Consider the following 117,025-nt stretch of genomic DNA (forward strand, 5'->3'; position numbering starts at 1 on the left):
TTAAATTCAGCTAGAAATATATACAACAGCTTTCCTTGAAGTTCTAGTAAGAAGTCTCACAACACCAGGTTAAAATCCAACAGGTTTATTTGGAATCACGAGCTTTCGGAGTGACCCCAGTCACATTGGGATTGGACTGGGATGGCAATCACCCCAGTCCAATCCCAACATCTCCGCAACTTTGAATTTCTAAAGTGCAGAAGGAGGCCATTTGGTCCATCGTATCTGCACTGACTCAACATCTTATCCAGGCTCACCCCCTGCTCTATCCCCATTACTCTGTGCATTTAACATGATTAGCCCACCTAACCAACCCATATTTGGATACTAAGGGGCAATATATCATGGCCAATCCACCTAACCCACAGATCTTTGAACTTTGTGGGAGGAAACTGGAGCACCCAGAGGAAATTCACGGAGGCACAGAGAGAATGTACAAACTCCTCACAGACAGTCACCCGAGGCGGGTCCCTGGCGATGTGAGGCAGAAGTGCTAACCACTGTATCACACAACCACCCCAGTAGGATTTGGGAATGAATATTGTTGATTAAAATAAATAGCCATTTTAAATTTATCTTGTTAAAAATTTAATAGTTGCATATTAAAAATACTGTTTAATTGATTAAATGAGTTATTCCCCTTTTTTTTGCAAAAGTATACTTCATTCATAAAATAGCTAAAAGAATATTACAAAACATTTCAGAATGATCCTTACAGAAAGCGCAAATGCTATTCAGGATTTTCTACATTGGGCTTTTACACTTTGAACTGTTTCAATGCCAGTTTAATAGAAGCGATATTTACTGTTTACATTCAATGTGAGTCATAAAATCCAGCTCCACTGACTCAGAAGTTTAATAAGTTCAGCTATTTTGAAAGCCAATATAGTCATTTAACTGGCTTGCTATGTAACTTCACTTGAGAACACATTTGCTGCTATATTTATCCAACACACAAAAATGGACTTCAAAAGTAATTCATTACTTGGTCTGTAGCCATGATTAAGGGCCATTAAAGTCAGTTTTTATTGTAAACCCAAGTATTCTCCTATTTTTACCTCTGTAGGTTTTATTTTGTAAAATAAATTGTAAGGAAATCAATGGGAAGAACCTGGACCTCAAAATATCCAGGTAAATTTCTGAGTGAGGACAGTAAAACTTCTATATTGAAAATCGCCAAAACTCAGGCGAGAAAGCTAAGGACTTAAAACAAATAGTCCAGTCAAGCTAAACGACAAAACCCCACAGCAATTTACAGAGTTCATAGATACAACTTTTAATGGGCTTAACCCCAAGATATATTAATTGAAAGTAAATTTGCAGAACCTGGACTGTTGAATTTGCAGGAAAACTGGAATTGACGCTAGGTTTTTTTCAGTGGGATTTCAGACTACAATCAGCGTGAATATCATTAGATTTCACAGGGTGGGGCTTATTTCCATCCAGGAGACTGAAACCAGCAGACCTCTGCAGCGGCCCTGAACTACCACCTCCCGTTTGCTGGCCAGTTTGATCACAGGCCATCCCCAGACCTCTACAGTGCTGTCCCCTTCAACTCCCCCACCGCCCAATTGTGGCCACCCTGCCCATTCTTGGCTCCTCCCCCATCAAAGACTTCCCCGATCTCCAGCCCACACAGTGCGAATCCCCCTGGCAGACCTGCACCCTTCAGCAGAATTCCCCCACCAACCCGCTATGATCACTGGCCTCCCTCTTGCCCCCATCGATCCCTAGGCAGAATGGCAGCAGGATCCCCCCACCCCCAAAGATCACCCCCAGTCCCCAATAGACCCTGCCCCCTTAGCATTGCCCCATGCTTGATGGGCAGTACCAAGGTGCTCCTTGGGCATGGGCACTTCACTCCTTGGGCAGTGCCAGGGACACAGGCTGGCACTGCCATAATGCCAATGCCCAAGAGGTACCACCCTCAAATGTTTGACCCCCCCCCCTCCCCCCAAGGGACCGAATTGCACCCAACTTCACTCCAGCAGGCACGGGCTGTTAGTTCCTCAAAACTGGGGAGCCACTGTAAACCACGACTGGAGTGAAACACTCTGGTGAAGTGGGAGAGACTGGCAGACCCGGAGAATCCAGTCCTAGGCCCACTAATTACATTGAAACTACATTCAAGTAAAGATTCAGATGACTTCCCTGTCTTCTCGCCAGTTTCCAGCATGGATGTGACAGCGTCAGGAAATCCGACACTGGGAGATACGGATGCAGCGGGAACATATGAACAAATCCCGGCCATGAGATTCTCCCACCCTGTAGCACTAGAAAATTAGCCCAGTGGGATGGGAGAATTGGACCCCTCCCCAGTGTTTAGAATTGTAACACTATCCACTTACTGCAATGATGGTGAGATATTACAAATGTTTGGAGATTATTAAGGAAAAAGAACAATACATCACAGGAACATTCGACCCACCCAGTTTATGCTGAAGTGACACCTTTCTCAGCTAAACACCTTTTGCCGCTACATGGTCTGTATCCTTCTATTCCCTGCCTGTTCATGTAGTTGTCAAGATTCTTCTTAAAGCTGCTATTATATCTGGTTCTACCACTTCCTCTGGCAGCACATTCAGGCATTTGCACCTGCTGTGTAAAAAAATTGCCTCTCGCTTTTCCTTTAAACTTCCCTCCTTTCATCTTAAACCTATGTCCCCAAGTAACTGATACTTCTACCCTGGGTAAAGACTTTAACTACCCACTCTATCCATGCCTCATAATTTTGTAAACTGCCATCAGGTCACCCCCTCAACCTCTGCTGTTCAAGTGAAAACAAACCAGGTCTGTCCAATCTCTTTTCATAGCGAGTACCCTCCAAACCAGGCAAGATTCTGGCAAACCTTTGCTGTGTATTTTCTGAAGCCTCCACATCCTTATGCACTGAAGAACATTTGTAATCTCGCATTTAATTCAAAGCGTTGTAAATTTAAATATCCAAGTCAATATTTGATTGGGAGCATCAGTACACACTAACTCCATAATCAAGTAAGCATAAAGCATATTATTTCTGTGGTGTAAAGAACTACACAGAATGCACAGAAGCATAAAGGAGAACATGCTCCCGTCTACATCAATAGGGACGAGGTAGGAAGGGTCAAGAGCTTCACGTTTTTAAGTGTCTAGATCACCAACAACATGTCCATGCTGACACTATAGTTAAGAATGCACACTGACACCTCTACTTTCTCAGAAGGCTAAGGAAATTTGGCATGTCAGCTACGACTCTCACCAACTTTTACAGATGCACCGTAGAAAGCATTTTTTCTGGTTGTATCACAATTTGGCATGGCTCCTGCTCTGTCCAAGACTGCAAGGAACTACAAAAGGTCATGAATGTAGCACAATCCATCACGCAAACCAGCCTCTCATCCATTGACTCTGTCTACACTTCCCACCGCCTCGGCAAAGCAGCCAGTATCATTAAGGACGCCACGCACCCTGGACGTTCTCTCTTCCACCTTCTTCCATCGGGAAAAAGAAAGAAAGGTCTGAGGTCACGTATCAACCAACTCAAGAACAGCTTCTTGCCTGCTGCTGTCAGACTTTTGAATGGACTTACAATGCATTAGTTGATCTTTCTCTGCATTCAAGCCATGACTGTAACACTAAATTCTGCACCCTCTCATTTCCTTCTTTAGGAACAGTACACTTTGTCTGTACAGCGTGAAAGAAACAATATGTTTCACTGTATGCTATGTAAAAATAATAAATCAAATCAAGAACAGAAAAAGGCCATTCAATCTGACAGAACTGTACCAGTTAAGGTCTAAACAAACCTCCTCCCAATTAATTTCCTATCAGCCTGTCCTCATATCCCAAGTTCTCCATTTCTAGCTTATTTATCTTCCCCTTAAGTATATTTATTCTATTCACCTCAACTGGTCCATGTGATAGAGAGCTTACATTCTCATCACCTGCTGGGTAAATAGGTTTTCTTGAATTCCTCATTTTATTCATTAATGACTATCTTATGTTTATGCTCCCGAGTTTTGGATTCCCCTCCACAAATGGAGAACATTTTTTTTCTATGTCTGCCCCATTGAATTTCTTCATAATTTTAAAGTTCTCTATCAGCTTGCCTCTCTATTTTCTCTTTTACAGAGAAGAGTCCCACACAGCTTGTTCAGAACGTAGCCTTAACTCAAGATTATGCAAAACAGATTTATGTTCCATGCACCAGCACTTCAAATTGATTCAGCTCCCTTATCAAAATCCAGAATTTCACAATCTTCATTTCTTTAATTGCAGAAAATGAGAGACATCAGTATTGCATTCCCACGGGGCACACGAGAATGCACTTCAAAAGAAATTAATTAATTGGTCCATAGCAATGATTAAGGACTATTAAAGTCAGTTTTTATTATCACTGTAAAACATATTCTCCCATTTTATCGATTTCAGGGAGAATTTCTCCTACCCCCTTCTCAGCCAGAAACAATACCTGAAGAACATGGGCACAGAACTGTGCCACCTCCTCAACAGGACTTGCCAGGGTGCCAATAGCTATCATCAATCTCAACTTGCAAGCAATCCTATAGGCAGGAGTGGACAACATAACACATTTGTTCTCATGTGCCACTCTTCGTTACATCCTAAGGATGACTGGAGCACTGTATGGGGGAAGAGATAAATTCATTTCTGTCTCCTTAACCAGAGAACAGCAGGGTGTAGATGCATGAACAGGATTCGCATTGGCACAGGGAGCTATCGACTGCACACGCACATATGTCTCTTAATGTTAAAGAAGAGATTTGATTTTGATTTGATTTATTATTGTCACATGTATTGGTATACAGTGATAAGTATTGTTTCTTGCGCGCTATACAGACAAAACGTACCATTCATAGGGAAGGAAAGGAGAGAGTGCAGAATGTAGTGTTACAGCCATAGCGAAGGTGTAAAGAAAGATCAGCTTGGTGCAAGGTAGGTCCATTCAAAAGTAGGACAGCAGCAGGGAAGAAGCTGTTCTTGAGTTGGTTGGTATGTGACCTCAGAGTTTTGTATCTTTTTCCCGATGGAAGAAGGTATAAGAGAGTAGGTTCATGGTGCGTGGGATCCTTAATTATGTTGGCTGCTTTTCTGAAGCAGCTGGAAGTGTAGATAGAGTCAATGGATGGGAGGCTGGTTTGAGTGATGGATTGGGTTTTGTTCACGACCCTTTGTAGTTTCTTGTGGTCTTGGTCAGGGCAGGAACCATACCAAGTTGTGATACAACCAGCTTTCTATGGTGCATCTGTAAAAGTTGGTGAGAGGCATATCGGACATGCCAAATTTCCTTAGTCTTCTGAGAGGTACAGAGACTGAAATGTTCCACTCCATTCGTGAGCAGTTGGCACACAACCATGTCCAGATCGGAATGTCGGTGAACGTCCACTATCCTGACAGCAGATATGATGCAGGTTGCAGGACACTACAGCTGATGGGAACTATAGCACCCCGCTGAGGCAGGCTGCAGTTCCCATTGCCATTGCCCTTCAGCAAGGATTACAGACCAGACCCTCGGAAACAACTGGTATTATCTGTAAATGTGGCTGAAGCACCCTCTCCAGCATCCCACCACCACAGGATGATGGATATACAGTGACAGCCATGCTGCCACTAAAGTGCAGACCATTAGTAACTTCATTAATGCTTCTAATTCCTGGACCACTCAGAGAAAGCCCCAGAGAGTCTCCAAGTTCCACAACATTGCAGTTGAGAGAAGTCATAGCTATTTCCATCAGGGACCTGTGCACAAAATGCAGCACAAATTCAGGACAGAATGTGTCAATATTAGCGTTGTCAAGACAACTTGCTTAGCAGCAACCTGCTCACAATCCCCAATTTGGGTTCTACCAGAGCCAGTCAGCTCCAAACCTCCTTATACAGCCTTGTGGATAAAAGGCTGAATTCGAGAAGTGAGGTGAGAGTGAATGCCCTCAACTAAGTATAGCATCATAGAACCCGAGTCAAAATGAAGTCAATGGGAATCAGAGTGAAAGGCTCCATGTGTTGGGGTCATACCTAACAAAAGGGAACGTGGTTATGGATTTTCAAGGTCAACGATCTCACTCCCAGGACATCACTGCAGGATTTCCTCAGGCTAGTGCCCTAGGCCCAGCCACCTTCAGTTGCTTCATCAATGATTTTCCCTCTATGAATTCAGAATTGGGATGTTTGCCAATGATTTTACAATATTCAGTACCATTCACAATCTCTCAGTTACTGAGTCAGTCCATGCCCATATGCAGCAAGACCTGAGCATTCAGAAATAGGCTAACAAATAGCAAGTAACATTCATGCTGTACCAGACAATGACAATTTCCAACGATAAAGAATTTAACTATCTCCCATTGATATTTAATGCCATTAGCATCATTGAATCTTCCAACATTAACATCCTGGGTGTTACCAGAGACCAATGAGACCAGCCATCAGATTCTCTATCTCATCCCTGTACTCTATCTCGTCATTGAACAAACATCTAAGTACTGTGGCAGGTCAGAGCTAGGGAAATCTGCAGCAACTAACTCATCTCCTGACTTCACCAAGCCTGTCCAGCTAGGACTGTGATGGAATACTCTCTGAATGAGTGCGTGCCAAACAACACTCAAGAAGCCCAGTTCTATTTAGGAAAAAGCAACCCACATGGTTGGCATCCCATTCTGCCACCTTAAGCACTAACTTCCTTTACCACCAGTGCACAATCACAGCAGCGTGAGCTGCCTTCCTATCAGCACTCTGGAGGCTGGATTTTCTGGCCACACTCGCCCCAATACCGGAAGATCCTGCCCAAGGTCAACGGACCATTGCATGGTCCACACCCACGCACTCCCTCCACCCCCCACCCCCCCCCAAGATTCCCATGGCGGGTGGGATGGGAAAACTTCACCCTGGGTGTTCCTACACCACTTAGACTGGAACGTGATTCAAGAAGCTGGTTCAACACTACCTTCTCAAGGACAATTAGGGATGGGCAATAAATGCTAGTCTTGCCAGTGACACTCGCCTCCCAGAATTGCAAGTAAAACATTACCCTTCTACGGGTTCTAACACATTTACTTAATTCAGCCTTTCTTCATTGCTTATTACCATGAGTCCTGCTTTGAACTTTTTCCAATTCATAAATCTACCTTTTTGTAAGACGATTGTCAAGTCTGTACACACATTCCATTGTGGTTTGGCAGGTACATTTCACCAACAATGTAACTCAACATTCTGTTTGCTGTCTCATTATTCTGCACATCCTATTAACATTGATATCAATATTGACCCTGTCACAGATATTGATATTAAAAGTGACTCCTCATATTCAAACCTCTTCATGGTCTTGCTTCTCCCCTGTCTCTGTAATTTTTCCCAGTTTTACAACTCTCCAAGAATTCGAAGCTTATCCAATCGTGGCGTCTTATCTACCCCCTTCCTTTGCAAAATCATTGGTAGCTGTGCCTTCATTCCTTACTGCCTAAACATTTCCAACTCTCTTTTCCTCCTTTAAGACCCAGATTAAAATCTCTTTGATCGAGTTTTTGGCCATCAATCCTTTGTTTCCCTTCTTGGCCCACTGTCAATTTCTGTCTGGTAAAGCCCCTGGTAGCTCTTTGCAAAGGTCTACCAAGTCAAAGGTGCTATATAAATGCAAGCTGTTGGAACCTCATTCTAGTCTGTCTGTGCTAAATTTGTTCTACTTTGAACCATAGAACCATAGAAACCCTACAGTGCAAAAGGAGACCATTTGGCCCATCGAGTCTGCACCGACAACAGTCCCACCTAGGCCCTATCCTCATAACCCCACTAATCCCTCTAATTTACACATGCCAGAACACTAAGGGGCAATTTAGCATGGTCAATGCACCTAACCTGCACATCTTTGGACTGTGGGAGGAATCCAGAGCATTCAGAGGAAACTCACATGGACACGGAGAGAAACTGCAAACTCCAACAAGCAGTGACCCAAGCCAGGAATCAAACCCAGGTATCTGGAGCTGTGAGGAAGCAGTGCTAACTAATGAGAATATATAAATAAGAAAATTTGGCATGTCAGCTATGACTCTCGCCATTTTACAGATGCACCAAAGAAAGCATTCTTTCTAGTTGTGTCACAACTTGGGATGGCTCCTGCTCTGCCCAAGACTGCAAGAGACTACAAAAGATGGTGAATGTAGCCCAATCAATCACGCAAACCAACCTCACACCCATTATCTCTGTCTACACTTCCTGTTGCCTCAGCAAAGCAGCCAGCGTAATTAAGGACCCCACGCATCCTGGACATTCTCCTTTCCACCTTCTTCCGTCAGGAAAAAGACACAAAAGTCTGAGGTCACATACCAACCAACTCAAGAACAGCTTCTTCCCTGCGTCAGACTTTTGAATGGACTTACCTTGCATTAAGTTGATCTTTCTCTGTACCCTAGCTATGACTGCAGCACTACATTCTGCACTGTCTCCTTTCCTTCTCTATGAACAGTATGCTTTGTCTGTATAGCACGCAAGGATCAATACTTTTCACTGTATGTTAATACATGTGGCAATAATAAATCAAATCAAATTCAGGCAATTAACATTGTCAAGTAATATTAAGACACCGGTCCCTTTAGTTCTCCACTGCATAACTCCTCTTGCCTAACACTCCAATCTTGCAAGTACTTTCCATTAACTGTTTGTACAACATTCATGTTTTACCCTGTATTTGTATGTTTTTTTAATCTTTATCAGCCCTTATCAAAAGCTTTCTGAAAGTGAATTCTATCACACCATGTTCCACTTTCTATTTTATTTATAGCACCTACAAACCAGTGTAAAGAAATTTAACAAGTTGGGTTGTCCATTTCTGAATTCCTGCATGCTGCCTCTTATTGCTGTAGACACACTTCAGCCACTTTATCCTAGATTCCAGTATTCTAACCAAATTTTTTTAGCTTTAAGCTTTTTTTAAAATTCATTCATGTGACTTGGGCGTTGCTGGCTAGTCAGCATTTATTGCCCATCCCTGGTTACTCTTGTTTAGAGAGCCAACCACATTGCTGTGGCTCTGGAGTCACATGTAGGCCAAACCAGGAGAGGACGGCAGATTTTCTTCCCTAAAGGTGAACCAGATGGGTTTTTCTGACAATCAACAATGGTCTCATCAGAAGGTTCTTAGTTCCAGATTTTTTTTATTGAATTCAAGTTCTACCACCTACCATGGCAGGATTTGACCCGGGTCCCCAGAACATTAGCTGTGTTTCTGGATTAATAGTCTAGCGATAACACCACTAAGCCATCACGTCCCCATTGGGCAAATGGATCTGTATTTGGCTGGGTCAGATTGTTCCTCTTCCTTAATCTAAATTCTATATTTTGCTCGGTTCCAAATATGTGGAACCTCAGCAACTCTTAAAGATATTTTTCCGACTATTGTCATCAGCTTACAACTTTTTTTCTCCTTATTTTCTTTCTGCAGCCTGGGACATGTATAATCTACTCTGGGGATTGTTGACATTCATTCTTTTTAGCTTATTAAATGCATCTACTCCCAGTTTCAAAATCCTCTGGGTTAATTATTGTATTGCACAAATCGAAATTGAATCTATAACTCGTACTTTTTCCTCCTTGGTGAAAATTGTAGGTAATGATTAAGGAATGAGGCAACTTCTCCTTTATCTTCAGTTTACACCATTTCTTTTTTTTTATTCAGTTGTGAGACATGGGCGTCTCTGGCTACCCAGCATTTATTGCCCATCTCTAGTTGCCCTTGGAGGGCAGTTGAGAGTCAACCACATTGCTGTGGCTCTGGAGCCACATGTAGGTCCAGACCAGGTAATAATGGCAGATTTCCTTCTCTAAAGGACATTAGTGAACCAGGTGGGTTTTTCTCAACAATCAATAATAGTTTCATGGTCATCAGTAGATTCTTAATTCCAGATATTTTTTATTGAATTCAAACTCCATCATCGGCCTTGGTGGGATTCGAACCTGGGTCCCCCAAAAGGTTAGCTGAGTTTCTGGATTAACGGTCCATTGATAATACCACTAGGCCATCGTTTCCCCATTACATGTTGAACACCACTTGCTGTTCAGTAGTCCAATAGCCCACCATGGATGTCACAGTGACACAGTGGTTAACTCTGCTGCCTCACAGTGCCAGGGACCTGGGTTCAATTCAAGCCTTGGGTCGCTGTCTGTGTCTGGTTGGGTTTCCTCCTGGTTATCCGGTTTCCTTCCACAGTCTAAAGATGTGCCAGTTAGGTTGATTAGCCATGCTAAATTACCCCTTAGTCTGGGAATTAGCAGGGTAAATATGTGTGGTGACGGAGATAGGGTGTGGAACTGTTGACGTACAGGCTTGATGGACTGAATGGCCTCCTTCTGCACTGTAGGAATTCTATGATTTAATCTGGTTGCATCTTTTGCATAGTTTGCCCTGATTATTATTTCAGTCTCTGTCCTACTTATGCAGACGATATCCACTTGGAATCAAAGTTCTGCCCTAGCCAGAATCAAATTAATTATGGAGGATTTTACACTCCATTTATGTTCATTCATTTCTGTTGATCTGGAAGAGTTTGATATTCAATTATGCTGGTTGCCAAATTTGGAAACCATGTCCATTTTTTCTCTCTGTTTACCTCCATAAGGTTCACTCCATTCTCCATCTGCCAAAAACGTGATTGCTTATCTGATGACAGTCCAAAGTATGTATAACCAGTCAATGTATTGGCCAGTTGAGACTCTGCACTGCATATGAACAGTTGTAGTCATGCTGCTAAAGACTGGAGAACTGAGCTTATTGGCAAACACAACGTATTTAATCAGAAGTTGAACTGAGCTGAAAATTCACTACAAATGCCGCTTAGCGGAAGAATGGTTGCAAGTGAATGTCATATTGTTGGAATCTGGCCTCGATGCAGATAATGACAGTGTGCATTCCACTGAAGGTGAGTGCATTCATGCATTGCGAAAGGCAGTCAAAGTCCACAATATTATAGCATTTTCGGACCGGGACATTTCCTTTGTGATAACACGATGAGAAAGTTCTAATCTCATTAAGGAAAGCATGCTTACCATTGATGAGTGCGGTGATTTCAGAAATAAGAAGGGCAGGATATGACAAATAAAACTGTTGCAGAAATGCGTCAGCTCTTTTTGTAACAGCCCTATCATCAAACAGTACAAAGGAAAACAAGAGAGCCTTTGAAAGGAAAGAACGTGTATCCAACCTGGTGACACACAAGTGTTGGAATTAGCAATTCTCAAATTCTCTTCCTTTCAGCCTACTTTACATTGCTCAGCATGTTGCTACTCCAGTAACACATGCAGGCAAGAGTGTCACCTTGACATTTAATTTCCTCTAATGTGTGTGTGTGTGTCTATGTGCATGCGCATGTGTGTGTGTGCATGCGTGTGCGTGGGTGCATGTGTGTATGTGGGTCTGTGTATGTGTCTGCATATGTGTGCGTGTGTGTATGTGAGCGCGTATGTGTGTGTGTATGCATGCATGCATATGTGTGCCGTGTGTGTGTGTATGCATGCATGCGTATGTGAGTGTGTGTGTGTCTGTGTGTGTGTGTGTGTGTGTGTGTGTGTGTGCTACTTTTGAACATTTGTTAGTTACTTTAAATGGGTTTTGTGACATCAGTAGAGATTCAAAATGTTTCCGAAATGCCAACCATTTCTCCAGTCAGTGATATCAGATGGTGATCCATAGCTTACATTCCTTATTTTAATATTGAAGAAGATGTGCTCCTTCTTACATTATCACTCTTCCATAGGACAAGATTGTTTCATTGATTTCCCCAGTTGATATTTGCAGGTTTGCTGCTCACACACAACCAGTAATGACTATCCCGGCAGGAGTACCCTGTTAAGTGAGCAGCTTTATCAACACTTGCAACACCAAATGATACTTTTGATTGCTTATGAATAGTTTGCTTATTTGAACTAGTTGCCATGAAACTCTGTACCTTAGCAACCATCTTTATATCCATCTAACCTCAGCTAAAGAACTCTGAAATATCATAACAGGTGGAAGGCCATTCAGCCCATCCAAAAGAAACATGCTGCAAGTATTTTTTGAAAATATTTTTATTTCAGTTTTTTCCATTTTTTAGAAACATACCCTTAAAACTGCTACAGTTCTGTGCAATCATTTCACCATAAATACGGTGACACAGTGGCTAGCACTGCTGCCTCACGGCACTAAGGAGCCAGGGTCGGCTCCCGCTTGGGTCACTGTCTGTGCAGAGTCTGCATGTTCTCCCTGCGCTTGCATAGCTTTCCTCGGGGCACTCTGGTTTCCTCCCACAGTGGGCGGGATGCTCTTTCTGAGAGTCTATACAAACTGGATAGGCTGAAAAGAGCATTAATAAGCTAGGGGGAAGTTGTGATAGCACTTTAATATATCATTCATAAAACTGATTTATCACTCAGTTTTGCCATCAGGAAACCAAATGTAGGAAAGTGTTTGCTATGTAAAACACTTTAAACCTGTCATTGCTTATTTTATTAACTCATTTACTCCATATTGTATTACTTTTTCTTCATTTTTTCTGTTATATTTCTTAGCATTTTATTCTGAATATAGTGTTAGTTATTTCAATATTTTAAAATTTTCTTAACTTGAAGGAGTACTTTCCTTTTGTAGTGTTATTTTGGTAGGAAGTGCTAGTAGAATCATTGAATCCCTACAGTGCAGAATGAGACCATTCAGCCCATCAAGTCTGCACTGTCCTCTTGTCAGAGTGTCTTACCCAAGCCCTCTGCCCCAATCAATTGTCATAATCCCCTAATCCAATTAACCTCCATACCTTTGACTGTGGGAGGAAACCAGAGCACCAGAAGGAATGCATACGGACACGGGGAGAATGTGTGCAGACTCCACATAGACAGTCACCTGAGGTTGGAATTGAACCGGGGTTCCTGGCACAGTGGGGCAGCAGTGCTAACCACTGTGTCACCTGAATAAACTATAGCTTTGAGCTGCTCTGAGGATGTGTATCTTCCAAATGCGCACTAGTGAGAGCAAAATAGAAGTGGGAGAAAGGAAATTTTTTTAAGGTTTTGTTCTTGGTCATTTTTATTAAAGCACATAGTATTCCAAATCTGTATGAAGTATTTTTCCCCAACCCAATATTGCCATTTGATAAACCATGGGGAACATTAGGGATTCTGTAGTTATGTATTGTATAGAAGAAACTAACTCCATGGGGTAGCTCTAACCTTCATAGTGTAGGCTGTATAGGGAGGGGTTGGGGGGGGAATGGGGGACGCATAGCAATAGCAACATACGCTGGCCTTGCCAGAGATGCCCACATCCCGTGAATGAATAGAAAAAGGACAACATAAGGAAAATCTTTTTTTCCATAGTGATGGCTAGAGTCTAGAATGCACTGCCTGTTAGGGAGATGGAATCAGATTCAATTGTTACCTTTCAAAAGGGAATTGGATAAAGACTCGAAGGAAAAAACAAGCAGTGATAATGGGGAAACAGCTGTAAAATGAGACTAATTAGATTGATTTTTGTAAGAAGTGTCACAACACCGGGTTAAAGTCCAACAGGTTTATTGCAAGCTTTTGGAGCACTGCTCCTTCATCAAGTGAGCGGTGAACTCACCCGAGAAAGGAGCCAGCATTCTGAAAGCTCATGGTTCCAAATAAATCTGTTGAACTTGGTGTTCTTTCTGTGTCCATCCCTGTCCAATGGCAGAATCTCCATCATGGATTAATTTTTGAAAGAGCTGACATATTTTGGCTCAGGTCAAACATCAGAACAAGCCCAAGGTGGGGTGCAATGCCTCATATTGTCAGCTTGGATCTTGCTTGTCTCTCACAAGTGGACCTTGAATTGGATTCAATTGGATTGGCATTTAGAGACAGCAAGGATTTGGGTTTGCCCGGTCCATTCTGAGTGTTGGCTTTGTAACTTTAAGGATGGAATAAAAAAAATTAAAAAAGCTACATTTTGAGCTGCACTCTTCTATTTTCCTATAATTCTATGAAGTAATTGGTTGCAGTAAGTTGGTTAAAGGAATTTTGTTTTAGTGAAGTCCTTCTTTTTGCAGGCTAGTTCCAATTGAACAAGAACACCATGGCTGGAATTTTACCACCACACCCACCCTAGAATTGGGACAGGCACGGCTCATAAAACACAAATCTCCGTTGGCCTTGGGCGGGATTTTACAAACCTCACCCAAGCAAGGTCATTAAATACCAGTGTATGAGTGCTAGTTAGCCCATTAGCACTTGATGTAGACTTTTAAATACTCCCTTCAAAGATTATATGGCTTTGTGTTTTGGAGATGATGTGAGCTTTACACATCAAATACAAAAATATCTTGTGGAAGAAAACAATCAAACATTGAAGTGCAGGGAAGATCTACAAGGCTGAAGCTGATGCTTGAGTCACAGAAAGATTGGGATGCACTTTCACTGAAAGGAAGTGATAGAGAAATATAAATGGCAAAAAGAACATAAAGCTGTCAAGCAAAATATCAGAACAAAGGCCATTGGCAAAGACCAATGCAAGGGCAATCTACACCAAAGAACAATGTTCAATATTTGCAATGTGACCTTTTGTTTAAAGTTATTGCTCACAAGTAGGTTTACATTAACACTGCAATGAAAATCTCCCAATTGCCACACTCCAGCACCTGTTCACGTACACTGAGGGAGGATTCAGCATGGTTAATGCACCTAACCAGCACATCTTTCAGACTGCGGGAGGAAACCAGAGCACCCAGAGGAGACCCACACAGACACGGGGAAAAATAGCAAATTCCATGCAGACAGTGACCCAAGTCAGAAATCGAACCTGAGTCCCTGGCACTGTAAGGCAGCAGTGCTAACCACTGTGCCACCATGCACTTTCGGTTGATTAACGGAGGCAAAAACCTTAGACACATGATGGCAAGACTGTTACGTTTTTTATTCTGGTTGGTGAGTTGAAATGAGTCCGATTGACCTATCTGTTTGTAACGATCCTGTGATTTTGAGCAGTTTAATAGAAGTTACCAGAAGTGCGTCAAATTTCAACATCCTCAAGTGGGCAATGTTAGCAGGGTCATGTTTATTGTCTTTCCCAATGTGTCCTGAGAGAGGTAATAGGCAATGCTTCAATTAGGTACTACAGGCCAGGGGTCACATGTAATGGTACTCAGTAGGTGTTACCATTTTCTGATGTGAGCACCATAGATTGCTAGTCTTATTGGAGATCACTTTCACAGCTTTGGCCAGTGATGTGTTGTGGCTCTACAACAGGTGAGTGACCCACTCTGCCTCTTTACTCCTTCCCCTGATTCACAGCCACACCGTGAAGGCTGGAGCTACTCCGATGGAATTCCGTTTCACAACTGGTCATGAATTTGGCTGTTTAATTTCAGCCTCAGACTCAAACCTATTCAAAAAGCTGTCAAGCACCCTTCCTTTGTTTAAAAGATGACGACATATTTTCTTTATCTAACTCTGTGAGCCAGCCAACAGTGTAGAACCAGTTTAAACAATAGGCTTTATCAAAAAAGTATTGTGAAATAGCAATTTGCAATACAAATGTCAATGTGGTACTGATTTAATGTGTTGTTCATGCAAAGGAAACATTTATTTTTAGGTGAGTTTCCCTTCCTAGTCCCAACCTGTCGGTGCCCAAGATGCCTCTGCCTATTTGTCGCAATGTTAATTACATTTCCACTTTCACAGGCTAGCAGCATTTTTATTGTATCACGTCACCACATACTTCAAATCTGCTACCTGACAGACTGACAAGTTAATTTGTGACTGTGTAATTTATGATGAGGCTTTTCATTCTTTCAAGATCAGAATCTGTTGCTCATTCCTGGGCTGGCTGTTGGCCACTAATATCACAATTCTGTTCTTTGACACTTTAGGGGGTTGGTTCCACAGAGCCTCTGTGCTCAGGAGCGCGACATCCCATATCTGAATGTCAGAATTCCACAATGTAGGGATGCCGGCTTTGGACTTGGATGGACAGTCAGAATTCTCACAACACAGGTTAACGTCCAACCGGTTTATTTGCAATCACGAACTTTCGGAGCGCTGCTCCTTCATCACGTGAGTGAGTTGCATAGCCATGTTCCTATGAGGCTATGATTCTGCTATAAGCTAAGTGAGCAGTTTATACTGGTAATCAGTGACACATAGATAATATGAGTCAAAAAGCCATGACTTCACACCCACTGTAGGAATTAGAAAACTTAATCCAGGCTGACATTTCAACTGAGGGAGTGATTTATTATTCCTGGTGCTGTCTTCCAGAATGAATGCTCATCCTAAAATAAAACAAAAATACTCAGGGAATTTAACTTCATTGCAATGTTAATGTAAGCCTAATAAATAAAAATAAAAGTGTTGGAAAATCTGTGAAAAGAAAAACAGAGTTAAGATTTCAGACAAGCTTCACACTGGACTCGAAATGTTAACTCTCTTTCTCTTCACAGACCTCCTGAGATTTTCCAGCGACTCTGTTCTTAATTTAGATGTTAAACTCGGGAGGATTAGAGGTAACTCCAGGGCATTGCTGAAGGACAGCCATGAATCCAAGGCATTGCTAAAGGCGGATGCTGGAATCTGAAACTTTTTCCAGTGTCAAGGCCAACATTCACCTCTGTGGTTTCACTCCATAAGAAGGTTAGCTGATTATCTATTTGTGCTGTGTTTCCCGTGTAACCATAGCGACTGTACTGTGCAAACAATTCATTCATTGTGAAATGTTTTGCGACGTCCTAAGACTCTGAAAAGTGCAATCCAGGTGGTAGTTCCTTCTTTACTCAGGCACAGGGAAAAAAATCTGTGTTGTGAAACTTCTGACTGTGCCCCACCCTAGTCCAACGCTGACATCCCCACATTGTAGAATTCTGACATTCAGACATGGGATGTCGCGCTCCTGAGCACAGGGAATAGAGGAGATCCTGAATGAATACTTTGTGTCAGTATTCACAAAGGAGAGGGACTTGTTGTCTGGAAGTGTCTTGGAGGGAGTTGTTGACCCGTTGGAGAAAATCTCCATTACAAAGGAGGAAGTGTTAGGGTTTTTAGGGAATATTAAAACTGACAAATCCCCGGGGCCTGATGGCATTTATCCTAGACTGCTCAGGGAGACAAGAGATGAAATTGCTGGGCCTCTGACGGAAATCTTTGTCTCTTCTTTGGACACAGGTAAGATCCCAGAGGATTGGAGGATAGCGAATGTGGTACCTTTATTTTAAAAGGGTAACAAGGATAACCCAGGTAATTATAGGCCGGTGAGCTTGACGTCAGTGGTAGGGAAGTTGTTGGAGAGGATTCTTAGAGATAGGATGTATGCGCATTTGGAACATAACAATCTCATTAATGACAGGCAACATGGTTTTGTAAGAGGGAGGTCGTGCCTTACAAATCTGGTGGAATTTTTTGATGAGGTGGCAAAAACGATTGACGAAGGAAGAGCTGTGGATGTCGTCTATATGGATTTCAGTGAGGCATTTGACAAAGTCCCTCATGGCAGGTTGGTGAAAAAGGTTAATGCTCATAGGATACAAGGACAGGTGGCTAGATGGGTTGAGAACTGGCTTGGTCACAGGAGACAGAGGGTAACAGTGGAAGGGTCATTTTGTAGCTGGAGGTCTGTGACTAGTGATGTTCCGCAGGGCTCCGTCCTGGGACCTCTGCTATTTGTGATACATATAAATGATTTGGAAGAGGGAGTAACTGGTGTGATCAACAAGTTTGCGGATGACATGAAGGTGGCTGGACTTACTGATAGTGATGAACAGTGTCGGACAATACAGCAGGATATAGATAGGATGGTAAATTGGGCGTTGAAATGGCAGATGGAATTTAATCCAGATAAATGTGAGGTGATGCATTTTGAAAGAAATAATGTAGGGGGGAGTTATACAATAAATGGTAGGACCATTAAGAGTATAGAAACACAGAGGGACCTAGGTGTGCAAGTTCACAAGTCCTTGAAGGTGGCAGCACAGTTGGAGAAGGTGGTGAAGAAGGCATATGGTATGCTTGCCTTTATAGGAAGGAGCATAGAGTATAAAAGCTGGCATCTAATGTTGCAGTTGTATAGAACTTTGGTTAGACCACAGTTAGAGTACTGCGTCCAGTTCTGGTCGCCGCACTACTGGAAGGACGTGGAGACCTTAGAGAGAGTGCAGAGGAGGTTTACCAGGATGATGCCTGGTATGGGGGGGTCTTAGCTATGAGGAGAGATTGGGCAAACTGGGGTTGTTCTCCCTGGAAAGACAGAGAATGAGGGGAGACCTAATAGAGGTGTATAAGATTATGAAGGGTATGGATAGAGTGAACAGTGGGAAGCTTTCTCCCAGGTTGGATGCGAAAATCACGAGGGGTCACAGGCTCAAGATGAGAGGGGCGAGGTATAATTCAGGTGTTAGAGGGATGTTTTTCACACAGAGGCTTGTGGGGGCCTGGAATGCACTGCCAAGTAGGGTGGTGGAGGCAGACACGCTAGAGTTGTTTAAGGCTTACCTAGAGAGGCACATGAGCAGACTGGAGATGGAGGGATACAAAAGAATGTTCTAGTTGAAGATCAAGAGCCTCAGGACATTCCTGTGAATTAATAGATTCCTAGCGGAAAAAAAATAGATTCCTAGTGGCCGTCCAACAAATTTTAAGGCTCACCTTGTCACTTACGTTGGAGCTATTGGGGATCTTCCATTAATGTCTGTATAGCCTGTTGTATGACTATTTATGTTTATTCATGTCTCCTTTTTACATCCACAGGCGATTCGGTCCACCTTGTTGGCCAACAAGGGGCATACACGCGGTGGGTCGTCTGAGGGCTGCTCTTGGACCTTGCTTCGAGAGCTGCCTAGTGCTTCACGTCCATTAGTGTACGCTTAAACTGGACCAATTGACGGGCAACACGACAGCTCAGTGACTATCACTGTCTGCTGTGCAGTTACAGGGACCAGGTTGGATCTCTGACTTGGATCAATGTCTGTGGGAGTTTGCACGTTCTCCCCGTGCTTGCGTGGGTTTTCTCCAGGTGCTCCGGTTTCCTCCCACATCCCAAAAATGTGCTTTTTAGGCTGATTGCTGTCAATAATTTGTCCCTGAATTGGATCTCCCTTAATCTGGCGCACATATAATTCCCTAAATTTGCACCCGCTTTATTGCGCACTCCATCAACGATCAGCAAAAGACTTGAATAGGGCACTCACTGAGTGTTAAAATGGGCAGCGCGGGCTTGTAGGGCCAAAGGGCCTGCTTCCTGTGCTGTTCTTTGTTCTTTGAGTGCATTGTTAGTGAAAGCATTTAATAAAACCCAGCAAGGGTTTGAAGAGTAGCTTTCTGACGGCCAAGATAAAAGGAAAGGAATGTCCTGAGGTGTGGTACATCGGCGAGAAAATGCAGACGCTATGACAACGGGTGAACGGACACCTCATGACAATCCTGTCGGGGAACGCTTCAGCAGTCAAGGACCTTCAGCCTCTGACTTTCAGGTAAGCATTTTCCAAGGCAGCCTTCAAGACACACGACAACATAGAGTCGCTGAGCAGAAACTGATAGCCAAGACCCGCATAAGAATGACCTCAACCGGGATCTTGGGTTCATGTCACATTACATGTAACCCCCACCATTTGGCCTGGGCTTGCAGAGTCCTACGAACTGTCCCAGCTTGAGACAATTCACACCTCTTTATCCCTCTCTCCACTCGCACCGTCTGTACATGTAAAGACTTGATTACCCGTTAAGACTCGTTTTCCAACCATTATCTTGTAATTGAGTTTGTGTCTATATATAAGCCCTGTTTGTGAACCCAACTCTTCACTCACCTGATGAAGGAGCAGCGCTCTGAAAGCTCGTGATACCAAATAAACCTGTTGGACTTTAACCTGAGGTTGTGAGACTTCTTACAAGGTAAAAGGAAAGAAAAATCTACATTTATGTAACACTTTTCATGACCAGTGACCATTGCAAACTGCTCTACCGCCACTGTAGGACGTTTTGAAGTGTCAACACTCACAATGCAGGGAACACAGCGGCTAATTTGTGCACAGCAAGATCCCACAAACAGCACCATCTCAATGATCAGCTTAATCTGTTTCGTGTAATGTTGTTTGAGGGATGAATATTAGTTGGGCCACTATTCTTCTTTGAAATATTTTCACAGAGTCACACCCACCTGAGGGGATAGACAGTTCACATCTCATCCAAAAGGTGGCACCCCTGACAGTGCAGCATTCCTTCCCTGGAGTGTCAACCAAGGTTACTGCACTCAACAAGTCCTGGAGCAGGACTTGAACCCACAACGAACTGAGCCACACCTAACATACTCAAGGTGGGAGACGGTCTCCTGAAACTGGAGTAGTGTTGCCCAAATAAAAACGTCCCTGGTGAACAATAACACTCTGCAAGTCATGTCGCCTGTTTTATTTACCAATGCTGAGAGGGACACACTATGTTATAGAAACTAGGAGCACAGGCAAGCCATTTGGCCCTTCTGGCCTGCTCTGCCTTTCAATATGATCCTGGTTCATCCTCTGTCTCAATGCCATGTTCCTGCTTTTTCTTTATACCCCTTGATGTAATGAAAATCTAAAAAAAAATTGCCTACCTCTTCCTTGAATATATTCAGTGACTTGGCCTCCACAGCCGTCCGTGGTAGAGAATTCCATGGCGTCACTACTCTTTCAGTGAAGACACTTTTCCTCATCTCACTCCTCCCTGGTCTAACCCACATCCCGACACTGTGTCCCCTGGTTTAGATTCCTAACCAGGAAAAACATCTTCCCTGCATTTAGTCCGTGTAGCTCTGTTAGAAATTTATACGTTTTAATCACAGCTCCTCTCTTCTTCAGAACTCTGGTGAATACAAGCCCAGCTAAAGAAATCTCTCCTCATAGGACAATCCCTCAGTAACAGCCTAGTCAACCTCGGCTGCTCTCCCTTTCTTAGGTAGGGAGACCAAATCTACACACAATACTCCATGTGTGGTCTCACTAAGACCCTGTATCACTGCAGTAAGACATCCCTACTTCTGAACTCAAATCCTTTTTGCAATGAAGGCCAACATACCATTTGCCTTCCTAATTGTTTGCTGCAGCTGGCTCTTCACTTTCATTGACTGGTGTACAAGGATACCCTGACCCCTTTGTGGCAAATTTACTAACCCCACCTTCAGCCCCTTCGTCCAAGTCATTGATAAAAATCACAAGTAGCAGAGGACCCAGCACTGACCCCTGTGGTACACTGCTGGTAACTGGCCTCCAGTTTGAAAATTTTCCCTCCACCACCACCCTCTGTCTTCTATGATACAGCCAGTTACTTATCCAATTGGTCAAATTTCCTTCTATCCCACACCTCCTTATCTTCATCATGAGCCTACCATGGGGAACCTTATCAAATGCCTTACTAAAATCCATGTATATGACATTGACTGCTCTACCTTCGTCCACACACTTAGCTACCTCCTCAAAGAATTCAATCAAATTTGTGAGGCAGGACTTACCCCTCACGAAACTGTGCTGAGTATCCTGGATTAAACTGAATCTTTCCAAATGCTCATAAATCCTATCTCTCAGGACCCTTTCCATTAACTTACCGACCACCGAAGTAAGACTAACTGGCCTATAATTAACAGGGTCATTCCTATTTCCTTTCTTGAAAAGAGGAGCAACATTTGCCACTCTCCAGTCCTCTGGCACAATGTTTGTATAATTGGCAGGCGGAGATTTGCCTGTCTATTGTTTTATCTAAATCAATATCATGAAGAGTAGATATTTCTGTACAGTGGCGCACCAATCGTCACTTCATTTCCATTCAATACACATCTATTATCCCTAGTCTCTGTCCTCTATTGCCCAATCAATCTCTGAGCCAGGTAACTAATTTACCTTCAAGTCTATCAGATTTATCTTTAGCCATGTGGAACCTTATTGAATGCCTTCTGGAAGGCCAAATAAACAATACCTATAGCTATTAGGTGTCCCTCAATCTGGTTTTAAGCCTTTATTGTGGAATCCAATAGGCGTAGACAAAGATCATAGGTACAAGAGGGCACTCACAATGTCAAAATGGCAGCACGTGCTTGTTGGGCCGAAGGGCCTGTTTCCTGTGCTGTGTTGTTCTTTGTTCTTTGTTCTATTCCTCTGTCTATTACTTTAGTTACTTCTTCAAAATGAGGAACTGTTTTCTTAGACATGGCCCACCCTTTACAGATTGATACCTACCCTCAGAACAGAGTGTAGGGGGCCACAAGGGCAGGCGAGTGCCAAGATAGGCTGGTTCGAAGGCCCATCTCAGTTTGTCCCCACGTTTTTCAGAAGCTGTTAGGCCCCCTTGCCCTCAAGCCCTCACCAGCAAGACAACAAGAGAAGTAATGGTCAGATAGAGTTGGGTATGGCCCACCTGTACGTGCAACCTGAATATTTTTGACAGATGTTGCCGAGGGACAGTTTACATCATCACTCTGCCCTTCCTAATCTAAATGAAAATTGAAGTCTCCAATTAAAATGACCTTACTTTTGCTGCAATCTTATCTAGCTCTGAATTCTTACACCCTGTCACCTCATTACTGTGAGCAATGGGTGTGATTTTACAGCCTCGCTCATCCTGAAACCATAATTCCATTCAAGGTCAACAGTCATTTCCAAGGTCTGCCCCCACCGCCTGCCCTGATTCCCATGGCAGGCGGGAGGGTAAACTTCTGGCCAATAAGTCTGTAGTCAACCCCCATTACAGTTTTAAGTTCTCTTATTCCTCAATAGTAGCTATAGAGTGTCCACTGATCGTTTTTGCTCTTACCTCTTATTCTCTATCATTAATGTTGTAATTGTAACTTCAGACAATAAGGCTACCCTGTCTCCTCTTGCAGTTTTTTACCCTTTCTAAGGGCCTTGCACTGGATTTTATGGCCCATCGCTGGGCTTTTCTCAGTGGGATGGGAAATGTAAAGTATAATGGTTGGCAAACCCATCACCTTCCTGCCCAACCCCCAAGTTGTCCCTCATATAACGAATGACAAATGAGTAGGCACCAAAACTGGCAGTCCACCCCCGATTTTTACATAAATAATTAATGTCAGTTGAGCTTCTTACAAGGCCAGTTGACTCGGATAGTACGCTGCCCATGCCGTGAAACAGGTGGCATGGGTAAGTGGGTGGGAATGGGCTGTTTTAAAGATTATTATTGTAAAGGTGAGAAGAAAGGAGGGACAACATTCTGGGTGTGTCCTTTGCACCTCCCCCCCACCTCCCCACCCATCCTAAGATGATATTTCCCATTTTACTCTTCCCTGTTTAGCCTCCAAAGTGCACCCTCCCACACCCTCATGCTCCCTTATCTAGGCCACCCAATTCCTCCCCATCCACGGTCTCTGACTTCCCTGGGTGCAGGCCCCAGGTCTACCTTTCATGTGGGTCTGCTTGTACTCCCAGCAGCACCCACTGCTCAGTTGTGCTACTGCTGGAACTGCTGGAGTCTGTTCGGGTAGCTGGTAGCTCTTCAGGGTGGGATTTGCCCCTATTGAGTGGCCCATGGCACACTCTCATTCTGTTTAACCCACCAACAGCTTGTTACAGCTTATTTTAGGTGCATCGCCTACTAGCCCACCCTTGCAATGGGAGTGGCAAGCAATACATCCCACATCCTCTCCCCTCCTGCCCCTTGTAACTAAGAATATTTTACACCAAATCCCAACTATAGTTATCAGGCATATCTATATTGGCTGCCATGTCATATTCAAAGTTGTATTTGAGTCTCTAATTCATTTGATTTGTGTCTTAAACACGATACATTAACATAGAAAGAAAGCTCTTATCTGAGCAACCTTCCTTAATGCTTCTACCTTTCTCACATTGTTTAACTTAACCTATTCCTTATTTGTTTTGTCATGATGATGGGAAATAGCGACTTAGTGAGATCTACTTATACCTTCACCCATTGGCCAAAACCGCAGTCTGTAAAGGAGACCTTTCTTCGTAAAGACGAGGACCAGAATTTCCCAGACATTCACACCCTGCTGCCACTGCAAGCGAGGACAGAGAATTTGGCACTCAACTGAATTGCTGCTCACTGCAACAGGACCGGAGAATCCCGCCTGTGTGAACGACCAGAAAATTCTAGTCAAGAACAAAGTACTGGTCAAAGATGGCTGCCACAAATCACCTGATACCTGCAATTGTGAGTTGACTTTTTTTGGAAAGTAACTTTGTGGATTGAACTACTGGCATGTCTTGACACAATTACTCCTGAAATGTCACACCTGGGAGTGATAAGATCCACTTCATAAAGTAACAATGAAGGTACTGAGGAACCAGCCAAAATATATAACCAACAGGTACTGAAATCCCCGTCTGGAGGAAGAAAGAAATCCCATCTCCCATAGTTATTCTAAAACAATGACTACAGCCCCCAATGTGGCAATGAAATTCCTTTGGAATAGAAAGTGAGCAGAACTTTAAGAACTGGGGTTTTGCCAAATTTAGGTGGAGGAATCTGAGAAACTACATATGGAGCAGGAAGGAATCTCTCCCTAAGCTATGTAAAGTGTTGTCTTTACAGTTAAAAAATCAAACAGAAAAGAGATAGTGAATGTCCATCAAGATTTTGAAAAACATCTTTTGCAGGAAAACAGACTGATGAGATGTCTCTCTCTCTCTCTGTCTGTCCCTGGGAACAAGAACCGTAGTTGGTTTAAAAAAATCAGCATACCCAAGATGTACCAATGAACCGAGATCTGGTTCCTTTCTCTAAGGAAGAAGATAACTTCAATTGACCACAAAATCAAATCATCTACGCCTCAAAGACAAGCAAAGAGCTTTTAGCTTTCCTTATGCCTGATGCTTGTGTTTGTGTGACATTGCGTCTTTTGTTTTTTTTTCTCAGGTTTTAAAATTTTATTGATTAGTGTCACAAGTAGGCTTACATTAACACTGCAATGAAGCTACTCTGAAAATCCCCGAGTTGCCACACTACCTGTTTGGGTATACGGAGGGAGAATTTAGCACGGCTAATGCACCTAATCAGCACACCTTTTGGACTATGGGAAGGAAACCGGAGCACCCGGAGGAAACCCATGCACACATGGGGAGAACGTGCAGTCTCCGCACAGACAGTGACCCAAGCTGGGAGTTGAATCGGCTTCCCTGGAGCTGAGGCAGCAATGCTAACTATTGTGCCACAAAGTGCCACCCCGAAGCAAGTTGCTCTCTTCTTAACTCAAGAAAACCTTGTGAACAGCTCATTATTGTTCACTGCATAGATAGTATGAAAAATATATTTGGATGGGTCATGATGGAATTGCATAGAACTTTGGTGAGGCCATAGCTAGAGTATTGTGTGCAGTTCTGGTCACCACATTATAGGAAAGATGTGATCACACTGGAAGGGGGTGCAGAGGAGATTCCCCAGGATGCTGCTTGGGATGGAATATTTAAATTAGAAAGAGAGGTTGGGTAGGCTTGGGTTGTTTTCTCTGTAAGAAGTCTCACAACACCAGGTCAAAGTCCAACAGGTTTATTTGGTAGTAAACACCACTAGCTTTTGGAGTTCGGCCCTTCATCAGGTGAGTCTCTTAGTTTTTCTCTGGAGCAAAGAAGACTGAGGAATGACCTGATTGAAGTGTTCAAGATTATGAGGAGAATGGATAGGGTGGATAGGGAGCATCTGTTCCCCATGGTTGAAGGGTCAGTTATGAGAGGACACAAATCAAAAATGAAGGGTGGGAGGTTTAGGGGGATTTGAGAAAACCTTCTTACCCAGAGGGTGATGATGGTCTGGAACGGGCTGCCGGGGAGGGTGGTGGAGGTGGGATGCCTCACATCCTTTAAAAAGTATCTGGATGAGTACATGGTATGCCATAACATTCAAGGCTTTGGGCCAACTGCTGACAAGTGGAATTACTTGGGCAGGTCAGGACCTTTCATGTGTCAGTGCAGATTTGATGGACCAAAAGGCCTCTTCTGCACTGTAGGATTCTGTGATTCTGATTTGAAAAAGACTCCAACGGGGAAAATACATTTAAATACCTGTGTTGCAACCAATCAAGAAGAGGAGCCCATTCATTCATAGAATCAATACAGCACAGAAGGAGCGCATTTGGCCCTTCCACTCTGTACTGACCACAATCGCAACCAGGCCCTATTCCCACAACCCCTCACGTTTACCCTGCTGACCCTAGAATCAATTTAGCAAAGCTAATCAACCTAACCTGCATATCTTTGGACTGTGGGAGGAAACCAAAGCACCCGGAGGAAACCCATGCAGGCAGGGGGAGAACATACAGACTCCACACAGGCAGTGAGCCAAGCTGGGAATTGAACCCAGGTCCCTGACGCTGGAAGGCAGCAGTGCTAACCACTGTGCCACCGTGCCGCTCATCCTCACCTGCCTGTAGCAGCCTTTATTTCTTTATTTGCTATAACTAGTTATTTGAATGTTCCCTTTTCCTGACATATCTAGATCACTATTTCTGATCTCATTCATTCCGGACAGGAACATTCCACTCACTAAAATCTGGATATTCTGGAGGAGTAAGATGCATGAAAAAATATCATGTGAGGGCAAACGGTTGAATAATAAAATTGGATTGGATTGCTGCCAACTGCTGCAAGGAAATAAACCTCCTTCACAACGTTTATTGCATTATTTACAGTCAGGAAGTCACTTAAGAAATGAAAAGGTAAATTCCAATCCTTAAAGGAATGTATATTTGCAATGCGATTACCCCGTGAATGCCAAAATACCCCAATGTTCATCACCAGCATAGAACTAAACATGGCAATCTGAGCACTAAAGTAGGCCTTTGTATGTGGCAAAGTTGCTGTAGTGTAAATCAACTGAACAAATGACTTTAATACAAATGGGGATGGCAAAAGACCTCGGGATCTCATGAAGGAACATTTTTTTTAACACAGCTGCTTTATAAGAAATAGGAGCAGGAGTAGGCCATCTAGCCCTTCGAGCCTGCCCCGCCATTCAATAAGATCATGGCTGATCTGTCGCTGCTCAGTTCCACTTTCCTGCTTTCTCCCCATAACCCTTAATCCCCTCTCTTATCAAAAACCCATCAACCCGCGTCTTAAAAATATTTAGCAAGGCAGCCTCCACCACTTCAACGGGCAGAAAATTCCAGAGATTCACCACCCTTTGAGTGAAGAAGTTCCTCCTCAACTCCGTTCTAAACCGCCCCCCTTTTATCTTGAGGTTGTGCCCCCTAGTCCTACTGTCTTTTTTGAGCGGGAAGAGTCTCTCCACCTCTATCCTATCCATCCCATTCATCATCTTATATGTCTCAATGAGATCTCCCCTCATTCTTCTAAACTCTAACGAGTACAAGCCCAGTTTATTCAGCCTCTCCTCATAGCTCAACCCCCTCAACTCCGGCATCAGCCTAGTAAACCTCCTCTGCACTCCCTCCAAGGCCAAAATATCTTTGCGCAGGTGCGGCGCCCAAAACTGCACACAGTACTCCAGCTGCGGCCTCACCAATGCCCTATACAGCTGCAGCAAGACCTCCCTACTTTTATATTCAACCCCCCTCGCTATGAAGGCCAGCATCCCATTTGCCTTCCTGACCACCTGCTGCACCTGCAAGCTGGGTTTTTGCGACTCATGCACAAGGACCCCGAGGTCCCTCTGCACCGTCGCCTGCTGCAGTTTTTCGCCCCGTAAGTAATAGTCCTTCCTACCATTCTTCCTACCAAAGTGGACCACCTCACATTTGCCAACATTAAATTCCATTTGCCATTTCCTGGCCCATTCGCCCAGCCTATCTAGATCCTTCTGCAGACTCTCCACACCCTCCGCACAATTTGCCGTTCCCCCAATCTTGGTGTCATCAGCAAACTTCGACACCCTACACTCGGTTCCCTCCTCCAGATCATCTATATAAATGGTAAAAAGCTGAGGCCCCAGCACCGACCCCTGGGGCACTCCACTAGTCACCATCCGCCAATCCGAATAGCACCCGTTGACCCCCACTCTCTGCCTCCTATTTGACAACCAATCCTCTATCCACGCTAACACCCTACCCCCAACTCCATGTCCCTCGACCTTCTGCAATAACCTCTTGTGAGGTACTTTGTCAAACGCCTTCTGAAAATCTAGAAAGACCACATCCACCGGCTCTCCTCTATCCACTGCCCTAGACACATCCTCATAGAACTCCAGTAAATTTGTCAGACACGACTTCCCTTTAATGAAACCGTGCTGCGTCTGCTCTATCAAGCAATTCCCCTCAAGATGCCTCGCAATTTCCTCCTTAATGACAGATTCTAACAGTTTACCTACCACAGACGTTAAACTAACCGGCCTATAATTCCCCGCCTTTTGCCTGGCACCCTTCTTAAACAACGGCGTAACATTAGCCGTTTTCCAATCATCCGGCACTTCCCCGGAATCCAGCGACGTCTGGAAAATAACCACCAAGGCATCCACTATAACCTCCGCCATTTCTTTCAGAACCCTCGGATGCATTCCATCCGGTCCTAGGGATTTGTCCACAATCAGCCCCTCCAGTCTGTCGAGCACCGCCTCTCTAGTAACAGTAATGTCATTAAGACCCTCCAGTCCTACCACCTTTCCATCGCTAACACCCGGCAAATTATTCACGTCCTCCTCCGTGAAGACAGAAACAAAAAAGTTATTCAATACCTTAGCCATATCCTCATCCCCTACCACTAGGTCCCCTTTCTCATCCTCTAAAGGACCAACATTCACCCTAGCCAGCCTCTTCCTTTTTATATATTTATAAAAACTCTTGCTATCCTTTTTTATATTAAGCGCTAGCCCAGCTTTATAGTTTCTCCTACCCTTCTTTATCAACTTCTTTGTCAATCTTTGTTGACATTTAAACCTCTCCCAATCCTCTTCTCGCCCACTACTCTTAGCTACTCTAAATTCCTCCGCTTTTAATTTAACACTTTCCTTCACCTCCTTCGTTATCCACGGCTTATTACCTCTCTTCCTACTATCCTTTTTGACCATCTGGAATGTGCAGATTCAGCTGTAAAGTTCACATCGGAATTGGATTGGGAATTACTCAAAATTGGGAATTACTAGAAAGGAGAGAATTTATGGGGATATGCAGAAGGAGTGAGTGAAAGGGGTCAATTTTATACCTCTACTAAAGAGCTGGCACAACCATTGACTGGCTGAATTACCTCCATCTGTGCTGTTAAAGAAAGATGGCATAGGGCCTTCCTCCGAGCTGTCCCCCTCTACTCCCCTTTTACTCCCATCTGATGCTCTTAAAACTACACTCTAACTCTTCCAAACTTTCTAATAATGCTCTTTATAAGTCTCTTCTGATCTTTCTCTTCACCCTATCTGTAACTGCAACTCTACATTCTGCACCTTTCCCTTTCCTTCTCTCCTACGTACTCAATGAACTGTATGTTTAGGCTGTATAACGCACAACAGACAATACCTTTCACTGTATCCCAATGACAATAATAAATCAAATCAAATCAAATCAAACTTCTTTAAATCCATGGAGGTCCCAAATACACAGATCCAATAAGAAGGGAGAAATAAGGCAGAAATATCATAGAATCTACGTGCAAAAGGAGGCCATTCAGCCCATCGAGTTTGCACCGACCAGGCACTATTCCCATTACCCCTCATATTTGCATTGCCAATCTCCTTGGCACTAAGGGGCAATTTATTAAGGTTAATCAACCTAACCTGCACATCTTTGGACTGTGAGAAGAAACTGGAGCACTGGGAGGAAACCCACGCAGACATAGGGAGAACATACAAACTCCACACAGACAGCGACCTGAGGCTGGAATTGAACCTAGGTCCCTGGCCCTGTGAGGCAGCAGTGCTAACTGCTGTGCCACCATACTGCCCCATCCTCACTGGATGGTTCTCCCATATGATTTCCAGAGCTTTTGAGTGGGAAACAGATTTACATGTTGCTGTAAAGGTTCCACTGAGTTGCTGCTGAGATCGTTCTGGCGGGTCAGGAGAACGCCTGCTGAAATCCCAGCCAATGACAGCTGAGAGAGGTCAGGGGGAAGGATTTGAGAGGAACCGGCCATCGTTGGTGAGATGCCAGCTGATTGGAAACAAGCAACCCTCATGGCCATATCCAACAAAGGGCAACAAATCTGCCACAGGCCTACTCGAGCCCACAAGACTTATTTATCAGACGTAAATTTAAAAGTTGTTCCTCACCGACAGAGGTAAAGATCCAGTGTAAATCAAAGAGGAAAGCAGCAGAGGAATAGTAGGTAAATGGGAGTCCACACATTCCAGATCTCCAGCCAAAATTATTGAATGATGAAACCAAAACAATACAAACTGGAGGAAGTCTTCACTGAACTGTACAGTGCGCTGGTCAGAGTGCATCTCAGGAAACATTCAAACGTTTGAGCACTGAACAAGCAAATAGCTGATCCCTAATGTCAAAAGCCTGAATCATGAGGAAAAATGAAAGAAACTTGATCTTTTCGACTTTGGAAGGATGTCCTTTAGGGGTTGGCATGCTGCCACTGTGGTCAGCAGTGCTGCCTCACAGCGCCAGGGACCCAGGTTCAATTCCAGCCTCGGATCACTGACTGTGTGGAGTTTGCACATTCCCCCCATGTCTGCATGGGTTTCCTCCGGGTGCTCTGGTTTCCTCCCACACTCCAAAGATGGGTTAGGTTGATTGGCCATTCTAAATTGACCCTTAGTGTCAGAGGATTAGCAGGTAAATATGTGGAGTTACAGGGATAGGGCCTGGGTGGGATTGTGGTTGGTGAAGGCTCAAGGGACTGAATGGCCTCCTTCTGCACTGTGGGAATTCTACGATTCTATGAAACATTCAAACACTTGAGCACGAAAAAAACAAATAGCTGATGCCTGGTGTCAAACCCGAGTTATGAAGAAAGACTAAAGAAATTTGATCTTCATGCCTTTGGAAGGATGTTTGAGATGATCTTACAGAGGCAGGAAAGGTAACAAGAAAAAATATCTTAAGTTAATAAATAATAGAGCAAGGGCACACAAGTAGAAAAGGGTAAATGTGGGATTGATAGCAAGCAGATTTTCTTTGCGCACTCAGTTATCAACACAAAGAATGGACCTGGATACAAAATTCCTGCAGTGATATCTGAACCAACTGGGTGCTGCAATGGGTTAGCTTAGCCTCATTTGAAATTAAGTGATTAAGATGAGCCAAATTGTCACCCTCAGCTCCACATTTTCAATTAAGCAGATCATCAAAAGTACAGCTCTTACTAAAGTCTCCAGCCTCTGTCCCACTGACATAACAAGGGGAAACAATAAGATTGTATCTTTTGTTATCAACACACAACAACATTCTTAGGCAGACTTTCACTTGGCAGTGGTTGTGTTTTTGTTACAGTTCAGCAACCTCGATATTCTTACCCAAATTTGCCTGGACTTTGGACAGGAATACACCTGAAATGCTCACACTTAACTGCCACGCATTTTAGGTGGGTCTTAGTTACTTTGCTTTGTGTGGGTAAGGTGGAGGAGAACCTACAGTAAATCATTTTCAAATATATTACTTGATCTACATGTGTTAGGTTGATTCCGGAGTTGAGAGTGTTGGCTTACGCGGACAGGCTGAGTAGACTGGGACTGTATTCATTGGAATTCAAAAGAATGAGAGGAGATCTTATAAGATTATGAAGGGAATCGATAAGATAGAAGCAGGGAGGTTGTTTCCACTGGCAGGTGAAACTAGAACTAGGGGGTATAGCCTCAAAATAAGGGGGAGCAGATTTAGGACTCAGTTGAGAAGGAATCTCTTCACCCAAAGGGTTGTGAATCTAGAATTCCCTGCCCGGTGAAGCAGTTCAGGCGACCTCATTGGATGTTTTTAAGGCAAGGATAGATCATTTTTGAACAGTAAAGGAATTAGGGGTGATGGTGAGTGGGCGGGTAAGTGGAGCTGAGTCCACGAAAAGATCAATGATCTTATTGAATGGTGGAGCTGGCTCGAGGGGCCAGATGGCCTACTCCTGCTCCTAGTACTTATGTTCTTCAAATTTGATCCAAGGATCCATTTTACGGTTTGTTGCTCCGTTCTTTGCAAAATGGCAAGGCGGGTTTACTCGGCCGGAACATATTAAAGAGAATGGCTTGATCATATCTTGCCTTCATTACAATTATAATCTCGAGCAATAGTGATTATTCTTCACAAGCGAAACCGTGCCAATGGCTCATTGCTTTGGGGCTAATAGGACTGAGGAAATTAAGGTAATTAATATTAGCAGAGAAAATATACTGGACTAATTAAAGGCTCTGAAATCTGACGAACCCCCAGACTTGATGGCCTACATCTTAGGGTTCTAAAAGAGATAGATGCAGAGATAATGATCACAGGGATAAGATTTGCCAAAATTCCTTAGTTTCTGGAGCAGTCCTGGTAGATTTGAAGTTATTTTTCTTTCCCTCCTTTCTGAGAGGAAACAGAAACTACAGGCTAGTTAGCCTGACATCAGTAATCAGGAAAGTGTTGGATTCTATTGTTAAGGAAGTTTTAAGAATGCACTTGGAAAACCGTAGATCAGATAGCATGGTTTTACAAAGGGGAAACTGGATTTGACAATTTTTTGAGGAAATAACTCTGCACATCTTATATTCCCACTTATTGAAATTGCTAATAACAGAAAGCAGCAAATCCACTCAGAATGTAGGGAATTTTGGACAATCAAACCCCTGTGATCATTATCTCTGCACCTATCTCTTTTGGAAACCCAAGGTTCACTAGATTGGCCTTGAGACGAAAGGGTTGTATTTAATGAGAGGCTGAGTAAATTGTACCTATATTCTCCAGAGTTTAAACAAATGAGAGGTGATCTCATAGGCCCAAATATTTGCCATGATGGAAAGACTCTCTGTCGTGGTGAAAATGGCAGAAGTGGCCAAACATCTGAAGTCCAGCCCTTCAATGCAGTAATTCCCATTTCCTGAGACTGGGGATGGACAGTAAGAAGTCTCACAACACCAGGTTAAAGTCCAACAGGTTTATTTGGTAGCAAAAGCCACTAGCTTTCAGAGCACTGCCCCTTCATCAGGTGAGTGGGAGTTCTATTCACAAACAGGGCATACAAAGACACAAACCCAATTTACAAAATAATGATTGGAAAGTGAGTCTTTACGGGTAATCAAGTCTTAAAGATACTGACAACGTGAGTGGAGAGAGCATTAAGCACAGGTTAAAGAGATGTGTATTGTCTCCAGACAGGACAGTTAGTGAGATTTTGCAAGCCCAGGCAAGTCATTATGGGGGTTACAGATAGTGTGACATGAACCCAAAATCCCAGTTGAAGCCATCCTCATGTGTGCCGAACTTGGCTATCAGTCTCTGCTCAGCAGCTCTGCGTTGTCATGTGCTGTGAAGGCTGCCTTGGAGAACGTTTACCTGAAGATCAGAGGCCAAATGCCCGTGACTGCTAATGTTCCCCAACAGGAAGAGAACAGTCTTGCCTGGTGATTGTCGAACAAGTGTTCATTCATCCGTTGTCGTAGCGTCTGCATGGTCTCCCAATGTACCATGCCTCAGTGTTGTGAGACTTCTTACTGTGTTTAACCCAGTCCAACGCCGGCATCTCCACATCATCACTGGGAATGGAGGCAGGGAACATTTCACACATACACAATTTACACATGACCATTTAAATCATTGGCTGGCACCATTCAAATAGGATTTGGTAGCCACAGACTGTGAACCCTAAAGTATGCAGATTAGACTCAATAAGAACAGGACTGAATTTTGTGAAATCATTTGGATAGCCAGGTTATTCCTCTGGAGAGGCAAAAGTATCATTATAAATCTGGTCTTGGGTTACCTTCAGGGCAGGTAAAATGTCCTTTGGTGGCGGTCAGGCGCTGTTTGAAATTGCTAAATATAGCCATAAATGTGCATATAAAGTGCATAAACTCATTACTGTCAAATTCATAGACCTATCAGCAGCCCTGTTTAAACAAAAAATCAAAATTGCCAGGAAGACCTGTCAAAAATGTCAAAATGACCGGCAAAAGGGAATGTTGTCAAGTCACTTTAAAGGCCCGGCTGATGGTTTAGGCGCAAGACTGGGGAATAGTTTGAGGGGACAGGATGGTTTGGACTTTGAGACTGTGGAGGGAAGGTAACATAGAGCCCAAAACAGAGGGGAATAGAGGACAGAGTCCTCCGATTGTGAAGGATGTTAGGCTGGGCCACCAGGAGGACATTGGAAAGTGGGGAGGAGGAGGGAACACTGAGGGGAGGTGGAGGAGGAATGGAATGCAATGGGGACGCCAAGACTCATGCCGATCGTCTCTGCTCCTGCATGTTTTCTTCCCAGCATGCAATTAATGTGTGAGTTAAGAACTGACGGGAATCTGGCCATTCTCTAAAACATGTATTGTGGAAAGATGTTTAGGAATAAATGAAAAATCTTAATCAGTTCAGATATTATTTAAGTAATTAATTTCCTTGCATTTTTCAATGTAGGTTGATGAGCATATATGATGTCTTTGAGCTCATTTGATAACTAAGCATAATTGGTAGCTTTGGGTGCACTTGATAGCTTGGAGTCTATTAATAGCTTCAAGCACACTTGATGCCTTTGAGCATACTCTATGCTCTCGAGTGCACTTGATGTCTTCAGCTGCATTTTGCCTTTCATTGCATTTGATGTCAAAAATGGCAAAATGCTGTTGACTACATGAAAAACTCATTCCAAGTTAAAACATTTAAAGTTTATTCATTAGCCACAAGTAGGCTTACATTATACTGCGATGAAAGTACTGTATTTGATGACCAATTGGACCCCAATCCCAGAGGCGCTCTGTTAATTGGACACCTCACATACAGTCCCGAGACTGATCAGAGTCAGAACCCAAAAGTTATCCTGACTCCCCAGAAGGGAACTTCAGATGAGAAGATTAAATCCACTGTATCCAATTCTGGGCACCATGTTATAGGGAGGATGTTCAGGCCTTGGAAAAATTGCAGAGGAGGTTTTCCAGAATGACTTCAGGAATGAAGGACTTCAGTTACACGAAGAGACTTGCGAAGCCAGGAATTTTTCCTTTGAGCAGAGGATTTAAGGGGAAATTTAATTGAGGCGTTCATGATCATGAAGGGTTTTGATGGAATATGTATGGAAAATCCATCAACAGGAGAATCGGTAACTAAAGACTACAGATTTCAGATAACTTAGGAAGGAATGAAAGGGTAGATGAAGGTTTGTTTTTGACATGGAGACGTTATGATCTGGATTGCACCATCCACAAGGATGGAGGCACTTTTTAACTTTTTAAAGCAAGACAGATAAATACTCAAAAAGGAAAAAAATATAGGATTATAGGGGAAAAGCGGGGGAGTCAAAATAATTGGAAAACTCTTTCAAAGAGTTAGCATGCATGATCTTTTCTTTTGCTGTAAATGTCTTCCAGCCAGATTTCCTCACCAATAAAGTAGCCAGTCCCATTCTAGCATGGTAAATGTCTCCACAGAAGGTGAGGAAAATGATGCTGAATACCTTTTAATAAGTGGATAAGAGCAATGAAGATGTACACATCCGCAGAGGGTCGTGAGTCATTGAATCATAGAATTATTGAATCCTACAGTGCAGAAGCAGGCCATTCGGCCCATCGAGTCTACACCGACCGCAATCCCATCCAGGCCCTCATCCCACAACCCCACACATTTACGCTACTAATCCCCCTGACACTCGGATCAATTTAGCATGGCCAACCTAACTTTCTTTGGAATTCTCTTCCTGATAAAGCTGTGGAGGCAGAGTCCTGGAACATTTTTAAGGCAGAGGTGGATAGATTCTCGGTGAGCAAGAGTGTGACAACTTAATGGGGGAGGGGCGCGTGCAGTAAGCAGGACGCAGTTTATAGGTTACTATCAGATCAGCCATGATCTTACTAAATGACAGAGCAGGCTCGAAGGACGGAAAGGCCTACTGCTGTTACTTGCTCATACATTTGTACATCAGCTCCATAATCAGAGAAATGCCTATAACAGCACTGACCAAGTCTTATTAACCAATTGCTTTTGTTAAGAATGCACAAAAAATCAGTATGGATGGACTGCAACAGTTCAAAGTAGACAGCTCACCACCACCTCCTCAAGGGCAATTAGAGATGGACGAAAACCACCGAGCCAGCGATTCCCGCATCCCGTGAATGTATAAAAAAGCTTTAACACACACATGGATTTAACAGTGTTTATTTGCAATTGAATCGACCGACATATAAATCTGTTCCTCCAGTACATTAGGATTCAGGTTTTAAAGAGACAGGATCCCTTGTTCTTTATTGGATTACATGGTGTGTACAACTGACAGATACTGGGACTTTCAACAGTTATAATGAACTTTAGGATTTTTTTTCTAGAATTAGTTTTTGTGTGGGTAAATGGAGAACCTGCTGCTTGTGGTACTCAGGTCTAAGTGGATGTTTCTCTTCAGTGGACAGGGGTGGCTGGGTGGAGTACAACTATTCCGTATCATTCTTCTACGCTGCTATTGACGCTCAGCAACTTGCCAGTGTTGTAACTGGCATTTTAGCCAGAGGCACGGCACAGCAGGACTGTCAGGAGCGACAAGTTTTTCCCAGCAGTAGGGCAATGTCCATTCTGTCTTGTTTTGCCAAGGCAGAGACATTGACATTCCGTCAGCCCTCTGCCAGCGACCAGACTGAGAGCTGAGCAGGATGTGATGAGTTGAGTCTGTAATTCCCAAGTCATGCCAAGCAATGGTTTCTAATTTACTTCTAACAATTCTGCTTTTGAACAGAATGATACAGATCAGAGACAGTTAAACTTCATTCCATTCCTTGACTGGGGAGTACTTCATTACACCAAGTCAGAACTCTTTGTGAGAATATATTGGGCTCTTTAAAATCTATGCTTGGCATTACCTAATTACAACTTCTTAATTCATTTTGCCTCCACTCCTACCTCTGCTCTAAGGATTTGAACCAAACCCATTATCCCAAAGCTAATCTTCGGCACTTGATTTCCTTCTAATGTCTAAGATTCCTCATTTTCAAATCTGTTGCACAATGGAAAAGGAATTAAGTAGCATGTACCTATATGAAAGTTCTACAATGGTCCATCCCATTTCAAACACAATCACCTAAAATAAAAGTTGGCCAATGTCAATCTTGCCAGATAAAGAGGCAAACATATTCGCCTCTGCTGAGCTGGAGAAGCCAAGCAGCTGTCAACCTACAAAAATGCCCAACAACGATGAACAACTTTGAAACTGGTTCGGTCACTTCCTCACAGGAAATACCTGGGCAGGGTACTAAAGAAACAGTGGGGGCAGGATATCAGCTGAACATTACAAACTAGCCATCATCGCAACCATCTTCAGGGATTAAATGGTGACGTAACAAAAACCTAGATACCTCAATCCAAAATATCAATCCTGTCTCTTTAAGATTACAAAACGCAGTTTTTCAGAGTTTAAGAGAACAAAATGTTACTTATTTTGTTAACATAAAATACAGTACTTAACGCGTAAAATATACATATTTAGAATAAAAAAGAACAGATTTGGATTTTGACAATATCACCCATAAACTGTTAAATATCCAAAAGTAGGCAGAACATTTGCATTCGCTGCATTTCTCACACTGAATTTACCTTCTATCAGTTATCCCTCAATACCTTTCTCATCTGCATTGACCATAAAATTTTTCCTTTCTTCTGTCAGTTCTTAAAATGTGACTTATGCTAAAAGTACCATGCCCACATAGACTCAATAATATCAACTGCTGCAACTGAGAGGCCAGGAACTCAATGCTACCATAAAAAAAATCAAATTGAAAGGTGTCTCCAACTGATTTTGAATTCTATGACTGTGTAGTGTATTGAAACTTGCATTGTGTATTTTCCATCCACTTGAGGCCACCATCCATACATGTACCAGCAGAGGGAGTCTGCTTGGAATAAATAATAAAGGCTCATGCTATTCTAATTCTATATGTCTTTAGCTGATTACGTAACTGATTCTGTCCCAAGAAATTCACAACATACGGACAATTGCCCCCTAGAAGACATATTAATTAAGGAATCCATGAGTGATCTTCAACAATCCAAGAACATTCAAGAAAGCAAGAGTTGTGGAAAGGCCACTCAAATTAGGTTAAGTATAAAGTAGGAAGGAAATATAAATGGGCCAAGCTTTTTAGTATGGAAGGGTTTTTCTTCCTACCATCCAAAGAATGGGTGGCAATTGCATCCCTGTCAGCACTGGCTGTCCCATATCCATTTAGCTCTCCAATAAATGTGAATTGACTGGAGCTGGGACTTTGCCTTTTACATGGGAGGAAGTGCCACCTCAGAGAGATGTTGGCCAATCTGATTGGCCGGTAGCTTTCTTGCCCCATCAGCACCAGAGGCTGCAGTGGACAGGACTGGGACTGCAAGCGGTCTCCGGAGTCTGAGGCCCACAGTCCAACCAGGTAAATGTGCAGGGTTGGGTGAAGGGGTAGCAGTGGGGGTAGGTGAGTTCCAGGAGGATGAATGGAGTGGGGGTGTTGCTAGAGAAGCTTGAAGTGGGAGGGGCAGCATTTAAAAGGACAAGGCATTGTGGAGGGAGAGGGGGGATTTATGTGATATTGAAAGAAGTCTGTTGATTGACGTGCCCTGCCCGACACCTGAACAGGATCACTTTCTGGGCTTCTCCTCATGCCCCTGAACTCCTCCCACCAACTTGGATATTGAGGCTGGAAACGGCCCTTACGTGATCCTTAAATAAGGGCCTCAGCTGAGGCAAGGGGAGGCAAGCTTGGCTGGGCCTTGTCTGCCCCACTGTAAAGTTGCAGAGAGATTGAGAGACCAGTAGAAAGACCAACCTTGGGGTTTTATGGGCACTGTCCCCTCTCCCTCTGCAAAACAGTGCCAGCGGGGCAATGTAAAATTTTGCTCCTGGCGTTAAAGTCACCAAAGAGACCAAGGGATCTTAGGAGCTTCAATGCTAACAAAGTGTTGTATTACTTAAGCCCAAATACTGGAACATGACTATGGGGGTAATGATCACAGTTTATAGTTCTCCAGTCAGACCATCCAGTTCCAGTTGCTAAGTGTTGGAGGCAATCTGAGGCCATGTATCAACCGACTCAATAACAGCTTCTTCCCTGCTGCCTTCAGACCTTTGAATGGACCTACCTCGCATTAAGCTGATCTTTCTTCAGACCCCAGCTGTGATGGTAATACTACATTCTGCACCCTCTCCTTTCCTTCTCTATATACGGAATGCTTTGGCTGTATGGCGTGCAAGAAACAATACTTCTCACTGTGTACTGATACACGAAACATGAACCCAAAATACTGTTTTACGTTAAACTGTGTGAGTGATACCAGGAGTCACAGATTTGTACTGGTGAAATAATTATTATCAGGAAAGGTTTCTTCATTCTTCTTTACACAGGGTATAATCATGGTGTGGAACAGGCTGAAATAGTGTACTGCAGAAACAAACTCCTGAAATCAATTCATTAACAAAGAGAATCTCTACGGACAGACACATTAAGATGGACTAAATATCTTCCCTCATCTTTTCAGCTTATGAATGGAGAAATTCAGCCATACTGAGAAACTTATCACAATAGTTTTACAATACCATGCTTGCCCAGGTCCTAGGTGGATGATAACCTACTTCCAGGAGCTGCTTATTAGTGCTAACCCTCTTTGGAATCTTTTCCTCTGCCGTACTCTTCGATATATCTTCCATGACGGTGATCCTGGCATTGAAATCAAATATCACCAGCTTCTCAATCTGAGATGACTCCCAGCAAAGATCAAGATCTCCACGTATGCACGTCTGCCGGTTCAGAGCAGTGCGTGCAACGTGGCGTGGACTTGTTTTCCAAATCATTGTAACAACTTTGACTTTATGATCAGCATAAAGAACGCTGGTGTAATGTACAGCCTGCTCCAGGAAAGCTCCATATCAAGCCCAGTCCATGACCAGAACCAGCCAGCAGTGGGTAAGCACACTCTCTCGACTGTCTATATCAACAGAGGGATACATGTTCAGATTTCCAAAGCAAGCGCAGCCTTTGACAGACTTCAGACATCAGTCTGGGAAAGGAAATGAGTAAGCCTGCCTATAAGTCTATAGAACAATAGTCCTGCCCTCTCTGTCCTACCAAAGCCAGACTTGGACTGTGTACCAGTGTCAGGTCAAGAAGCTCAATCACTTTCACATGATCTGCCTTCAGAAGCTTCTGAAGGCAGGATAAGAAACCAGACACCGAGGTGCTTGCCTGAGCCGGCATGCTAAGCAGCCACACCACAAAGAGACAGTTAGACTGTCCATGTAGCCAGAATGCCTGACACTCACTTACCAAAGTGAATCTTCAATGGTGAGTTTGAGTGTGGCCTGAGCTCTCATGGTGGTCAAAGGAAGTACTCCAAAGTCCTTCTGAAAGCCTCGCTTAGGGATTTTGATACCAAACTCCTGCGAGCAGCTCAGCCATGATCGCTGCCCCTGCCAATTAGAAAGAAAATGGGTGCACCCTCCTTTGAAAGTGAGCGCTTGTCAGGGGCAGAGAGAGAAACCGTGAAGGGAGGAAACCCAAGCCAGCAACTCGTCTGAAACTCAATCGTCTGCGGAATCCCATCCTGCTTCCAGCTGAACCTTCCGGAAGCAGAGTGGCATCAGCTGTCACCCGCGTACCCACTGGAACCCTATCAGACATCCCAGATGCGGAGCACGGTGACATTCGCCCTGAAGGACGAGTGAGGAAGACAAAGCTTGTGAATTAGGGCGGTTTTATTTTGTGCTGTGAACTCCACTCTCACCAGCGCAGATACAATTCACAGAGGACCCTTACAATTAACAGCGAGAGAAGGCTTTTCATCTCACCGGGTTAGTGTCCAGGTTTCAGGCAATGTGTTAATGCTCCACATACACCATTTGAACCCCTTTCAACTCAGTGTCCAGCTGGGAAAACTCATCGACTGAAATCATTCAAAATTACCTTGCCTCTACAGCCGTGATGGGTTCAGTTTTCCTGGTGCTGCTACTGAAACAAACACATGTTGGCATCAATAAGAAAGGCCTCAGATACTCCAGTACAGAAATTCTCTGCTCCCACAAAGGAGTCTGGATGACTCAGGGGACTGGGGCAATTCTCTTTGCTTTCTAAGCAAGAGATAAAACAGTGACAGGTAACTGGGAGAGTGCAACAAGTGTATAAACATGACCAGTGAATCTTGAGCATCTTAAGAAGGTTCAATCACATTCCAAACTGCCTTTTCACTGACAATATATATACTGTTTCATGAGTTTAATTGAGCTAAACAGACATCTCTGGAGGGGGGAGGGATCGATTTAGTGAAATTAACATCTACATAGTCACATCTTTCTTTAATTACTTTAGAATTTAGGTCAGTTCTCAATGTCCCTCGAACAACAGACAATAAAGTTTGCTATTTGCCTGTAAGCTGTCCTCTTGTGAGTCAACACACAGGTGACCACGGAGTCAGTTTCCTCAGGGATAAATTCAACTCTTGTTAAAGGGTGGTTCTCAATTAAGGGATTAAAATAGACACTGTTGTTTTATTTCAAAGAAAACTAGTTCCTTAAAGACGATGTTGATGTGGCGTTTTAAAGTGAACACACTGTAATTGTATAACATTTGTTCCCTGGTGTGGCATTATATTTGATACATTTACATTGTAGACACTTGTTAAATAGAACTATCATATTCCAATGAAATCGCCTGCAGAACAATCACTTGGATCTTATTGTTCAGCAATTGTATCAGTTGATGCTGATTTTCAGTATTTCTCTTCCCGTGTTTTGTGTCCTAGGCATAAGGAAGACATTTGGTCTATGCTGCCCAGTTATCCCTGCCCTTACCCCGTAATGTTTATCCAATCCCTTTGATATTCATCATTCAATCTTGTTTCCACCATCCTTTCAGTTAGTGTATTCCAGATCTAAGCAACTTGGCGGGTGAAAAGAAAAGCTCCTTAAAACCCCACGGGTTTTTGTTTTGTGTAGTTTTACAATCCATTTAAGTGTTCAAAATAATGGATTAAACAGTTCTTGTTCAGAAGAAATTGGCATTAATGCACGGTAATAGTGTAATCAAACATTTTACTGTGCAGTTTGGGGATGTACAATTGCCGTCATGTATAATGCAGGCCATGGCTTGCCAATGCTGCCTTCAACTGAAACTCTATATGTGTGTGTGTGTGTGTGTGTGTGTGTGTGTGTGTGTGTGTGTGTGTGTGTGTGTGTGTGTGTGTGTGTGTGTGTGTCAGGGGGTTGGGGGAGGCAGGGGATGGTGTTGGGAGTAGGATGGGGGGGAAATGGTGTGAGGGGTGGAGGTTGTTGGGTTGGGTGGTGATTGAGGGAATGTGCCCTCGCAAACTATGGGCAATGTTCTTCCTGTTCCTCTAACTCCAAAGACCCGAATTAACTCCTATGAATTAACTCCTGTGAGCACATCCTGGCCTTGTGGCATCTACTACCAAGGGAATAGAGAGCACCAATGTCAGGGGACTATCTTCACCTTTTAGTTCCCTTCCAAGTCACACAGCTCTGGGACATGTAACACTGGGATCTCATTATCGCCAGACCAAAAGCCTGATAACATTGGGATTGCGCCCTTACCAAACTGTAATGGCTTAACAAGAAGGTTCATGTCCACCTTCTCTGGGCACCAAATAGATGCGGCCTTTTCAGCATGGCACAAATCGCAAGAAGTGAATATATATTTAAAGAAACTGCCCCCTGGTGTTCCTCTAATTCTTCGTACATGGTCCCTCTTCCTGAATAGACAGTTCCAAACAAGAACATCACAATGCCTTACTGAATACGCTGCAGTTTCAAGGCTTAACATTTCTGTTTATGGGCTGTTATACAAAGTCTCTGACCTAGGCAGACAAGAAAAAGCAGACAGAATTAAGAATCTAAACAGTTGCAATGCATTACCAAAAGCATCTTTCTGCCTTAACGACAACAGTGAAACATTCACTCATTAAAATAGCTGAATAACCTATCAAATGTTGAACCCCAGCACCCCCGGAAAATCAGGGGTTTAAAATTTGTACTCGGATACAAAGATAGTCAGTCTGATCACGGAACTCCCTCGGAAGTTGATGACGGTGTTGACCGTGATCATTTCAAGGTCCAGTACGATGTCTCGCGGTCCGCTGATTGGACGGGTCATCACCACCGTGGCACTCACCGGCCCTGTTTGCTATGGGTTTGTGAGGAAGGCAAAAAAAACAAGGACAGCTTAATATTTAATGGGTGGCGGTAAACATTGCTGATTTTGAGTGCCGCGCTCTTGACAATTCATTCCTCGATCTATCGTTCAATATTTTACAATTTTGTTCAACGCGGAGAATGAAATATGATGTAACATCTGCCTCTGGGAGTATTTGTCCTTACTATCACTAGTTGTGTTTCGGGTGGTAGGGGAATGAGGAGATGGGTGTTTTGGAAGGAAGGTTCTATGAAGTGTATCTCTGCAAACAATCTGGTTGGGTTTGAACTGAATATTTCAGAGAGTGTCTCTCCTTGGCTCTGTCTGGAGAGCAATTTACCCTAAATCTCCCAGGAGCTGATCTTTGCCAACTGGCAATTTCTGGTACAAGTTTTGCCAAAACAATGATATTCCGGCAGCAGACTAAATACAGCCATTGTTCACATCACCGGGTTTGGATATAAAAGGTGGGTTTGCCTGAATCTGTTGTGATGGGATCCCCCATTCCGGGGAATGTGACAGGCCAGCCAAAGGTCTATTGGATTTCGGCGGGATTGGAAGATTCCGGAGGCAGGTGGGCCAGGAAAATCCCAACTTTGTTCAACGGATTCCTCATTCCTGTTTCATGAATGAGCACCTGCCTTCAACAGTAATCAAAACCCAGCACCAGCCCAAGCCGTCCTCCACCCCATTCCACCGTCAAACGAAAGAAAGAGGATATGTATTGGAGCAACGTCCTGATCCTGCCCACTGTGGGAATCTTCACGGGTGGGGAGGACAACTTGCCGGAGCGTTTAAAGGCCCGTTGACGTCGTGAAGGAATTTCCAGTCTTGGGTGGGTGGGGGGGTGCAGGGGGATGGGGGTGGGGTAAGGGTGGGGGGGGGATATGGCATGGCTGGAAAATCCCACTCGGTAAAGCCAACACAAGATGCGTTTATATTTAAACTGAGCTTATATTGGGCGTGTCACGTCTATTTTAGAAATATTTGATTAGACAACGCTGCCAAGACACATTTTTACTATTGTTCTGAATTCTCATGCACAGCTACAGAAGCTGAGGTCTTACCCTCATGTAGAACTCTCTGCCTTCATTCCCAGATTTGATCTGGAAGATGTAGTAGGCTCCTGGATAGCGCGACGTGGCCTGCATTTGGAAGATGTCTGAGGGAACACTCCTTCCTGACATTATGTCCATGTATTTGTACAAGATGGTGAATGGTTGGTCTGCACAGCCTGGATTGTCTCCATGACACATACAGCGACTGTGACACAAGGAGAGAGGTAACATGTCAGTGGACGGTTTTCACAGTGAGACGCTTCACGATCTATAAATACATTAAGCCACCCATTTTCCCACTGGTTAGTGCTGCTAAAATGCTACTTTACAGTGCTGCTGGAGTACTTACTTTTCATTCAACTGTATGTAAGGATCTTGACAACGCACTTGCTCCAGACATTTGTATCCTCCTGGAATGTTGTAGCAGTCCTGTTGTTCTGTACATGTGTGATTACTGGCTTCACACTCATTAATATCTAACAAACAGAGAAACACTTAGACATACTGGGCAGAATCTTCTCAAAAAAAACCTAAGTGTTAAATGCACAAGAAAACAGGACATTTTCTCGCCCATTTTTCCAGCGAGGTAAGTGGTGGTAATTTACAGCACTCTGTGCAATACAGAGGCCTCAATGTGATTCCCGCCACAGGGGGAAGTGGTGGAGCCTATTCACGCCAGGAAGCTGGCTGCAGATTGCTCGGGGTACCATTGCGCATGTGTCCCAATTTCCCACTGCACTGCGTACACAGTGCACACAGTATACTGGGAGATCTGACAACTCCCATCCCCCATGGACATCGCCCCTCCACCCTCCCCACAGACTACCCACCAACTGCCGTCCGACCCGATTGCCACTTAAGCCCGATTTTTCGAACCCGATTTTTCGCCCTTTTATTCATATTTCCCGCCCTGCTACACTACTCGAACAGCACAGCGGGGCGGAAAAGTCCCGTCCAGTGTCTGTGCTCGGTCTCTACAGTAGCTCAAGCCACGAGATTCTCTCCCTGGCACATGTTCAATGGCAGTAGTGTTGCCAACTGTGATTCAACATATACCTGTACATTTCATCACATGACCTGTCTGGCCAACTGTCACACCCCTAGATTCTCACCGTTGTTAGCCTGACACACCCATCTTCCAACACCCCGCCTCTCACTGAGAGTAGACACTCCTGATTGGCTGTTTCAGGCTGTCAGTAATACAGCATTTCTTTGCCCAGCCCCCATCTCTGATACTTTTAGAAAATGATTTTGAAGAGAGATGACCAAGAAGAATCCACCGCCACCCCGCCGCGGTTGCTCACGGCAACCTAGGGATTAACCGTTGATTCTGAAGAGGCTCCAGGGCAATCCTAGACAGGTTGGCAACCTGAGTTGGTCAGGGCTTTCAAACCTCAACACGGTCGATACTAGACAGTGTGAGGTGGACAGAGTGGATCGGATTCATGTACGGTGGAGGCTACCTCGTTGAATGTGTTTAAGTCACTGGTGGATAGATTTCTGACCAATAAGGGAATTGGGGGTTATGGGGAGCAGGCAGGTGAGTGGAACTGAACCACTACAAGATCAGCCATGATCTTATTGAATGGTGGGGCAGGCTCGAGGAGCTAGGTGGCCTACTCCTGCTCCTATTTCTTATGTTCTTCTGTTACAATCAGCTAGTCCTGGCTGATGCTAGGAACACGGGGAGGAATTGTATTCTACAGTCAGAGTAGCCATAGTAACACCAGAATCAGGGGAAGGAATTTTCCCACCGCGTCCACCACGGGAATCATAGCGCATGGGGAGGGACAGGCCACGCAGTGGCCCATTGACCTCGAGTGGGAGTTTCCAATTTTAGAGGCCTACAAAATAATGAGGGGCACAGATCAGCTCAATAGTCAATATCTTTTCCCAAAGGTGGGAGAGTCTAAAACTCGGTGTGTGTGCTTGATCCTGGACCGGTAGACGGGCGCCGCAACAGCTCGGTGACTAGCACTGCTAGCTGTGCAGATACATGGATTTGGGCCTGTGTCTGTGGGAGTTTGTGCATTCTCCCTGTGGTTGCGTGGGTTTCCTCCGGGCGCTCCGGTTTCCTCCCACACCCCAAAGATGTGCTCTTAGGCTGATTGGTTTTACCAAATTGACACTATTCTCCCTTGAATCTGGCTAAGTTAGGGGTTCCATTCGTAGACACGCAGGGTAGAATAGGTGTCGGAGGATGCGGCGGCGCGGGCTCGTTGGGCCGAAGGGCCTGTTTCCCGTGCTGGGTTGTTCTTTGTTCTTTGTTAAAACTAGAGGGCAGAGGTTTAAGGTGAGAGGGGAGAGATACAAAAGAGTCCAGAGGGGCAATTTTTCTCACACAGAGGGTGGTGAGTGTCTGGAACAAGCTGCCAGAGGCAGTAGTAGAGGTGGGTACAATTTTGTCTTTTAAAAAGCATTTAGACAGTTACATGGGTACAGTGGGTGTGAAGGGATATGGGCCAAATGCGGGCAATTGGGATTAGGTTTGGGGTTTTAAAAAAGAAAGGGCAGTATGGACAAGTTTCCATGCTGTAAACCTCTATGACTCTAGTGAACCAGATAGGTTTTTACAACAATCGAGTCAGGGTTATCATTACACTTTTAGCTTCAGATTTTTACTGAATTCAAATTTCGTTAGCTGCTGTGGTGGGATTTGAACCTGGGTCTCTAGGGAATTAGTCTGGATTACTAGTCCAGTGACAATACCACTGTACCACTGCCTCAGCTTGGACCTAAACTGGCTTAGCAAGCCCTTCAAGGGCAATTAGGGACGGGTAACAAATGCTGGCCTTGTCAGCAACACCCACATCCTGTCAAAGAATTTTTAAAATATTTCCCAAATTGCAGCGTGTGGAGTGAGACACAGTACCACACCGAGGAAGTTCCCTCTTCATACTGTGAAAGCAAGATTGACCAACATAAATGCGCATCTGAGTGAGCATCTTTGTATGTGGAGTTCATCCTATCGGGAAAGACTCAGGCTGGGATTTTCTCTGGGATTTGGAGACAGGCTGGACATGGGAGGAATGATAAAATTGCCAGGAAAGGTTAAGCTTAACACTTCCCGGTCACCAGGGGATATTCCCGGAGGCAAGAATGGTAGCTGTATTGAAATGGTATCCCAGCAGTCTCTAGGCGGCAAGACTTTGGTTCCAGAGACGTCATGCCCCACAGAGGCTGCCCCCAGAGCAATGCAACTACTGGAGTGGTTATCACTACAAAGCAGAGTCTGCCAGGCCACAGCACAGAAATACAATGACGGATTTGCCTGTGAGAGCGCCTCAGTATGGAGTAACCTCCTGTAACCTCCCAGACACCAGGACTGAGGTCACTGAACCCCTAGCCATCTGACCAGGTTGGCAGCTCGGAGAGACAGCCCACTGTCCTTAATTAGTGGAACGGTTGCTGCCCTCCCAAGCTGTCTCAGGCCTTGCCTCAGCTCCCCACATCACAACTTCTGTCCTCGTGGCAAACTCCAGGCCTCATTTTTCCCTTCTGCTGAATTCTGGTGAGGTCAGGTGCCAGGATGGCACAGTGGTTAGTACTGCTGCCTCACAGCACCAGGGACGTGTGTTCAATTCCCAGCTCGGGCCACTGTCTGTGTGGAGTTTGCATGTTCTCCCCATGTCTGTGTGGGTTTCCTCTGCGCGCTCCAATTTCCTCCCACAATCCAAAGATGTGCAGGTTAGGTGCATCGGCCAAGCTAAATTGACCCTAGTGTCGGGGGAGTTAGCAGGGTATGTGTTTGGGGTGGTGGGAAGAGGGCTTGGGTTGGATTGTGACCAGTACAGACTTGATGGGCCAAATGGCCTCCTTCTGTACGGCAGGATTCTATGATTCTAAATAACAGCAGTTGAGGCAAGTTTGCAGGTCAGATTGAATACAATCGAAGAATATTTCTTCCACATTGTCCAAGTGAGTTCAGCACCTTTAAACATGAACTGAGAAGTGATATCATAAGGAGACCACTCATAACTCACGAACTTCAACTAAAACTCCAAAAATAATCCATCAGGTTTTGAACATCAAGGCATTTGGTTTGACGTGAAAGGTAAGTAAAGGGTGTGATGTTTAATTCACAGCAGGAAATGTGAAGTATGGCCCAATTAAATAGCCTGGGGATCTTTAAGACCTTCCAACAAATTGTGGGTCTCTGCTGTTTGCTTATGTGACTACAGGGCGATGAATAAGCTGAACAATGGAAGGTAAGGATTGGATGCAGAGGTTGTCTGACAGGTGCCTCTTGAAATAATTCTGATTTCATAATTAGGTGACCATGATTGATGTCCTTTTATCCCTGTGGTGAACTGCCTACAGTTGAACAAAAGGAACTAGTCGGCAGGATGCATTGTTCCCTCCACAAGAGTGACCTTCAGGTAAAATGCAAGCGCAGGTTACGATGCTTGATAAAGAGTTAGTGAATAATGCCAGCCTCCCATTACCTTGGCACCTACTGTTGTCAGTGAACATGGTGTAACCCTCAGGGCAGATGCAGAAGTAATCGCCTGGCTCATTCACACACTGGTGCTGGCAAAGGAGATCTGAGAAACTGCACTCATTGATATCTAGAAATGAGAACAGATATCTGGGTTAGAAATAGAATAGTGTCGGGTCCTGTCATGTTTTCAAGACTTATTGCTTTTCTATCACACTCTTACATTTGTGACGTTATTTATGACGTATTTACCCCATTCAAAAACGTAACAATATGTTTTTTCACATGCGCTGAGTTAAAAAAAAGTCTTTCATTAAAACTTCATTATAAAGAGTTGAATAACAAAATAACATTATTTAATATTTTTGGGGTGGCACAGTGGTTCACACAGCTGCCTCACAGCACCAGAGACCTGAGCTCGATTCCTGGCTTGGGTCACTGTTTGTGTGGAGTTTGTATATTCTCCTCGTGTCTGCCTGAGTTTCTTCCGGGTGCTCTTGTTTCTTCTCAGACTCCAAAGATGTACGGGTTAGGTGGATTTGCCATGCTAAATTGCCCCTTAGTGTCGGGGGGATTGGCTAGGGGAAATGAATGGATTAACAGGAATAGGGCCTGGATGGGTGCAGACTCTATTGGGCCGAATGGCCTCCTGCACTGCAGGATTCTATGTTAGTGTATTGGGACCACAATGCTCCTGGGACTGTGCAGCCAGCAGACTTTTAAATGGGCCTATCTTATATTAAATTGATCTTTCTCTACACCCGAGCTATGACTGTAACACTACATTCTGCATCCCCTCCTTTCCTTCTGCCCTATGTACTGTATGAATGGTATGTTTTGTCTGTTTAACGCGCAAGAAAGAATACTTTTCACTGTATCCCAATACATGTGACAATATTTAATTCAAGTTATACACTGCCCAAACTGAAAACAGATTGGAGTTTTATAATCGTAGCAGAAACAGCCATTCATCCCAGTATTCTGGTTCAAACACACATGTGGAAGGCCAACTTGTTCAGTCTACGTCTCATTTTTTTAATTGAACATGTTTATTTGCCAGATAATTTGATTTGATTTGCTTTATTATTGCCACATGGGATACACGTGAAAATTATTACTTCTTGCGCTATACAGACAAACCATACCATTCATAGAATACATAGGGGAGAAGGAAAGGAGAGGTTGCAGAATGTTGCAGTTACAGATAGGGTGAAGAGAAAAATCTGCTTAATATATGATCATTATAATTACACACCGTGAACTACGTTGGATACAAGTTTATAAATCAACACAGGCAGAGTAACACTCGTATGGAAACATTTACAAACATAAATAAATCTAATAATAGGGAATTTTTATAGTAGCTTCATTGCAGTGTTAATGTAAGCCTACTTGTGACACTAATAAATAAAAAAAGTAAAACTAATAGGTCAGGATTTTCCCTCCGGATGGGAATCCAGAGTTTAGGAGAGTTTCACAATATCGAGAGCACCCTGAGGTAATGGTGGGTGTGGGGAGCGGAGGAGAGAGGGAGGGAAATGGTAACTCATCGTGATTTTTATTGGGGTGGCCAATTAGTGTCCAGAGGCCATTAATTTAAAGATGGTGGACCGGATCACAAAGATGGAGGGCTCATCAGGGGCCTCCTACCTTGAAGGGATCCACATGCTGCAATAGAATGTATGTAAAAGGGAGGACACTACAAAATAACAGTGCCCTCTCTCCAAATATTCTCAACTTAAATGGTGTCTTAGAGGCAGAGCAACACATTGCCACCTTCAATCGTACGAAAGGTAAGCAGGAAATGTTCCTGACAATTCAACATTTATGCTAGAATATATCTGAAACATGTAATGATCTGAATTGTGAGAACTTAGACTGATTCATTAGATACTGAAGCGACTTTGAGGGAATATAACCAGAATCATATTCCAAGCGAGATGCGTCAAAGTTATAGTTTAACTCCTGTTGATACAGACATTTAGATAATATATTTAGGGGAAAAAGCTTTAATATGGACTGGATTTTTAAACACAATTTATGCAATAAAGTCCTGGGCAGCGTCTGAATAAAGGAAATTGAAGTTTCCTGCAATGGATGGGCACTGTTACAGAGTGGCCACAAGGTGGCGGGCTTTAGCATTACAGCTTCAGAGTTGATGCAGGCTGGAGTGGTTGTACTCAATGTTGAACTTTCCGATTGCTTTAATATTGTTTTTAAAGGACGAATCTGAGGGAAAATTTCAACTTTCCTGTTTCTTCCTTTCAGTCGCAGGGTATTGCCCTTGATTTAGGTTTCCATTTGCCCTGCTTTCGCAATCCAAGGGGAAGACACTCTGCTCTGATGTAACATGGTGGTGGGGAGGGGGGGACGGGATTACGGTGCAGGGCCTGGGGTGGTCGGGGAGGGAGAAATTTCCGCACAGCCATGGTGCAGTGGGCACCATTTGGATTTTGAAATGTAAATGGTCTGAAGAAGACCTCAGGCTTTCCGTAGTGATGTGTCCATCCCATGAGGCTGCCTCTAGAGGCAGGTATCCCATGAACAGTTCAGTAAAATCTCTTACACAGATAGACACTAGAGAAGATGTCCTTAACCATGAAACGGAGATAGTCCAACAGCATAAGTGACAAAATGAAAAATTTCTTTTCCCTGAAGCCTACAGATTGATTGAAGGTTCCTTATTTGTTTAGAAAAACGTCCTGATTCCTCCTGAGTCTTTATCCCACACTCTCAGGGGCCCAGAAGTCCTGTGATTTGACCCTTGCTCTGTGTGGAGTTGGTTGATCTTAGATTGGATAGCGGTAAATATGCTCAGATGAAGAATTTTGCTCCTGAATGCTATAGTTTTGCTGAAAGAGTGGCTGTGTGTGCATATATTGGTAGACATCAGGTCAGCGTAGGATCACATTCGGCTGTGATGCCTTCCACAGTCTGATAGCCGGCAGTCAGTGACTGCAAAGCCTCATGTCTGAAAAAAATATTCCCTTGGGAAATTACCCAAGGGTGATTGGCACGGAGCAGTTCAGGTGAATATTGTGAGCCATGGCTCAACTCTTGCCTCTGGATTAGAAGATTGTGGGTTCACATTCCTCTCCAGTAACCTTAGCACAAATGTCTAGCGCATTGTTTAGACAAGACATTAAACCACCTGCCTATGATCCCGAAAACACAATTTCAAACAAGACCAGGGCTCGATCTGATGTCTGGATCAATATTTGTCCCTCAATAAAGATCACACAAAAAAAACCATTTGACAGAAAGCTCTGGACAATCCCGATTTAAAACGTTGGCTCCGTTCTCTCTCCACAGATGTTCTCAGATCTACTGAGATTTTTTTGTTTTTGTTTCAGATTCCAGCATCTGCAATACCTTGCTTTTAACAAAAAAAACATTTATTTGTTTGTAATTGAACTGTTGTTTGTGGGAAACTGCTGCACAGAAAATGGCTGTGGCATTTCCACACATTACGACAGCAAACAAGTTTTAAGAAGTCACTTCATTGGCCGTAAGGTGCTTTGTGGCATCCTGAGATCATGCGATGTTCTGTATTAAGGTGACTTGTCATTCAATAGCATGAGTGCATTTCAAGGGAAAACTGGATGGGTTCATGAGGGAGAGTGGAACAGAGGGTTTTATTGATGGGGTTAAGTGAAGAGAGGTGGGTGGAGGCTTATATAAAGCATAAATAACAGGATGGTTGCAGTGGTATTGCTGCAGTGCTGGGAAGTCTATGAGAAGGTGGTGGTATTATCGCTAGACTAGTAATCCAGAGACCCAGGGTAATGCTCTGGGGACCAGGGTTCAAACCCCCACCATGGCAGATGGTGAACTTTAAATTCAACTTTTAAAAAAATCTAATAATGACCAAGAAACATTGCTGTAAAAACCAATCTGGCTCACTAATGCCCTTTAGGGAAGGAAACCTGCCATTCTTACTGGTCTGGCCTACATGAGACTCCAGACCCCATAGCAAAGTGGTTTACTCTTAATTGCCCTCAGGGCAGGTTAATAAATGCTGGCCCAGCTAGCAACACCCACATCCATAGAACCCTACAGTGCAGAAAGAGGCCCTTCAGCCCATCGAGTCTGTACCAAACACAATCCCACCCAGGCCCTACCCCCATATCGTACACACTAATCCCTCTAACCTACACATCCCTGGACACTAAGGGGCAATTTCTTAGCACGGCCAATCAACCTAACCCCGCATATCTTTGGGCTGTGGGAGGGAACTGGAGTACCTGGAGGAAACCCATGTAGACACGAGGAGAATGTGCAAACTCCACACAGACGGTGACCCGAGCCAGGAATACGAACCCAGGACCCTGGAGCTGTGAAGCAGCAATGCTAACCACTGTGCCACCCTGTGACTGAATCTTTAAAACTGTTATTCTATATAGCAGCGAAACTGAGGGAATGTCTTCAATGAAGGGGGCAGAACAAAACGTGCCCAGCATCAAAGGGTTATATTAAATACAAGCTCACTAAACATTGACACATTTCTTCTTGGACTGCAATTTAATGGTGGATTATTGCACAGGCAATTCAACAAGGACGTGTATTGTAACACACGTTGAAGAATGTAACAAAATGCACCGATGGGGTCTGTTAGCCACTGCTCTACAAGCTCTCTGAGACATGGCATCACTCTTTCTGTGCGTATTCTTTTATTTGATTTCTGCCCATGAGTAACAGTTTCCTATTGTGAAACAAACTCCACTGCACAGTTCCACAGTTGGGTGGTTCCCAAAACTACCTTAAAATCCACAATAGCAGAGCACTAAAAACGCTACTCTGAGTCAATGCTGCTGATTTTTGTAGAGCACTGTTGGACAGCCAGTTAAAGCTTTGTATTTTTAAGGTGTTCAACTCATTCTAATAAGAAGCTAAACTGGACATTATCCCTGTGCCGTCAAACGTCACTGATCGAGCTCTCATCTTTGGGTCGTGGGCTTCAGTTTCATTCCAGCGACTTATGCACATCATTTCAGCTGATGGTTGACAGTGCAGCGCAGAGGGAATGCTGCACTGTCATCGAATCATAGAATCCCTACAGTTCACAAGTGGCCATTCGGCCCATTGACTTTGTCCAGGCGCTCTCCCCCTAACCTCTATCCCCATAATCCCATGGCGGATCCATCTAACCTACAATTTGGGATGCTAAGGGACAATTTAGCAATGGCCAATCCACCTATCTGGCACATCTTTGGAGTGTGGGAGGAAACCGGAGCATCCGGAGGAAACCCACGCAGAAATGGAAAGAACATGCAAACTGCACACAGGTAGCCACCCAAGGCCAGAATTGAACCCTGGTCCCTGAGCTGTGAGACAGCAGTGCTAACCACATTGGGCGGGATTTTTTGGCTGCGTTCGCCCCAAGTCTGGAAAAACCCGCCCAAGGCCAATGATCTTTGCGTGGTCCTGTCCTGCCCACTAGATTCCCATGACAGGCAGGATGGGAAAAAATCTGGGATGGTCTGGTGGCACAGTGGTTAGCACTGCTGCCTCAGAGCACCAGGGAGCTGGGTTCAATTCCCGGCTCGGGTCACTGTCTGTGTGGAGTCTGCACATTCTCCCCATGTCTGTGTGGGTTTCCTCTGGTTTCCTCCCACAGTCCAAAGATGTGCTGGTTAGGTGTATTGGACGAGCTAAATTGCCCTGGGATGCATAAGTTTGAGGGATTAGCGGGGTAACCATATGGGATTATGGGAATAGGGCCTAGGTTTTTTTTATTTTTATTTTTATTTTCCCTCCCGTTCCCCAGGACGGTATGACGGCACAGTGGTTAGCATTGCTGCTTCACAGCTCCAGGGAGCTGGGTTCGATTCCCGGCTCGGGTCACTGTCTGTGTGGAGTTTGCACATTCTCCTCGAGCCTGTGTTTCATCGGGATGCTCCGGTTTCTTCCCACAGTCCAAAGATGTGCGGGTTAGGTTGATTGGCCAGCTAAAATTGCCCCTTAGTGTCCTGAGATGGGTAATTTAGAGGGATTGGTGGGTAAAATATGTAGGGATGTGGGGGTAGGGCCTGGGTGGGATTGTGGTCGGTGCAGACTCGATGGGCCGAATGGCCTTTTTCAGTACTGTAGGGTTTCTATGTTTCCTGTGATAGGTGAGATTGTGGTCGGTGCACCCTTGATGGGCTGAATGACCTCCTTCTGCATTGTAGGGTGTCTATGGTTTCCATGGTTACTATGAACAAGTGATCTGCACTGTTGCGTTCAGTAACTCCTCCACATCAGCTCCGTTAATAGTACATCATTTCTCCTTTTCCAAACAAAGGAACATTTCCTTGTAAGAAAAACTTTCCTGAAAGGATTAGCAGATTGTCAGAGGAACACGCTGTCCTCACTCCTCTCCTTTTGTCTTGTGTGTCTCGAATGCAATCCAGTCAAGACACGGAAGACAAACCCCTCCACAGTTACAAGAGTTCCAACCCGGGGCAGTGGGAAATGAAAAGAAACTCCTTCCTGTTTCAAGAGGGTTCAACCAGGTGCGTACAGGGCAGAGGGAGTTTTCTTCTGGGCCTGCCTGAGCTGGACCTTGTGTCGCAGCCTGAGCTGGGCCTTGTGTCACAGCCTGAGCTGGGCCTTGTGTCCCAGCCTGAGCTGGGCCTTGTGTCACACCCTGAGCTGGGCCTTGTGTCCCAGCCTGAGCTGGGCCTTGTGTCACACCCTGAGCTGGGCCTTGTGTCCCAGCCTGAGCTGGGCCTTGTGTCACAGCCTGAGCTGGGCCTTGTGTCACACCCTGAGCTGGGCCTTGTGTCCCAGCCTGAGCTGGGCCTTGTGTCACACCCTGAGCTGGGCCTTGTGTCCCAGCCTGAGCTGGGCCTTGTGTCACAGCCTGAGCTGGACATTGTATCACAGCCTGAGCTGGGCCGTGTGTCACAGCCTGAGCTGGGCCTTGTGTCACAGCCTGAGCGGGACATTGTGTCACAGCCTGAGCTGGACATTGTGTCACAGCCTGAGCTGGACATTGTATCACAGCCTGAGCTGGGCCGTGTGTCACAGCCTGAGCTGGGCCTTGTGTCACAGCCTGAGCTGGGCCTTGTGTCACAGCCTGAGCTGGGCCTTGTGTCACAGCCTGAGCTGGACATTGTATCACAGCCTGAGCTGGGCCTTGTGTCACAGCCTGAGCTGGGCCGTGTGTCGCAGCCTGAGCTGGGCCTTGTGTCACAGCCTGAGCTGGGCCTTGTGTCACAGCCTGAGCTGGACATTGTATCACAGCCTGAGCTGGGCCTTGTATCACAGCCTGAGCTGGGCCTTGTGTCACAGCCTGAGCTGGGCCGTGTGTCGCAGCCTGAGCTGGGCCTTGTGTCGCAGCCTGAGCTGGGCCTTGTGTCCCAGCCTGAGCTGGGCCTTGTGTCGCAGCCTGAGCTGGGCCTTGTGTCACACCCTGAGTTGGGCCTTGTGTCACAGCCTGAGCTGGACATTGTATCACAGCCTGAGCTGGGCCTTGTGTCACAGCCTGAGCTGGGCCGTGTGTCGCAGCCTGAGCTGGGCCTTGTGTCACAGCCTGAGCTGGGCCTTGTGTCACAGCCTGAGCTGGACATTGTATCACAGCCTGAGCTGGGCCGTGTGTCACAGCCTGAGCTGGGCCGTGTGTCGCAGCCTGAGCTGGGCCTTGTGTCGCAGCCTGAGCTGGGCCTTGTGTCGCACCCTGAGCTGGGCCTTGTGTCGCAGCCTGAGCTGGGCCTTGTGTCACACCCTGAGTTGGGCCTTGTGTCACAGCCTGAGCTGGACATTGTATCACAGCCTGAGCTGGGCCTTGTGTCACACCCTGAGCTGGGCCGTGTGTCGCAGCCTGAGCTGGGCCTTGTGTCACAGCCTGAGCTGGACATTGTATCACAGCCTGAGCTGGGCCTTGTGTCACACCCTGAGCTGGGCCTTGTGTCCCAGCCTGAGCTGGGCCTTGTGTCACAGCCTGAGCGGGACATTGTGTCACAGCCTGAGCTGGACATTGTGTCACAGCCTGAGCTGGACATTGTATCACAGCCTGAGCTGGGCCGTGTGTCACAGCCTGAGCTGGGCCTTGTGTCACAGCCTGAGCTGGACATTGTATCACAGCCTGAGCTGGGCCTTGTGTCACAGCCTGAGCTGGGCCTTGTGTCGCAGCCTGAGCTGGGCCTTGTGTCACAGCCTGAGCTGGGCCTTGTGTCACAGCCTGAGCTGGACATTGTGTCACAGCCTGAGCTGGGCCTTGTGTCGCAGCCTGAGCTGGGCCTTGTGTCGCAGCCTGAGCTGGGCCTTGTGTCGCAGCCTGAGCTGGGCCTTGTGTCACAGCCTGAGCTGGGCCTTGTGTCACAGCCTGAGCTGGACATTGTGTCACAGCCTGAGCTGGGCCTTGTGTCACACCCTGAGCTGGGCCTTGTGTCCCAGCCTGAGCTGGGCCTTGTGTCACAGCCTGAGCTGGGCCTTGTGTCGTAGCCTGAGCTGGGCCTTGTGTCACAGCCTGAGCTGGGCCTTGTGTCACAGCCTGAGCTGGGCCTTGTGTCACACCCTGAGCTGGGCCGTGTGTCCCAGCCTGAGCTGGGCCTTGTGTCACACCCTGAGCTGGGCCTTGTGTCGCAGCCTGAGCTGGGCCTTGTGTCACACCCTGAGCTGGGCCTTGTGTCACAGCCTGAGCTGGGCCCTGTGTCGTAGCCTGAGCTGGGCCTTGTGTTGCAGCCTGAGCTGGGCCTTGTGTCACACCCTGAGCTGGGCCTTGTGTCACAGCCTGAGCTGGACCTTGTGTCACAGCCTGAGCTGGGGCTTGTGTCACAGCCTGAGCTGGGCCTTGTGTCACAGCCTGAGCTGGACATTGTGTCACAGCCTGAGCTGGACCTTGTGTCACAGCCTGAGCTGGGCCTTGTGTCACAGCCTGAGCTGGGCCTTGTGTCACAGCCTGAGCTGGACCTTGTGTCACAGCCTGAGCTGGGCCTTGTGTCACAGCCTGAGCTGGGCCTTGTGTCACAGCCTGAGCTGGACATTGTGTCACAGCCTGAGCTGGACCTTGTGTCACAGCCTGAGCTGGGCCTTGTGTCGCAGCCTGAGCTGGGCCTTGTGTCACAGCCTGAGCTGGGCCTTGTATCCCAGCCTGAGCTGGACATTGTGTCACAGCCTGAGCTGGGCCTTGTGTCACAGCCTGAGCTGGGCCTTGTGTCGCAGCCTGAGCTGGGCCTTGTGTCACAGCCTGAGCTGGGCCTTGTATCCCAGCCTGAGCTGGGCCTTGTGTCACAGCCTGAGCTGGGCCGTGTGTCGCAGCCTGAGCTGGGCCTTGTGTCACAGCCTGAGCTGGGCCTTGTGTCACAGCCTGAGCTGGACATTGTGCAATCACTGACATTGAGTGTTACCCATTGGAAAATGTTTCATTCCCCAGCAATGACATCCCTGAATACACCGAGAAAAACAGCACCCTCCTCACTGGGGAGACTAAATGCAGACTGGGTGACCGCTTTGCAGAACACCTTCATTCCATCCGTGAGCAACAAGATTCCAACCTTCCAGTCTCTTTCCATTTCAACTCAGCATTTTGCATTATGTCCTTCCTCGGCCTGCTGTTGTGCTCCAAATTGACCCCCTCTCCATCCTACATTTTGTAGTTTGTTTCTGTGGTTTTTATTCCCCTTGGCCTGTTCCAACATAACCTCACCACTCCCTCGCATGTCTCCTGTCTCTTGTTGTTCAGTTGTGTTCCCATTAACACATTCTGCTATCTTACCTTTTGCCACTATTAGCTCTCTTCATCCCTTAATGGCACATTTCCCCTTTGTCTTACCCTAGGACGCCTTTGTCAATCTTTGCTGTGTTCCGGCCTAGTCTTCTTTTCCATCCCATCTCCTCCACTCACCTCTCCTGCTACATAATTCATTACATTTCTACCTTTCTACAGTTCTGTGGCACGGTCGTTTGGACTCAAACCATTAACCCTATCTCCTTCCACACATGCTGCCAGATCTGCCGAGTTTATCCAGCAGTTTGTGTTTTTATCTATTATTTTAAAGTAATGGGTACTGCTAGGTAAGCACTTTGATTTGACAGATGTGACTACACCCATGTGGAATAATGAGGTTCAAAATATCACTGAGAGATATTTATAATCAGTTATACACCTAGTTACATAGAGAACAAATAAACACGTGCATAAATGTGTAACTTGATATCAAATTATATAACAGTCACTTCCACATAAAATAGCTGCAGCACAGAAAGAGGTCATTCAGCCCACCATGTCTGTACTGGCCCACTGATAGCCCTTCTTTTTAACCCTCTCCTCAGAGCCTCCCAATTGTTTCTCTTCAGGAACGTATCCAAATCATAGAATCGTACAGTTCAGAAGGAGAAATTTGGTCCATCAAGTCTCACCGATCACAATCCCATCCAGGCCCTATCCCCATAGCCCCATGCATTTACCCTGGCTAGTTCCATCTGACACGAAGGGGCAATTTAGCACGGCCAATCCACCTAACCCGCACATCTTTGGACTGTGGGAAGAAACTGGATCACCCAGCTGAAATCCACACAGAACATGCAAACTCCACACAGACAGTGACCCAGGCCAGGGTCAAACCCGGGTCCCTGGCACTGTGAGGCAGCAGTGCTAACCACTGTGTCACCAAACCGCCCAACTGAACCTTTTTCCACCACACTCTCAGGCAGCGCTCTCCAGATCCCAGCCACTTACTGCCCAAAAAGTAATTCCTCATGTCATCATTGTTTCTTTCGCAGTGTTTCCTTGACTCTTCTTTCAACGGGAACACTTCCTCTCTATCCACTCCATTCAGACCCCCTCATGATTTTGAATAACCATGTCAAACGGCCTCACTAAAGAGAACAGCCCCAGTTTCAGCAATTTATTGACATAACTGAACTCTTTCATTCCTGGAATCAAAACCCCTTATCCCTGGAACCTTTCTCATAAATCTTCTCTGTATCTCTCTCTTCCCTTCACAACATAATAAAATGTGCTTTGTAAGGCCAAACGATGTAAGAGCAGAAGTAGGCCATTTGGCCCATTTAGTCTGCTCTGCCATTCAATGAGATTATGGATGATCTGATATAATCCTCAATTCCACTTTCCTGTTTTATCCCCATAATCCTTGATTCCCTTACTGATTAAAAATCTGCCTATCTCAGTCTTGAATATACTTAATGAGATAAGAACATAAGAACTAGGAGCAGGAGTAGGTCATCAGGTCCCTCGAGCCTGCTCCGCTATTCAATAAAATCATTGGCTGATCTTTTCATGTACTCAGCTCCACTTACCTGCCTGCTCACCATAACTGGAATTCCCTGCCCAGCGAAACAGTGAGGCTACCTTGTTGAATGTTTTTAAGGCAAAGGTAGATAGATTCTTGAACAGTAAAGGAATTAAGGCTTATTCACAACTCCTTCAATGAAGAAGTTCCTCTTCAACTCAGTCCTAAACCTGCTCCCCTTTATTTTGAGACTATGCCCCCTAATTCTGGTTTCACCCACTAGTGGAAGCAGTGTCCTTGCTTCTATTTTATCTATTCCCTACATAATTTTACATGTTTCTCTAAGTCCTTCTCCCTCATTCTTCTAAATTTCAATGACTGTACTCCCCGTCTACTCAGTCTCTCCTCATAAGCCAACCCTCTCAACTCTGGACTGATCCTAGTGAATCTCCTCTGCACTCCCCCCAGTGCCTGTATATCTTTTCTCAAGTAAGGAGATCAAAACTGTTCACAGTACTGAAGGTGTGGCCTCACCAGCGCCTTGTACAGCTACAACATAAGCTCTCTGTTTTTAAACTCCAGCCCTCTAGCAACGGAGGGCAAAATTCCATTGGCTTTCTTAATTACCTGCTGCACCAGCAAACCAACTTTTTGTGATGACATGCTGTCATTTGTTACCATTTAAATGATAATCCATTTTGCTGTTATTCCTACGAAAATGGATGACCTCACATTTACCAACATTGTACTCCATCTGCCAGACCCTCGCCCACTCACTTAAACTATCTATATCCCATTGCAGACATTCAGTGTCCTCTGCACACTTTGCTCTACCACTGATGTTAGTGTCATCTGCGAACTTTGTCATGCTAAACTTGGTCCCCAACTCTAAATCATCAATGTAAGCTGTAAAGAATTGCAGTGCCAACACTCATTCCTGAGGCACACCACTAGTCACTGATTGCCAGCCAGAAAAACACCCAATTACCCCAACATTTTGCTTTCTGTTAGTTAACCAATCCTCCATCTATGCTAATACATTACCCCTAACACTGTGCACCTTTATCTTAAGCAGCTTTTGTGCAGCACCTTGTCAAATGCCTTCTGGAAATCCAGATACGTCCACCGGTTCCCCGTTGTCCACTGTGCTTGTAATGTTCTCAAGGAATCCTACTAAAGTGGTTAAACATGATCTACCTTTCATGAACCCATGTTGTGTCTTCCCTATAGGACTTCGCCTCTATAGCTCCCAGATTCACTACCCTCTGAGGGAATAAATTCCTCCTCATTTCTGTCCTAAATGGGTCACCCCTTACTCTGAGATTATGCCCTCTGGTCCTAGACGCCCCCACAAGCGAAAACCACCTCTCAGCACCCACCCTGCCAAGCCCCCTGAGAATCCTGTATGTCTCAATAAGGTTGCCTCTCACCTTTCTAAACCCCAATGAGTACAGGCCCAACTTACTTAACCTCTCCTCATGGGAAAATCCATCTATACCTGGGATCGACCTAGTTCACCTTCTCTGGACTGCCTCCAATGCCAGTAAGTCTTTCCTTAGATAAGAGGATCAAAACTGTTCACACTATTCTAATTGTGGTCCGATTAATGCCCCAGAACTGGACACAATATTCCAGTGGAGGCTTCACCAGTGCTTTAAACAGGTTCATCATAACCTCCTTACTTTGAGGTCCAGCCCAATACCCTGTGTAACATTTTAACCACTTTCTCAATGTGCCTATCCACTCTTAACAATTTACATACATTGACATCGGGTTAAGTGAATGGAATTTTAAAATCTAAATTTATCTTATGGTTTACACTCATCCTGATCACTCATTATGAACATTAACAGCAAACTGAGTTGTGCTTTTTTTTTATAAAACAAGTCTGCGACTTCAGTCATAACATTCTGTGTGTACTCTGCTTTTTCAAGCAAATTACAGCCCAACTGCGGGATACGATTCAAAAAATTCTCATTTGTGACAGGAAATGACTTAATACAATATTTTATTTGGAACTCAAGCTGGATTAAAAAATACTGAAGAATTTAGCAATTACAGAGCTGTTACCCTTTCCGGCAGTTGACAGATGTATCATTTGTTTTATATTAACTGCAGTTCATGTTAAATTCTTCTAGAAAATGCCACTTGTAGTTTCTGATGATATGTACTCAAGTTGGTGGAAGCTGAACGTTACCTTGGACTTGATTAGGCTTCATCCCTTGACTGGGAGTCAAACCGGGGTCCCTGGCATTATGAGGCAGCAATGTTAGGCGCTGTGCCAAGCAGCTGACAGGAACCCCGTTTACCCCTTTCCCCATTTTTGTTTCCAATGTCTTTTCCGTTACAAAGCCAAAATCTCCCTTGACCCTAACCCTAACCCTAATCCTTACCCTAACTGACCCATCAGGGCATGGGCCTTGCAAAAACCCACATTGGGCTACTTCTTTATTATCCACCCTGATCCCATATCCTGTTTGTTTACCACACACCCTCCAATGCTAAATCTTCAATGCCTTCTTAACCCTTTGCTCAGCTCAAGAAGCTACTTACGGCTATCCAAGTGGCCCAAATCAATCTGAATTGATGCAAGCTTGTTGGCTTAGATGAGAAAGTGAGTGGATATCAAAGCATTGATGGCATCACATATCAAGATTATTGCTGAGTTGATTATCTATATTCATTCATCCATCCTAAAGTACGCCTCACCACAGTGTTAACTGCAAGAAGGGTGGCACGATGGCAAAGTTGTTACCCCTGCTGCCTCGCGACCTGGGTTCAATTCTAGCCTTGGGTGACTGTGTGGCATTTTCATATTCTCCCTGTATCTGCATGGGTTTCCTCTGGGTGCTCTGGTTTCTTCCCACACTCCAAAGATGTGCGGGTTGAGTGGATTTGCCACACTAAATTACCCGTTGGTGCACCAAGGTGTGTAGGTTCGATGGATTAGCCATGGCAAATGTGTGGAGCTACAGGGATAGGGCGGGGGGAAAAGGGGCTAGGTAAGGAAATTGTAAGAGAGAGTTGGTACAGGCTTGATGGGCCAAATGGCCTCCTTCTGCACTATAGGGTTTCTATAATTTCAGGGTGAGCAATGCTGACCAAGATCTGGATTCTTTTGGCTTGAATGTCGAGTACCTGACCATAAAGCACATTTTAACAAACAATGTGCACCCACATAGCATTATGTGACAATCAAAACACTCCACATTGCTGAAGAGAGCCGTGTTTTCAATGTTAAACATAAAGGAAACAATCCTCAAACTCAGAGGCTATGGCAAAGCTGAGACAACAATCAAGATCATTTGTAAACACTGCACAATCAACAGATTTTAGTGGGCGTGTTAAAAGACAGTTTGCAAATGGCAATTTAGCAGAATAATCTAATGCCCTCATATTCGTTTTATCTGAATATAACATGTTTATTTTTCTACAGATTACTTGTAAAGCCATTAACATTAGCCTAAAGCTTTGCTTGTTTATTTTTCTGTATCTAACATCGAAAACATGGCCCTCTGAATAACTATTATAGTTTGAGCTTCCAGTTTAGTTGAAAACCAAATGGACATTGCGTGCAGCAATTTCCCTTTTTTTGGCATTTGGCCTCATCTTGTCATTGACTCCATTAATTTAGTCGGCACAGATATAAACTTGTTCCCATTCACTGGTTGTAGATCTATTGAGTCTTGCTAGTTTCCAGCAAGTAGTTGTATACTGGTCATGACATATCAAGGGCACGGAAGACAAAAGGTCTTGGGAGTGTTTCCAACAATAACCAGACAGTCGACCAAGTATGAAGTAATCATGTTAAAGAAATCATGGAGTACTTCACACATCGCTCAATGAATCATCGAATCCTTACAGTAGAGAAGGAGGCCATTTGGCCCATCATGTCTGCAACAATTCCAGCAGCGCATCCCATCCAGGTCTCATCCCGGAACTCCACATATTTACCCTGCTAATCCCCCTAACATCTTATGACACCAAAGGACAATTTAGCATGGCCAATGCATCTAACTGCACATCTTCGAACTGTGTGAGGAAACCAAAGGACCCGGAGCAAACACACGCAGACACGGGGAGAACGTACAAATTCCACATAGACTGTGACCCAAGGTCAGAATTGAACTCGGGTCCCTGGCGATGTGAGGCAGCAGTCCTAACCACTGTGCCTCCATGCCATCAGACATGAAGTGTCTTGCTAGTGATAGAAGGTGGAATCGGAGGCAAGAAATTAAAGGCAGCCTTTTAAAAAAGAAAATTCTGTTCCATTTCTTACCGTCACAGCCCGTTCCCTCTGAGTTTAATTCATATCCAGTATCACAGCGACAAAAGAAGGAACCATATGTGTTGATGCAATGTTGGCTGCAAGGATTCTCTCCAGCACATTCGTTGACATCTAGATTACGGAGACATAGAACCAGTGTCAGCACAAGTGAGTCACACGTGGGGATAAAGTAAATCAGATGTCCTTTATCCTCTTATGAAAATCAATTCCTAGTGAATTCCAGGCGACTACTGTCAAAGACAAATGCACCAACATTTAAGGTCACATGGAGGCTACAGGAAGCAGTTCGCAAAGTAAACACTGTTAAAGACAAATATATGGCTGAATTTGTGTGCATGAGATGAGAAGATGCCACAGTCTTGATTCTTATGGCAAGAAAAATATTTGTAAAATGAGAAGGGGTTACATGAAAAAATAGATGCAAAAGATGCACATGGGCAACTATACATAAAAAAGTACATGAAAAATGCACATGAAAAAATGCACACAAGCAAAGTGTATATGAAAAAAGGCACACAGGCAAGGTGTATATGAAAAAATGCACATGGAAAAATATATATGAAAATGTATCTGACAAATTGCACCAAAGAAAATATACATTAAAATATACATGAAAAACGTACAGGAAGAAATGCACACGAGAAAGGTGTATATGAAAAAACGGTGTTCTTCCAAAGCAACAAGGGAGTTTGATGACCACAACTGGATGTGAGCCTTCACACCAAAGGATAAAGTTTCAAACAGTTCACATCATTTACTCCACGTTGTTGTTTGTGAGATTTTGGAATTTGTGAGTTAGTTGCCATGATTCCCACAATAATTATCATTTTGTTGGCTGCAAAGTGTTTTAGGACATCCTCAGATAGTAACAGGCACTACACTAATGCAAGCTCTATCTTGTTCTTTCTCAACAGGTACTCATTGCAGTTGAAGAGTTGCACAATTGAGACTGTTCTGACCTGTCAGGTCACCCAGAAGAAGAACTGGCAAAAAAACATATCACTTAATTATTCAAAAAAACCTGAGATAAATATTGCTCCAGCTGTGAGTGATCTCCAGGAAGAGTTACTGATAGCATGTATTTTGCTGAAGCAACATTGGTGCCAGCTTCTCCCAGTCTTGGATGAATCCTACACACTCCAGCTAGGATTAGCCTGCCACAGGGTGAAGGGCCAAAAGAGGGCTGGAGTTAATGAGACTGTGAAATAGGACCATGGGCATGGCTTCAGGACTGGGGTAGGGGGCATGCAAAATAGAGGGGGTGTCAACGCCACTGCCTTTCCACACACCCCCATAACATGGAAATTGGCAGCCCCCCCAACATATTTAAACAAATATTCAAGGGTAAACTGAACTTGTTAACAAGCCTATTGATCCCGACAGTGCGCTGCCCATGACAGAATACATGGGCAGTCAGATGGGAGTGGGTAGGCTGTTCTTGTAATGTAAGAAGTTTTTTAATGGGTGGGAAGGAAAAGTTTGGGGGGGGGGACTACCACTTTTTGGGGGGTGTCCTTTGTGTCTTAGGAGTGGCCCCCACCTTTTGTGCTACCCATCTGCTCTCTAAAACCGTCCACCCCCCACCCCTCAATTCCCCTTCTCCAAGATGCCTAAACCCACCCCATCCAATACCACAAACATACCTTACTCTGGGAGCCATGGGGCCTCCTTTATGGGCCAGCTTGCAGCCTGGAGCACCCACAAATGCACCCTGGGAGCTGTAGGGACTGCTGGGCCTGTCAGCTAATTGATTGGCCAGAGCTGTGGGCAGGCTGTCATGGAGCAAGACAATTCCACATGTCATTTGCTTCCATTAAACGAAACCCCATGTTGTGTCAGCAGCTGGGCAGTTACCTCTGAAATACCAGCTGGCGCCGCCTGGCATGAAGTGGAGTTTAGCACTGCCCAACTGGACAATAACGTTTCTTGAAATGGCAAATGGCAGGGCACGGGGAGAGCTAACCCACCAGATCTATGCTCAGCTGAGTCGGAGAGTTACTGTAGTTGGGTGCCCATGAGTCTCCTTCATGTTTGTAAGGCATGAGGAACACCAGTGGCAAACTGACTATTTCTCACATACATAAAGTGAAATATTTAGACTACAGCATCAAATCCCCATTGTACATGTCCAGAGAAGGGTAATGACTGTTTACATGTGTGTACGTTTGCATGTGTGTATGTGTGTATGTTTACATGAATGTGTACGTTTGCATGTGTGTGTATGTTTGCATACGTACATGTTTGCATATGTACATGTGTGTATATGCACATGTGTGTATATTTGCATGTGTATATGGTTCCATGTGTGTATGGTTGCATGTGTGTATGGTTCTATGTGTGTATATTTGCATGTGTATATGGTTCCATGTGTGTATATTTGCATGTGTGTATGGTTCCATGTGTGTATATTTGCATGTGTGTATGGTTCCATGTGTGTATATTTGCATGTGTGTATGGTTCCATGTGTGCATGTATGTAAACTTAGAGCTGAGCTATGGCTGAAGCACTGATTCTGTTTTGAATGTACAGCTTACGAAATGAATGCTGGTTTTGGAAGGGGTTAAAAGAAGAACATGGGTGAATGAGCCTCTGAATACATGAAGCATGCATCGAGAGCAGCACAGATTGCCAAGGCTGTTCTCATTGAAAATGTGGACCAAGTAGCCACGCAATCAAATGTTGAGAAGTAATTAGCAAGTTTCGTTCTATGTGCCAAATCAGGTGAGGGGAACAAAGGGATTTTGTTATGAGCTAAGAAAATAAATTCAAGTGTAATTTGGCAGCAACTAATTCTTATCTGAAGCTGTTAACTTATTGCCAAGGCCACTATTCACTGTTACAAATAATACCTCTGTTCAAACAGGCAAAGGCAGACAGGAAGGAAAGATTTGCAGTTATATTGTTTATTTCACCCCAAAGCGCTTCACAGTAATGGAGTACCTTTGAAATGGAGTCACTATTGTCGGAAACACGGCAGCCAATTTGTACAGGGCAACACAGGAACAGAAAATGCTGGAAAACTCAGCAGGTCTAACAGTATCAGTGCAGAGAGTAGAGCTAATGTTTCAAGTCTGGGTGACCCTTTGTCAGAGCGTACATGGTGGTACATAGTGAATCCCTGCAAACAGCAATATGATAAAATGATGAAAGAATCTGTTTTGGTGATATTGATTGAGGGTTAAATGTTGGGCAGGATGCCGAGGTTAACTTCCCTGATCATCTTTGAAATTATGCCACGCGATTGTTCCCATCCACACGAGAGGGCAAGAGGGGGGGCTCAGTTTAACATTGCATCCACAAGATAGCAAATCTCACTCTCAGTAATGCATTGCAATGTCAGACTTGATTTCTGTGGCCACGTGCTGGTGTGGGACTTGAACCCACAGCCTTTTGGCACAGAGGCAAATGTGTTATCAACTGAGCCATGATTGAGACAAGTTGGAGCATTCTGTTTCCGTGAGGGACTAGAAAAAGATAGGCTTAGTTCCAAATCCGCAGTGAGTTGGAAGTGGTCTACTCGTGGCTTTAATGATCAGGTGAACATCTCTTCCTAACTTCTCATGAACTTACGTTGTGAGATGGAGATGCCGACACTGGGCTGGGATGGACACAGTAGGAAGTCTCACAACATGAAGGATGAAGGAGCAGTGCTCCGAAAGCTCGTGATTCCAAATGAACCTGTTGGACTTTAAAATGGTGTTGTGAGACTTCTTACTGGACTTACATTGGACATTGTTCACAGAGTAGGAAAATGCCAATAAGCAGCAAGGAGAAACATTTTGCATTGGCTTAGCTACTTGTGTACATTTGATTTATTAGATTGGAAAGTCCAATAATTTCAAAAGTCAGTTCTGGGATTATTCCCACTTTGAATTTTACCACTTTGATGGAATGATGCTACCTTGACATGACCTTCCATCAGGGTTCAGCAGGAATCCAGAATTACACTGGCAGGAGTAGGAGCCAGCGATGTTGGCGCACAGTTGCTGACAGTATCCATGTCGACATTCATCAATGTCTGATAAGGAAACAGAGTGGAGTTTAGTCTTAATTTATGTAGTGACACATTTCACGCTCGGAACAAGAGCTAATCATAACGTTTCACCATCGTACTTACTCAAGGATGAACATGAGTTAAAAACATTTATTTGTGTTATGGCACAGAAAATTAATTTTATTCATGTGGGCATCGCTGGCTGGACCAGCATTTATAGCCCACCCTTAACCACCCTCCATATCGGAGCACAATTGAGTCAATGATTGTTATGGATCTGGAGTCATGTGTTGACCAAGCCGGGTAAGGATAACAGATTTCCTTCCCTAAAGGGCATTAGTGAACCAGATGTATTTTTTACAACAATGGTTTCATGGTCATCATCAGACTTTTAATTCCAGATTTTTATTGAATTCAAATTTCACAATCTGCCATGGTGGAATTCGAACCCAGATCCCCAGAGCATTACTCCGAGTCTCTGGATTACTAGTCCAGTGACAATACCAATCAGGCAGGCTCCGGCTCTTGCTACCTCACTCACCCAATGACTCTTCACACATGAGCTCAAACAACAGGAGACTTGAGTGAAGAAGCTGCAACAAATTGTGCCTAGGTGGCGCGGTGGCACAGTGGTTAGCACTGCTGCCTCACAGTGCTAGGGACCCAGGTTTGATTCCCAGCTTGGGTCACTGACTGTGTGAAGTTTGCATGTTCTTCCCATGTCCAGGCACTCCGGTTTCCTCCCACAGTCCAAAGATGCATGGGTTAGCTTGATTGGCCATGCCTAATTGCCCCTTGGTGTCAGAAGGACTAGCTTGGATTAATGCATGGGTTATGGGGATAGGGGCTGGGTGGGATTGTGGTCAGTGTAGACTTGATGAGCTGAATGACCTCCTTCTGCACTGTAGGGATTCTATGATTTATTTTCTAATCATTTGTTTCCTACAGGGGTGGCATCTCTGAGTAGAAATCCTGGGAGATTAATTTTATTTCCTTCATGTATATCAGAGTAAATTGACACTTACCCATACACTGTCCTTCTGTTAACCAGTAGCCCTCAGTGCAGGAGCAGCTGTAGCCTCCTTCAGTGTTTATACAGATCTGTGAAGGGTTACACTGGTGGGTCCCTGTTGTACATTCATCGATATCTGCTCAGAGGAAAGAAGACAAACATGTTCGTGATGCTGCAAGATTTCAGGTCTTTCTTTAAAGGTGGAAGTCAAAGGGAGATAACTTGCTCAACTGGATACAGCTGGATACAGTCTCAATATTACACTGGAGAAATGGTACTTAAACACTATCATCTCATACGGGACAGTTTCTCTTGTTACTGTTACTTTATACTGGCCACAGATCTCCAAATGAAAAGCTTGAACGTTTCCCCTGTTCATCGCACAGACAACCAATAGACAAAAGAAAGACTTGCATTCATACTGCACCTTCCGCAGCCTTGCAACATTCCAAAGCACTCGACTAAGCTTATTTATTAGTCACAAATACATTAACACTGCAACAAAGTTGCTGTGAAAATCCCCTAGTCACCACATTCCAGCGCCTGTTCAGATACAGAGGGAGAATTTAGTGTGGCCAATGCACCTAACCAGCACATCTTGCGGGCAGTGAGAGGAAACTGGAGAAACCCAAAGGAAACCCACGCAAACATGGGGAGAACGTGCAGACTCCGCACAGGCAGTGACCCAAGCCGAGCATCAAACCCGGGTCAATGGCACTGAGACAGCAGTGCTAACCACCAGGTCATCATGCCGTCCCTACCGTCACTGATATCTCTTTTGCTGTAGGAAACCAGTGGCTAATTTGTACACAGCAAGCTCCCACAAATAGCAATGCGATAATCGGGCTCAGTGATATTGGCTGAGAGATGAATGTTGGCCATGACAACTTCTTTGCACTTCTAAGTAATAGAGCCAAGGGGTCTTTCATATCTACCTCAAAAGGGAAGGCAGGACCTCAGATTAATATCTCAGCTGAAAGATGGCACCTCCCCATGGCTGAACTGGATTGTGTCGGTTGGATTTTTGGACTCAACTCTCTGGAGTGGCACTGCCAGTGTTGTTTTTCAGTGGGCACGGGAAGTTTAGGCCAGGTACACAGTGCTCAAACGTGGTCCCATTGGTGCATTCACTGATGAAAGTTTTAGACACGGCTGTTCGAACTTCAATGACTGAAGACAATGCATTGAATTCTATGGGATGGCCATCTCTGGCACACTAACCAGGCAGCACAATGGAGAGGGTCCCGGAATTCAGATGAGTGGGATTAGGCTTGCTGGGGTTGGTCAGGCAGGTTTTGGGAGGGGGTTTAATGGGGAGGTGGTAAGAGGTTGAAGGGGAAGTGTTTCCAAGGGGACACATGTTCTTCAATTGGCCTCAGGGCAGGTAGGTCATCCGCCACCTTCACCGCCACACCCTCCCATCGTCTCCCCCATCCTGCCAGTCAATCTTCCACCCCCAGTTCTCTGCAAACTCCCTGAAGCCCTGTACCAACCCAGCCACAGGCAGGAACAAGAGTCTGGGTGTTCTGAGGTCATTGCACCCAAGGCCAGACCATGATGAGGTGGGACTCCCATGACTGAAGCTACAGATACAAACCATTCAGTAATGGGGTCAATTGCATGCTCCAGGATACTGCACAGTAAGGAGTTCACTACGATGGGCCACAGGATCACCTATAGGACACTATCTGCTCTGATCACAGAGTGAGCACTCATGCAGGGTCCAATGCAACATGGACTATTCCCTCCCTGGATCAAGCCTGGGTTTTCCTGAGCCGTCATTAACTTTGGCATGTCAAATAAAGCTTTAAGTTTATTTATTAAGTTTATATTAACACTGCAATGAAGTTACTGTGAAAATCCCGTAGTCGCCACATCCCGGTGCTTGTTCGGGTTCACTGAGGGAGAATTTTAGCATGGCCAGTTCACCTAACCAGCACAGCTTTTGGACTGTGGAAGGAAACTGGAACATCTGGAGGAAACCCACACAGACACAGGGAGAATGTGCAAACTCCACACAGATAATGAACCAAGCGGGAATTAAATCTGGGTCTGTGGAACTGTGAGGCAGCAGTGCTATCCACTGTGCCAGCGTGCCAGCCTCACTGTGCCAGTGTGCCAGCCTCACTGTGCCAGTGTGCCAGCCTCACTGTGCCAGTGTGCCAGCCTCACTGTGCTACTGTGCTGGCCTCACTGTGCCAGCGTGCCAGCCTCACTGTGCTACTGTGCTGGCCTCACTGTGCCACCATGTTGCCCCTGCTGCCTCAGCTACGATTCTCACCAACTTCTACAGATGTACTGTAAAAAGCATTCTTTCTGGTTGTATCACAGATTGGTATGGGCTCCTGCTTTGCCCAGGACTGCAAAAGGTCATGAACGTAGCTCAATCCATCACGCAAACCAGCCTCCCATCCATTGATTCTGTCTACACTTCCTGATGCCTCAGCAGAGCAGCCAACATTAATAAGGATCCTACACACCCCGGGCATTCTCTCACAGTGGCAGCAGTGCCAACCACCGTGCTACATGTCACCTTTTAATTCTTTGATTGCTCTTAATGATGCCACAAAAGCAATCGAGGGTGAGTGTCTGCTTTGATTCTCAGTGAGCAGAGCATGAGATGATGGCAACGCCTATAAAAACAAGAGCGTACATTTGTATGGCGCCTTTGACATCCAAAGGGCTTCATAGATGTGTTTACCCAAGTGCCCAATATGTGAGAGGCATAAAATTATCCCTGAGCTTGTTCCAGCTCTGTGTTTGTCCCTTAAATAACTTGCCAATCTCTGATTTAACGAAACAAAAATCATTATTTATACACATTTCATTATTGTCCCCTTTTTCAGCACTTTTACACCCCATTGTTACGGAGGCCCGAGAGAAACAGAGTCCGGGAGCTGTGTGCCCTGGGGAAAGGAAGGGTTAACCACTAATTAAGCAGGAGAACTGTGTCAGTAATAGCTGATGAAAATAATTATCGAGGCAGCATTCTCCAGTACAAATATTATCAAACGCATCTCTCTGGGGAGAAACTTGTCCAACAAATTCCTTGCCGCAGTATGCCGAGCCCCAAATATCTCTGCAAAAATATGATTAAAAGCCAGTGGAAAGATTCCATTTTAGTGATTATATCATTATATTGTATTATTGTATTCCTGCTGCTCTGGTCATTTCTGGCTTAGTTGTTAAGTAATCAGTTCTAATAATATTTTCTATATCTCACATCACAATTCCCAGGTGGTTATTAATCTGATATTACAGTTAAGTGTAGAATTTATTATAACAATCCTCAGGGAGAGTTTCGCCATCAGTACGTTAATTTAAATCAAATCACACTCTCTAACTAACGGTTTTCACACCGTTCTCAGCTCACTGGAGACCATTCACCCATTTAAGCCTGTCCAAGGTATTAACATTTCATTCCTGTGTGCTGTTCATTTCTGCACATTTTTAACTCCTGCTCCTTCAAACAAATCTCATTGTGCAAATTTCTCTTGATAAAGGTAGTGCAGTCATTGGTCCATTTAAGTCTGAACGCTAAATTCACACACTGGCAGTAGGAGCAGGCTGTATGATATTGGAGAATTCCGGCATGTTTTCAAGGAAGAGTTAGGCATAGGACTTGGGGCTAAAGGGATCAAAGGGTATGGGGGACAGTGGGAACAGGTTACTGTGTTGGATGATCAGCCATGATCATAATGGATGGCGGAGCTGGCGCTTAAAGGCTGAATGACGTACTCCTGCTCCTATTTATCATGTTTCTAAGTTTCTATTGAACAGTTTTAGGAATTTATTAGAAGTAGGCCATGTATCTCCTCCAACCACTGGAAACAACTACCAACAGATTCTTCTCTGCTATCATCAGACTCTTGAATGGTCCTATCATACATTAAGCTGATTTTTCTTTTTACTCTGCAACAGCATCCTTTTCCTTTTCCCTATGTACGCTATGAATGGTGTGGAGATGCTGGCGTTGGACGAGTGGGCACAGTAAGATGTCTCACAACACCAGGTTAAAGTCCAACAGGTTTATTTTAAATCATGAACTTTTGGAGCGCTGCCCCTTCATCAGGTGAGTTGCTGATGAAGGAGCAGTGCCTAAGCAACCACTCACCTGATGAAGGAGCAGCGCTCCAAAAGCTCGTGATTCCAAATAAACCTGTTGGACTTTAACCTGGGATTGTGAGACTTCTTATTGTACTCTATGAATGGTACGTGTTGCCTGTGTAGCATGGAAGAAACAATACTTTTCACTGTGTCCCATCCAATGCATTGACAATAATAAATCAAATCAAATCTGTTTCAGAATCCTCTCTGTAGCTCTCAACATATTGTTAGGGTAAGATTGAATCCTTGGGAAAAATTGAAAGCATCTTGATGATTCCAGCAAGCAATAGATGCTAATTCTATTCACTACGTAACAATCTGTTCCCTTCCCCTACCGTCTTACTAAACTCTCTTTACAGTGATTAGCCTCACTCCTTGTTGAGAAACATGGCAATGACCAGATAAGCCAGCTTTCGAAAAGTTAACCTCGCTGCCACTTCCACAACCTCATTGAGTTGCTGGAAGTTGTGGGCCAGTTCCATGCTTATCCCTGATCACCTGATCAACTGATATGGGCGATATGGTGGCACGGCAGCCTCACAGCTCTAGGGACCTGGGCTCGATTCCCGGATTGGATCATGCCTGTGTGAAATTTGCACATTCTCTCCGTGTCTGCGTGGGTTTCCTCTGGGTGCTCCGGTTTCCTTCCACACTCAAAAGATGTATGGGTTAGGTGGATTGGCCGTGCTAAATTGCCGCTTAGTGTCCCGAGATGCGTAGGTTAGAGGGATTAGTGGGGCAAATGTGTGAGGCTGCGGGGAGAGGGCCTGCACTGGGATTGTGGTCGGTGCAGACTCGATGGGCTGAATGGCCTCCTTCGGCACCGTATGGATTCTAACTTATAAAGCAGAGATTTACTGGGAATATTATTTATCGGCCAATAGTGGGATGTTCTTCTTTCTCCCCCACCTTTGCAATCACCAGACTTGAAGCCATTGTCATCACTGGCTGAATGTCTTCAGATTGCACCAAATTTACACAAGATTGAGGAAAACTTTTAAAAAATGAAGCAGAAAAAAGATTGTGCAACTGGAAATCTGAGGTGCAAGCCAGCCGAGAGCTAGCGTGTTTAAATGAAACCCTATATCCCTGCCAGAGAGAAGATTAAGAACAACAGATTCATGTGGTCTCTGAGTGCAAAAGACATTCCTTTTTTGGACTTGTTCAGAAAATAATTTGCATTGTTTCTGGAAGACATAAATAAAAAGGCATTGTTACAGAATGAAATCATTAGTACGGTCAGTGGAATTCATCAAGATAAAGACTAAAATAATAGAAGGCTCCATGTGCCTTTGAGGATCAATCCCAGGGCAGGGTATAGATTGTTATATTTGCACGTAAAAGCCTATTTTACAATCATTCTGGCCCAGGGATGGCCGATGGCCAGTGCTAACAGAGGCCACCTGTTTCCAGTTAAAGTCTCACACTTCAGAGAACTTGGCTCCAACAAGCTCGACATCTGCTCCAAATGTGAACTCTTCCTCTGGGGCCCACAAAAATAATTCAACACTTAACTTTATTGGGCCTCTTCAGTTCCATCGCCCGCAGGAAGGCAGTCACTGAACGGCAACTTTCTTATTCTGGCACCTAAAACAGGCAGGTCATTGGACATCTCAAAATGTCGGATGTGTTCAGAGGTGTGGCCCTCTGTCTTGGATTCTCAGCATGGGATTTGGTTCTTGGGCAGACTGGAGACATGATTTGATGTCTGTTTAACACTCGCTCATTTGTACCACATCTAAAGAGGTGACAGAGCAAGTGCTAAAACAAAAGCAAAATATTGTGGTTGCTGGAGGCCAGAAATAAAATCAGAAATCATAGAATCCCTACGGTGCAGAAGGAGGGAATTTTGCCCATTGATTCATAGACCATAGAACCTTACAGTGCAGAAAGAGGCCCTTCAGCCCATCGAGTCTGCACCAATCACAATCCCACCCAGGACCTATTCCCCGTAAACCCTCATATTTACCCTGCTAATCCCCCTGACACTAGGGTCAATTTAGCATGGCTAATCAATCTAACCTGCACATCTTCGGACTGTGGGAGGAAACTGCAGCACCTGGAGGAAACCCACGCAGACATGGGGAGAATGTGTTACCGCCACACAGACAGTGACCCGCGACCGGAATTGAACCCGGGTTCCTTGCGCTAAATGGCAGCAGTGCTAACCACTGTGCCACCATGCGCACCCCCCTCTCCCCGAAGCATGCGAGCATTGTCATTCAACAAGGATACGTGTTGCTTCTGAAGAACAGAGAGAGACTCAAAGATCTGCCAGCCATTGTAGCTGATAGCAGAAATAATCCTGCCTTTGATTGGCTGGTGTATGTCATCCGGACCTTGTATCATGATGTCTGATGGCTAAAGAGTCATTGGCTGAAGCCAGCTGAGGTTACATTCTGTTATGTTAACAGCAACTTCACCTTCAATCTTGAACTTGGACTGTATGTGACCAGTACTCTATCGCAAGGATGTCCTTGCTATCGAGGGAGTACAACAAGGTTTACCAGGCTGATTCCTGGAATGGCAGGTCTGTCATATGAGGAGGGACAAAGTTGGTTAGGATTGTATTCACTGGAGTTTAGAAGACTGAGAGGGGATCTCATAAAAACTTGTAAAATTCTGAAAGGATCAGACGGAATAGATTCAGAAAGAATGTTCCCAATGGTGGGGGAGTCCAGAACTAGAATCATAGAGTCATAGAGGTTTCCAGCTTTGAACCAGGCCCTACAGCCCAACTTGCCCAAACTAGCAAAAATTTGTTAGTTTTTAACCAGGCTGTTCCTAATTGCATTTTTCCTCCATACCCATTTTACCCATGTAACTGTCTAAATGCTTTTTAAAAGACAAAACTGTGCCCACCTTTACTGTTACCTGTGGCAGCTCATTTCAGACACTCACCACCCTCTGTGTGAAAAAATTGCCCCTCTTTTGTATCTCTCCCCTCTCATCCTAAATCGATGCTCTCTCGTTTTAGACTCCCCTGCCTTTAGGAAAAGATGTTGACTCTGTAGCTGATCTGTGCCCCTCATTATTTTATAGACCTCTATAAGTTTACCCTAAGTTTCCCTACACTCCAGGGAAAAAAGTCCCAGTCTATCCAGCCTCTCCTTATAACTCAAATCATCAAGTCCCAGTTGCATCCTAGCACTCTTTCCAGTTTAATGATACCCTTTCTATAGTATTGTGAACTGTACACAGTATTCCAAGTATGGCCTTACCAATGACTTGCACAGCTTCAACAAGACGCCCCAGCTTCTGTATTCAATGTTCAGACCAATGAAACCAAGCATGCCGAATGCCTTCTTCACCACCCTGTGCACATGTGACTCCACTTTCAATGAGCTATGAACCTGTACCTCTAGATCTCTTTGTTCTGTAGCTCTCCCCAACGCCCTACTATTAACTAAGGATGGCAGTTCAAGCTACCAAAATGCATCACCGCATGGAGTGCCCCAGGGGTCGGTGCTGGGGCCTCAGCTATTTACCATTTATATCTGGAGGAGGGAACCGAGTGTGGGGTGTTGAAATTTGCTGATGACACCAAAATTGGTGGAAAGGCAAATTGTGCAGAGGGTGGGGAGAGTCTACAGAAGGATCTAGATAGGCTGGGCGAATGGGCTAGGAAATGGCAAATGGAATTTAAAGCTGGCAAGTGCGAGGTGGTCCACTTTGGTAGGAATAATGGTAGGAAGGATTATTACTTACGTGGAGAAAAACTGCAGCAGGCGACGGTGCAGAGGGACCTCGGGGTCCTTGTGCATGAGTCGCAAAAACCCAGCTTGCAGGTGCAGCAGGTGGTCAGGAAGGCGAATGGGATGCTGGCCTTCATCGCGAGGGGGATTGAATATAAAAGTAGGGAGGTCTTGCTGCGGCTGTATAGGGCATTGGTGAGGCCGCAGCTGGAGTACTGTGTGCAGTTTTGGTCACCGCACTTACGCAAGGATATTTTGGCCTTGGAGGGAGTGCAGAGGAGGTTTACTAGGCTGATACCGGAGTTGAGGGGGTTGAGCTATGAGGAGAGGCTGAATAGATTTGGCTTATACTCGTTACAGTTTAGAAGAATGAGGGGAGATCTCATTGAGACATATAAGATGATGAATGGGATGGATAGGATAGAGGTGGAGAGACTCTTCCCGCTCAGAAAGGATAGTAGGACTAGGGGGCACAGCCTCAGGATAAAGGGGGGGCGGTTTAGAACAGAGTTGAGGAGGAACTTCTTCACTCAAAGGGTGGTGAATCTCTGGAATTCTCTGCCCGTTGAAGTGGTGGAGGCTGCCTCGCTAAATATTTTTAAGACGCGGGTTGATGGGTTTTTGATAAGAGAGGGGATTAAGGGTTATGGGGAGAGGGCGGGAATGTGGAACTGAGCCACGACAGATCAGCCATGATCTTATTGAATGGTGGGGCAGGCTCGAAGGGCTAGTTGGCCTACTCCTGCTCCTATTTCTTATGTTCTTATGTTCTTATCTGCCATTCATCAGCCCACAGACCCAATTGATCAAGGTGCCATTGCTATCCTAGATAACCTTCTTCACTGTCCACTACCCACCAGTCTTGGTGTCATCAGCAAACTTACTAACCATGTCTCCTAAATTCTTAACCAAATCATTAATATAAGTAACAAGTAACAGTGGACCCAGCACCGATCCCTGAGGCACACCGCTGGCCACAGGACTCAAGTTTGAAAAATAACCCTCTACAACCTCTTTTTGTCTTCTGTCACCAAGACAATTTTGCATCCAGTTGGCTACCTCACCCTGGATCCCGTGAAATTTAAACTTATGCAATAACCTACCATGCAGTTCCTTATCAAAGGCCTTGCTAAAGTCTATGTAGATAATGTTGACTGCACTGCCCTCATCTATCTTCTTGATTACCCCTTCAAAAAACTCAATCAAATTTGTAAGATATGATTTTCCACTCACAAAGCCATGCTGACTGTCCCTAATCAGTCCTTGCCTCTCTGAATGCCTGTCGATCCTATCACTCAGAATTAGAACTAGGGATAATAGTTTGAAAATAAGGGGCAAACCTTTTAGAACTGAGGCAAGGGGAAATTTCTTCACCCAGAGAAGTGGTGCATTTGTGAAATTCACTACCACAGAATATAGTTGAGGCCAAAATGTTTTGTGATTTCAAGAAGAAATTAAATATAGTTCTTGGGCTAAAGGGATCAAGGGATATGGAGGAAAGGGGGAGGTCAGAAATGTTAGCATGTCAACAGGGTATTCATAACAATCAATAGTTTGTGTTCACCATTACCAGCTCTATTTCCATTCTCTCTTAAACTGAAGTTAAATTTCCAATTAGTCAAGGTGGGATTTGAACTGGGATTCCCTGGATTTTGAATCCAGCTCTCTATTCTTTAATGTCTCAACAGCACCTTGTAGATATTTCACTCTCTGGAAGCTGAGAACAAGTTCAAGCTGCTGTTCCCCTGGTTGTTGTGCGTTTTAGGTTTGTAATGTTTTGGTTTCCTGGTCTTTTCTTTGTTCTCTTGGGGTGGTCTAACTAGATAAAATTCAGGCCTATCCATCTTTCTCTGTAAGCCAAACCAAAAATTGATTCCATCAAACAAATGCCAAGAATGTCCTCCAGGCAGGAATGAAAAAGAATACGATCTAAGTAGAAAAACCACAGCACCGACCTCTACAACATTACTAAGCGATGCATGAAAACTTCCTTCAAATCTCAATTAAATAGAAATAACAACCCAGAGAGAGGAATAATTCCAAGGACTCGTGCTCAACCCAAGAACACTGATGCCAAGGTCAGAGTCCAGTACGCAAATCTTTCGGCATGACACCATCAGGACAAACTCCAGAACATCCATCATTTTTCCAAGGATACACCTGCCAAGAATTTCTGATATTCCCAGATCATCACGGATCACTCCAACAAACCAGCCTCCCATCTATTGACTCTGTCTACACTTCCAGCTGCCTTGGAAAAGCTGCCAGCATAATGCAGGGCCCCATGCACCCGGAATATTCTCTCTTCCACCTTCCTCCGTTGGGAAAAAGATATAAAAGACTGAGGTCACGTACCAACCGGCTCAAGAACAGCTTCTTCCCTGCTGCCGTCAGACTTTTGAATGGACTTACCTTGCATTAAGTTGATCTTTCTCTACACCCTAGCTATGACTGTAACAGTACATTCTGCACTCTCTCATTCCCTTCTCTATGAATGGTATACTTTGTCTGTATAGCATGCAAGAAACAGTGCTTTTCACTGTATGTTAATACATGTGACAATAATAAATCAAATCAAATCATCTCCGACAACATTCTATGATGGACTGGAGAAAGAGTTGCCTCTGTTTTCCCTGACATCCAGTAACGTAGGGTTACCATCTCTGGTTGAATAGATTTCTGACAGTGTGATTATGGGTGGGATTTCTGGCTGTGCGCAGTCCCTAGACTGGAAATTCCTGCCCAAACTCAATGGACCTGTAAATGGTCTGCCAAATTTTCTGTCTCGCCCATTATGTTCCCCATGGGAGGTTTCAGCCTACATAACCAAAAACTTCCAACACACAGTCCCTACAATCTGGTCAGTTAAGCAGTCCAAATTCTCCAAAACTGATATCTTTACAAAGTTTAAAGTTCATTTATTAGTCACAGGTAGGCTTACATTAACACTGCAATGAAGTTACTATGAAAATCCCCTAGTTGCTGCACATTAGAATTCCATTCCAAATCTCTTCCCGCATCTATGGTGCACAAAAGCAGACTTCCATCTGCTTCCATAGCTAGTTATTCAAGCAACAAGCCACTAGTCTGTTGCCTGGAGCTTATAGCTTGAGGGGTGCCATTGCACATCAAGCGTAACTCACCAGGACTCTCTCCCGCTTTGCCACTCACCATTAGCCTGTTTTGGAAAGATTTGCAGGTTGACACTCAACCTGTTTGACCACATCATGAACCTTCATTGTTCACCTAATCCTGGGGTGGGACACGAACCTGGATCTTCTGGTTCAGAGGCAGGCATGTTACCCACTGGGCCACATGATTTCCACCTTTGTAATTACAATTGTCTCAAGAACTTTAAAAACACTTTCTTTTTTAAGTTGCCGCTATGATATTCCTTCTGGATAGCTCACTGCTGGGCTCTTTAATTCCTGGAGCTGGCAAGGTGGTCTTGGAGGCTGACGGCCTGATGGAATGGCAGCAGCCTAAAAATGTAAGGGCAGCACAGTGGCACACTGGTTAGCACTGTTGCCTCACAGTGCCAGTTACCCGTTTGATCCCTAGCTTGGGTCACTGTTTGTATGAAGTTTGCACATTCTCCCCGTGTCTGCATGGGTTTCCTCCAGGTGCTCTGGTTTCCTCCCACAGTCCATAGATGTGCGGGTTAGTTGGATTGGCCAAGCTAAATTGCCTGTTAGTGCCAGGGGGACTAGATAGGGTAAATGTTTGGGGTTATGGGAGCCTGGGTGGGATTGCAGTCGGTGCAGACTTGATGGGCCGAATGGCCTCCTTTTGCACAGTAGGGATTCTATGATTCTATGAACGTATAGAACATATAGAGAAGGACGGATATTCCTACCCTCATCAACTCCCTATTCTCTTTGAGATGGAAGTAATACATTAGAGGGCAGAATAGACAGAGATTTCCTTTCAAGCCTGTTACCGTATCTCCTGTCTCATCGATCAGAACAGTTTGATTGACAAGAGAGATTTTAGCTCAGCTGCTTACTTTGCAACGTTGCAAAGTAAGCAGCTGAGCTAAAATCTCTCTTGTCAATCGATTTGATTAGAAGTTCTCAATTTGATTGGAACAGGGACTCTTGCCAGTGTTTTGTTGCGGCATTAATTTATTAGCTACGCAAAAAATGATTTTTGATTACCATACTGTCCAGGCTGAGATGCAGATTTTTTTATGGCCTGTTAGGCTCCTGATGTTAATCAGTGGAAGCACGGGAGAGGGTGTGTCAGGAAGTATTGAACACTTGGCCAAACTGCTTCCCAGACACTCCTTAGTGCAGCTAGTTTCAGTGATTGCCAACTATTTCCAATCAGTAAGCACCCTGATTCAAAGTTGCCGTGCTGACTTCAATGAAATGTGGGCCATTAATTTAACTTTGCCAACTGCGGCATGATTACAGAACACAAAGGAGTTCTGAAGTCATTAATCTTCAGCTATTTCAATGGTTTTGTGATAAACCCTGTGTTCAGTGGGGTCAACCCTGGCTTTGTTATATGTAAATGTACCAATCGCATGACAAAGACTGGTAAACAATAACGTTGGCTCTTTCTTTCAGGTTAAGACAATGTACAAACAAAACTAACGGGGAGGCTAGGCGCTAAGTGTAGCACACCTGATATCTGCTCCCGCTGCTCGTGGACTTTCTCAGAAGACTAAGGAAATTCAGCATGTCAGCTACGACTCTCACCAACTTTTACAGATGCACCATAGAAAGTATTCTTTCTGGTTGTATCACAGCTTGGTATGGCTCCTGCTCTGCCCAAAACCACAAGGAACTACAAAACGTTGTGAATGTAGCCCAATCCATCACACAAACCAGCCTCCCATCCATTGACTGTCTACACTTCCCACTGCCTCGGAAAAGCAGCCAGCGTAATTAAGGACTCCATGCACCCCGAACTTTCTCTCTTCCACCTTCTTCCGTTGGGAAAAACATACAAAAGTCCGAGGTCATGCACCAACCGACTCAAGGACAGCTTCTTCCCTGCTGCTGTCAGACTTTTGAATGGACTTACTTTGCTCTAAGTTGATCTTTCACTACACCCTGGCTATAACTGTAACACTACACTCTGCACTCTCTCCTTTCCTTCTCTATGAATGGTATGCTTTGTCTATATAGTGTGCAAGAAACAATATTTTTCATTGTATGTCAATACATGTGACAATAATAAATCAAATCAAATCAAAAAAGTCATGGGACTAACACATCACATCCTGTCAGGCAGAGAGTGATTGACTGCTCTTTGAGATATGCATCCATAAGGGTAAATGTACTTTATATTATGACAGGCTTTTGGCTGGCTGACAGGCAGCTCACTGCTCTGCCATGCCTGCGGTGAAGATTTTGAGGCCTTGGTCTCATGTTGAGTGGGATCAGTAAATGACGGAGGCCCATTGAGCACCCCACATTTGCTGACCAGCTTTGACCCAGATGAAGATGGAGTGGTGGAGACACCGGAGATAGCACCTGGTGGGGATGTCAAGGCTGAGTTTAGCTGCATTTTGCAGCTTCTTCCTCGCTCCTACCCAGAGGAGTAGCTACTTTCCTCTAGGTCTAATATCAACTACTCTCCTCTAGGTCTAATATCAAACTTATCTTTTCAGATAAGTCACGCTATGTATGTCATTCGATGGCAAATTGCAGTGGCGCAGTGGTATTGTCACTGGATCAGTATCCAGAAACCCAAGGGTATGCTCCGGGAACTTGGATTCGAATCCCATCGTGGCAGATGATGAAATGTGAAGTCAATAAAAATATGGAATTTAAAATCAAACGGTGACCACAAAACCATTGTCGATTACCGTAAAAACCCATCTGATTCACTAATGTCCTTTAGGAAAGGAAATCTGCCATCCTTATCCAGTCAGGCCTACGTGTGGCTCCAGAGTCACAGCCATGTGGTTGACTCTTAACTGCCGTCAGGGATGGGGAATAACTGCCCAACCAGCGATGCCCGCATCCCATGAACGATTAAAAAGGAAAGGGGCTTGCCATCAGGAACATGCACTTTAAGCACACCCAGCAGTACGCCCCTTTCAAAATGGCACCGGCCACATTGTCTGGGATAATAATGTAAGAAACAGGAGCTGCAGTAGGCCATTTGGCCCTTTGTGTTCCGCCATTCAACAAGATCAAAGCTAACTCTCTACCTCAACTCTACTGACCCCTTTCAGAGGAGGTCAAGAAGACCCCTGTCTGTTCTTCCAATTAGTCTTCCTATGTTGCACTGTTAAGACATTATTCATTTGCCCTTTCAGTGTGTGGGGTAACAGTTATTTATTCTGTCACATTAATCTTATTCTCAAAGGTCTTTTTCTTAATTTAAGCAATTAATTGTGAGCAGTGTGCAGCAATCCAAAACTCATTTATTTTCAGCAAACATTCTGCCTGGAGTCCCAACAAAAGACCTCATCCATAACAGCAGAATCCTTCTCCCATGCCAGAGATCAGTGGGGTAGGCTGGTGCCAGCAGCAGTCATGAATTATGTACACTTTCATATTTGTGTTAACCTTATCGTAGCTAATGGAATTCTTTACATGTGTGGAAAGAATGAAAGGATTATGTACGGATTATGGGGCGGGTTGTCCAGTTCCCATGCCTGTAAAGTCCTCCAGTTCTACAACCCTTCGGGATCTCTGTGTTCCTCCATTCCAGGCTGTCCGTACGTCCCTGGTTTTCACTGTTTTTATCATAGAACCCTTCGGCCCATCGAGTCTGCACCGAACACAATCCCACCCCAGGCCCTACCCCCAATATCCCTACATATTACACCCACTAATCCCTCTAAGCTACACATCCCTGGACACTAAGGGGCAATTTCTTAGCATGGCCAATCAACCTAACCCGCACATCTTTGGACTGTGGGAGGAAACCAGAGCACCCAGAGGAAACCCATGCAGACATGAGGAGAACATACAAACTCCACACAGACAGTGACCCAAGCTGGGAATCGAACCCCGGACTCTGGAGCTGTGAAGCAGCAGTGCTAACCACTGTGCCGCCCGTCTTCTTCCACCGGTGACCTAGTCATTCAGCCCAAGGTGGTCAGACCTTGTGAGTGAATGAGTTGTGAGTTATTGTCGGTGGCTTTGATTCCTATATGTTCAACCAGGAATGCCATAGTGGTTAGCACTGCTGCCTCACAGAACCAGGGACCCAGATTTGATTCCCGGCTTAGGTCACTGTCTGTGTGGGGTTTACACAGTCTCCCCATGTCTGTGTGGGTTTCCTCCGGGTGCTCCAGTTTCCTCCCCCAGCCCAAAAATGTGCGGGTTAGGTTAACTGGCTATGATAAATTGCCCCTTAGTGTCAGTGGGACTAGCTAGGGCAAATATGCGGGGGTAGGGCTGGGTGGGATTGTGGTCGGTGCAGACACGATGGACCGAATGGACTCCTTCTGCACTGTCGGAATTTTATGAAAATTCTACAAAATTGCACAGCCGTTGTGTCATTGTACCACAGAAGGAGACTCAGCTTGCTGACTCTGGGCCATTCTCTAAAAAGCAATCCAATCAGTCCCATTCCCCAGCTCTATCCTTTGAAACTTCCTCAACTATCCACACAATTTCCTTCTGAGATCATTCATCATCACAGTTTCCACCACTATCATTGGAAACAAGCTCCAGGTCAAAAGCATTCACTCAGAGTAATTTTTTCCCACACATCCTCCCCAGTCTCTCTTGTACAAAACTTGGTGTCTCCTGGACCTTGTATCATCACCTAATGGGAAGCTTTCCTTTGACTACCTTATCTAAACCAAATCCAACAAATCATTGAACCTACAGTACAGAAGGAGGCCATTTGGCCCATTGAACCTGCACCAATAACAATCCAGGTCCCATCCCTGCAACCTCACATATTTTCTCTCCTAATCCCCCTGACATTAAGTGTCAATTTAGCATGGCCAATCAAGCTAACCCACACATATTTGGACAGTGAAAGGAAACCTGTCATAAACATGTACACCTCAAGCAAATCTCCTTTTAATCTCCTTTGCTCCAAGGAGATCAATCCCAGCTTCTCCAACCCTAATCTTAACATAGAACATAGAACACTACAGCACAAACAGGCCCTTCGGCCCACAAGTTGCACCGATCACATCCATACCTACCAAGCCATAGAACTATCTGTAACTCCCAATCCCTCTAAATCCCATATACTCAAACAGAAGTTTTTTAAAAGACCCCAGCGAGTTCACCTCTACCACCACCCGATTCCAGTCACTCACCACCCTCTGAGTGAAAAACTTACCCCTGACATCTCCTCTGTACTTGCTTCCCAGCACCTTAAACCGGTGTCCTCTCGTAGCGATCATTTCAGCCCTGGGAAATAGCCTCTGAGAATCCACCCTATCTATTCCTCTCAACATTTTATAAACCTCTATCAGGTCGCCTCTCAACCTTTGTCTCTCCAGGGAGAAGAGACCCAGCTCCCTCAACCTATCTTCATAAAGCATGCCTCCCAATCCAGGCAACATCCTTGTAAATCTCCTCTGCACCCTTTCAATAGCTTCCACATCCTTCCTGTAGTGAGGTGACCAGAACTGCGCACAGTACTCCAAGTGGGGTCTGACAAGGGTCCTATAAAGATCTTGGAGCTGAAAATCCCTCAACTCTGGAGCCATGCTGGTAAATCTCCTCTGCACCATCTCAGAGACCCTCACATCCTTCTGGCAACCAGAACTGGATGTAAAACTCCCTAGCTCTGACCTAACCAAAGTTTCAGCATAACCTTTTCTGCTTTTGTAATAGCTCTATATATGAAGCCCAAGGACCCATTTGCTTTGCCAATTACTCCCTCAGTTTGTCCTCCTGCCTTCAAGGATCAATGTACATTAACTCCCATGTCCCTCTGTCCCTGTACAGTGTTTAGAGCTGTGCCCATGAGTTTATATTGTCTCTCTCTATCCCTTTTGCCAAAATTCATTCAGCAACAGTTTAAAGTTTTTAGTTTATTTATTAATGTCGCAAGTAGACTGACATCAACGCTGCAATGAAGTTACTGCAAAAATCCCCTAGTTGCGACACTCCAGTGCCTGTTTGGGTACACTAAGGGAGAATTTAGCACGGCCAATGCACCTAACCAGCACTGTGAGAGGAAACTGGAGCACCTGGAGGAAACACATGCGGACACGGGAAAAATGTGCAGACTCTGCAAAGATAGTGACCCAAGCTGGGAATCGAACCCTGGTCCTGGTGCTGTGAGGCAGCACTGCTAACCACTGTGCCACCTTGCTGACCCTACTTTCTTCACCAGTAGAGGAGTGTGTATATGAAAATCACTCTGCCCTGAGAAAGGGTATAATTTTCCTATTGTTATTAGGGCAGTATGAGGAGAAGTCTGTTATGAAAGGTGCTTGTTATTCCAGGCAGCTACAGAAGGACAAAGGGTATAAGACCTAATCGCTCAGTGATTGTTTTCTGTTAGCGATCGGACTCTAAGACAGGAATTGTACCGGCACACCCGCCCCAGAATCAAGGTGGGTGAGGCTCGCAGAACGGCATTCTCCATTGGCCTCGGGTGGACGAGGTGGTAAAATTCTGGCGTATCCTCCAATGTTGCAGGAAGGAAACATGTTCACATGTGCAGACGGTGATACACCTCCCTCCGTATTGGGCAAGGTGGTTGTCAGGCCCGATAATGAGGACAAGAATCACCACTGGGTGACTGCATTCAGTGCCACCCACAATCTCAAAATTGGGCACTGCAGAATAGTTAGGCCAAGAGTTCTTTTGTTGTCGGCAGGCTTAATAACTAAGTGGGGCGGCACGGTGGTTAGCACTGCTGCCTCACAGCACCAGGGACCTGAGTTCAATCCCTGGCTTGGTTTGCAGTCTCTGCATGTGCTCTCCATGTCTGCGTGGGTTTCCTCCGGGTGCTCCGGTTTCCTCCCACAGTCCGAAAGACGTGCTGGTCAGGTGCATTGGGCATGCTAAATTCTACCCAAACAGGCACCAGAGTGTGGTGACTAGGGGATTTTCACAGTGACTTCATTGCAGTGTTAATGTAAGCCTACTTGTGACACTAATAAATAAACTTTAATGGGGCCATATATACAGTTTCTGCAATGATGTTAGCACTGGAGGTTGGCTCAATGCACAAGACCATAGTCTTTCTGGCACCTTTACAACAAGTTCAAAAGCATCTAAACCAGCACCTATGTTGTGCCAATTTGAGGCTGCTCACAATTCTGCTGTAAACAAGAGAGATTTATGACTGAAATGGAACATGGTACGGACGTTTTCTTTGTGCAGCAAGATGGGTGATTGTGAGTCAGCTGCCTCTTTATCATCTCTCCCAATATTTCATTTCTACTGAAATCAAAGAAACGGGAGGGATTGAAAAGGGGCCAGAGATTTGCAATCACCTGTTTCACACTGTCGCATAAAGTCTGTCCAACACCACCCCATGTGTTTTGCAATGGCAAAGGTGTCTCACTATTGGTTGCCAGTGAGATTTTCCAGTCCTGCTGCTGTCAATGGCTTTTCCTGTTGTTTGTACCCTCTGCCGCTGGGGAACCCGTAGTGGGGAAATCGTCATCAGCGGAACTGGAAGATCCCATTAGCAGAACATGTTGGCCAGTATTCGCCTGTATCATTCTCCACTCCTCCCCACACAAGCGCAATGCAGAGTTGTAAAGCTACCTCTACATTATTCAGATGTGGACACACCATGGTGGAGAAACTAATTTGCATAGTCCACATTATAGTCTTAGTTTGATCCACTGTGGGCACACACAGCTGTGTGCGTCACCCATGCCGCATTCTCCAATCCCATTAATAGCCCCTCAGTTTGGTCAGGAAGGCGAATGGGATGCTGGCCTTCATCGCGAGGGGGATTGAATATAAAAGTAGGGAGGTCTTGCTGCAGCTGTATAGGGCATTGGTGAGGCCGCAGCTGGAGTACTGTGTGCAGTTTTGGGCGCCGTACTTACGCAAGGATATTTTGGCCTTGGAGGGAGTGCAGAGGAGGTTTACTAGGCTGATGCCGGAGTTGAGGGGGTTGAGCTATGAGGAGAGGCTGAATAAATTAGGCTTGTACTCATTAGAGTTTAGAAGAATGAGGGGAGATCTCATTGAGACGTATAAGATGATGAATGGGATGGATAGGATAGAGGTGGAGAGACTCTTCCCGCTCAGAAAGGATAGTAGGACTAGGGGGCACAGCCTCAAGATAAAGGGGGGGCGGTTTAGAACGGAGTTGAGAAGGAGCTTCTTCACTCAAAGGGTGGTGAATCTCTGGAATTCTCTGCCCGTTGAAGTGGTGGAGGCTGCCTCGCTAAATATTTTTAAGACGCGGGTTGATGGGTTTTTGATAAGAGAGGGGATTAAGGGTTATGGGGAGAGGGCGGGAATGTGGAACTGAGCCACGACAGATCAGTCATGATCTTATTGAATGGCGGGGCAGGCTCGAAGGGCTAGTTGGCCTACTCCTGCTCCTATTTCTTATGTTCTTATGTTCTTATGTTTCAAACCCTGAAATGAGTTGAATTTTGAAAAGTATCAATGATTTTTTTTTCAAATGAGCTCTTATACTTTGTATACTTGTGCTCCTTGAACCAGGGAACCACACCTCAGAACGGAGAAATATAACTCAATAAACTGTGCCGATCTAAACAGCAGAAAGAAATTGTCCCAAGATAGCACTGAGAGAACTTTCTGCTTCCAATTGCCAGAGTCCAAACAAATTGAGAATTCAGGTGCCATCTGAAATGTATCTAAAAGAGTGAGCATTTTCAGTCTAATTTGTCTCAATGCAACAATTGGCCAACGTAATTGGTCTAATCCCACTCTGATGCCAATCTGTATCTGCCCATTCTTGTTAGTTTCATTGCAAGATCCCAATAATGACTTTTAAATCTCTGATCTGTCACGCCTTTTGAAACTGTTACCCACAAATAGCCTCACATTACTTCAACACATTTGTTCAGTATCTAACTCTGTCTTAAAAATACTCAGTGACCCTTCCTCCACTGCTCTCTGAGGAAGAGAATTCTACAGACCAATGACTCTGAGAGAGAAAAAACCCTTGTATCTGTATTAAATGGAATCCCCTTATTTTTAAATAAGTCCTCTCATTCTAATCTTTCATATAAGGGGAAACATCTTCTCAGTTTTCACTCTGTCAAGTCCCCTTAAGATCTTAAAACTTGCAATAAGATCATCTCTCATTCTTCTAAACTCCAGTAGATACAGGCCCAGCCTGGCCAACCATTCCATTCCTCGTAGGACAACGGGCCCCTGTGACCCGCCCGCCCCCCGATCCAGGTTATCTGTCAAGCCTTTTTCTATGTTAAGGCTCTGTATAGGTGTAGGTTGTTGTTCTCATGAGTATAGAAGGGCATTGAATACAGAAGTTGGGAAGTTATGTTGCAGTTGGTGAGGCTGCCCCTGAAGTATTCTGTTCAGTTTTGGTCGCCTTGCTATGGAAAAGATATTAAACTGGAGAGAGCGCAGAAGAGATTTACAAGGATGTTGTCAGGAACTCAAAGGATTGAGTTATAAGCAGAGATTGGACAGGCTAGGACTTTTTTCTTTGGACATAGGAGACTGAGGGGTGATCTTATCGAGGTGTATAAGATCATGAGAGGCATGAATAAACTGAATGCGCTCAGTCCTTTTCCCAGGGTTGGGGAATCGAGAACTAGACAGCACTGGTTTAAGTTAAGAGGGGAAAGAATTAATGGGAACCTGAGAAGCAACTTTTTTTTTTACAGTACGTATATGGAATGAGCTGCCAGAGGAAGTGGTTGAGACAGGGACATTAACAACATTTAAAAGGCATTTGGACAGATACATGAATGGGAAAGGTTTAGAAGGATATGGACCAAATACAGGCAAATGGGGTTAGTTTAGATGGGCATTTTGGTCGGCATGGACCAGTTTAGGCTGAAGATTCTATGAATGCCAAATCCCCCTTAATATTTAAATTATTCTCCAACAATGCATCATACTGCTAATATCAAAACCAGCGATGGGTAGTTTTGATATTACGACTCTCACAGTTATCAACCATTGCTAAACTCCATCCCCTGATGACATCTCTCTTAAACTAGAAGTGCTTCTTTTGTACCCAACTGCCCAAAGAGCATATTATGGCTGTGATGGACTTAGATGTACCATAACTGTAGGAGAGATGTCTCTAGACACATCCTGGTGTGGACCCACCCCAGGTTATAGATTATACTAATAATCTAACATAACGGAGCCTGTTGGCTATTGAGAAGTGCAATAAACATCGTATGGGATCAGCACTGATTAGAAAATATTTCTCCATAGATGTTAGGAACAGAAAACAGCAATTGCCAAACAGGCTTATTCAATTCAATTTAACTCCATCTAATCTTCAGCACATTGCATCTTAATGATCCCAATATCCAAAGAGCATGTAGATGCCTGTTGGCCTGTTAATAAACTTTCCTGGTCACTTCACCACATATACCCTAAAGACAAAAACTTCGACCTCTCTCCCGTTCTCACTACCTGACATTAGCATGTCTTGGGTTATAGGTGGCACAATGGCACAGTGGTTAGCACTACTGCCTCATAGCTCCAGGGGTCCAGGTTCAATTCCCAGCTTGGGTCACTGTCTGTGTGGAGTTTGTATGTTCTCCCTGTGCCCTCATGGGTTTCCTCTGCGTACTCCAATTTTCTCCCATAGTCCATAAATGTGCGGGTTGGGTGCATTGGCCATGGTAAATTGCCCCTTAGTGTCCCAGGATGTGTAGGTTAGAGGAATTAGCGGGTAAATATGTAGGGTTGCAGGGATGGGGCCTAAGTGGGATTGGTGTTGGTGCAGACTCAATGGGCCGAATGGCCTCCTTCTGCACTGTAGGGATTCTATGATTTTGCAGGTTGATACACAACCTGTTTGGCCACGTTATGAAGGTGCCTTCACTGGCCATCAAATCCTGAGGTGGGACGCTACCCACTGAGCCACAAGGCCTCCTACCTGTCTGGTAGAAGGTTGTAAAAAAATCTAAAAACTACCTTTTCCAGTTTAGAAATCAGCATTGTTGAAGGTGGAAGCAAGTGAGCTAGTTTGTTTTTGCAATCCTTGATTAATAAAGTGGCAACATACCCACACAATTGTTATTCTCATCTGCAGTGTAGCCAAAACGACAGACCAGAGATCTCGATGGAATAGGATATCTGGGTATCGAGGCTTGTTGATAGACCGAAGGTTCAGAACGTCCCGTTGGTGAAGATGCAGGGTATGTTGGGTTCGATGGTCCATTAGCCAGGACGAGTGCAGCAGTCCTTGGCAAGCACAGATATCCCCCATTGTGATTGATGCATCTCATGTCCCCTTTACAGGCATCTGGGATCGTTTGGCATTCATTAATATCTGTAGAAATTAAAACAAAAAATAGGACAATTGAGAGATCACATTGACTTTCACTCCTCATCTTTGTTGGCCAGTTGCATACAGGTGATTTTGCTTCATTGAGTCACTGAGTGTTGGTATAATGGAATCTGGCTATCCCTCTCCCCCCACTAATAGAAAATACAGCAATCATTTCACCACCAGAGTGCGGTCTGGAATCATGTTTCTTGTAAAGGGACTGTTTGATAAGTCAGCTCTGATTATGGTGCCAATTGTCTGCAACTGGAAACCCACATGCTGATAACGCAGAGTGCAGTTTTGTTATTTTTAGTGTTATCCCCTGGGGTTTCAGAATAGGGTTTAATTAGGCCGCTTGAAGAAGGGAGAGTGGTGTGACTGGGCGGAGCTAGGCTGACAGAAAGACAAGCAGGCTGTTTCTGTTTGAATGTGAAAAGAACAGCAGCTCTTTCTGTCTCCCTCTCTCTCTGGAAATTAAATCCTGGGAGAAAATAGATACGCCTTTCCAGAAGTCTGCAAAAAGACAAGAGATGTTTTCTCCTCTCTATCTCTGGAGTTCTGAAAGACAGATCTTTCACTGAAAGCAGGTGCCTGAGAGTTAGAAGATAGATATCTCTCTGCATCTCTGTCCAGAGGGGTTCTGAAGGTTTGAGGATCAGTAACCCACGTAATCCTATGTGTTTTTGCTAACCAATTCTGTTTACAACTATGGGGAGTTTTGCTTAAATTGGAGCTAGTAGAGATGGGCTAGCAGTTAAGAATTATACTTTGTCGTGTTTAAGTATTTCAACATTAATTCTTTTTGTTACAGTTAAACTGTATGGTTAAATAAAGTTTGTTTTAATAAAAATTTCCCAGTGGATCAATAAAATCATACCTGGAGTGGAATACCTTCTACTCACACTAATCATAGAGTCATAGAATCACACAGCACAGAAAAGGCCCTTCAGCCCATCGAGTCTGCACTGACAATAACCACAACTAAAGGTGCGCAAATCCCATTTTCCTGCTCTTGTCCCATATCCTTGAATGTTATGATGTTTCAATCGTTCATCCAAATATATTTTAACGGTTGTAAGGTTTCTGGCCTCCACTCCCTCCCCAGGCAGTGCATTCCACATTCCCATCACCCTGTGAGTGAAGAACTGTTTACACAACCCCCCTCTGAAACTCCTGACCCTTACCCTAAAACTATCACCCCCCCCCAACCTCGTGATTGACCCCTCAACCCAGGGGAGCATGTTAAAATCAGAAATAGTTGGGGTCTAGGCTAACTTCACATTGTAGCTTGGAGTTACTAATCTGGTCCCGAACGGTATATGATCCAGGCTGACCCTTCAGTGTAGTGCTGAGGCTGGTTTTGATTCAGATGAAGCATTAATCTAAGATCCCATGGCACTATTTCTGTGGCACTTTTCAACAATTTGAAAAAGAGTAATGGAGTTGTCCTTGTGTCTGTCAAAACCAAATATCTGCTCGTGAATCTCACTTTACCCAGGGTACATTACTCTGAGTCCCTACTTTATAACAATGATTTCAAAAGCACTTCATTGGCTGCAGAGCATCTTAGCCTATCTTGAGATCATGAAATGTCTTTATCCGTTAAACATCATAGAATCATAGAATTCTTACAGTGCTGAGGAGGCCATTTGGCCCATCAGGTCTGCACTGACTCACTGACGGAGTATCTTACCCAGGTCCTCTCCCCCACCCTATTCTGTAACCCCACACATTATCCACGGCTAATCTGTCTAACATACGCATCTTGGGAGACCAAGGGCAATTTAGCACGGCCAATTTTTCACTGGAGGAAGGTATCCGAGAGTTAGAAGATAGATATCTCTGTGCATCTCTGTCCAGAGGGGCTCTGAAGGCTTGAGGACCAGTAACCCACATAATCCTGTGTGTTTTTGCTAACCATGGTAACCTGCACATCTTTGGAGTATGGGAGCAACTAGAGCACCCAGAGGAAACCCATGCACACACGGGGAGAATGTACAAACTTCACACAGACACTAACCCAAGGCCTGAATTGAACCCGGGTCCCTGGAGCTGTGAGGCAGAAGTGCTAATCACTGTGTCAGTGTGTCACCCCCCCAGAGAGCTGGGGATAATTGAATATCTCGTGCTGCTGCTTGTCTTTTGCCATGTTTAAAAAGGTAGGCCCATTTGCATTAAAAAAAATCAGTAACAATTATTTCACTTTGATATATAATTTATCGTTGCATTTGGGATTATAGTGGGATGTGATAAAATGCTGCATAACCAAGAAGCCTCACCTCGGCATTGTCCTGTCGAACGGTCCAGTCGATATCCATCAGAGCACTGCTGGAAATGAACAGCACAAAACAATCACTTTATTGAAACAAATATTAAAATAAGCAATGCATCTTCATTTGCTGATTTGTTAGTATTCTTCAGTCCAGGTGCCGGTAAATTTTTATTATTTTCCTGGTGCAGGTCAGCTTTTTGCATCTTAATTTGGCTTGTCGTGGTTTTCCAATTTTTATTCCAATTGTGCAGTGATAATTGTTTTGCAGTTCACGGCCTCATTCAGTCAGCGAGGCAGGCCAGCTTGGGCCTCACTGTTTCCATAGTAACCGTCAACATCTTAAAAATACAGAATAGAATCCCTACAGTACAGAAGGAGGCAATTTGGCCCATCGGGTCTGCACTGTCTCGCATCTTACCCTATCCCCGTAACTCCATGTACTTACCCCACTCATCTCCCCGCACCTACACATCAGGGACAGTAAGGGGCAATTTAGCATGGCCAATCCACCTAAGCAGCACACCTTTGGACTGTGGGAGGAAACCGGAGCACCCGGAGGAAACCCACACAGAAATGGAGAGAATGTAAAAACTCCGCACAGTCACCCACAGTCTGGAATTGAACCTGGTTCGCTGGTGCTGTGAGGCAGCGGTGCTAACCATTGTGCCACCATGCCACAAAAGGACACCCATCACGGACAGTTAAGAACATAAGAACATAAGAAATAGGAGCAGGAGTAGGCCATCTAGCCCTTCGAGCCTGCCCCGCCATTCAATAAGATCATGGCTGATCTGTCATGGCTCAGTTCCACATTCCTGTCCTCTCCCCATAACCCTTAATCCCCTCTCTTATCAAAAACCCATCAACCCGCATCTTAAAAATATTTAGCGTGGCAGCCTCCACCACTTCAACGGGCAGAGAATTCCAGAGATTCACCACCCTTTGAGTGAAGAAGTTCCTTCTCAACTCCGTTCTAAACCGCCCCCCCTTTATCTTGAGGCTGTGCCCCCTAGTCCTACTATCCTTTCTGAGCGGGAAAAGTCTCTCCACCTCTATCCTATCCATCCCATTCATCATCTTATACGTCTCAATGAGATCTCCCCTCATTCTTCTAAACTCTAACGAGTACAAGCCTAGTTTATTCAGTCTCTCCTCATAGCTCAACCCCCTCAACTCCGGCATCAGCCTAGTAAACCTCCTCTGCACTCCCTCCAAGGCCAAGTCTCTGAGAGAAAAATATCTTCTCATTGCCATCTTAAATGGGAGACACCTTGGGTGGAATTTTCCCATCTCGCCCGCCATTGGAACATAGCTGGTGGGACGCAGCCCATGTAAAGGTCCTTAGGCCTCAGGCGGGATTTTCAGGCCTTGGGGAGAGCGCAGCCAGAAAATCCTACCCCTTATTTTTAACAGTGTCCCCTCATTCTAGTGTCTGTCTTATTGTGTGTATTATTTTCTGTATAGTCATTAACCCATTTATTGGTAAATGGCTTAGGACAATTTGAACCTATTTGAACATTGAATTGGAATGTGAGTGCGTAAGGTGAACGCAAACTATTGGAAGTTCCACACCTTGGTATTGTTTCTTCGTTCCAATTGACCAACAAGTTCTCATTGCCCAACTCCAATCACTATTCACCCTGTAATCCGTACAAAGTTTTACAAATTTCTACATAAAAATCAACTATTTGTCTTTTGAAAGACAGCAAACATATTATAGTAATGATCCATTTGATTCAATTTACAAACTAAACTAAAAGCTCTGATTCGGCCTCCAGCAATATCCCACCTCTGACTCCCCCATTACTCCCACCACTGACCACCCATTACTCCCACCTCTGACCCCCCCATTACTCCCACCTCTGACCCCAGCATTACTCCCACCTCTGACCCCCCCATTACTCCCACCTCTGACCACCCATTACTCCCACCTCTGACCCCCCCATTACTCCCACCTCTGACCCCCCCATTACTCCCACCTCTGACCCCCCCATTACTCCCACCTCTGACCCCCCCATTACTCCCACCTCTGACCCCCCCATTACTCCCACCTCTGACCCCAGCATTACTCCCACCTCTGACCCCCCCATTACTCCCACCTCTGACCCCCCCATTACTCCCACCTCTGACCCCCCCATTACTCCCACCTCTGACCCCCCCATTACTCCCACCTCTGACCCCAGCATTACTCCCACCTCTGACCCCCCCATTACTCCCACCTCTGACCCCCCCATTACTCCCACCTCTGACCCCAGCATTACTCCCACCTCTGACCCCCCCATTACTCCCACCTCTGACCCCCCCCATTACTCCCACCTCTGACCCCCCCCATTACTCCCACCACTGACCCCCCCATTACTCCCATCTCTGACCCCCCCCATTACTCCCACCACTGACCCCCCCATTACTCCCACCACTGACCCCCCCATTACTCCCATCTCTGACCCCCTCCATTACTCCCATCTCTGACCCCCCCATTACTCCCACCTCTGACCCCCCGATTACTCCCACCTCTGACCCCCCCCATTACTCCCACCTCTGACCCCCCCATTACTCCCACCTCTGACTCCCCCATTACTCCCACCTCTGACCCCCCCCATTACTCCCACCACTGACCCCCCCATTACTCCCACCACTGACCACCCCATTACTCCCATCTCTGACCCCCCCCATTACTCCCACCACTGACCCCCCCCCATTACTCCCACCTCTGATCCCCCCATTACTCCCACCACTGACCCCCCCCATTACTCCCACCTCTGACCCCAGCATTACTCCCACCTCTGACCCCCCCATTACTCCCACCTCTGACCCCCCCATTACTCCCACCTCTGACCCCAGCATTACTCCCACCTCTGACCCCCCCATTACTCCCACCTCTGACCCCAGCATTACTCCCACCTCTGACCCCCCCATTACTCCCACCTCTGACCCCCCCCATTACTCCCACCTCTGACCCCAGCATTACTCCCACCTCTGACCCCCCCATTACTCCCACCTCTGACCCCAGCATTACTCCCACCTCTGATCCCCCCATTACTCCCACCACTGACCCCCCCCATTACTCCCACCTCTGACCCCAGCATTACTCCCACCTCTGACCCCCCCATTACTCCCACCTCTGACTCCCCCATTACTCCCCCCACTGACCCCCCCATTACTCCCACCACTGACCCCCCCATTACTCCCACCTCTGACTCCCCCATTACTCCCACCACTGACCCCCCCATTACTCCCACCTCTGACCCCCCATTACTCCCACCTCTGACCCCCCCATTACTCCCACCTCTGATTCCCCCATTACTCCCACCTCTGACCCCCCATTACTCCCACCTCTGACCCCCATTACTCCCACCACTGACCCCCCCATTACTCCCACCTCTGACCCCCCATTACTCCCACCTCTGACCCCAGCATTACTCCCACCTCAGACCCCCCCATTACTCCCACCACTGACCCCCCCATTACTCCCACCTCTGACCCCCCCATTACTCCCACCTCTGACCCCCCCCATTACTCCCACCTCTGACCCCCCCATTACTCCCACCTCTGACCCCAGCATTACTCCCACCTCCGACCCCCCCATTACTCCCACCACTGACCCCCCCATTACTCCCACCTCTGACCCCCCCATTACTGCCACCTCTGACCCCCCCATTACTCCCACCTCTGACCCCCCCATTACTCACACCACTGACCCCCCCATTACTCCCACCTCTGACCCCCCCCATTACTCCCACCTCTGACCCCCCCATTACTCCCACCACTGACCCCCCCATTACTCCCACCTCTGACCCCCCCCATTACTCCCACCTCTGACTCCCCCATTACTCCCACCTCTGACCCCCCCATTACTCCCACCTCTGACCCCCCCATTACTCCCACCTCTGACCCCCCCATTACTCCCACCTCTGACCCCCCCATTACTCCCACCTCTGACCCCAGCATTACTCCCCCCATTACTCCCACCTCTGACCCCCCCCCATTACTCCCACCTCTGACTCCTCCATTACTCCCACCTCTGACTCCCCCATTACTCCCACCTCTGACTCCCCCATTACTCCCACCTCTGACCCCCCCATTACTCCCACCTCTGACCCCCCATTGCTCCCACCTCTGACCCCCCCATTGCTCCCACCTCTGACCCCCTCATTACTCCCACCTCTGACCCCCCCATTACTCCCACCTCTGACCCCAGCATTACTCCCACCTCTGACCCCCCCATTACTCCCACCTCTGACCCCCCCATTACTCCCACCTCTGACCCCCCCATTGCTCCCACCTCTGACCCCCTCATTACTCCCACCTCTGACCCCCCCATTACTCCCACCTCTGACCCCCCCCATTACTCCCACCTCTGACCCCACCATTGCTCCCACCTCTGACCCCCCCATTGCTCCCACCTCTGACCCCCTCATTACTCCCACCTCTGACCCCAGCATTACTCCCACCTCTGACCCCAGCATTACTCCCACCTCTGACCCCCCCATTACTCCCACCTCTGACCCCACCATTGCTCCCACCTCTGACCCCCCCATTGCTCCCACCTCTGACCCCCTCATTACTCCCACCTCTGACCCCAGCATTACTCCCACCTCTGACCCCAGCATTACTCCCACCTCTGACCCCAGCATTACTCCCACCTCTGACCCCCCCATTACTCCCACCTCTGACTCCCCCATTACTCCCACCTCTGACCCCCCCATTACTCCCACCTCTGACCCCCCCATTACTCCCACCTCTGACCCCCTCATTGCTCCCACCTCTGACCCCAGTTATGCCAAAATACTCAGTCCCTTAAGTGACCATGCATTCTTGTGTTGGTTCCTAATGCTCCATTCTTCCAAAAATTGGTATCTTTTCTTTCTGACCTAAAAGTTTATTGTTTATTTATTAGTCACAAGTAAGCTTACATTAACACTGCAATGAAGTTACTGTGAAATTCCCCTGGTCACCACACTCTGGTGCTTTATCAGGCCAATGCACCTAACCAAGTTCTTTCAGACTGTGGGAGGAAACTGGCGCACCTGGAGGAAACATACAGAGAACGTACAAACTCTGCACAGATAGTGACCAAAGCCAGGAATCGAACCTGGGTCCCTCCCGCTGTGAGGCAGCAGTGCTAACCCCTGTGCCACCGTGCCATCCCTGCATCACCTGTTCACACATGAGCACTTTAGCCCTCATGGCAACAGGATTAGACCAGCATTTCATTCCTTCCCTTGGTATAGGATCTCTTTTTCCTGAATGACATTCACTCTGTTGTGAAAAATCCTTCTAAAGTTTCCCGGTGGTAATTACCGTAAATGATACAGCTGAATCAGCCTCCTGAGCTTGCCCGTTTTGGATCAGCAGCACTGTCAGTAGCAACACGGTCAGCATCCTGCAATAGAATCAATAAGGAGAAAACAGATGATGCACTGCAATATTCATCCATTCATTCATTCCTACCAGGTACATACTTCCATGCACAACCCTGTAAAAGATTTGTTCCAATACCCTCCACGGTCATTATAGTCTCTCACAGAAACCCCACAGTGTAGAAGGAGGCCATTCGGCCCATTGATACTGCACCGACAACAATCACACCCCAATTTGCTGTAATTGCAGTGAAAATATTGAATATCACACGGGCTCTAAAGTTTTACAAGATTTATGCAATAATTGCAGATACGTAACTGTTTATCGCACAAACTCTGAAAGCCAGTGTCCTTTTCCTGTTAGACTGTATGGTTTTCTAGTTCACAAGCTCGGAGCAACAACAACTCTCATTTGTATCACACTTTTAACTTCAACATCTCAAGATTCTTAATAAACATTATCATGAACCAAGCCACAATAGTGTCATACTTGTGTCAGGCAATGACTATGTCCAACAAGGGAGATTCAAACATCTCCTCTTAATGTTCAAAGCATTACCATCATCTAATCCCCACCATCAGCAGCCTGGGCATTGAATTAGCCAGCCGCTGAATTGGACCAGTCATATAAATACCTTGATTACAAGAGGAAGTCACAGAATTGGAATTATGTGGCAAGTAACTCATCTCCTGATTCCCCAAAGCATATCCACCTTCCACAAGACACAAGTCAGGAGTGTTATGGAATATACTCCTGAATGAGTGCAGCTTCAACACACTCAAGGAGAAGTCTCGCAACAGCAGGTTAAAGTCCAACAGGTTTATTTGGAATCACAAGCTTTCAGAGCGCTGCCTCTTTATCAGGTGACTCAGCTGATGAAGGAGCAGCATTCCAAAAGCTCATGATTCCAAGCCGGCATCTCCACATCAACACTCAAGAAGCTCAACACCACTCCAGATCCTATTCACTACCTTAAGCGTTCAATCCCTTCAGCACCAATGCACAGTAGCAGCAATATTTACCATCTACTAGATGCACTGTAGCAACTTGCCTCCTTTTAGCACCTTCCAAACCTACAATCCCAACCACCATCCTTAGAAGGGCAAGACGGCAGTTACATCAACACTGTGGGTGTACCTACACCACATTGCAGCTGCTCAAGGAGGCAGCCTCACCACCACCTTCTCAAGGACAATTAGAGATGGACAATAAATGCTGAGCTTTTCAATGATGCTCACAAAAATAATAAAAAAAGAGATATTAGGAGGTTAAACAAAAGTTCAGTCAAAGGTAGGTTTTAAGATGCATCTTAAAGAAAGAAAGGGAGATAAAGAGGTTTGAGGAGGGAATTCCAGGTGGCCATACAGCCCATTTTCATTCTTGCCCCAGAATGATTCTAAATGTCACTCCCTATCCAATTGCTTCAGGGATTATCCAGCAGGTGTTGAATGTCAGGCTATTTTTGTGCAGTGTATTCAAATAAAAGGGTAGCCAGTTAACATTGTATATATTTCCCACACTAAATAGGTAAAATGCTAGATAAACTCAGTGGATCTGGCAGCTTCTGTGGAGAAAGAAATAGAGTGAAACATTTCGAATCCATATATACCTTCTGCAGAATTAAATGGTTCACTAATGTCCTTTAAGGAAGGAAATCTGCCATCTTTACCTGGTCTGGCCTAAATGTGACCCCAGAGCTACAGCAATGGGATTGACTCTCAACTGCCCTCAAGGGCAACTAGGGATGGGCAATAAATGTTGGTCAGCCAGCGAGGCTCATGTCCCATGAATATAAAAAAAACTCAGCACATTAGATGTGTTTCTCTCTCCATGGATGCCACCAGGCCAGCAGAGTTTATCCAGCTTTTCTCTGTACTGATTCCAGTTTTCCAGCATCTGCAGTATTTTGCGTTTATATTTCCTACCCTGAGTGCCTCCAAAGCGCTGGGCATCTGGAATGCTGCAGAATTTCTGACATCCACCAGTGCAAGTGTATCATAAAGAGATCTGGAACCACATTGCACCTCAGGTGTGCAGCACTTGTTGGGTGCTCCCCAGGCCCCGTCTCCTGACAGGAAAATCGTCCCGCATAACTCTTGCAACGCACAATATTCTACCTGCAAACCCATCAGCATTCGGGTTTTAAAAATAACTCAAAAAGCTTACAATTGTGACACCTCTCACCAAGAGTTCATGAGGCATTGCATTATGGCAGTAGAACTGTTTGGTGCACAGCAGGATCACACAAACAGCCATGAGGTGAATGACCTTGAAGCTTCTTAATGGAAACGCAGCTCCCTCCTCGCGAAATAGGGCCAATGGATCTTGAAAACCCACTTGAGCCACTCAGGAGGAGGATGGGATCTTAATTCAACACCTCACTGAGAGTGACAGTGCAGCGCTCCTGTAGTGATTGTATCTTTAAGGGTCAATCCACAGAGGCAGTGGCCTAGTGGTTTTGTCATTGGACTCGTAATCCAGAGACCCAGGGTAATGGCCTGGAGACCCAGGGTCAAATCCCACCACGGCAGATGGTGAAATTTGAATTCAACAAACATCTGGAATCAAAAATCTAATGATGACCTTGAAATCATTGTCAATTGTCATATAAGAACCATCTGGTTCACTAATGTTCTTACCTGGTCTGGCCTACATGCGACTCCAGACCCACAGCAATGTGGTTGACTCTTAAATGCCCTTAAGGAGGGGCAACAAATGCTGGTCCAGCCAGCGATGCTCATATCCCATCAACTAATAAAAAAAGGAAGTGTCACATGATTCAGGGAACCAATCGGGAAGCAAAGTGGGCAATGACCCTTGTTGAGCTGGGGTTTCCATTCTAGAATCTTCTTGTGAGCTGACTGGTAGCCATGGGGCTGCAAGCCTCTGTGTTATAGTTATATGTAAATAAACACTATAGTTGTTATTTTAGGTGAACTGGAATTATTACAGTTCCTCATCACTGCACCTAAGTATCCAGGGTAGACTTGACCACTGAACTTACTGGGTCAGCCACAGGAGCGCTATTAACGATACTAAGATTACCCCAACCCTCGCGCCTCACTTGGTCAGATGTTAAATAACTAGAGTCCATTTTTAACGATTTTCACACCTGTCCTAGCTCAAGGGGCAGCACAATGACACAGTGGTCAGCACTGCTGCCTCACGGTTCCAGGGACCTGGGTTCAATTCCAGTCTCGGCTGACTGTGTGGAGAGTGCACATTCTTTCTATATTTGTGTGGGTTTCCTCTGGGTGCTCCAGTTTCCTCCCACACTTGAAAAATGTGCGGGTTGGGTCGATTGGCCATGCTAAATTGCCCCTTAGTATCAAGGGGGTTATCAGGGTAAGTATGTGGGGATAGGTCTTGGGTGGGGTTATTGTTGGTACAGGCTTGATGGGCCAAATGACCTCCTCCTGCACTGTAGAGATTCTGTGATTCTAACTAATTTTTAACTGTGAGGCCCGATAGAATTCCAAAAACCCTTACCCAGAATGTGACAAAAACACTTGGCATCTTCATCTGGCGAGTAAACAAACAAAACAGCATTTCAGGCCATTGGTCAACACGAACTGATCAAGGGAATTAATGTTCAAACCAGGTAGTTAAACCCCCTGAGATTCACAATGCACTGAGTTAACTACAGGAGAGGGTGCAATTCACTGCTATGAGGGGTGTCACCTATTTGTAGCAAGCAAGCCTATTTAATAACATGTCACTTATTTACGAGTGCCTAATAAATGGGAGATAATTGTACTAATGGATTTGAGTATTCAGGTATTTCTCGGCATGAGGCAGGATTATGGAACAAGGCAGCTGCAATTGTTTAGTTACAGTAATTTACTCTAAATGTTTCCTGCAGTAATTTAATAAAAATTCCTCACTGTTTTCTTTCCCACAGAAATTGATACTGAGCTAAGTAAACACGCAAGCAACCACTACTGGCCACTGCAAACACAAATTGGGGATCTAAGCAGTTTTATGGAATTAACTCACAATCAGCTCAGTTGATTGCATTCCTGACATTGTAATTGTATCAAAATAACACATGGGTGTTGAGAACCAAGTCCTCCTGTCTGTCCTCACACTGTGGACTTACACTGGCTGCAATTAAGCAAAACCTCAATTGTAAAACGAATGGGATGCTGGCCTTCACAGCGAGGGGGATTGAATATAAAAGTAGGGAGGTCTTGCTGCGGCTGTATAGGGCATTGGTGAGGCCGCAGCTGGAGTAGTGTGTGCATTTTTGGGCGCCGCACCTGCGCAAAGATATTTTGGCCTTGGAGGGAGTGCAGAGGAGGTTTACTAGGCTGATACCGGAGTTGAGGGGGTTGAGCTATGAGGAGAGGCTGAATAAACTGGGCTTGTACTCGTTAGAGTTTAGAAGAATGAGAGGAGATCTCATTGAGACGTATAAGATGATGAATGGGATGGATAGGATAGAGGTGGAAAGACTCTTCCCGCTCAAAAAAGACAATAGGACTAGGGGGCACAGCCTCAAGATAAAAGGGGGGCAGTTTAGAACGGAGTTGAGGAGGAACTTCTTCACTCAAAGGGTGGTGAATCTCTGGAATTCTCTGCCCGTTGAAGTGGTGGAGGCTGCCTCGCTAAATATTTTTAAGACGCGGGTTGATGGGTTTTTGATAGGAGAGGGGATTAAGGGTTATGGGGAGAGGGCGGGAAAGTGGAACTGAGCAGCGACAGATCAGCCATGATCTTATTGAATGGCGGGGCAGGCTCAAAGGGCTGGATGGCCTACTCCTGCTCCTATTTCTTATGTTCTTATGTTCTTATGTTCTTAAAATCCTCAGCCCTGTGTTCAAATCACTCCATGGTGCCATCCCACCCTTTCACTGCTATCTCCACCAATGCGACAATCCCTCTGAATCTCGACACTCTGCCAGCCCTCTCCTTTAGAGCATGCTCAATTTTAAGCATTCCATCACTGGTGGTTGTATCTTTGGCTGCCTCTGCCCCAATCTCTGGAGTTCCCTCACTATACCTCTCCATTTCTCTTCTTCTCTTCCTTCATTTAAGACGTTCCTTGAAATCTATCTCTTTGACTAAGCCTTTGGCCATTTGGTCCAATACACCCTTATGTGGATTATGTTGAACTTTGTTCCATAACACTCTTGTAAAGCACCGAAGGACATTGAATTATGTTAAAGGCATTATATACATACCATTCTTAATGTCAGAAGGGGAATTGGGCAGCACAGCAAAAGTCTTTGGATCTGGGGAGGAGACAGAGAGGCTCGTGCACATGTGGAAGCTGACACCATGTTTTAGGGTAACAAAGAGGAAGGGATTGAGGATAGAGACTCGTAAACTGGCAGAGACCATACGAGCATTGAAGACATCTTCAGAAATACACAGTTTCTCTGCATCTGAGGACTGTATGAGCTGAGCCAGGAGAGGACCGTGAAATGAAGGTGAATTATAGCAGAGATAAGAAGGAGCACAATGGAACAGACAAAGATGATGAAGATGGTAAAGGAGTTTGAGGTTGTGAGATGGAAAACAAAGCCATGATCATAACTCTTGTATATTTTATGTATTTAATTTATCTCAGAGCAGTGTAGAGGTGGGAGTAGCTTCTAAATGTGCAGGATCATTACTTGCAGAATTTTTTTAAACAATGTTTTAAAATATCTAACCTCTCATGCTTTCGGCTCCTTCTGTCGGTTTGTTTGCCTCTGAGCCAACACCCAGCCTCAACCAATCAAACACAGCAAGTATAGGTCAATTAACAGACTCGCACAATCAAACAAGAACAATTGAACAATAACTACACAGGATGTTGTTTACGCAGTCTTGGTGCTATGGATTGGGTAAAAACCAGAATGAAGTGTTTGAAAAAGTGCGTGGCAGGGGAGCTGGAAGCAAATTTGCCAGATGATGTCACATCCTAAATGATCAGATTTCACCCTATTTTTGGTGGGAGTGGGTCAGTGAAATTGGAAGCACTGAATTTGCTAACTCATTTCCATTGATGCTCCATCTGGCATCATTGTGATCAGGGCCTAGATCTAAACAGATGGAGCTTCTGAAAAAGTTAGGAGTCACATTGAAGTGTGCACATCAGGATATCAGCAGGACCCAATTATCTTTGTCGTGAACTTTAGCGTGGTTAATGATTAATTCTGGATCTGCCGAGGCTCTGGGCAATATTTAAAGAGGAACTCACCTGCAAGCACTCACATCATTGATACCCATATGGAGAGTTAGAGGAACTTCTTCCAAAAACATTTTTTCAACTGAAATTGTACTTCTTGTTGCATTTCATGGCACCGTCCCATTCACTCATGGAGGAGTTTGGTGTACTGTAGAATCAGAGTGATGTTGGTCACCCCTTATAAGAGGAACAAGAATTTCACCCGAATTTTCAGGGATTAGCACTTGCTAGTCAAGGAATCATTGAAGAAGGAAAGCTGTTGTCTTCATTTCTCCTCCTGGGGTCGATAAACTCCTTGGAGGAGCAGTTTAGGAGGAAATTAAGATGCTGACAAGAGATTGTAAGTGAAAACTTACAGAGTGTTATAGCCAGAGATAGGACCCACTGCCACAGCATTGTCTGTACATCACAGTTATACCGGGGCACTCCACACTGCAGGTGGGGAGCTGCTGTATAAATCCGTCGGTGGTGCATTCCTGAACAAAGCAAGTCACACATGTTCTGTTTGCCAAGGCTGATGATTTCATTATGTTCCCAATGGATCCTAAGAGCTAGTCGGAAAGGGCAGTGTTCCACTGGCCTGTGGAATCCAACATCCATTGCAATGTTACACTTCCAATAAGTATAGGATACCATCAAATACACACATGTAGGCAGAAGAGTTGCAAGCAGCAAGCACAGGGTTGAACCTCCCCAATGTGCATCTGATCTGTGACCACCAGTGGTTCATGCAAGTATTTGCCCATCATTCAGGCATCACTCAAATCCTGTGACACTCCAGCAACCCCCATCCCACTCTGACAAGGAACAACATGTCACAGGCTGTCTGCTGGGAAATGGAGTATGTCTGCTCCAAACCTGGCTGATGACCCCACTCCATCGCTCAAGAATTCCTGTGAAGACCAGAGGGAATGAGCTATGGTTCAAATAGATCCACCACCATTGGGCATTCACTTGAGATTCTTAACCCTTCCGGAGAGTCCCTTACAGTATAACCCCAAGAGAGCATCAAGGATCATGGTGGTTTGTAGTAGCCTCTTGCATAACTTTCCTATACAAATGGGGAGAGCTACTGCTGGCAACAGCTAGGGGGAAGGATCTGATGTGAGAGAGAATGTTGCACAAGGAAGTGGCCAATATCAGACAGAGCCAACAAACCATTGAGAATTCCCCTGTTCCCAACAACTCTCCCATTTCTCACATCCATGAGTCTGCTGCCCAATTACACTGCTCGATACAGAGTGTGTGCTGGACTAGTATTGAAATATGGCACCTGGACCTCGAACCCAATGGGGGGAGGGGGAGATTGGAGAGATTGGGGGGGTGGAGGGCGCAGGATCAGCTACCGGCCCACCAGGAGAGTCAAGGGGGGAAATTGCCTGTGTATAATTAATGAGGTTCCAAGCACAGAATCTGATGCTGGATCCCACCATTCTGGTCAGTGGGATGAGGACCATCGAAGCCAGCCTCCATCACAAACGGGAGAATTCTGCCCCAGGTTACTGCATCATTTTGTAGAGAACATGAACATGGAAGTACACATTTAAAATTCAAGGCTGGACTTTCTAATCCAGCAGGAATCCTGGATAAGAATGATTTTTACCAATTAGTGACAGTCTCACAGTGATATCTGGAGAGCCAGGTAGTTCATTTCAGGAAAAGGAGAGGAGGAAAGGGAGGTAACATCAACAACAAAACATTTTATTTTTCCACTTTGTTACAATCCATTATTCTGTGATAGACATTATCAAGCTATACCGCCATTTAAAAACAAAACTCTCCAACCTCCTCTTTCCTCAAACTCCTGTCTCTTCACTGTCACAGCAACATTGGACACCTTCCCGATGCCCACTATTGCTTCTGCAAAAAAAGGTAATCTATTCAATTTTATTTTCACATCGGGAAGTTATCAGCTGCCACTTGGTTGGCATTTCCCTCGCCACCATGACCCCACTCCCTCCTCCTCTTCCACCACTCATCCACCAAACCTCCCCCTGCCCCCACCACCCACTTCCCTATCAGAAGATTTTAGCTTCAGGTCCCACTGAATCTAGGCCGACACCAGTGCAGTACTGAGGGGGTGAAGGGGTTGTCCTGTTAGAAAAAGTTGGCCGAGTTAGATCTGTATCCATTGGAGTTTAGAAGAATATGAGGTGATCTTATTGAGACATCCTGAGGGGGTTTGACAGGGTAGGTGCTGATGGATGTTTCCCCTTGTGGGAGAGACTAGGACTTGGGGACTTATTTTTAAATATGTGGTCTCCTATTTAAGACACAAACGAGGGGAAGTTTCTGGTCTATAAGGGTTGGTTGTGGAATTCTGTTCTGCAGAAGTGGACATCATTATGAAGTGCTTAGTCATGGCGTGAATCAACTCTGGCCTCCCAGACTACCTGGATCCACTACACTTTGTCTACCATCGCAACAGGTCCACAGCAAATGTTGTTTTCCTGGCTCCACACTCAACCCTGGAACACCTAGACAACAAGGACACTTATGTCAGATTCCTATTTATTGACCATAGCTCAGCCTTCAACACTATTATTCCCACGAAACTCATCTCCAAATTCTGTAGCCTGGGCCTCGGCATTTACCTCAGCGACTAGATCCTGAACTCCCTAACTCACAGACTACAATCAGTAAGGATAGGCAACGACACCTCCTCAGCAATCATCCTCAACATCAGTGATCCGCAGGGCTGTGTTCTCAGCCCCCTACTAATACTCCTTATATACCTATGACTGTGCAGCCAAATTCCCCTCCAATTCGCTTTTCAAGTTTGCTGATGACACCACCGTAGTAGGTTGGATCTCAGATAATGACGAGACAGAGTACAGGAATGAGATAGAGAATCTGGTGAACTGGTGTGGCAACAATAATCTCTCCCTCAATGTCAACAAAATGAAGGAGATTGTCATTGACTTCAGGAAACGTAAAGGAAAACATGTCCTTGCCTACATCAATGGGGATGAAGTAGAAAGGGTGAGAGCTTTAAGTTTTTAGATGTCCAGATCACCAATAACCTGTCCTGGTTCCCCCATGCCGACACTATAGTTAAGAAAGCCCACCAATGCCTCTAAATTCTCAGAAGACTAAGGAAATTTGGCATGTTAGCTATGACTGTCACCAACTTGTACAGATGCACCATAGGAAGCATTCTTTCTGGTTGAATCACAGCTTGGTATGGCTCCTGCTCTGCCCAAGGCCACCAGGAAATACAAATGGTAGTGTATATAGCCCAATCCATCAAGCAAACCAACCTCCCATCCATTGACTCTGCCTACACTTCCCACTGCCTCAGCAAAACAGCCAGCATAAATAAGGACCACACACCCTGGACATTCTCTCTTCCACCTTCTTCCTTCAGGAAAAAGATACAAAAGTCTGAGGTCACGTACCAACCGGCTCAAGAACAGCTTCTTCCATGCTGCTGTCAGGCTTTTTGAATGGACTTACTTTGCATTAAGCTAATCTTTCTCTATACCCTAGCTATGATTGTAATACTACATTCTGCACACTCTCATTTCCTTCTCTGTGAACGGTATGTTTTTTTCCATATAGCATGCAAGAAACAACATTTTTTTCTGTATGTTAATATATGTGACAATAATAAATCAAATCAAAAGCAGTGGAGGCAGTGTTATTGAATATTTCTAAGGCTGGGTTCGATAGACTCTTGATTGACAAAGAAGTCAAAAGTGGGTGGCAGGGGGTAGATAGGAAAGTAGAGGCCACAATCAGTTTAGCCATGAGTTTAAAGTTTATTAGTGTCACAAGTCGGCTTATATTACAGTGAAATGAAGTTACTGTGAAAATCCCCTCGTCGCCACACTCTGCTGCCTGTGCGGTACACTGAGAAAGAATTTAGCATGGCCGATGCACCTAACAGCATGTCTTTCAGAGTATCGGAGGAAACAGGAGCACCTGGAGGAAACCCACGCCGACACGGGAAGGATGTGCAGACTCAGCGTGACCCAAAACTGGAACTGAACCGGGATCCCTAGTGCTGTGAGACAACAGCGCTAAGCACTATGCCATTGTGCAAGCAGGTTTGAGGGGCTGAATGGCATACGCTGGCTCCTAATTCATGTGTTCATGATGAACTTTGTTGCATTTCTCGAGACATTGATAAACCATAAGCCATGCCTGCGATATCACTGCCAATTCTGAAGGCAGAGTCCGATCTCCAATCCCTGCTGTAACATAGCATCTAGTCTCTAGAGACTAGTCTCTTTTCTGTAATCTGAGACATACGTGTATGCGAGCGGGGAGGGGATTTGTTTGATTCCACATGACTGCCACTTTGACAGCTTGCAAAATCCTGGAGATCACAGTGATTAGTTACAAAATGATCATTAAAAAAATCTGGAGTGGTTGAATATTCAGATAACCGGACCTGCAGTGGGATATTTTCGAGCCTCATTAAATCCAGCGATAGCGCCGGAAATCTGAGAATGAATAACGTTCCAAATTTTACAAGCAGCCAGAAGTGTGGTCCTGGGAATTATAAACAGGCTTACACAATGAGGAAAGACAGAGCAAATGATAACAATTTAAAATGAATAAGGGCAGCAATTCCAAGCTAACTCCAGGCAGGTCAAACCACACAAACTCTTCAGAGTGATTGAACTATATCATAGAGCATTGCGGATTCCCAGGGCAACTCTCTCTCCTGACTGTCAAGCACTGCACCACCGCCTCTGCTGGGCCTCTCCTGCCAGTGAGACAGGACATATCCAGGGTTGGTAATGGGGTGTGATCTGTAAGGTATGATTCCATGAAAATGATTATGCCAGGCTGTGGCTGGGCTAGTCTGTGAGGCAGCCCTCCCAATTTTGGCACTAGCCCCCCAGATGTTAGTAAGGAGGACTTTGCCAGGTTAACAGGGCTGTTTGTTTTGCCATTGTCTTTTCCAGTACCTAGGTCGATGCAAGGTTGTCTGTGCGGTTTAACTTCTTTTTATTGACATCGTAGTGATTGATACAACTGAGTGGCTTGCTGGACCATTTCAAGGGCAGTTGAGAGTCAACCACAGTGCTGTGGCCCTGGAGTCACATGTAGGCCAGACCAGATAAGAACGGCAGATTTCCTTCCCTAAAGGGCACGAGTGAACCAGATGGGCTTTCCTGACAATCGACAATGGTCTCATGCTCATCACAGACTTTTAATTCCAGATTATTTTTTATTGAATTCAAATTCCACTATCTGCCGTGGTGGGATTCGAACCCAGGCCCCCAGAAGTTTAGCTGAGTTTCTGGATTAATAGTCCAGTGATAATACCACTAGGCCATCGCCTCCCCTCAGCTCAGCTTGCTGGCTGTCTAAGGAAGAAGTGAGATAGGTTTAAACTATGGGTCACTAAATGCTATTTTTTCATTAATAACGTGTAACCAAACACCCTTCTTTAGAACAGATCCTGATACTGTGTTCCGAAAAGTCATGTTCGACTCAAAACGTTTACTCTGTTTCTCTCTCCACAGATGCTGCCTGACCTGTTGAGTACTTTGAGCCTTTTCTGTTCAGAATAGATGTAATATTTGGATGCACGTTATGTTCCTCATTTTCTGCAATACTTTGACTTCAATCTTACCACCGTTCACACCAGCAGGATTTTCCCATCTCGCTGTAGTGAATGGAGATGAGGCTGGCCACCAAATTCTCCAACCTCGCTGTAGCAGGAGCACGGCATGAAAGGCAGGTTAAGATCGCACCCGACATTTTTATTACAATATTTGATTTTTTTTTGCAAATTAAAAGACAATCTACGCAAGTAATTTTATTATTCAAAAAATGTCAAGCCCAGTGCCCAAAATATATCAAACTGATTAAAACTTTTAAATAACAATTTCAAAAGTTTAAGGTCTTCTGCTGGAGTACACAAGAAGTTATAGCCTGATGTTGTGTCAGGAGTAATTTTTATGGAAATAATCTTTTGATCCACTAATTGTGAATCTAACTTCTCAAGGGTAATTAGAGGTGGGCAAGAAATACTGGCTTAGCCACTGAAAGCTATATTCCTTGAATGAATAAAATAAATTGTGTCCAAAGTTGTGCAGGTTAGGTGGATTGGCCTTGCTGAACTGCCCCTTAATGTCCCAAGCTGTGTAGGCAAGGTAGATTCGAGGTTACGGGGATTGGGCAGGCAAGTAGTGGTAGGGGGGTGGGGAGGGAGGGTGATGTGGACCTGGTTAAGATGCTGAGTCGGTGCAGATTCGATGGGTCGAACAGCCTCCTTCTGCACTGCAGGGATTCCAGTTCTCAGTCTGATCAGTATCTGATAATACTCTGATCATCAGGACTGTAGTAGCGTGGCCCTTGAAAGGGGGAGGGGTGGGCATGTTCCGAGGACCTCATGACCAGCGAGGATCTAATGGATTGCTCCAGCGGGAATCCGCAGGAGGGCGCAGAGAGCAGGTCAAGGAGCGGCTGTGCGGGAATACACAGGAGCACTTTTAGTCTAGCCTCACATTGATGATCTTATATATATATAAACATTCTATTGGCAATAGAGCCTTTATAGTTGAAACTTTATCGAGTTGCCTTCGCTCTGTAATAGAGATTAAAACACTACATGGTACGATGATTGTGGGTTTGACACACATCACTTACCATGTCCCTATTTTACATGTATTCTCCAGCAATGTTAGTACAATAGTTTATCAAGAAAAATCACACTTCCTAAGGTGAGTACCCTGTTAACCTGGATAATCAGCTGTTCTCAGCTGTTTATTGCAGAACTCACCTACCTGATTTTTTTCATTCAAGTGTTGTGTTTCCCTGAAAAGTAGAGTTAAAAATCCAGGGCACAGATGTTCGGCAGAACTGCTTGTATATTTCCCCTTTTCTCTCTAATAGGCTCCTTTGAGATTTGTGTAGCTGCCGGATTTCAATTTGCAAAAAGCTGACGGTCCTTCCTCCGCGCAAGTTTTTTTCTCCCCACCCCCCCCCACACTTATCTTGGAGATACTGGTGTCGGAGTGAGCAGCACCTGGTTCCGTTCAAGCCCCCCTTTCAATGCAGCATTAAACCAATTGGACAAAGAATGCTAAAAATGAACACTTCATCCTGGAAGTACGCTTAAAAACGCAAATGGGAGTCTGTGTGTGTTGCTGACAGCTGGTTTAAATTACCAAGCACCAACTGGCGTGAGTTCCCACAACCAGCTTGTGGATCTTGGCAGTTTAGGGCTCCATGCTCCGTCCTCTTGGAAAGTTAGAAACCTTCGGCTTGTTGAAACCGCAAAATCTGATGGGTCATTGCTTTTCTACGTTAGCTCATGGGATCTGAATTTGTATTAAATTAAAATGATTCTGGAAAAGCGCCAACACATTGATGTTTGCTATAAAGTCAGTACCAATTTAAACGGGATATACAGAACACTTGTGCAACTTTTTCCCTTCGAATGGATGGGAGTCTGGGGGAATGTTACTGCACCTTTTATAGGCGGTGTGCGCAGAGGCAGCGAAGCACGCTCGCAGATACACTTTACGGTGCAGAGAAAGGTCCAGCTCTCATCTCGGTGCCTCGGAACGAAGGTAGCCCGTTGTTATCCGACATCTTCACCGTAGAGTCGACCAGAAACAGTCTCCACTTTGGACACCTCGTGATCCTGAAGTGTCTTAATTATTACCTGCACAGATCTCACCGAGACAGTGTAAGGAGTGTTCGGAAGTGTCATTCTCCTTTGCAATGTGCAGCGGGACCTGGGTGTCATTGTAGACCAGTCACTGAAGGTAAGCGGGCAGGTGCAGCAGGCGGTAAAGAAGGCAAATGATTTGTTGGCTTTCGTTGGGAGAGGTTTCGAGTACAGGAGTGGGGATGCGTTGATGCAATTATACAGGGCCTTGGTGAGGCCACACCTAGAGTATTGTACGCAGTTTTGGTCTCCTCTTCTGAGGATGTTCTGGCTCTTGAGGGAGTGCAGTGTAGGTTTACCGGGCTGATTCTGGGCGTGGCCGGACAGATGTATGAGGGGAGAGCGACTAGGTTAGGATTGTTTCACTGGAGTTCAGCCGAATGTGGGGGGATCTCATAGGGACTTATTCTAACAGGTCTAGACGGGGGGATGCAGGGAGGATGTTTCTGATACGGGGGGTCCAGAACCAGGGGTCACAGTTTGAGAATTCAGGGTAGACCACTTAGGACGGAGGTGAGGAGATATTTCTTCACCCAAAGAGTGGTGAGCCTGTGGAATTCATTAGCACAGGAAGTAGTCGATGCCAAAACATTAAGTGAATCCAAGAGGCAGCTGGGTATAGCACTTGGGGCAAATGGGATCAAAGGTTATGGGGGGAAAAGAAGGATTAGGCTATTGAGTTGGATGATCAGGTATGATCTTAATGAATGGCGGAGTAGGCTCAAAGGGCCAAAATTGGCTCTTCCTGATCCTATCTTCTATGTTTGAATGAAGTGCTAGTTAAACGTGGTCGTTGATTACCCAGGGCAATGTTGGGAATGCAAGTTTACATTTGCAGTTCAAGTCAAATTGCCTGACTCAAAGGTGGAGCGGTGACCAGCCAGGAGCAGGAAAGCATCAGGGGGATGAAATGGCAATTAAATGGAGACCCGAGATCCAGCTCTTAATTTTGGTTTGATATCTAGTGGAATGCTGACATCCAGGAAGTAGCATTGGTGCCTCAACCAGCCCCCATTTCATGGGTCGCAGAATTCATAAATCCTTCACTATTTGGATTTGTCAGTGCCAATCCCGACCTGGCTGGCAGCACCTTTGCCTCTGACTCACGAGGTGTTCTGAGTTCAAATCCCAGTCCGAGGCTTGAGCACACAAATCAAGGCCAACACTTCAGTGCAGTTCTGAGGGAGTGCTGCATTGTCAGAGGGTGCTGTTTTACAGATGAAATGTTAAATGGAGGCTCCATCTGCTTGCTGCGGAGGACTTAAAGGATCCCACTTACTATCACAAAGAAAAGCAGCAGAATTGCCCCTGGAAAATGGTTACACCTCAATCAACATCTCCAAATCAGATGATCTGGTTAATTCCACATTGCCTCTTGGAGGTGTTTGCTATGTATAACGGCGAGAGTTCAACCATCAAGGCACCAAATACACCAGGAGACTTTGTCGTAAGCATGCAGAGGCAAAGTGAAGGCATTGGGGGGTGCGTACTAACCTCCAAACATCTACGCAAGCCTTCAACCTGCCCCACAGCTCAGAGCCTACAGATCATGTATTGGACTTTGTGGCCATCCCAAAACCCATGGAACCGGAGGACAAGTAGGTCATCCTTGTTCCTGAGGGACAGACTACGAAGGAAAAAGATGTGAATGGTAGATTCAGATAATGGAGTTTCTTGGACAATATGAAGAAGAGATATATTTCAGGATTCCATCACTGGTACTTTTATAGAATCATCAAATTTCTGCAGCACAAAAGGAGGCCATTCAGCCCATTGAGTTTGCACCAACTCTCCAACAGAGCATCCAACCCTTTCCTGTAATCACACTTATTTATCCGTTAATGCCCCTGACTAACACATCATTGGATACTAAGGGGCAAGTTAGCTCGGCTAATCCACCTAACCTGCACATCCTTGGAGTGTGGGAGGAAACTGGAGTATCCGGAGGAGAGACATGGAGACATGGGGAGAATGTGCAAACTTTACACACACACTGACCCAAGCCAGGAATCAAACTGGGTCCCTGGTGCTGTGGGGCAGCAGTGCTAACCACTGTGCCATTTCATCAGTGCCTATTCTTTAAATACATTGCAGAGCACCCTTCATCCTGGACAATCGATTAGATGGACATTCAATGGGTTGAATGGCAATTCCTTCTTCTGTAATTTCATTCCATTAGGTCAAGCTTTGACATTTTTACATCGTTTATATGATCTTTACATTATTCGACATTTTTATATCATTTGGTATGCACAGCTCAGAAACAGACCCTTTGACCCAAGAAGCTCATGCCTCCCCAAATCCTGGGAACAGCTTCTGTAAATAAGTAAGAAGACAGTAACCTTTCAGTGAATTCTCCTGCTGCTGTCTTGTTTGGATTTTAATTGCAATTGTTGGATATTCTGTCAGCGTGCACATTCGGAGCTTGCTGTGCCTATTTCCCACGGCACTTGCTTCATTAAAATGCGAATCGACAGGAGTTAAATGGCGCTGAGTCAACTCAGAGGGTGAAAAGTAAAAATACGTAGACATCATGCTGTAAGTGTATTTGTGTATGTCATTTAAAGGAATTGGTTCAAACCATTCAACCCACGTGACACCTGGCCTGAAAATGGTGGAAATGACCATGTTCTGAAAAAGTGAAGCATTATTTGATCTCTCAACCATCCTCAGCTTTGATAGAAAGACATCAGTCAACGACAGGCGGAGCGCTCCAGTTAACAACAGGCAGAGCGCTCCAGTTAACGACAGGCGGAGCGCTCCAGTCCAGTTAACGACAGGCGGAGCGCTCCAGTCCAGTTAACGACAGGCGGAGCGCTCCAGTCCAGTTAACGACAGGCGGAGCGCTCCAGTCCAGTTAACGACAGGCGGAGTGCTTTCTCCCTGTTATTAACTGAGGCTGTCCATCTTGTAAACTGAAGCTTTTGCCCTGTTGTTAACAGTTTGCTCATATGTGAATGCAATAACAGCATTAAAATGAATGATACATGATTTTCAAAGTATATATTAGAATATTAAGTGATTCTGCATTTTAACATATTAAATGTATTTTTAATATATAAATATATTTGTTTGCCTCAGTCAAAAATGCAAATACGGCAGAAATAATGATGGAGTTTGGGTGTTCAGCAGTTAGAATCCATTAGTTAACAGGAGGAGAATTCCAGTTTATAAAGGGGGACAGCTCACGTTACCAACAGGGGGAAACCTCCAGTTAACAAGAGGGGAACAGATCCAGGTAAAAAAGGGGGCTAGCTCCATTTAAAGCGACAGGCCCCGGTTAAGAAAAGGTATGGTAACTGTTAACATAGAGCAGCTGTAAAATAATTCCAAAACCACACCGCCTTACAAAAATAACAATGATAAGCCTATTTCATTGAAGTAACAACATTTCAGATTTGCAATGCCTCTGCAGCTGGTCGTGCAGCTGTTCACTCTTCCAAATGATCTGAGCGATCGAGAAATAAAGCAGACTCTAATGACAACCAGAAATTGCTAATTACACAACTAGTTCGGTGAATGACAGCCTTTCTATGATTTTTCCACCATTCATCAGGATTTCACAGTAAAACTCACTGAAAACTTTCCTGCTACATGCTTCTTGCATCTGCTACAAGTGTTATAGATTATTCTAAAATATACCACAACCACTAATACTAACTCAGTGAACTCTGATAGAGTGTTGAATAATAGGGACTATGTAAAGATATCTGATATAAATGAAATCATTTCTCAAATTGGTATGGTGGCAGTGGTTGGCACTGCTGCTTCACAGCACCATTGACCCGGGTTCGATTCTCGGTTTAGGTCACTGTCTGTATGGAGTCCACATGTTCTCTCTGTATCTGCGTGGGTTTCTTCTGGCTGCTCTGGTTTCCTCCCACATGATGTGGGTATGCCGGCGTTGGACTGGCGTAAACACAGTAAAAAGTCTGACAACACCAGGTTTTAGTCCAACCTATTTATTTGATAATTATCAAATAAATAGGTTGGACTAAAACCTGGTGTTGTCAGACTTTTTACTGTGTTCCTCCCACATGCCAATGGTGTGCAGGTTAGGTTGATTGGCTATGCCAAATTGCCTCTTAGGTGTCCCAGGGTGTGTTGGTTAACGGGATTAATGGGGTAAATATATGGGGTGACAGGGAAAGGACCTAGGTGGGATTATTGTCCGTGCAGACTCGGTGGGCTGAATGGCCTCCTTCTCCACTGTAGGGTTCCTATGATCAATTGTGGTGGAAAATTACCGATGTCTACCACTCATCATGTGTGGAGCCCTTTCCTAATTTGACTTCTGGCTCTAATTTAAAGATGACTTCCTCT

At 45.1% G+C, this 117,025-nt stretch overlaps 1 protein-coding gene across 2 annotated transcripts; it reads right to left on the reverse strand.

The window, feature by feature from the left end:
* Positions 1 to 42,225: 42,225 nt before the first annotated feature.
* On the reverse strand, positions 42,226 to 111,985 carry fbln5 (fibulin 5). 2 transcript variants are annotated; one of them, XM_080201953.1, is made up of 11 exons: positions 111,813 to 111,985; positions 98,832 to 98,913; positions 93,538 to 93,583; positions 90,995 to 91,261; positions 69,109 to 69,231; positions 67,991 to 68,107; positions 64,081 to 64,200; positions 48,632 to 48,754; positions 44,536 to 44,662; positions 44,196 to 44,391; positions 42,226 to 43,119 (listed from the first exon to the last, which is right to left on the reverse strand). In XM_080201953.1, the coding sequence occupies exons 1-11, from the start codon at positions 111,824 to 111,826 to the stop codon at positions 42,958 to 42,960; spliced, it is 1,377 nt and encodes a 458-aa protein (XP_080058079.1). In that variant the 5' UTR covers positions 111,827 to 111,985; the 3' UTR covers positions 42,226 to 42,957. The 2 variants fall into 2 exon arrangements, with proteins under 2 accessions (XP_080058079.1, XP_080058077.1); XM_080201951.1 differs by having other exon boundaries at positions 93,538 to 93,586.
* Positions 111,986 to 117,025: the final 5,040 nt, after the last annotated feature.

Source organism: Carcharhinus amblyrhynchos, chromosome 14 (genome assembly GCF_965287045.1).
Source record: "Carcharhinus amblyrhynchos chromosome 14, sCarAmb.v2.hapA, whole genome shotgun sequence".
Classification (NCBI taxonomy): Eukaryota; Metazoa; Chordata; class Chondrichthyes; order Carcharhiniformes; family Carcharhinidae; genus Carcharhinus; species Carcharhinus amblyrhynchos.

Excerpts from the sequence above, each read along its gene's own strand:
- fbln5 (XM_080201951.1), bottom strand. Across the intron at positions 93,587-98,831 it reads ATTCAGCTGTATCATTTACG|CAGTGCTCTGATGGATATCG; the intron begins GTAATTACCACC and ends GTTCATTTCCAG. Across the intron at positions 44,392-44,535 it reads TACATACAGTTGAATGAAAA|TCGCTGTATGTGTCATGGAG; the intron begins GTAAGTACTCCA and ends CTTGTGTCACAG.